Raw genomic sequence first — 137307 nt, 5'->3', positions numbered from 1 at the left:
GTGTTTGTGACTTCTTAGCAAAAGATCACTTTGAGATGGAATTTGCTATTGCGAATGATTAGTAAGCGATCACATACGATCTTTCGATCGATCGCACTGTGTTTTGATGCACGATTTTACCATCACGTCGAGTGTCCTGCCACGCGCACCTCTACTACCGGCCTAACCCTGGTTTGGTGGGTGATTAAACCTAGAAGCTGCCTACCGCACTCAGTCGCCCGGAGCCGAACCGAATCGATAATAATACACCTGCGAACAGTGCCAACAAAGGGTGACACAGAGACACTAACCGACCTAGGCGAAGCCAAACCAAACGCAACCCAACTTGCGGCGTACGGGGAGGGTTTTTGCGATAAACCGTTGCCCACCGCACACACTGAATCATAAGGCGGTATCGCCCCGACCTGATCGCTTATCAATCAATCGCACAAACACCCCGGGGTCTGTGAGTCCCTTCGGTTTGATAAGGGTTAAGCGCGTTATCAGGCGAACACGCTGGTGTTAGATATGGATTTTTCCACCAAGCACAAGCTTAACATCGGGGCCACCTGCACACAAACCGCCACGGAACTTATCGAACGCAACACCACTCAATGGCAACGCAACAATGAGAAGGCACCTTCGATCACCAAGATCTTCGCGATCTTGGACGAGAGCGAGTGAACTGTTCGTAACGCTACTGGATCGTAGTCTAGCACAGCGACAGGATTTCTGTTTCACCGACGTTCTGTAAGATGTGCATCGCAGAGCAGCACATTTGATTAGACCACACACCACCTTGAACGACTTCAATGCACTGTTGCAATGGCGTGCAAAGGAACTGCTGCCCCAGAGTGGTACAACGCCACTCGAACAATTCATACCGTCACGATCAATGAATGGCTTCTATTGTAAGCCTAGTACAGCATGAGTCATGCGCAAGTGGCAACGGTTCTCTCGCGGCAAAGACGCGGCGCGCGTTCGTCGAAAGGGAGGAGTTCTCAAGGAACGTACAACAAGTCGAACCAAACATTCGTAACATTGCCAGTTGTGGTGAAAGTCTTGAAGAATTATGCCCCGCTCATTCTCTCCGACTGGACATTTTAGGCGCAAAGATCCAGAGCGGAGGTCTTGGATTCGCTTTTCAGCTTATGAATCACGTTGCACAGCAGCCAGCTGGTGGACGTTGAGCAACTTCCAAGAACCGAAATGTTCCAAAAATGCGAGAATGCGTTGGCGTACTTTTACAGCATTTGAATCTCTTTAGAAAGGGTGTTAGTTATCAGAGAGTTTACTGTATTAATTCTAAAACAACCTCTAGGTCATTTTGACTGAAACGCTTAACCTACATCACATCACATTTTGGGGGTGAATTTCAATTCCACAACGCCACCATATTTGAGGCATAATTTTGACATATCTTGTCTGTGGCATTAACGCCAACAGGCGAACAAAAAACATAATCGAAGTCTTCGAAATTGCCAATGAAAAACGCTTAAAACGCTTGGTAAACTAAAAATCCTACATTAAACAATTGCCTGTTGCGGATTCGTACACTCGCCTCGTAAAGGTTCTGCGCCCCAACTCTAGCCACAAGAATGTCAGCAACGAAAGCAATCGCACCACGTGTGTGTGTGTGTGACGCCATGATGATCAACATGTACACACGATTGTTGGGCAAATGAAATGAAGCAGAACTGTCCAACCATATTCCACCCAGCACGGGCGCCCAAGTGACATCCACTTCCGTAACGATGCACACGGCCGGATGAGCTGGCATCTCAGCAGGCGCTGCTTTTAAACACGTCACGCCATTGTGCGGTTTTGCAGGGGAGGGGGGGGGGGGGGGCGCGTGTGGGAAGCGTGCCCATACCTGGAACCAAGCGAGAACGTTTCCGTCACCGTAACGCGTATCCGTGCCAGAATGCCGTCCGGAGCCACCTGTCCAGAGTTGCATAACAACTTGTTACCCATCGTAGGAGCGAGGCGAACGGAGGCTTTCATTCAGAACTTCCGGCGAAACATGACATGACGTTGCACTCCCAAACCTGATGAATGGCATTACACTATATATAGCCACATCTTCACGTCACATTAGTGCATTTATACTGTTTATCATTTCTGGTTTCTTGCAAAAAAAAGAGCCGATCGATTGCGAGACACATTTGTGACAGTTCGTATGACCTTTGCTCGTAATGATAGTGTCCTCTCTTAATGGACAAGGAACTACTATGGAACTACTACTATCTCCCTGCGGAGGTCTTTTCCAACAATCTCAAGAGATATATTTAGAAAGGCTTTGCTATATCTGGCATTCTTTAGGTTTATTTAGCCGTTGGTGGATATTCAGGGCTTACGGGAGAGATTGGGCTCCGGATGGGATTTTGGATCGGGCCTGTCGTGTGAAGGTCGACGCCACTACCAATACACCACCGGGCCACCTGATTATCTAGCGGTCTTTAGTGGAAGATATTCAGTCAGAATGTTCGAAGAAGTTGAACAGCTTTAATTGTGAATTGGATTGAATTGAATTGAAGCATCTCTCCAAGGTAATAACTTCATTTAATCGGCAAAGTCAAAGTCAAAGATGTTGGTTAGCTTTTTCCGAACTATAGCCGAATTGTGCTCCTTATCGCAGGAACTAGGAGGATAAAATCCATAAAAGCTAAGGATAGAAACATCTTCCATCCCGTCAAGCATCCTGCCGAACGGAAATCAGTGTGTCGCCTTTAAGCACACGCTCGGATCAATACAAGTTGACGTAAACTTTTTTTCCCCTTTCGCAAACGCTAATGTCCCGTAACTGGCTCGCCTCCCTCCTCCCATTTCCAACCGGAAGATTGTGAACAATTCGCAAGCAAAAGCTGACGAAACACGGGAACACTAGTGGTGGGCATGGAGAGGGTCGTCGACGATTCCCTCAGCAGACCCGCGAGCACAAATGCGTACCACGCGACGCACTATCTTATCAATCCACACCGGGTGTAACGAGGAGATTGGACGGTTGTGGGGTTGCGGGATTTTAGTATCCTTCCATTCGATAGCCACACACACATACACGACTACAACAACAAAAAAGCCAATAAGTGAGTGCCTTTTTCAAGGCCAATCGGCGGCTTCACGGGCAGCCACGGTCCGGTGCGTTTGCTTTGCCCGTCTCGGCGTGTATGTGTGTGTGTGTATGATTGTGGTTTTATATATATATATATGCTTTATTTTATTTTTTACAATCTTGACCTTTAGCATACTCGGTTTGCCAACGGTCGGAACGGTTCTCTCTTCTGGCTTGACCATTGTCACACTCATTGATCTTCTCCTCTCGCTTCCCTCTTCTGTCACCGTATTTTTCGTGTGTCGGTTCTCTATCCGAGCCGATGGTACGGTGACTGTGACGTGCAGTAACACCCGACTCTGACAGCCGTTTGAAAGAACGCTATCGGACACATTCGAAGCTCGCTTGGGGGGGGACGTTTCCTTCAGTGGAGGTTACTCATCTAGCACTTATTGAATGCTTCTCGGGAGTGCCCTTAAACCCGAGGCGGTGGGGGGGGGGGGGTTCCTCGGTTGCGTCGTGAAGATCTCACATCGATAAGACAACCCGTGCACGATGCGATGGTATTTAACAGTGCATTGATTTAGAATTAATTGGACGATTGGTTAAACCAGCCACTAGGGTCGGTGCAAGTGCGGAACAAAGCACGGCTCAGTTGAATGGCAACAATGTTCAAGGATTTGTCGTGGAAAATTATGTGATCTAATCATATTTGCTCATTCTTTTTTTGCTTCCGAAGCGCACGGAAGTATTGTGGCACAGCATGGATACAGAGCTGCAAAACACACATTTTGAGTGGGATTTATTTTTAGGAGCATGAACTTGATTATTTCACTGCAGAGTTCTCGCCTGCGAACATTAACGCATAGGACGCCGGGCACCAGGGCATTCCAGAACGGATTCAAGGTGAAACCTGGTGAAAGAGTTAATTCCGTTACATTTCCAGCTCGCAAAGGAAATGCCCTTTGCCGGACGGAGTTCTATCCTTTTCCGTGCCATTGGATTTATGGCAGTCAAGCTTGTGTGCGTGTGTTTATGATCCACCACCCCTCCCTCCCTCTCCCTGCAAAAAGAAAACGATGAAGACGTCGATATTTATAAATAAACTCACATTCAATAACCGAGTGGTGCTGGGTGCGTTTAGATTATGCCATTTTATCTGCCACACCGAAACCCCACCAGAACCTGTCGAGAGACGCGAGAGAAGGGCTCGATCTTGGGTTGTTTGGCGGAATTTCCCTATCGCAAGCAACACCTCCGCCACGGTGAAGAAGGTGTGGCGGTGAACTGGAGCTGCTGTTATTATGGATAATTGATTTACGAAACTGTGCACCCCAACTTACAGGGCTGAAATTTCACCGCAGGAACAACGACGCGACCGAGAGGTGAGACGAGAGGCGAGACGAGAGGCGGGTCGGGTGAGAAGTTGTTACCATTATTACCCTTTCTCCTGGCACATTGCGCAGATCCACGCTTCTACACTTCCTACACGCAGCAAAAAAAACGATACCTCTGCACGCGGATCCGAAGCGTTACGGTTATTATTGGTACTTGTTTATTCATTCGCCCCATTCTAGCCCACACCGGTCTCCGCGGCGCGCTGATGGCCATTCGCAAATTAGGCGATTGGAAGGAAAAACAAACAAATGTCTAAACGGTACGGTACACAACAACTGTGATGAGACCCCCAGATCACTCTAGAAAAAAAAATACACATCAGTTTTAAACGGCGCCCTGGGCATTATGATGAAGCTGGGGGCAAATCAGACAGGCCGAATAATTTGGACCAACCAATGCGTGTGTGTGCAGTAACAATCGCTTGCCCAGACCGGATGTTCTTGAGGGGTGTCTTACGGCATGTTTGTTGTACCTCTCTCGATGGGTTCCACACGTGGAAGCCATCAGACGACAAATGGCACCAGTGCGCACACTATGAGTACAGTAGGGATGAGAAATTGGAATGGAGCTGTTTACTATTTCGTACAATCGTTACTATTAATTTCCCGGTAGATGGTGGGAATAAATAACTAACTTCCACTGTTTGGCCAGTAGGTATATTACAACTTAGAGTAAGTATACACTAGTGATTTCACATAGAATTGTGACTTTTTCAGATGATATCGCAAAACAATCACCTCATATTGAAAATGCGGCACATGATATCGTAATTCTTTTTTTCTACAGGGAAGATATTCTGAACACAGCTTCTTGAGTTAAAGATCATGATCTCCTGCAAAGTCGAAACTATCGTAAAGGTATCGAATAAACTATTCAACGACTTTTATAATCTATCAAGCTCTGGTCTTGAATTCTCGAAGTCTGGAATTTTACTCTTGATCCAATCAATTCGGACTAAATCTTCGATCTAGGATCGTCTGGATCATGAGTCCGGATTTGGGAAACCTGGAATTCTGGGAGTCCACATTCTGTTCCTTCAGGATTTGAAGCGATATTCAGGACTTTTTTTCCAATAAAATATGTCCCCATTTTGAACGAGGTAATATATATTTTTTTATGTACAATTAAAGCTCATAGGTGGAGGTCATAAATCTGGGATGGATGACTTGAACAATTCGTGATTCTTTGAAATAGAGATTCACACTCACATTCTCCGTATTAATATACTCTATATAATATTCAGAACCACCTCGAACCATCGTCAAAAGAAGACATGCAGGTATTGGGGAGCTTTGGAGTCTCGATTGGTAACACTCATTGAAAACAAACAGTGATTGGGATTTAGACCTCCTTTCGCACTAGATACGCACCTGCAGAATGTAGCGGGAACAGTCCGCGAGAGCGTCCTGCGACATGTCCGGTCCTATCGTCGTCGGTGCTCGCGGTGATAATTTGGAAGTAGTTGTTGATCGGATCGGCGTGGGTGATGGTGGTACCGGTGGTTGCCGATCGCAGCGACCAATGCAGCCGGTGCAAACGATTACGGGGTGGCCCACGTCGTCGACGGTGGGTGCACCCGCTGGTGTCACCGGTAGTGGGCTGCTGCACCACTGTGCGTCGCGTGCTACTAGTGCTGGCTGTCCAACTGCAACTGCTACAGTAGACACCGCTCATTCTGCTCCCTTTGCCGCACCTGCCGCCATTCGGCAGCCACGCACGCACACCGCACAACACTCAGTGCTCACCGTGTGCCATTCCACGGCCAAATTGTGCACTGCGTACCCACCACCTACTGCTCCAGCGTTGCGCACACACACACACACGTGGGAACTCCTTCACACTGTACGGATTATCAGATGAGATCACCGTAAAAATACTTTCAGGTCTCCAAACGCACACGGAACGCACGAACGGCACACACGTTCGGAATGTGGAAAAGGATGTTTCCTTTACTCTTTTATTTTTATTTGCTTTGCTTTTACACACTCACAAGAGCACGCATACGTGTACAACGATTCACAAAATGCAACACCCCATTGAGGATGATGCCTGGTTGACGCTTCTGAGCAGATTTTTAATTCACACTCCCACAATGAGATTCTTCCCCTGCTGACCTTTTTCAAAGGATGAGATGAGATTCTTCTTTCCTTCTGGTGCGCGCACACACTCACTCACAGATTCTCACGTTTACTCCACTCCACACATTTGCTCATTCACATGCTCATGCTTCTCGTTCGATAGCGACGTGCTCACATTTCACTCACTGTGATAGCAATGATGAGCCCTCGCAGCAGTTGTAGGGCGCGCAGTGGTTCATATCCACTTTCCATCATTCGGCACATGCACACTCGCACAACGTACGTTGTGAATTGGACACACACACACCCTCCTTTCATTAACTAAACGATTCGTTTCCTGATAAAATGAGAATATAAACCAATTATTATTTTAAAAAAAATACATAAATAATTACGAAAATAGAGGAAATCAATTGTTGATTGAACTACACAGCGAATGGCCATAGAGGCGTTTTTGGGTAAAAACCGTCCAAATAACCAAAACCAACTTCCGTGACAACAACACGCCACTCGTGCATTTCAACGTACGAACGTTGTTGGCTGTTCATCAGTCAGTACCTTCTTCTTCTTTATCGGCACAACAACCTCACAACAAGATCTAGGCAGGCCATTTTTGGCTTTCTCCGACTTTATTTTTACCATAGCTGGATAGTCAGTCCTGCGTACGGGAGCGATTGGTCCGGATGGAATTTTGATCCAGTTCATTCTTGTGAAGACCGGCGCCGCGACCATTATGCCATCGGGCCGACCCCGACAGTCAGTACCAAACACATATTAAATGTGAGTTTTTTTTTGTCATTATTTAGTTCGTTGTTGTTACGATTGTCGGGAATTCTTAACTCCTTTTCAACATTGAATATCCTTGCAGGGGTTGATAATCAACAAAATGAACGCAAATGAACACCGTGAAGCAGCAGTTACGAACGTTCCGCTCCGGGTTTCTCCTCTTGACCACCAAGTTGCGCGTGTTACAGCTTCCTCGCGCCACCAGCGTGCGCACCATACAGCGAATGACACACGGTGCGCTGTGAATGGTGTGGTGTCGTTGAATCGATTGATTGCACTCTTTCCTTATCATTCCGTCGTGTTGCGGTGTTCCTTTGATACAAGCGTTTTTCACACTAAGAAACAGCGTCTTGATGTTGTGCGCGGTACACACATACTGCTACGGTCCCTGGCTGGCTGAGTGACGGTGCCAATGGACGGGTGGCGACTGGGAGTTCACAAACCATCCAAACAGAGCCACACAAATTCATCTACAAGACGGAAGCAGTCGCGAGATAAGGTTGCTGCACGCCTGTCTTCTTCTGCAGGCGCCGTTCGCCAGTTATCAGCAGTGGCTCTCAATGCGCCCATTGCGCTTCCCATCGTAGCGTTCCAGTGGCCGCATGGTATGATTGAACGGTGCGAGTTGTTGCGCTCTTCTGCCTAGTATTTGCCTCAACCGATCGTCGATTGCACCAAAGTGTGATTAAAAACGCTGACGATGGTTTAATTACTATTCACAGCAATTTGTAACTTCCCGGGGTGTATAATAACGTCGCCCGATTGGCCGGGACAGTTAGCAGTACCGCTGTAGAAATGATGCTGATAAGAATTGGCGACGCGAAAACATAAACTGCTCCACTAAAAATGGACGGACGGTCTGCAATGAGAGAGAAAGGAATAAAAAAAGTGGTTAGTCAGTGCTCAACTGGTGTACATTCTGTTAAATGTCATAAATAAAGGGACAAAAATGGTTTGCTGCTCATACACCTGAACATAGTGCGTTTGTTAAGGGATGCTCCATTCCAGACATTAACTCCCTTAAGGCAGTTTGGTTTGTGGAGGTGTTGTTAAACCCGAGAAAACCGCTTAGCCCCCGGTCCATAATGACCGTAACGGCCAGTTGCTCCTCGAGTAAAAAAAAACCCCCCGATGGTGTGTGTGTGGCAAAATCCATCAGACAGTACCGCGCACTTCCCAAAAGCATAACCCCACACACCACACCGGGATGGCGGAAACGGTGACTCATGGATTATAGTGCTCGGTGCGATCTGCCCCGCTCCATTTCACAGTTACTTGCCCGGCGAGGCAAAGCTGCAATAGCCACGCCGCACAGATGGTGGCGCAGATTAATACCGCCAGCGGCCACACAACAGCTGGGCCCTCTTCGGGGCACTCTCTTTCACATGGCATGCCGAATGCCGGCAAAGCAAATCAACCGGCGTGCAGTACCACCTCGCGAACGCTGAGTTCACACGGTATGGCCTGCGGATGGAGGTTGCGTTCTAGCTGGGCGATCTTCCCCCTCAGAGTCTCCGCGCCACAAACATGCCACAGTGATCTTCTGCTGCACGTTACACACCCTTACGGAAACAAACATCACTTTCTGAACATTCCTTCCCGAAAGCCACTCTCGTTGCGGTATATGGATTGGCTACTGGTGGCCTACTTCTTCCGTGCCTGCAGCCTAAAGCACAACACAATTTCACTGCTCCGAAAGCCGTTCCACGGGAGCGCCCGATCTTCCTAGTGTTGGAGAGGCAGAAGAAACTCATTTCGAATCCGCAAAACCAATCGTCACATGTTGTAAAAACCAACCAAAACAACCCATCACTAATTACTAGCCCATTTCCAGGCTCGATACCGCCACGATCATCGATCGCTCTGGGGATGAAGCGTTTATTTTTAAGCGTTTGGTCATAAAATAGCTAGCTGTAGAGATAAGGGAGGCTCCAACTACGTGACTTACTGGAGAGATGTTTTCATGATGAAGAGAAGAAAAGAAACCCTTAACGTTAGGGAACAATTTTAGTTTAAGTTATCTGCAGTTCGTCTAATCTGCAAACGAATTCGCTAATGAGTAAACAGTGGCAGTACACAAGTGAATTAGAGACAAAATAAAGACAAACTTCACCGATTTTTCATACAAGTACACTGCCATCCAGAGGAGAACCATCCACTGTTTTGAGTTTTGTAGATATTCCACTACAACTCGATCATTTAATTACGTAATGGTCACTACCAAATCAGTAATGCAATTGCTTTGAAAGGCTTTGTTCAAACTGCATGCATCATACCATACTGAAGAAGTATTGCCAAACTTGTATTCAGGGTCGATCTGACTTCTTTTGAGGCTTCTCCTATCTTGAGATAGGCCATAGTGCCAAGTAGTAGTCTTGTCCCGGCCATCACATTAGCGAATGTCCCAATAGTAGACATCAACAGAAGCTAAAGATGAAGATCGAAGACTAAGTGATCCCGAATGTTCAAACAATTGTCCAAACAGTGAAGTGAAGTACCCGGACCAGATGGACCTTATATTGCGAAAGTGTTTGTCAAAATGTCACCCAAAGGGTGCGATTGGTGAAAATTGCTTCAAAAATGGTTAATTATAACGTTTTAACGAAGACCACCAAAACGTACTCGGAAGCTGTGAACAGAATTGTTTGGACAAACCAACGATGTAAACTCAATAACTTTGAAACAATTTCAACTTCGCGCTAATATTTGCAGTGGCGTCAGCTAAGGTTCTGAGAAGTTGACGTAATGGTCGCCCGAATAGGGCTTAGCAGCATTCTTTCCTGGGTGCTTATTAAAAAATAGAATTGTAGCGGCTTAACTGCTTTCTAAAATCTTCAATCATTTTTCTTCATAGGTTTCATACGCTAGTGACGAGTTCTATGAGTTGTATGACGAACTCGCTATCATACAACAAATTAGACTCTACTTAAGAACCAGGCGCCAGGCGATGTCCAGACGGTGAGGTCCTTACCTTATTTGGTCAGAACAGACCACAGGAGACTCGGGGATAGATCGAGAATGAGAGAAGGAAAGAGATGGAGAGAGAGAGAGAGGTCTCTCTCAGGTCTGACATCCAGAAAGAATCCCAATCTACAGAACACAGTCAGAATTTATCCCAAGAATTCACCGAAACATTCGCTACTGCTTAGAATCATCTTCCATTCCCCAAACCTACCCGCACTGTCGTTTCCCATAGCAGTTTGGATTCGTGGCCAGTGAGACCCATCAGTAATCGACTTCGGACATGGCACGTGACTAACCGATGACATAAAACTCGCGCACTCTGGCGATGGTTTTGCGTGCTGAGAAATGCGTGGAATTCAGTATCAAAACACGGCACCATGATGCTGTGTGTCGCTGTTACTCGGGCAAGTCATACACCAAGTCTCACTCCTTACCTCCTCTCATTAGGCCAAAAAAATGTCTTAAAACCGGAATGTGGAAGAATGGTGAATTTTTTTCGCGAAAAATAAAACAAAACACACCACCCATTTGCCAGCCGTTTGTTTTATTTTTAAACAAAAAAAAAATCCCAACGCATGTTCCCGCCGCCTGTCCGATTGTTTCGGCGGATTGTGGCCAAGGGGTTGCAGAACATATTTTTAGTGCTTAATTTACGCGTCCGTTAGAAAAGACGCGTTTTAAATGTCTACCAGCTGCTGCTTTCGACGATGACCCAATGCGGCACGAATGCTGGGGACGTTGGGTTTTATTTTTAACCCGAATCAATGCACGGAAGCAAGATGTTTCCAAGTACGAGAAATTTGAGGCATTGTAGGCATGATTTTCCGAAAGAAAATCATTTACAAGCCACATAAAGCGCTAGGAAAGAGCTAAACTTTTCTTCCCCAAAAAAGCATCCAAAGCAGATCGACGACCTCAATCGGCATTGGGTTTGAACTTCATCCCGAAAGCAATCGGCGCACAATAACGATGTTTAAGCGCATCTTCGGCCATGCACCGGTGAAGCACCGGAGGGCCAATTAAAAAGGAAGAGAAAGAAATCGAACTGACCCACATTTAAGGAAACCCCACATCATCCTTTAGTAAATGCAATTGGGAAAGAAAAGGCATCTTTAAGTATGAATATATTTTTATAATGGGACTAGCGGAAGAAACTAGCCAAGAAAGGAAAAAAAACCCTCCCGACCGGCATCACACACACACACACACACATATCTGATTCGATTAGGCGTTAATTGAACAATTCGTTACAATTTGTTTATATTGTCCTTTTCACACTCGTAAAAAAAAACCCCGACTTAATTTTGAGGCCCCCATCCAACAAAGCGAAAGTTGATCGCCCCACAACGACAACAACAAAAAAAATACGTTGGGGAAGCAGGCGCCATCTGAGGGCAGACGGAATTCGTTTTGGGAAAGAGGTTTTGGCTCATCGTTCGTTCGTGCGTTACGATTTCATATAAATCAGCTTTTTTCCCTCCGGAACCAACATCATCAACATCATCCCCTGTGTCCATGGGTGGGATGGGTGGGAAAGAAATTGCGCCCTCTCCCGTGCAATGTGTGGCGTGTGTGGTCAAACTCCATTAAGGGTACCGTTCGGTGGCCACAGGTGCCATATACCTCCCCCCCCGTTGCTTCCGCCCACCAAACCATCTCGGTTCATTCGTGCGTTCCTATCACTCACCGGCACTTGCCTTTTGGGGGCGATCAGTAGTGCGCTATTTATTTCTTTTCAACATTATTTTGGTAATTCGGTTAATCAATACAGGAAATTCAACCAAACAACCCAATTGGAGCACACATAAACGTAAAGAGAGAGAGAGAGAGAGAGAGAGAGAGAGAAGAGAGAAGAGATGGAGAGAGAAAAGAAAAGATAAAATTAAACTTTGCCGGCTAATTTTAAATCATCCGCAGAAGCATCATCCGTTTCGACAACAACAGCACCCCCCCACCAGCCCCATCCCTTGGGGTGTGTCTAAGAGAAGAGGTTGTACAGAAAGTGCCAGCTATTAATAATAATAAAAAAAAACCCATACGCTCTGCCATGCGGGGTAAGGAGTGCGAAAGAGGCAGACCGGCAATAATAGTAGATAGTACTAATAAAATAAAGTGTATGTAGGGAAAATGGACTACTCCTACTACTACTACGCTCATGCTGACCTCATTCGGATCCAAATCGGTTCCCCTCGGGCTACCATTTCTTTGACGGACCACCACAATTGCCACCGACCGGTCGAAACGCGGTGGTGTTATAGCTTCCATTTCGCGGTTCAGTTGCAGTTGTATGTTTCACTACCGAATTGTAGTTGTAGTGCGTCCACTTCCCCCACGCAATGCCTACAAACATTGCAGCCAAGATCGGTCAGCTGGCCGTTGCCGTTTGAGGGCTCTGGTACCTCGTTTACTTGCATGTTGCACTATGCGAGAAGAAAGTACACAGCACAGACAGGGAAAAAAGGGCACAATTTTCAAACAAGCAATGTAAGCTCTCCTTTTGGCTACCGGTTACACTCGCATCCACCCGGTTCGGTGTCCATTTGTACTAGAGATGAGAATAATCACTCTTTTTAATGATTTGAATCGGAGTCAAGGAGTGGGTTTAAAGATTTGAAACCTTTACTCACTCTTTTGAGATTCATTAAAAAATATTTCACTGCATTTATGTTTTTACCACTCTTTTGCGTTTATACTCACTCTTACTCTCTGTGCCGACTAGAAACTCACTCAGGAGTGAGTAAAACTCTTTTATCACTCTTTGGATTATAATCACTCTGTAAGAGTGAGTAAAAGAGTATTATCACTCTTTGGATTATAATCACTCTGTAAGAGTGATGATACTCTTTTACTCACTCTTACAGAGTGATTATAATCCAAAGAGTGATAAAAGAGTTTTACTCACTCCTGAGTGAGTTTCAAGTCGGCACAAAGAGTAAGAGTGAGTATAAACGCAAAAGAGTGGTTAAAGGAGTCATAAAAACTCTTCGTGCTGATTTATATTCATTCACTCTCTCGAAGGTTTCAAATCACTCACTCACTCTTACTCAGCGTGCACATCTCTAATTTGTACTCGGCGTTACCGTTTGCTAAAGGGACACCACGGTCTGCAATTACAGACCGGCCGGAACAGACTAATCACCGGCAGAAACAAAGCACGGTGAGGGTCAGAATAAAAATGATTCATCTTTTCCGCTGGCCGCACCAGCGGCCAGCGAATGAAAACGAGGAGGAAGACGAGTGCATCCAACTGTTCGTCTAAACATCGTCCATCATCGACGATCAGGTGGTAGCGCCAGCAAGACCTACATAGAAGTGAAACCCTGATGTGTATCGTATTACATTAGGAGAAAATTTGCATCTTCGGTGCATCATACTAAATTATTATACCTAAAAAAATATATTCCAAAGAAATTAGGCAATAATATAAAATAAATTAATGTTGTTTCACAACGGGGGGTTTATACGTAGGTATTTTTGATATTAATTTATATTTATAATTTATATTCTTTTAAATATTTAAATTATCAACTAATATACTGCATTTGAAATATAAATATTCAGATTATGAAAATATGAACAAAACACCAACAGAATATTTATTTCAGTTGCTCACAGTAGAAAACTTATCAACTGGTCCCACCACATATTCAACATCAATTTTTGGTAAAAAATAGTAAAGGGAAATGCTTCAAAATTTGGAATCCGATATTGCTCGTCTCTGAGCGACCTGGAACGGGTCAGATCCAGTGATCTCTATTGAACTTCATTCTTTATTAATCTTTACCGAGCCTCAAGGTTCGCAATCAAATTGATTCCCCTTGTTATCATATGTGTCGTTGGGGAATTCCCTTTCTCTAATCTCCCAATCTGTCTATTTTATTTTAATGAAAAGACATAAAGCAACAATATGCAATAGTTTATCATAACCGATCTGTACACGGGGTCCAGAGCAAAGGAAAACCGAACCGATTGCTATTTCTAATTAATCCGTTCCAGGTCATGTTACTACACCGAGCATTATTTTTAGACATTTTGCACTCATTTCCAATCAGGTACGTTTGTTGGCAGATGCGCAACATGGGTGGTATGTTTATGCGTTCCAAGGTGCTGCACACACTTTGCATCCTTTTTCGAAAGGTTTTCGTCGGAAAAAAGGCAACCGAAACATTGGCAGCCATTTGCCATGCCAATAATCCGACAGATGTCTCCTATCGTATCGATCAGTTTGCACCAAAGCATCGGAAAAACTTCAGAATGAACCCTTTCTACACTTAAATAAGCACAGTTCTGTGCATGAATGTTTTACATAGTTCGTTATTATTTTAATGAAATCGTAAAGCTACATTCGAACAATCGTTGGAAAATCCAAATGCCACCATCAGTAGCGAAAAATCACGTGTAAAAACGAACCGTAACCGAACGGCACAGCACTCTTGTCCGATTAGTCAACGATACACGGCGACGGTGGGACCAGTTTTATTGGTGATCTTTGCCAGACAAACAAACCGAACCGGCAGCACAGCACGTCCCGGTAGACAGATGAGTCGTTTTCTTGGAACTGACACTTGCAATGTTGCGCGCTGGAAACAGCCGAGCATCGTTCCGTACAGAGAGAAACACACAGACAAGGCGATGCGTTCTGTTTATTTTTGTCTTGTCTTGTCAGCGACGGTAAAAGTGTTAAAATGCATTATTAAAGACGCCCCTCTATTTGTTTTAACCACCTAAGATGCTGTGGGGAAGAAAATGGTGTGGAAAGCGACGGCAAAGAAGGAAGTAAGCAAACCAAACAGTTACTCATTTGCAAAGTTTTGCAACATCCAATAGCACGTTGTGTGGTCTAAAGGTGATCTTGACGCCATCGCACTTTGAGGACGTCGTTACAGAGAGAAGGAGTGAACAAGGACACACATAAAGCAAAGAAGAAATGTCCTGCATGATGTATATAATGAGACAGAATAAATGAGTGAATTAAACCTTACCGAGTGAGTGAGTTGATTCGAATCTCCATAAAGAGTTCTTAGGATTCATTTGATTTCAAAGTGATTCGAATCCTCTCCTCCTTAGCGTGACTCCTCAGAGTTCAAGAGTCCAGTCCACCTCCAAGAACATGTGTCTGTTAGATTTTCAGATTGAATTTAAATATTTTTCTTCCCAAGACTCCTCTCGAACTAGAAATCCATGTTCATGACAAAACAAAAAAAGGGAAGATCCCTCCCCTAACAAGACGCATTTTGTAAACCTCCCGTTGCATGAAGCTAAGTTGCTAGCGCAATCTAACATTTCCAACTTCCTCTTGTTCCATATATAATAATTTAACTAAAGCTTCGTGTTGTCCGTCCATGTCCATTATGTCCGCCGACTCCACCAACAAGCCTAATGGCCTCCCTTGGTTTTGAGGTTGTTTTGACAGCCAACTGACAGCTCCATTGCTACCGGACGCGCGCTTTGTAACGTGTTTGTAGTGCACTGTTGTTTATTGTTTCTATTGCGCTACACACTACGCTATGTGTCTGCTTGATCGCACATGTGTTGTGTGCGCAACACACTAATCAGTTGCGATGGGAGGCAAGCACACAAGCGTAGCAAATACAGCTACTATATACTAACATTTCATCCACTCTTGGAGACGTGCGAGGCAGCGATGGCCTTGGGGGGTTTTCTTTTCTTCCCCTACGCAGGATGACACACATCACACTGCATGAAAGCGGTCGATCCGTGTTGGTGGGAACTCAACGGAGCAGCGAAAGGACATAAGCTTCCCGAAATGTGACTAATGAGGGAGAGCGCTCTTGACCTTGCCCCAACCAAAAAATGCCGTCCATCAGGAACGAAATGTTAAAGGGCAAATTGGACGCCGAAACTGCATGTCCTCCCCATCCCATTACCAACACTATAAACTGACGCCAATGATGGTGGTGAAAATGGCCGGAGATTGGGAGTGTCTCAGTGGACCGAAACAACACCAATTCACCGTCAAATCACTTGCCTAGACTCCGGAACCCGGACAAGGGTGTAAAGTGCATGAAGTAATAAATGGGAAGAAACACCCCCGCCACCCCTTCCAACCCCCCACATAGCAATACAAACACAGACGGCAACACAACATGGATGTCCGTTAGCCGGCACCATTTCACAGCGCAAACCCGCGAGGCCTTGTCCATCTCTCCTGCATCCAAAGTGATCTAAAGTGCGGTTGAGAGGGGGGACAGCGAAACGGGTGTTTGTGCGAAGGGTTTGGACAGTGGTGGCGGTCAGCGAATTTATTGGAGCAGTAACACAACAACAAAGTGGGAGAAACATGAGAAGGCTCGGTTTGGATCTCTGGGTTTGAATGAAATCAACCGCAACCGAGCCAAACCTCATATCACTTTGCCTCATTAGGGAGCAGAGCGATGTCTAGTAAGCCATGTGAAATGGGAAGTGAAATGGAACAAGCAGCAGCAGCAGCAGCAGCAGCAACCACGGAAGCAGCACAACAAACAAGAAGAGTTCCGTGGATGGCGATGATAGTTGGGGGAAAGACCGTGAGAGATATACAGAATCAAACAGAGAAAGAGAGAGAGAGCGAGAGAAAGAGAGGCTATTCGCTGCTATTTGAATGGAATCTGCGTGTGATGTTGGCGATGGTGGTGGTGGTGATAAACAGCCCCAAAAAAAGGCAATCTAATGAAACTTTGACAACTATTCGCTCATGTTCTTCTTCCGCTTTTGATATCGTCAATTTAGGTGCTTTTCACCCTGCTACCACACTAACAAAACCGTGGGGAGATGGTGGCGCAGTAAATGTACGCCCACGCATTGGAAAAACATTGCGCCAGTGTGTGTGAGACAGAGAGAAGGAGAACGAAGATAGCGCACACAACAAATATTCCACCGGGAAAGCTTCACAAGGACATCCTTTTCAAGACATCAATGCATGAAAAGGGATGATTTTCGACAAAAAAAAAAAAGAATATCTAATGCGAATTCCACCGGTTTGTGTCTCACGCAATTTGTCCAATTGTCCAACAAAACAAGAGAGTGGAAGAATAAAATGTGTTGAAGGACGTAGAGATGAGTGAGATCATGCGTGCCCCTGTGTGAGTATGAGTGAGAATAATGAAAAAAAAACACCATTAAACTCACCATCGGAGGGATGAGATGCGTGAGAGGAGAAATTCCACCACAGCCAAATGTGTGTGGGTTGGCCGTTTTTCAATTGGGCAATAGGCGAACGGGTGTACGGTGAAAGAGATTCGTGGATGCCGTGAGACTTCGTGAGGGAAAGTCATCTTTCACTGCTTGTTTTGAATCCGACGACCGCTAACGGAGCAGTTCCAATCTCATCAATGGCGGCCACGCAACGCATACCAGCAACGTAATCGTTGTTGCAATATCGGTGCGGATACATTGATTGGTGCGTATCTGTTGTACTCACGATGCGACACGCAAACCTACACACACCGTGATTTCCGATTGCTTCTTGGTTGAAATTGATGTTTTCCGGAGCAATGCGGTGCGGTGTATGTGTGCGTGTTTACTAGCGGGATCAAATATTGGGGATGAAGTTTAGCAAGAAAGTTGCTGAATACACTTACCATTCAACCCATACACCATGGACACTCCCTTTATTGTGTTCCGATCCAAACAAGATGAAAATGGCGCTTACTGCGATGATGAGTTTGAGTTATTGTGTTTGTGCGTGTGTGTGTGTCAATCTGCACACAAGCACATTCGATGGCAATCAAACAAAATTCTTGTGGTTTCAAATGTCGCGAATAGTGAAGAAACAAAAAACAACACACAAATCACAACACGCATCCATAGTGAGATTGTTTCTCATTCTCATGCAGCGTTCTTCACTTCTCACTCACTTTCCAAACAAGCAGCACACACACGTGCAATCTTCCCATCGCACGCATCCAGTTAACTGACGCACACACACACACACACACACTCACGATCTTGCGCCTATTACGGGGGAGCCGCTAGAAAGGGAAGGTACATCTCACCCTATTCGTACTGCTTGGGGCGAGCGAAATTATTGAACCGAAACAAGCAAAACCCTTGGCCGATACGTAAAAAAAAATCCGGCTGCGAACTAAATATAAATCGGCATCGTGCGAAATCTCACATCATCTTCATGCGGCGCTTTGAAGCGAAAACATGGACGACTTTCGAGGATCTTTCATGTGAAATTCTTGCCACTAACGGTGTGTTTTTCTGTGACTGATTATCCCGAAACATTATGCGCAACATAAAAAATGCAGCACATCTTAACGCGTTTGACTCCCGTCTTCGCTTCGCAGTAAAATCATTTTCAATTCCGGTGGAGCCACGGTGACGATTCACTTCACTTTGACGGATCACACTCACTACGCAACCAGGACCGTGAGAAAACGCGCACCTGCTACTTTGACGCGACATTACTGGATACTTTTGCGATCGAAAAACACATCCAAGCATGCCCACCGTTCGGTCTGTTCTACCGAAAACATATCACGTTGAGAGGTGTCGCTTTTTGCCGTAAATCCAAGTGTGGAATAACTGCAAGGAGCTGAAGTGACTGACACGGCATCGTCCCCGTTCGGGGTCTTTTTTCTTCTTCATTTCATGAGAAAACAAGCCCCACACGCTCACTACTTCTGTCAAACACCACAAACACGCACACCACGCTGGTGCTGGAGAAATAGATGAATGCCCGCGCGGGGATCCTATACTCTCTCTGTCTCTATCACTCACTCTCGTTCGAACGCTTACGCGTTCCTTTTGCAACTAAAGAGACGTGCTTTGCTGCTAACTGTCATCATCATCGTCATCTCGTCAATCCTCCCCTATCCACTCTCTCACACACTACACGGGAGATCATCAGCTTCATCTTACAAGGGGGTGTCACACACGAGCCTTCTTCAATATTGACGTCGCCACACGCACTTTTATCGTTCCCTTCTGATGCGATGGTGATGCGTACTCCTCCATCATGTCATGAGACATTAACTGATTTTATGCGACTGTCTCCACTTGATTCCACTGCTGCCGCCCTACGTACTCCACGGATGACCCAACCACACACACACACACGCGCGCACTTACACGCAGATTTGTAGATGAAGATCGGATTCCAACGGATTCTGGTGGCTGCTGGTCCGTCTCTTAAGAAAACGGACATACCAACACAAGCGCGCGAACGAGCAACTTTCCACACTGCACGCACACCACGCTACGCAACCATACGTACGACACGGGAACGGCGTTTGACCACGAACGCATTCCTCGCGAATCAACAGGATAAAGTGTGAGCGAATGAATGCGGGGGGGCGGAGGTACCAACTACACAATCCGTCGGCATTAGGAACGGTGGAAAAACTGATCAAAACCGTTCACTGGTCTAACACCACCCTTGAAGAACGTACACACAACACCCGACCGTACCTAGCTTCATCAGCAAAAAAGAAAAGAAAAAGAAATCCTCGTCGCCATGCAACTTGGACAACGGGCCCTGCGATGATGATTATCGCCACTCACTTCGGCGAAGTTCACACACCAATCGCCGTATTCGCTGCTAATCAACACAACCGATTCAATATTCCATTCTACAAAACGATGCTTACACACTAGTTTTCCTCACATGCACTGTAATTCGTCTTTTTGCAGACCCCGTAGTCACTAGAGAAACAATGGGAAACAGTCCCTCAATGTACGACGTTCATTCCGTCACAGCCTTCTCTGCTTCTTGGACAACGATGGCAAAGAAGAAACAGCCATCATCATCATCGACGGTGAGCACACTCACACACCCACATACGCGACCCACCTCAACTGCCCAAGTAACAACCTGCTGTCAGGCACGGGCGTCCAACAACACACTGTTTGGCAGGTTAAGTGACACTGTCAAGCAAATATGGGAAAAGGCAAAATGTGGGATCCGACGAAGTATACACAAATTATTTTAGGGCAATCATGTTGGAAGAATATAAATAAATTTATCATGCCATTTCTGGGACTTCTTTGATTGATAATACACTTGTTCTCCCAAGTGGGTTTTTTTAAATAAGTTGAAACTATAAAGTGGTTAAAGCACTGCACAAGTTTCATGACGCGTAATCACAATGCTCCTAATTTATTATGCTCGTTGACTTTGATGATATGAAACGGTGACACACTGATAGGCGACCACACCATTGAAGTCGTTTACCTTTCTTAGGTCAAAGGTCAGCACCGACAATAGAATCGTTGTTCAGAAACGCGCTACGGTGCCGTGCCAACCGGTAACACTACAGTCTCAGGAAACTTCTCTAGAACTGGGATCATATTGTTCCAGAACTCACATACGCCTCTGAGACTATCAAAACTTTTGACACACTTTAAGTCACGTTGGCGAGGAAATGTGGAAGGACAATGGAGGAACCACTACAATGACGAGCTGTACGATGAATTAACTCGCCACACGCGGCTAGGATGAGCTAATCATGTGTTTAGAATGACACCCTACGACCCAGACCTATTACGAACACAGTATAACAAATGTAACGTTTCCAATGGAAACAACCCGAGTGTAACGCATCCAGCTCACCAATGGAAATTGCTAATTGGGTTTTATGTCGTAACGGCGTAGCGTGCAAAACTGTCAAAAATTGAAATGACTCCCCAAACACAGAAATTTCTTTGGGGCCAATTTAAATTTGAACGAACAGCTTCTTTAGGTCTGCTTAAAGAATTACATTTAAGATAATGGAGTAGAATCTATAGAACAATCTAGAAGAGGATTATTGCACTGCCGAACTCCTGAGCAATTGAAGATTACATTTCATAAAGTAATGCACTAGAAGCAGATCTATTATTTTCTCATCGCTTCATTACAACAGATTAAACAACTCTACCGTATCGCAGTTTTGTTAAGAAAATGGCAATGAACAGTGTATTTCTCCTTTAAACGTTCCCAGGCGGAAAACGATTACTTAAACGTGGTTGCTCCGCGGCCATAGCAGCAGAATGGGACGATTCATACATTCGAAACAAATAATTACAACTATCGAAATCATTTCGTCCCTCTCCGCAATTATGGTGCTCGGGTGTTGGAATTTGGCAGTACGCGAGAACACCTAGCGACTCGACTTCATCTTGCTTCTTGGTATGATTTCAACAAGCCTTAATCATCAAACAACGGAACTGGTGAGTTACTTTTCACAGGTTGTTTGAAGTGTCCATCCTACAAAGCCCACCTTGGCGGCTGACGTTTTTTCGCCCATAATGCGAGAACTGAGATGTGAGCACTTTTTGGCATGAATTAATTCATCCCTGCTGTCCCCAGTGATTGATTTCCTATTGCAGAATGGAAGTAACAGCTAAGACGCACGCGATTCGCTATTTCTACCCTAATCCTTACTTTTGGAACAAAAAAAAAACTATATGAAAGAGAAATGCTCATTCAAAGAATGTTGTTGTACATGAGTTGCCAGACAAGGTTTTGTATGGAACGAGAAACACAGCGTTCTTATAAACAGAATAAACAAGCAAGGGAACTAAACAGATAACCGAAAAGCATTAATAATCTACAAACTACAGTAAAGATGTGTGGTTGGCTATCACTACCATTCGCACTCAACACCAACTATACTTAACTACTGCACTCATATTCTGTCTCCATCGTCCAGTGACTGTATTCGGAGTCAAAGGGTTAACATATAGCTTCCTCTCTTATAGCCTAATATGATCGTTCACTTGATCTGTTTGTGTGTGAGTACAGGACAAATGCACTCCACGCACTGCAGGTGCGTAACTCCTGTTTTCGCTTAACCTAGCCCTTCCTTTTGCGAGGGAATCAACTCTACCGGATTTCTGCACCTCTCTTCTCTACACGAACGGCCTTTAATTCTAAATATTGTTCATAATGTTGCATTCGCCATGCCTGATTTAACACGAGTGATGTGTGTTATACCGAACTACCGATAGGGGGTTTTTTCCTTCTCTCTACATGGGCGTCTTTGACGTGACGCAAATGTGTTTTAATTTAAAACAAACTTTACGCAACACTCCCTATCTAAGCAGCTAAACCCCTGAAAGGCTCACACTAGCGTGATGTGCTCGAGAAGCGTGATGAGAATACGCCGATCATTTGGAAACATACATTCTGGCGTTAAGAATTCGCTCTCGAACTATGACGGTGGTGTATAAGGTGTACAATGGGAAGGAAAAAGGATAATTTGTCGTTTTTAAAACAATAAATGCATTAAGCTTGCGATTACGCGTGAAGGTGTACAGGGAAGAAACACCAATGCACCGAACGAGGACTTGAATTCGATGCTCTGGGTGTTAGTTTGCTAGGACTTTCATCGGAGAATCGGAACTCACCGTTCACAGGCATTGGGAGCATCTTCCCGCACAGCTTCACGCTATCTCCCGTCGGAAAACTTTTGCTCGACGAACTATCTTACATCATACCACCCATTCCTCCCATTCCACCCATACCGCCCATGCCGCCCATTCCACCCATGGGGTTAGCCGGTTCCTCCTTCGGGATCTCCGTCACCACTGCTTCGGCCGTGGTGAGCAGTGACGCCACACCGGACGCATCGGAAAGTGCCGTCCGGACGACCTTCGTCGGATCGATGATGCCCTTCTCGATCATGTTGACGTACTCGTTGTTGAGCGCATCGTATCCGAAGTCACCCTGCAGTTCCTCCACCTTCGCCACCACCACTGACCCATCGACGCCGGCATTCTTGGCGATCTGTGTGCACGGCATACGTAGCGCACGGCGCACAATCTCGATGCCCGTGTTCTGGTCCTCGTTGGCACCCTTCAGGCTCGCCAGGGCAGGTGCGCAACGGATCAGTGCGGTGCCACCACCGGGCACAATACCCTCCTCAACGGCGGCACGTGTCGCGCACAGCGCATCATTGACACGATCTTTCTTTTCGTTAACCTCCACCTCGCTCGAACCACCAACCTTCAGTACGGCCACTCCCGACGATAGACGAGCCAAACGCTCCTGCAGCTTCTCCTTCTCGTACTCGGACGTCGTCTCCGCGATCTGGTCACGGATCTGATCCGCCCGGCGGTTTACATCCTCCTGCTTGCCGCGTCCCTTGAGCAGCAAACAATCGTCTTTGGTGATCGTGATCTCTCCCACCTGTCCCAGATCCGACAGCTGCACATCCTCCAGCTTCACCAGATTCGCATCATCACCGAACACAATACCGCCGGTACTGATGGCCATATCCGAGAGCGTCGACTTGCGGTTATCTCCGAACCCTGGTGCCTTCACCGCAGCCACCTGCAAGCCGATCTTCAACCGGTTCACGACCAGCGTACTGAGTGCCTCACCATCCACATCTTCCGCGATGATGACGAGCGGTTTGCGTTGCTGATTTGCCATCTCAAGCGCCGGAATGATGGACTGCACGGTCGAGATTTTCTTCTCCGAGAACAGCACGAGCGCATCTTGGAACTCTACCTTCGCGCCCTTGCTCGAGTTGATGAAGTACGGCGAAATGTAGCCACGGTCGAACTTCATGCCCTCGATCACCTCCAGCTCATCGTTCAGCGTCTTGCCGTCCTTCACCGTAATAACACCCTCCTTGCCGACGCGCTTCATCGCCTCGCTGATCAGATCTCCAATTGCACGATCACCGTTCGCCGAGATCGTTGCCACCTGGGCAATCTCTTCCGGTGTGTTCACCTTGCGCGACAGCGTCTTCAGGTGCTCCTTCACGGTGTCGACGGCCAGCATCACACCGCGACGAATCTCGATCGGATTGGCACCCTTGGAGATCTTCTCGAAGCCCTCCTTAGCGATGGCACGGGCCAGCACGGTTGCGGTCGTCGTACCGTCACCGGCTTCCTCGTTCGTGTTGTTCGCCACATCCTGCACTAGCTTGGCACCAATGTTCTGGAATTTACACTTCAGCTCGATTCCCTTTGCCACCGTCACGCCGTCTTTGGTGATTTTGGGTGAACCCCAGCTTTGTTCCAGAATGACGTTGCGTCCCTGCGAGAGAAGACATGATAGGCGTTAGGGTGCGGCCGCAATAAACAAACGCGCGTAATGAGGGCAGCATGCACCATTATCAGTGCGGCTTCTTATCATTTCTACCCACCTTTGGTCCCATCGTAACGGCCACAGCGTCGGCTAGCACATCCACACCCTGCAGCATAAGGGCACGCACTTCCGGTCCAAAGCGGACGTCCTTAGCATAGCCCCGACTGGAAGCGACCTGTCGTGCGGCAGCAACACGTAACACTGTTGGCAAGCGGAACATTTCTGGAAGGATACAAGTATACAATTAACAGAGGCAGCAATCGTCATGGGAAGTTTCACGTTTATTCCTCATTCAAATAGTGGGAGATACATTGTACAGTGAGATCAAACTAGTCCTCGGCTTACTCTAACAAAGCAATAAAATCCTTAGTTACATCAAAACCCTGGTAAATTCGATCGTATCCCAGCGATTTCTGCGTTACTAAGCGGTTTCAAATCGAACCCACGCAAAGGCTGATCGTGCTCGAGATCACGTTGCTTCGCAACCATCAACTTCTGCTCCATTCGTATCCGTTCAATTTCTGCCTCGGTCGTCTGTTGGTCCTTGCGCAACATCTCAACTGCGGTTGGACGGTCCTGTTTGATCAACATCGGACCGATCGTTATCCACACTCGCTGCTGCGTCTCGGGAATGTGTTTCTCAATCAAACGAAGCGCTTCACGCGTATCCTGACGCCGTTTGTCTAGCTCCACCAGCTCTTGCTTGTAGGCCAGAATACGATCGGCAACGCGTTCCGTTTCCAGAAGGATTTCCATCAGCTTCTGCTGATCAGAAACATTGGCTGCCATGGTAATAAGGACGAGCTTTCGGTCTTAGCAACCAGCGGGACGGTTTACAATTATCTCATGGGCAATGTGATCACAAACAAGCACGCACACTAAGCTTTTCACACGCCGGTTATGATGATACAACACGCAACAGGGTAGTTATGCTTTTATGTCGATAAAATGTAATTGCGGGAGAAAATAAAAGAAAAATATTAGAAAACATTTACGGGGCCTAGTTCTACCAGATGCTGTTGCGTTCCAGAATTAATATTCAAAAAGTGTGGATTGAATCATCCTAAACAATCGTTGACACCGCCATCATATGAACACCCCTCCGAGGAGAATGGATGGGAGTTACGTAATTACGCGACCACACGAGGTCTTGGCTCCGGCACTGTTACCCGGAGAGTACAAAAAGAGCTATTAAATCTTTTAAAAAATATCAATATGATTTCATCTTGACGCTGGAATACAAGCTTGGCCCATGTTTCCATAGCACTCTCTTTAATTGCACAACCTAATTCCCTACACACTGCAGTTTCACCACAGCAGCCGGTAAAGCGAATGATGAAATGTTCTGGAAAACACGAGAATCCCACCGCCGTACACGACAAGCCGTGGGGTATGCCGTAGCCCTAACCTAAAACTCGGCGAACGAGTTTCAATCGCGATTTTGTGCTTGTTTAGCGTTTATCCTAGCGGTCGGAACTTACCTCTGTTTTGTGGATGATAACTTTAGCACAACTTGAACACAAATCTTTCTGGATTTCCCGGTTTTCGGTCCGGAGCGGTCTCGTGCACGATTACACCTCGTTTTTCGGTGGCAGTGAAATGACAAGCTCTCCGAATCGCGTACAAATCAAAACGCATGGAACGTAGGCGGTGGTCTCATACTGTACCACTAGTTTGACAGTTGCCAACGATGGCCGACGCACACTGTGGCGGTACATTTGGGGTTATATGAGCATCTTGCTTTTTTACTGCTTTGTTGCGTGTTTTATGAAACAAAACATGACTTTAGCGTTTATTCGATAACCGTTTCGTAGAATTCATAACACTCTTTACAGCTTTTTTACACAATTAAAATAATGATTCTATTTTTAGAAAAAATCCAAATGAAACAATAAATTTTTATCCATCTTCAGACACCTTATTACAAGAAATCATAGTATTTTCGGTCTATTACCAAATGAATTATGGATAATTGGATAATTTTCAAACAAATAATTCTGCGTTTAGGTTTTCGGGTATTTTTTGACATTATGACTGAACTGTTTTTTTCCATAGTACATTGTATGACCACAAGGAGATTAAATTTTGGCCCATAGTTGATTTAAAGGGAAACAAAAGATACCGTATGGGCAACGGTATATTTTTCCATTCATAAAAACCCGGCAAAGTTTCATTAATGAATTCAGGTCCACACACTCTCGTTCTGCTTTCTTTCGATCCTGTTGTGTGCTTTGTGCATTACTTTTGTCCAGTGCGTCTCGATATTTTAACAGATTCTGTGCCATTTTCGGTGTGATTTTAAAATTAAAAGGAAAAGGAATTTAAAAGGCTAGATTTAAAGGACCCAGCTCAGTGGTGTGATCAAGTGCTCTAGTCTGCGTGTGCAAGTGTTCCACGAAGAGAATGGCGACCATTCATAAAGATTCGTTGGATATGATGGAGAAGGATGCGGCATCCGGTACACTGGAAAAATCGAAGATTTTAAACTGTTTGTTCTGGAAGAGCAATGATATATATGATCCGGTAGCGATGATCGGACAATCGATTGATCAACCGCACGCAGATAATGGTCAGCATTCGCGCCAATCATCGCAACCGAACGTTACTGATTCCGTACTGGATCTGCTTGACAAGCATGCCTTGTGGAAATGCTTAAGCGTCCCTAGCGACGATGATGGATGTGAATACTGTACTCTGCAGCCGATTGAAATGTAATAGTGGCACCGCTGGGCCCGAAACGATTGCCCGAATAGTAAAATAATGCTGCGCTGCCTTTCTCATTGCAGGCAACTGTTCCCGAAGCACCACATTTATACGAATGGCAAACTGTCCTGTCCTTTGCTGCTGGCTCGCGAGACGTGCGTATAAATTGTTCGTTTTTCGTATGTCAAATTCAATATTGTCTTCATTCTCCTTATTATTTGCAGCGCGAAGGGTTCGGATAAATTGAAGATGACTTATATTGAAAAGGACAAAAACATACGTTTCTTTACAAGAGGTGCGAAACGAAACAAATAGTGATTAGTTGAAGTCCGCACCACATTTGAAAGTTCCTAAAGCTATCTAATTTACCTGAAAACAGGATGCTTGCACAAGTTTGATTGCACAATTGGAAGAATGTTACTACAATTGTTTATTTACCACGCAATATTAAGTTCCTCAATTGTTACTATAGTTTGGAAGATATGGAGTTATTTAAAGTTCCTATTTACATATTGTAGTAGTTATATGCGTTAGTTGTAATTATTGCACCAATAATGGTACAAAGGTAGATAAAAACGAGTTCCATAAATATTTTTTTAATTGCTTAATTCAACATCAGAAACATATTTCCAAATAAAATAAACGGCAAAAATAGGAACATACATAGGAACTAGTTCGTTAGCTACACGAACAAAGTAAGGAGCTCGAAATCAAAACATTATAACTAATAACAATTATACAATTACAATAATCGTAAATGTATTTGGTTAGTTTGCGAGAACTTTCTGAAAGCGATTTCAGTCTTTATTATTATATTGTAAAAATTACTAAAGAGAACGGTATGGAAATAAATCAGATGATTATTCACTTCATGATCTACGCATCGATCGATAAGTTGTGAATAACGCATAAACATACTCAGTGTGTCTTTTTTGTGTCGCTGCGTTTAGAGATGAATGATTCACTTTATGTAGACCAGCTTTAGACTACTGCACTACTTACACAATTCATTGCAATGTGCAACATTTAACACCTTCATTAGCGTACATGCAAGTAGCGGTACTGTTGCAAATTCTTGTGCGTCTGCGCCGTTGTGCCTAAGGAAAGTATCTCGTGCATCAGTTGCATCGAAGTATTCGGACGATAGACTTACATAGCATTTCCAACCATGGGACATCATCAACTCCTGATTGTGGTGCTCGCCTTACTGATATGGCAGCTGGTGGCTACGACCTTCACCTTGGACCGGCAGGAACGTGCCGCTCTAGTGTTTCCTCGTGGAAGTTCAATGGGCGTAAGTAGTAACTACCCTCGTACGGTTTTGCCATGGTAGCATCGTTTTGTAATTCTGACTTATGATCGAAGTATCTGCTAGCCATTGCCATCCCGCTGCTAGTACCAGGACGCAACATCTACCTGTCGCACAACTTCGAAGCAAACTACGGCGTACCATCGAACGAGACGCAATACTTTCTCTGGTATCAGCGATTTAAAGACAGCAAATTCAACATCACTGAAGCAATTGAAACGAATCGACGCCGGCGGAGGGAACTGCTGCCCGGGTTTAGTCGCGCATACTTCTACGATCAGCTCGAGCAACGGATGGAGCTGTATGGATTTAATGCGACCGGTTGCATGGAGCGTCTGATCTGTGAGGTGTCGGAACTTCCGCTCGGCGAGCATAATGGAGTGTTTGGCGATGTGTTGAGTGTGATCTTCAGGTACGGTTCACGGGTGATGATGTAGAACACACCAAAGTTATCAGAAATGTTAATATATTCTCCTGTTTTTAGACCATCTGCATCGGTACGTGAAGCTCTTCCGGATGAATACTACGAGGCAGAGTCTAGAGGACCGACAGAGGGATGTAAACGCTATCGAGCATACTGTAGTACGGACCTGCTCGGATTCGTATCAACCGTACTTTAGATCGACCGTTTGTTCCCGTTTATCCGCTCTCTTTCTCTCTCTCTCTCTCTTTACATCTTAAGTTCGCTATCGACTCTCGAGCTAATCGGTTAATTAAATTAGTGCTCGGAACATATAAGATCCACCGTTTGTTTCTGTTTGCCGGAGACCGAAACCATTTCTATCCTTTAGTCGTGTTTAGAGCTACCACGCATAATGATCACCATGGCGACACGTTGCTTTGTGGTGTTTGTCGTACTGACGATGGTCATAGTGCACGCGGGTTGTGTTGAAAATGATTCAAGAGACGGTGTTGTTAAGAGTCGACAAAAGCGTATTGTGTTCCCGTTAAATGCAGCCATGGGTGTACGTTTCAGACAGGCCCGATTCGTCGCTGTGCGTATTAATTTGTGTCCCTTTATTTTTTAAGATTATTTTTGCCCTGGCCATCCCGCTTGGCATACCGAGTAGAAACATCTTTATGTCGTACAATTTTGAAGGCAACTATAACAACCCGGCAGACGCGAATATCTTCTCCGAGGGATTCGCGAACTATGTAGGTGTTGCCAGTGCCAGGAACCATAGGAAACGGGTTTAACAATTCGTGTTCGAAATTGTTCTCCTCCTTCGCAGATTAAAGGTATCGTGGAACCATTAACTGCACCTTCCGTACCGGTTTCGCATTACGGCATCAGGAAACGAAACACTAACGATCGTCCAACCAAAGGCCCTGCAACCACACCGCAAATCACGCGGAGAAAGATTTATAAAATGCTGCAAAATCATCTGCAGAGGTACGTTCCATAAAAAGTGAGAGAGAGCTTTGCTTAGTAGTGCGTACAACTTTGTTCTACCATTTGCTAGCCAACACTTTCACGGAAGGAAGTGCTTACAGCGCATGATCTGCGAAGCGGCGTTGCAGCCTTTCGGCGAAGCGAACGGAGTTGTCGGAGATTTGGTACAAATTCTGCTAAGGTAAATGTTTCTTGCGTCAGTGAAGGGGAAATCCATTGTGATAACTTTTCCTTTTTCATTTTCAAACTCTTTCCAGTCCATCCACCTCGATGGATGAATCATTACCGAAGAAGTATCGGATGGCAGAACTGTCCGGGCGCGATGGGTCCTGTGCTTCGTATCGAACCGAGTGTCCAAAGGATCCGCTAAGAGCTGTCAGTGTTTTGTTAGAATAAAGTCCAATTGAATTGCTAGACATTAGAGGCTACTCATTAAAGATTTGAGTAACAGTGAAAAAGAAGGTTTACTACTATTTGAATGCAATAATAGGATAGTTTTATAACGATCAGGAGTTGCCTAAATCCGACAAGTTATTTCTATTAGTAAGATTTTTCCATGTTTGACAGCTCTCAGGAACTAGAACGTCTTCTATAGTACAGGTTGAGAAAGGCTTAAGAAACGTATGATTGCGTATGATCAACGCATGGTAGCTAATGCATTGATCTACTTTAAACGAAAATATGTCACGGAGCTCCCAAATTTGAAAATGGTTGTCTCTATTTTAAAACAAATACGCCGCTCGCCGCTCGCTCGTAGAGAAGCTAGCAACAGATATCAGCAGATGAGTGAAAGGTGTCAAAAGTTCTCAACTGCGACGGAATTAATTAGATCAATTTCACTGACTTAAAATCTTCCAGCTGAACTAAATTCATCATCAGAGAGCTAGAATCATATGCGCGGACGTATCGATAGCACCAGTTTGGTTTCGGAACTCGATCATGAACCACTTACTGTCGTCGTGTTTAGTACTGCCGCTTCTGATGCTATCCGCTTCGGAGCCCCAGAACAGCACGCATCCAAATGGCGGTGCGGCAGGTGTCGAAGAGGGACGTATTTTATTTCGCGGTAAACCGCTCCTGATCTATCCACCAACGGCTCCCACCCGACATCAGCTAATCGTGGGTATCGGTGTGCCGGTGCAAGAAATTCCCCATTCGGTCGTGTTTGGCTGGGTACTGAAGGCACAGTACTATCTGCCGACGGAGGTTGGAAACTATGAACCAATCAATTTGGAGAACTGGAACGATAGTCGTCGGGCCATTCCGGATCGAAGGCGCCGTTCGATCGAACGCTACGAGGTGGATAATGTGCGCATTCGTGTGGAACCACTCCCACAGCGGGATGTGTCAAGCAACGTGGTAGAGAAGGATGAAGATGATTATTATGGTGAAGACCCAGATATTGAGCCTGGCTCACCAGAAGAACAGGAGTCGGTGAAAACGGACGCACCTAAGCCAGGTGAGCAAGATGGTACGAATGGCGTTCCGGAAGGTTACTCCGTGCCGAACGGTCGGTGGATGGTTTATAAGGCTATAGAAGGTCTGAGTAGTGGATACGGATTCGGCGGAAGAGCTTGCATGCTGCGGAGCATTTGTGAGGCCGCTGAGACACAGTTTACGCACACGGGAGGAGTATTTGCGGAGCTGTTGCACATCATGCTCAGGTGAGTAATATCTGTTGCGATACACCTTCAAACTAAGTGGTGGTATTAAGTGGACGTTTGGTAGGTGTACGATGCCTAACGTAATCCTTATGATCGTTTTCGTCCTCACATCTTTGTATCCAGAGGTTAGAAGGATTGAGGAGTTTGTTAGGCACGATCGTGCTAGAATTTCTCAACTTTCTTGAAATTGATAGATAGATCATAGCCTCCTAGATCTCTTGAGGTTGTTGTGAAATGGCAGGTCTAGACCTCTTGAGGTTAATAGGTTGGTAGCGTACATTTTGAAAACTTCTTGACAGAAGTGCAATATGTTCAATGATGTATAGTCATGCTCAAGTCTAAGCAATTGGAAACAATTGGTAAAACTCAAGCCCCAGATATATAGATTTCGCGCTGCGCATGACACTTTCCACTGTACTCTTTCTTCATTACCAGCGTACCGAAGATCTTTCAGAAGATCAGTGATAAAGAAGTTAGATAGAACCGAATAGAACCCAGAAGTTAAAATTACAATCCGATGCCTAATTAACACGTTCGAGTGACTCTAAATCTCTACACTTTCATCCATTCCAGTCCTTCGACCACAGATGAACCGGTTTCCGAACACCACGACAACGAGTACTTCCGTGCGGAGCAGCTGGGTCTTTCCGGGGCACCCTGTGCTACGATCTTCCACGAGTGTTCCACTTCTCTGCTGGACATGTTCTCCGGTGTTCATGATCTCCACGCACCAACGTCATCATTCGCGTTGAAATATTGAAAAAAAAAAAATGGCTGACTTTCACTTCTAGCAGCGTTCATGACGAAAGCAACCACTCATCATTTAACACGCTCTAACGACAATTAATGTGTGTTCAATATAAAAATATACATAGTTAAATAATCGTCTAACACTTCCTGCCTTTCCTTCCTTCGGGGAAATTGTTGGTATGCGAAAAAGAGGTCAGTACAAGTGGCAGTGTACAGAAGGGGGGGCATCTTGCAGACAGCATGATATACTGACCTACCAAGGAAAGAAAACCGTGGAATACCACAAGGAAGAGGTGTAATCTGTCACGGGAAGGTGTTAACCGGGCGTATGGCAAGTACTTGTTAGATCGGCAAAGAAAGACTTCTGGCCGCAGAGAAAACCGTCCACCATTTCAAACCATTTGCTCTGCTTACGTTCTGTGTGCGCGTGCCAGATCGAGCGTGGAAGAAAACGCTCTCCAATTGTGTGCCCTCGCCTCGCTAGATCGGGAAGAAAACGAACTTCAGTGCAGTGTCCTCGGTCGTTAGTGTCTTGAATCGGGAAGTTCCATCATGCAAGTCGCTGCAAGATATCTTCTAAGCTTAGCTTTACTTCCACTCGGTATGGCCGACTTCATACCTTGGTTGATCGTCCCCGAAACGGCGCCGACGCGCCATCAACTCATCAGTGGCATCGGTATACCCGTCGGCACGCCGGAATCCATCACCAGCGGGTGGGTCATGAAGGCGCAATACTTCCTACCCACGAAGGTGGACGATCTGAAGCCGGAGCTGTGGGAAAACTGGAACGATAGTCGGAGAGCACTTTCAAGGCGGGATCTCTCTGGCTCGGACGCTGATCCTGTGAAGATCACCCTGCTTCCGGTGACGCGTGGCCACGAACAGTACGTGGTAGACAGTGTGTCCATTCGGGAGGACCCTCTTGATAACGCTTCCGACGAGGGATTCGACGATGGCGATGACAACTACTGGAAGGATGCGGAGGATGATCGGCTTTTACAGCAAGCGGGCAGTGGACGGTGGCCTTCGCCCAAGGAAATCGATCCGGCGCAGCTCGATGGGTACAGCGCCGAACAGTCCCGGTGGACGACGTACAAAGCCATGGAAACGCTAAGCGAAAACTACGGCCTGCCGGGACGGCCCTGTGTTTTGCGCAGCGTGTGTGAGTCGGCGACCGCACCGTTTACCCACACCGGAGGCATCTTCGCCGAGCTGCTGCACATCGTTTTTACGTGAGTTTTGGGCAGTGCGGTGGTTAGCGACATGTGGTTACATTCGATGCGATTCTGCTTTCTGCTTCAATCACAGTCCCTCGAGCACGGCGGAACCGTTGTCGGAGCACCGGGATAACGAGTACTTCCGGGCGGAACAGCTCGGCCGCGGTGGTGCACCCTGTGAGCGTATCTTTGCCGAGTGTGTCCACTCGCTGCTGGACATCTTTACCGGGGTGCACGATCCGGAAACGAACGCGATGCGGCTGCTCCACGACGAGGTGCGGGCCTATCTGATGCGAAAGTGAGGGTAAAATGGACGAGCAACGGTCGATTCTTCACGTGTCCCTGTCTGTTCTGTAACGTTTACTAGTCATGTTTCGGGTATTTGGTAGGAGTTTGGGAGTTTAAATAGCAGTGTAGAAGCTTACTTTAAATATTTGCCTTTTAGAAGCTACTGAAGTACACCATTCCGCGGGATCTTACACGCCCGTCCTCGACAACTTCTAGTAACAATGTAACAACATCTTCCAATAAATTATTCTCATACGCATCGTAAACCTATTCGTTATTTATTCGTGTCATAAAATTAAGCTTATTGCGTCTAGTGGACTTTTGGGACAGTATTTCCCGTACTTGATACAATTTTCCCGCCTTCCTTTTCTCTCCGCCACGTAGAACTCGCTCGGTAAATGCTCGTACCTTGAGGCGGAGGGTCTGTAACGTAGTAAGATGTCGAACTGTATTAAACTCGTAGCTGTACGAACAGAATAGTAAAAAACACTTACGTCAGCAACACCTGCAGAAGATCACCGATGATTCCATTGACATCGCGAACGGGATGGCTGGCCGTTTCGCAGATCATACGCAGAATGCACTTCTTCCCATCGTAACCGTACCGGTTCAAATTCAGTTCGATCATCCGGTACACCTGCTTGCGGGTAAAACTCGTCACCGTGGCCCGTGCCTTTCGCTCCGATTCTGCGCCTTCACCCTCCGGGGCCGGGTTGATCTGATCGTTGTCCACCTTCTTAAGCACACCCTGCGTGTAATCACTCGCATCTCCCGGCATTCCATAGTTCGCTTCGAAGTTGTACGCCAAGAAGATGTTCCTATCCGGTATAATCAGCGGTACGGAAAGTGCGATCAGGATCTGCAAGCGTTCGAATTACGATTAGTTGCGTGCAGCTGTTTGCGTGCACCCCACTTACCCCGGTTGCACTGTCAGATGTGAACACTAGCGTTCGTTTGTGGCGATCCATTGCTTCTGCCCCCAACATCTTAACCGACCATGCAATCGCCAGACACGTAACGACGGTGAGCTTAGACTGCATTTGCGATCACGTAGGCTGCGCTCTTTGCGGTTCAACGTATCGCAGCGAAATAAACATCCGAATCTGTGAGACGTGTGTTCTCCGGTGGGGTATTACGCATTTTTGGTCAATTGTTGCCGTACGTATGTAGATCACTTCACACGGTATGGCCCCGCTCGGTGAGGAAGAAAACGTCGGCGATGATAATTGTGTCACTTTTTCCACTGAACCGTGAAAACTTCGGTGTAGATGTACAGAATGGTCCAGGCCCGGGAGTAAAATGTAGGATGAGGAGCATTGACCGAAAGGAGACATCGTTTGAAGATAGGAATTAGGAGAGGTACGCTTAATACTGAATACTACAAACAGCCCAACAAGGACATTCAAACGACAAACGTCCTTATCCAAAATCATGTTGTCCTTCTAGAGTACCGCAATATTTACGCCTGTATTGTGGCTTAATAGTAACCAAAACCTGCTAGTTCGGCTAGGGCTCAGCAACATCTTGAGTGGCCTGTAAGGTAGCTACGATACTCGTCTATTGATATTTGTAACTGATGTTCTCCAGAGCTGGAGTACCCTGATTTCAGTTATAGAGACTCAGAGAAACTGGACCGCACATGAGCAGTGGAGTCTTGGGAAGTAATTAGCCATTGTCTATTAGAGATACCTGAGAGACTATTAGAGATACATTTCTCTAGAAAATTCAGTAATCCCGACCAAACTTACCAGACTTTTACGAATGACAATGACCAACGTCACATGCCAAGTGATGATGGATCGACATTCAGTGCTCTTTGCTACCACCAAGGTTCTGCGCCAAGGCGATGGGCTAGTTTGTCTACTCCTCAACCTAGTGTTAGATAGGGCCATTCGTGACTAGGACGTAAAAACTTCGGCGATCATTTTCTATATATATCTTCTATCTAAGTCAATCCAGATCCAGGTCCTGATTTTCTCCCCGCGACAAACCAAGCTGGGACTATAACAGAACTTATGTAGTTCCAGTACTCACACCTCTAATACATGGACTTTGTCTAAAACTAACGAAATCCTCATAGTCGCTTTCGAGAAGAAGCTTGCTCTGTAGGATTTTTGGCCCTGTATGTGTGGAAAGACAATGGAGGAACCGCAACAATGACGAGCTCTACGAGCTGTACGGCGAATTGACAGTGAATTGACATTAGATACATTATGATTGCGGATGGCTCAGCCCGTAAAGTCCTTTCAGGACGCGTCCACATGGACAGCGGTGACATGACATGCACACATTGAGATGTAGTGATGGCATCGATGCGCCCGGGAGAAGTAGTAGAGTAAGTAAGAAAACACAGTAAGTCTAAATTTAAGTCATCTTTATTTTTTCTCCGTACATCTTCAATGTGTGCGTTGCGAGGAGCATTATAAACGTAAGCTGCTGTTTTATGGGTCATAATTTATCTTTGAGAATATCTTGATTAAATCATAATAATAAAGTGACTTTGAAGGCATTGTGATTCTTTACTGCTTAATCGGAGAATCAAATGGAATGATCAATTTTGAACAATTATGAATAGTTTACTACATGATTTCGCTGCTACAAATTCCATTTGAGCGAGAGAAGCGCGTTTCCGGCCCCTGACCTAGATCGTACGATCGTAAAACTCGGTCAGTTCGCTCCACACCTGGAGAAGGATGGACGTTGCAGTGAATTTATATCGTCAACCAAGTAGGTGTTAATTTCACCACTATCGTTATAGCTCTTTAGACGCGTGATAAGTTTTAAACGGCCGTAAACAACCACTCACACTGGTGGTAAATTATTCCAATAATTGAAAACAAGCTTGTTTGTCGGTTCTCAACAGGTGTTCTACGGCCCATAGTTAAGTGTTTATATGATATAATTATTTTAGCGTTGCAATAGGTTTATCAGCTGCTAAACGATTTTTAAGTTGTTTAGACGCGCAACAAAATTAAGAGCTGGTAGAATAAATGCACTGCAGCAATTAAACAAGGGATACAAACCTCTTTTAAGCATTGTTCGTTGAAGTCTGCGCATTTGGTGGGAACAAAAAGTGTTTCCGTTGAACCTCAAACAAAATTCCATTCGAAACGTTCCATAATACACAGAACTAATGTGATTGAGTCTAATACAGTGATGAACTCTCCTTGAAGTATAAAAATTTTCAGCAATATTTTTGAAAATGTCTTTATAATTTTTAACATGAATTCAATGTTTTAAACAACCGCTAAATTATTTAAAAAATCAGTCGAATTGTAACCAGTAGCGGATTTAACGGTAAGCAGACTAAGTGGCCGCTCTGGGTCCCAAGCTCGCAGTTGTGTAAAATCACTCAAACTATCCACACACCAGTACAAATCCACCACTGATTACAATCATTTAGTTGGTTCTCTGTTTCATTCAATTTGCCAACACAATGGTTACCAGATCGATTGGGCTTGCCGGACAGTGGCCACGATATTTGTTGCAATTTCTTTCCACCCGCCCCAACTGTTCTGCGCGCGCAAACTCACCCGGTAACTTCTCGTCCCGGGATAGGGATGGGCTGAAAAAATGAAAAGCGAACTGTTTCGTCAGGTCCTGATCCTGCATCCATGCATCCGAGAGCTTGCCTTACGTAAATATCAACTGCAACACATCGCCCAGCACACCGTTCTCGTGATGCAGTGGTGTCTCTGCCAGGTCACAAATCATCCGCAATATGCACCGCTTTCCGGCAAATCCGTACCGTTGCAAGTTTAGTTCGATTGTGCGGTACAACTTTTTCCGGCTCAAGCTGGATTGTTTCGGAGTGGCAGGAAACATACGGGTGGCATCGCGTACCTTCCTTGTCTCAGCCTCATGTATCTGATCGTTGTCACCCTTCTTCAAGATGCCCTGCGTGAAGTCGGTACTGTCCGTCGGCATGTTGTAGTTCGCTTCAAAGTTGTACGACATGAATACGTTCCGCCCGGTAATGAGTAGAGGAATGGATAGTGCGATTAAAATCTAAAAAGACATAAAAAAGCAATTAAATATTTGGGCAAAAAATATATGTAACACACGTATGTCTTACCCCGGAGCAACTGTTGAACGTGTACACTAGCGTACGTTTCGTGCGGCCATGTTCGGCGATGATGTCTGCAGTGTCGGTATTGTTTCTGCTCGCCTTCACGATGGAAACCCACAGCACGAGCAATCCCAACAGCAGCATGGGCTGCTGCTTCGAAGGAAGCTTCATTTTGGACGCACCACCCAACAGACAATGATGACTGATCGATCACGTATGTCCATCCGGTTCCATCACTTAACTATAAACTACACCTCTAATCACACTTGGCTTCTCACACACACACGCGATCTGTTGATTTAAATGGTAAATGTGCAGCCTTTTGTGCATTAATTTTCACCTCCGGCAGAACGTCAGCAAACTATGGTGGTCTGGCCATCGTGCAGTGGCCTCATTCAACTGAACGACCCATCTGTGGCGCCTTAAACATTAGCATAACAATCCGCGAGACGTGGTGGCTTATTAGTTGTCGTATGAAATAATTTATTTCGTTTACATACATAAACAGGTGCGTGTGCTCAGAAGGAAGCTGTGTTGACCTTTTGCTTCTATTGGATGTATTGCAAATATCTTTTCATTTTAACAGTGGAGAATCTCCACTAAAACGATGTGTCAAGTGTTTACTGGCCGTGCATTGGAAGACTCTGCCGATACTACTACCGATATGCGTAAATAAATAATGTGGATGAGCATAGATAATGTATTCCAATATGTGTGCGATGAAAACGGGACACTTTATAATTCTTAAATGATCCTAATAAAAAGAAAGGAATTCAACTGGACTCCCTGCCAAGGGGTAGTGGTAAATATAATACTTGGTATTTTTAGATTAAAGATTACTTCCGAAAACATGCATTGAATCGTTCGAACCCGTGTAAGAGTCGAGTGTCTTGCTTTTTATCATGATATGTTTATCTTTTTCCTTCCAACTTATATACAACAATCCAAAATACGCCTGCTCGTTCACTGTTCTGTTTGCAGCGGTTGTGAGGCATGGCTTTCCTCATTGTTCACCGATTCTGCAGTTGTTGGACGCGGAATTTCACAATCGATCGGAGATGCGAGAGTAGCGAATTCTGCCGTTAATGTTTGCGAATTGAGTTTCGAACACTTTTCGAGAAACTTTGCCTCATCGTCGGTACATTCGGTGCTAGCGACAGGTGTTGTGAGTTGATTTGGAAATGTAAAATGCTCATCGCCCCCATCGTCCTGCTCCTCCTCCTCCTCCTCTTCTTCCGCGTGGTAGATCTCAGTGGCGTAAATGTCGTATCCGTATGTATCGAGGAACTGTCCTTCGTCGAGCGGTTCCACCAACTCCATGTTCGCTCCCATATGGTTTAGTCCTTGGCAAAAGTCATCATCGATGTAAAGATCTTCGGTTGATTTCTAAAACGAAAGGAAAATTTGAATTCGATTACAAGGATGCTATGTTTTATAATTCAAACAAGGTTTCATCTTTCATTTGGCAACGCAAAAATAAATATTTCCCAAGATTTCGAAGAAATCTCAGACGTTATTAGTTGGAGATGCCGGGTATCGATCCCGGTACCTCTCACATGCTAAGCGAGCGCTCTACCATCTGAGCTACATCCCCTGGTGGTTAAAATGCCTATACGTGTCTTTAAAACACAATCACGCGACCTACTTTCAAAACCGAACCACCATTGACCATATCCATCAAGGTGTGTCGTTGAAAAGCCATTCACCATGCTATGTTGCACTGCGGTAGCATAAAGCCAAACCCCACCCCTACGACGAATGAATCCGGTGGACTGCATTCGCGATCCAAGCCTTGTTGCGTTCATTCCACTTGCTGATCGGCAATAAAAATGGGAAGGGTGTAATATTGGAACAAGAGTAAAAGCGTGCGGTCGAATTCACTAAAATAATACTTTGATCACGTCATGATCGATCAGAAAATAATTATTTCATATAATTATTTAAGATTTTAAGAATTACCTGGAATGGAGTCATCGAGTGAAACCGGCTTGCCATAGCGCTACCAGGTGTTGGTGTCAATGGGGGCTCAAACATGGACACAAAGCTTTCTCGCGGGAAGTTCATCTCGCCGAAGGCGGCTGACATGCCGATCCGACTTCCGGTGGGCACTGCATGTGGGTATATTAAAGGGTAACAATGGTGAGCAACTCACAAACAATCTTTCCACCAACAACCTACCATTAAGCCCGTCTGTCGGAATCATCGAGTTACCACAGTTACAGCACACGAAACGTTCGATCCTGTTCGCTGCCCCGGTAGCAATTTGATGCGCCCCCCCAGCACCGACAAACACTGGTGTAACAGATCGTCCGTTCTGGTCGGTACCGGTGGGTTTCGTTGCCGACTCTTCCGGTGCGAGCAGTCTCAGTTTGGAGAAGGCACGCAACAGCTCATTGCCACAAGAGTGTCGAACGGTGCCGAGTCCGCATCCCTGGACGTTACCAGTTGGCGTGATACATCCAGACGACGGAAGATCCACATCGTCCAGATTGGCCGAATTGGGTCGTGAAGAAGCCGGACTAATGTCCGAAGCACGGCGTGATATTTTGCGCATGTTTACCGTAACGCGTGTGGTTAGCTTCTTCTTGCGTGCACTTCCCGGTGGTACGGCCGTTGAAGTAGTCGTGGTGGTGGTCGTTGACGCAAGCGACGGTTCTGCAAACGTTGCCAACCGTTCCGTGCTGGATACGACACTCTCTCGGTAGACTGTTTGCTGATGGTGGATGGCTACACTATTTGCACCGGCGTTCAGTGCCTTTCGGCGAAGGAATAGTTGAGAGTTTGGAGCGAATGCCACTGGAACGGTGGACGGTACGGGAATGCTTTCCATTTCCACTGATTGTTGCACCTCAATGGTGGGTCCTACTGATGGTGTTTCCTTTGGTTTCGATTGAGAATTTGCCAGCAGTACATTGAGATGAGTTACAGCTAAACTCGGGGATTTCTTCGACACTGGAGGGGATGGAGGAGGAGCTGGAATTGGCTTCGATGAGATTTCAACGTTTTCAGATTTAAATTCTTTCGTTTCCCCATCATCGGCTTCCCTCATGGCGGATGTTTCCTCCGCTTCGAGTGTCTTTTCCAGTTCGAGCACTTTGGTAGGAACGAGTAGATTCTCCTCTATCACCAACGATCCTTCTGCACTTTTTCTTGAGCTTCCCTCGTTCGTCTGTTTCTTTCCACTGCCGTCCATCTTTCTTATCGGACTATAGTCGAACCCAGTCTTTTCAAATTCTGTTTCAATCTTCTTAATGACGTCTCGCACCGAAGAAAGATGAGCAGTTACGACACTCAAGGAATCGTCCAAGGACCCTGCGGCATTCACATCTGACTTCTGCTCTGCCGTGTCGGAACTGCACGTGTCTTGTGTTGCTTCTTTCGCTTCATCTGACGCAGGCAGTTGACTACGTTCGCAGATAAGTTTCTCCTTTTTCCAAAGCGTATCCTCAAACGGAGAACCTCCGTTAACGATCAGCTTCGGCGTGCAGTTCTTCTGCACCGTAACCGTAGTGCGTGTCTCCGGTGAGCGGATAATGTTAACGCTAATGTTGATACGTTTCGGCTTGATGTCCTGCAGTGATGTGGAGCAGTTCAGGTTGGTCGAGGTAAGGAAGGAACCACTGCGAGTTGCCAGTCCCGCGTTGAAGAAGGATTTGCTACGACAATCCTCTGGTGTCGCGGGCTGTGATTCATCTGCAATTTTCAGCTTCTGGTCAGATAGCCAGGCGTGCTTCCGTATTTTGTTTTTGCGTGCTATTGGCGTGTCGGGCAGGGTAAAATCTCCAATTGTGAAGCGGAATGAGTTGTTGAGCTTCGGTGTAATACTACGGCGCCTTGTACCCGGTGAGCTGTCGCACGACTTTGACGGATGATCACGTTGCAGTGGCGTACCCTTTTCCTCCGAATCGCTACAAGACGGTCGAATGGGCTCTTGGTTTACTTGTGGTTCATCAGCAATCACGTGTGCTAATGAATTTGTAGACGAATTCGCTTTTTGCAGTTCGATAGGAACCATATAGGCGGTGTTCTGTCTGCCATTGTCAATCTCACCAGCACCATCTGGTTCGTTTTGTTCGATAAAGCTCTTGTTAAGCTGATCCTTAACGTCGAACAGCTCTTTTACTGCCTTTTTATTCGCACGCGGTGGTTTCTTGTGCTTCTTCACCGTGCTTGTTCGGTCATAGATAACTTGCTTCGAGGACGATTTTGGCGAGAGGAACTTATTGTTAAAATCGAAGATTGTTTGATAGATCGCAGAGTTAGAGAGACTAAAGGTTGAGCTGAGTGGTGACTTTTTGTCTACGATCTGTGTCCGTTCCTTGGAGGGCACATCCGACCATCGTTGGCCGTGGTGCTTTAGTGCTTGCTGCTGTGGTGGTGCTTTCGTTTTGTTGATTTTTCTAACCGGCTTCTTCGGGAATTGTTTGGGTGCCTTGGCTAGCTCCGATTCCTCGGTGTGAAAGTAGATCTTGTCCGCTTTCTCAATGTGTGCACTCTGTTTACGAACGTCGTTCAGCTCGTTTTTCAGTCGAACTTCCGACGAGTTAGCACGCTCCTCGTAATCCTCTGCCAACCAATCGTACGTGCCATTCTTCTCCATACCCAACTCAAGCAGTAAACAGTCCAGAAGATCGACCACATTACCCATGGTGATTTTCCTGCTATTAAGATCACCTAGTCCACCTTCGAAAATCTGCCGGAAGCGCTCACAACGTTCCTTTTCGAACATTGGCAGCGGGAGATCGGCGGAGGTGTGCAATTTCTCCAGCTCGGCTCTGTTATAAACGACGAATGGGACGTACCCGTTCAGAATTTCCCACAGTAGTAACGCTACCGAGTAGACATCGGTGCTCTTGCTTGGATATACAAAGCTCGCCTTCGGAATGAGCAGCTCCGGTGCTACGTAGTAGAACAGGGAAAACTTCTCCCGATACTCCTTGCAGTAGGGCAGGAATCTGCTTGCTCGACAATCATAGCCCGAACTATCGCCGAACGAAAGCTGCGCACCGTGGTGTGGTTTGGAGCGGTTTTCGCAAATTTCCGACGACAGCTTGCGGTACTTGTCGCGCAGAAAATGTTCATCGTTCTTGATCAGCCGTGCGTAGGTGGTGATCTTCTTTAACTCATCGTTCTGGGAGGAGGTCATTGAGTTACGCGACGAGGATGTGCTGCCGTAACGATTCTCAATTTCACGCCGCACTTCGTCCGAGGACACATCCGTAGTCAGTTCGAACGAGGTTAGCTTGACGGAGTAGGGGTAACGTCGCATCAGGATGCATCCGCTGGATATGTTCGAATGGATGTAGCCGCACTCTTGCAGATAGGAGACGGCGGAAGAGATTTGCTGGACAACAGTAATAGCATGAATCAATGAGAGTCTTTTGTTCTGTGGAAGAAAGAAAGAGATAATGGGCGTTAGAAATTTGTCTAGAAATGTCCCACCATAACACGGAGTTTTCCTTACCATTTTATGAATATAATCAAAGAGGGTAAAATCGAACGGTTCCAGCAGCAGCGTAGCTTGGTTTAAGGCCGAATCGTACGATACCGCCATCAGTGTTGCCATCGTTGGATGACGCACCTGCGACAGCACCTCAAAATCTCGCCGACAGGCTTCCTCTGCAAAGTAAAGACTCCGTTCCATGTTCAACGAGTACTTGCGCAACGTCACCGCCACGCCGCGGAATAGACCGCAGGAAAATTCCAACGGACAGGCAAAGGCACTCCGCAAACTTCCCACCCGGTAGCGCACCTCGTTCGGGAAGCACGTCAACAGATTGCTGCCGATGCTGCGCCGGAAACATTCCAGCAAATTTCGTTCCGTGTAGCGAGTCTGCAAAAAGTCATCTGACATTTGGATGCTTTTGCTCCACTTCTGCAACGAATCCAACTCCAGCAGAATGTCCTGCGGGTCGTCCTGCATTGCCAGCTGCTCCAACTGTGCGTCGATCTCTTGCTGGCGGCTTTGCAACAGCTCATCCTCACGCTCCATTTCGAGTTGTTCATCCTGTTGGAGAAGCTCATCCTCGCCTTCCTTCAGCGTGCTCGCATTGGACCGATCCAGATCGGTGATTATACGTCTAGAGCGGCCCTTCAGCACACTGATCGGTTCGGTGATGATGCTGCTCGACTCATCGTGAAAGGCAGTCGTTTGCAGAAACTGGAAGTTATCGTTGATCAGCTGCTCACAGTTGCGAATCTCGGCCAGTGTGTCTTGGCCCGGTGTAAGATGCTTGCTGTTATTTTGATCCGGCTTGGTTTCAGCCGTCGTGTCCGCGTTATCGCTGAACGGTAGTGCATAGTCCACCAGATCTCCATGCTTGTTTACAATCGTTTGATAGGAGAGTGGTTTGTGCCGCTGTTTGGTGGGTGTTGGCGTTGTCTCGTCGACGCCTTTAGGTTTCATCGAACCGCGATAGGCACGGGAAGAGATGACGTGCTCGTCGTAGACGGAGGATGAGTTTAGCTCGTACTTCCGGTAGGATCCAGTCAGTGGGGAATCGGAATCGCTTTGCTGACGTTGCTTCGGTAGACAGTTGGACAGTCTGACAGATGGTGTCGCAGCTAGTTTCGTCACCGGCGGTGCCGGTGCAGGTTTGTATTTGAACACACGGGAACGATTCTTTAGATTGCTCTGCTTCTTCGGCGTACCGTCGCTATACGGACTTGCGTTCGCTTTGTAAAACAGTCGCGGTGGGCTTTGCACCACGTACGAATCCCCAAACGTACCGTTGATGTGGTGAGCTTCGAATTCCGCCACCTCGTTCTCGTAGATCGTGTTGTTTGGTTTCGGAGTGGTCGCCTTAGAACGCTTCGGTAGCCGTTCGCGTGGTTCCGCACCCAGCACAGCCGGAAGTGACAAGCGCGTATCGGTCGGATTGGTGTGATTTTTCTCGATCGCTTTGCATCCGTTGTTCCACTGACTGTTGGAGTTCTGAGACGCCGTGGATGATGCGTCCGTCGGGATACGGTTGATGTTGCGATAGAATTCTACGGAACGCTTTGGTTTCTTGGGAGCCACATCCGATAGTTGGGAAGCAGGCGCACCCGTTGTTGGAGCCACTGTCGACGATCGATGATGCCGGGCGTATCGTGGAGATTTCGGTACTTCAAATCGGCTGGTGGTGCGGTTCAGTATCATACGCTCGTCCCGGGCCAGCTCGATGTCGGAGCTGAAGTCACCATCACAGTCGCTGTCGTCGTCACCGGACGGTTCCTCCTTGATGGTACCGTGCGCCAACAGTGATATCCGCGGCGGAAGTGTTGCATTCACTTGGCTGGTTGGGGTTTTTGGATTTGGCAGAATGTCGCTGTTCCGTTGCTGAGTTCGCCAGTCATTGAACTTTGCCAACGCCTCCAGGTAGGCTAAATCTTGTACTTGACCCACCTTCGGGGGAGCACTGTCGCGCCGTCGGTGACGCTTGTCTCTGTGAAAATGGAGAAAAAACGAGAAATAGGATGAGTATTTGAGAGCGATAGAGCTTTTTTATGAACAATCAAACCAACTTTATGGATGGAATCTTTGCAGTCTTTATCCGTCGAAGAACTCTCTACACCGTGACCCTTCGGGGACTAGTGTTGCAGCTAATTTGTCGTACTTGACACCTTGCTTTTCTTGCTTCAGGAACATACATGTACCAGATAGCTCGTTGTGAATGCCACAGAGACCGGTGGAAAAATGAGTCTCACATAGAGGTTAGAAGAGTTGCCCTTGTTTTTGTTGCAGCTTTCAGCAACATTAAGACTAAGTATTCATTCGTACCTTTGCGATAATTTTTCCCCTTGTGAATGTTTATTAAATTATACGCTTGATGTGAGAACAAGTGAAGAAGGTGTTTTCACATGCTGCTTTAACGTCGTCTCTGTTTGGGAAAGCACTGGCCGGAACACCTTCACTTCACGCCTTGACTTCACTGGCAAATGTGAGTAAAGTGTCGAAAGGAGAAGACGTACTTCGCACCAGGAGTTCTCGTGCAGTGGTATAAAGATTTCATGATATTTTGGAAGTACATCTTACTCGTCTACTATACTGATTTGAAACAGATTTCCACCAAAATCCAAAGTCCAAAGCAAAACTGCAAATTGTTGCACACCACAAACATTCTTCTCGAAGGAAATGGATAGAAAGCGACAGTCTGGATGCAAACCGAAACTAACCAATTTTCCCGCTTTCCTCCAGCGGCTTATTTTGATGCAGGAAAATGAATGCTGACCAGGAAAATGCAACCGTAAAGCCATCAGCGGCGCATGTACACAGATGAAAGAAAGAAAAAAACCCACTACCCAGGTACAAACGATTAGTTCAGCGAACTTTAGCCAGCAGAACAAATATTCCACGGAAAGTGCCGCCTGGAACCACCCCGGGGCGGTCAGTGCTTGTGGGCTAGTTTTTATGCTTCAATTTCAGTTAAATATTGTGACAGGCGACAAATGATCTTCATAATTCGTTGAGCTTTCATCCGGCGCGTTAGTGTCCGTGGGCTTGTGCCGATTAAATTGTGAACCGGCTTTAACAAATAAATTAAATCGCTCCGTAACCGAAAGTGTAAACCGTTGAAAACAAAGATACTTTCCCCCGAAAAGGAAAAGTAACAAGCAGGAGTAAAAAGAGGTGATTTTGATTGTAAAAACTTGACAGGGTGTTTATTGAAATGTCAAACACTCTGCTTAAGTACATTATTATCTCAATCCTTGATTTGAACATAAAATAAAATAGCTCTACTTATGTTCCTTGCAGTTGTTTAACTCTTTATTTATTTAAAATTTAAATCAAGCAACTCCAAAAAGAAATTGAATTTTATCTATTTTACATTATACCCATTCCTTTTAAAGTTGAATAAATTAAGGACTGATCATACGGTCTTTTTCTGGACTAGAACAACAATTCAATCAGGAACAGCAATATTCAATCAGCACTGGAGATCAACGATGTGATATGAAGACCTCGAACGAGCAAAAATATAATAAAATAATCGTTTAACGAATGAATTGGGCAACGCACGGCAAGTGTTTGTTCGTATCGAATTTTCATTTGCCTTTCCAGCATTCGATCCAGCTGCATTGCCCAAAACCATTTTCCACCCTGGGCCTGTACGTGCGCCAAACGCCGGAACAGCTAAGAAGCCATTACATTTGGTCTGGTAATACATTGGCAATCCGCGAAATCCGGTAAAACATTGTCTAAATTGAAAAAAACAAAGAAAACCCCCGCTTTCCCGCCCACCGGTCCAGGTGGTCCCGATTGTAACCCTCTTTTTTCCGCGGTGCCTCCAACACGAATCGGATTTAAGTGATCCGCGTGCAAAATAAATCTGCTGCCGGCAGACGGTGGCCACTCGCTAGCGGTTTGGCGATGCTAGAACACACACACACACACACACACACACACACACACACATCACCGTACCACAAGCGTGAAAATCGCCAGTATAAACGTGATTAATTTTCACGCCCTCATTGGTAAAATAAAGGCGGTGTGCGGGAGAGATTAAACTGCATCACTCTTTTGCACCGGCCAAGATCGGTGCGAACCTAAATCACCAACACGGCCACAAGACGTGGACGTGGAGAAAGAGGATTTATAGCCTGACCCACACACGTGGGCTGGACACCCCCGGGGCGTAGGGGTTTCTGCGGCTGTGTTTGTTTTTCCGCCTTTTTTTCTTGTTGGCAACACACCAATGTGTTCCACTCCTCGCTCCGCTAATGAATTGCACCGATTTTCATGGTTTTCACTTTTTTCGCCTTTCATCATACAGCGAAGGGAGGGTGGGAAGGGAGGGGGAGTTTGGATTGAGGAAAAATTGGCAGCAAAGGGTGTTGGTTTTTCCTTACCCTGCGTCCGCATATCTTCCATCACTTTCTTCTGTGTGTCGCATCATGCAGAAATCTTTCGGAGCATTTATCTTTTAAAACGATTGTTTCCATTTTCTCTTGCAGTAGACACACACACGCGGGTTAATAGTGAACGTTGTTTTTCCTTTTCTTTGCGCAAAAATGTACTTTTGCAGAGATTAAAACCGTATCCCATCCGGCTCATCCATCCGGTGGTGGTCACTAGCCGCAACCCCGCCGGTGCAGAAGTCGCCGGGAAAGCGGGACGGTGGTATTGTGTCCGGCGAACTGTGAAGTTGGCTGCGAGCCCGGGCCGTAAATTCGTTTTGACAGGAAGCTGCTGTGTCGTTGGATTGACGCGAGACGACGCGTGTACGAGCCGCAGCGCACAACACGCCTCGCGTACGCGCCGATTGGTAATGAGTTGGAAGCGTGAGTGTCAGTCGGCGTCAGACGTAATGAGGATGGTGAAGTTTTGCATTAAATGGACAACTGGAAAAACTTCACTACACCTGTCACAGCTCGTTGGGCAACTGCTGCAAAACTTCCCTCCCCATGGTGAGAGTGGAAATGTCACGACAGGAGGAAGTGAGGTGATAACGATCGGGGAAAACATACATGAAAAGGCCTTTTATTCGCACTGGCATGAGTGTGAGTAATGTTGTAACTGGCGCAGAGGGCTAAGCTTCAGTGACTAAACTCATTTCCAGAGTAAATCACTGCAAACAGCTATCATTTGTATTTGAGAACATTTAACAGCGACGGACCGAGTCAGTTATTTAACAACTACACAAGTAATACTTAATATTATTGATGAAATAACTTGTAATGATGCGCATTGTTAAAACAAAAAAATTAAGATTAAAGGTTATGTGGGATAAATGATATATTCTCACCTGGTAGTAACATGGGTCACTAACAACGCCTAACAGTATGCAATCAACATGCCAAGAATAACTTTTAAGAGATATTAGTTCACATTAGTTAACGCAATGACTCTCGAAACGTTTCAAAAGTTGTTAAATATCTTCACAAAATTGATCAGAGGAAGAATAATTTGAACAGGAAAAAGAGAGAAAAAAACTAACAAACAAAGTGATACAGTAAATTCGATTGTTTATGAAATGAATTTCTGAGAATATTTCTTCCATATGAAGGTGTGTGAGATATTGATAAAGTTAAATATAAGTACTTAATAACCATCATTCTTCGAGTACTTAGGGCATTCAATATTTTGATGGCTGTAGTTAGGACTTGAGGCAGCTAATCTGCTCTTCAAGAAATACTACTTGACCTGCTAAAAAAAACGATCCGAACATTTTTCAAATTCGTGTCGAAGAGACGAAGATAAAGTGGCCACATTTGAAGGTGGCAAAATTTTCACTCCTCCCAACAATGATACGACGATGATTAAGATCTCGACACGCCCGTGTACAACAATGATGGACGCGTTGGAGATCAACCGCTCCCCAGGCGACGGCCAAGATCAAGATACACCGTTAACCCGTCACCGTCCAAGGGGACATCTTTATTTGCTGCCCCGGCAAAGTGCCACCTAAACAGCCCACAAATTTTGACACCAACTTGTCGGTCGGCCAAAAAATGGGGTGATTTAATTTAACTTTCCGTTTCATCGGGGCTGGGAACGCGTGCCACCAGGCCCGGATCGGGCGAAGTAGCAATTTTGTGAGTAATGCGGTGGCTAGAAGTAGGTGGCCGGGTGGGCCCGTGCGACCGCTTAGTATGCGGGACCGTGCTTCCGGAAGTGAATGCGTTTAGCACCGACAATGGCAATGTTGGCTCTGTCATTGGGTCTTTGTGCGTAAAGATGTCGATAAGTTTTCGAAACCTTGTTGAAAGTGACAGTGAGGATGCAAGTGAAAATAATAGCTGAACCATTTGATCTCACACAACCGGTGCTGGGGCGCTTTTTTACTATTAAAATGTGTAAAAATAAAAGATTAGAAGCGAAAGTAAAATTTTCTCAAAACGAAAAGTCCAATAATCGGTTGCCCTTGGTGAGGTGCGTTCATGTTCACCTTGAAGTCAACACGGTTTGGCAGCGGTGAACTAAGGCACGGTCAAGCCACTTATCGATGCAATTGGATGCTTGTCGCTTGAGCTGCGCGCACCCACTCGAACGTGCTGTGGTCAAGTAGAATTTTCACTTTTCGATTAATGTCAAATCCACCGTAATCAATTGCTTCCAAAGCGCTGCAGGAGCCAACGAAGAAAAACCCACCAAAAAAAAGGCGGAGAAAGCTTCGGTGTGAGGGAAATAATTTTTAAGGTAAACCTAAACCGTTTCAACGGCCATAAAAAGTGCATTTGAACTGACTTATGAATCGACACTGATTAATGGGATTCCACTTGTTGTACCCTTTGCGCACCCCAGCGAGCGAAGTGCCGGACAACAACAGGCAACCGAAGCGGTTGTACGGCTGAAACTGTAAAATTCATCATCTTCAGTTTGTTCGATCGTTTACGATTTATGTTTACGAGTGTGCGCGAGAAATTAAACGATGGAAAATGAACGACTTTAATTATTACTATCATTTTCTCCGCCCGTGGAGACACGCGCTCATCGGCCATAAAATTAGCACACGATCTGCTGGTTTATTCCGCTAATAAAGGATACGTAATGAAAGAAGAGCACACTGGGAGCGACTGATGCGATTATGCTTTTAAAAAACAAATGAAAGCATTTTGGACGGAAATGAGCGACGGAAAGTGTGAAAAGAAAACGCAACATTTCCCAGATGCATATTGGGCAGCGGGAAGTCCCCAACCGCGCGGTGCACAAATTGATAACCATTCAGAAGACGGATAATTGTATGGGAGAGAAGCGTAAAGCAGAAACCAATCAACAGGCGAGCGAATAGGAAATTATCACATTTTACACTCATTAAGCAACCATTTGAGCGCTAGGAAACATGAAGAAACGAAACGAAAAAAAAAGTATAACCGGCTCAAATGGAGCGCATCGTGTAACATACGCACACCACGGGGTGGAGGCGAGCAAACTGTCACGCAATTCACGGAAAAATCGCACGCATGTTTTACCGTGCGCAACTGACCATCGCGATGCAATTGGAGTGTGGGAGTGCGCGTTAGGCAGTAGTCCCCATTGCATCTCTTGCTAGGCCGGCAAGTGCAGTATATTTCCTTTATTCTTTGTAGTGTTTTTTTTTTCGAAGAAAGGCGTCTCCTTAAAGTTCGAGAAGGGTGAAAATGGTTTTAAAGCTTTTGAATAAGCAGACAACTTGAAACAAAAATCAACAATATTAAAAAAATCTTCATGAGATATTAATAAAGGAAGTCTGAATTATAAACTAGACAGAACTTACCATCTCGACTATTCTTCCCCTGTTTCATCGGCACAACAACCTCAAGAGGTTAGTTCTGCGTACGAAGAATTGGTCCGGATGGGATTTTGATCCGGTCCGTTCGTTGGAAGACCATCATGCCACCGAGCCAACGCAACGAATTTAACAGTACGAGGAACAAATTTATCTCTAGGATATTTAAATATCGTCTATATCAACATTGTTATATTATGTTCGTTCATGTTCCAAGTTTTCCTGATGTCCCAATGCTGAGTAACAATTTCTTGAATTAGAAGATGCTGTTAGGAAAAGCCTATGTGTGAATTGGGTCTTACCGATATATTTTATAAGCCAACATTAATTTGTACATTTTCCAACGTTGTCCTCAAAAACAAAACAAGAAATTTCCACCTATACTTTCACGAAAGAATTCAAAACTCATGTGCCGGAAAAAGGGAAAAGCTTTTCCAGTACAAAACAGTTTTCCGTTCCATTCGCTTTCGTTTGAAACTTTAACCCCCCAAATCCAAAACGGATGAAAAAGCTATCAACCTGTCTCGGAACAAGGAAAAGTTACGGAGATTTCCTCCGATATGTCTTCACCTGCCGTTCGCTGGGTGCGCGCACCCATGCCCCATCCCAGTGCCGTATGGAAAATGATGCTGGCGGGTGTTACTTTCACGCACGCGAAGGGTTGCTCGCTCGGCCGACCGGCGTAACATGTTAGCGCGCGTAATGGCCAACTCTCGCGACCGGGGGTTTTGACTCGATTTTAGCAATCCTTTAGCCAAACCTGGGGCGGAGCTCGGACCATCCATATTTCGATGTCGTAAAACTCAGATCACCCTTGCAAACACGGAAAAAACGGGGGTTGATTGTTGAAGGTGGAGGTGAACAAAACGAAAAGTGAAACGACAAAAATGGGAACCGAACTGATTCTGCTTGCCCGAACAGTGCGTCGCCGGCAGTGAAGTGAATTGCAGTCGAGCAAAAAAAAAAGGGAAAATCGTACATTAAACATATTTCCGGTGGGATTGAGTTCACACGAGGCATTGAAAATGCGACTAAATGGTAGCACCTGAACCGTGTCGTCGGTGCCCCGTCGCAAGCAGAAGAGCAGTAACTACGCACAGGGCAGGCGGAGGGGGGTGGGGGGGGGGGGGTGCAAAATAGAAACGACAGCAGGAGAAGAGTAAAATTAAGGGCAACCACCAGTACAAGTACCAAACCCGGGAAACAATAATTTCTATCGATGCGAAAACAATGGCGATGCTGGAAATATGTGGACAAAAATGCGTCTGAGGGTGTGTGTGTGTGTGTTCATAGGGGTGGGTGGAAAAGTTTTCTCCCCGTAGTGCATTTTCTCCGCCTTTGGAAGGATGCTGACGTTAGCCTACCGTTTGCCATGCCGCTCAAATTCCTTTCTTGCAGTCGGATTTTCAATTCTTTGTTGTATTTTTTCCCCCCCGAACCGACAATCGGACGCTTCCGAGAAGAAAAAGTGTGTGCTCCCATTTCGCAAACGCCCATTCTTTCTGGTCCCATTAGGCCGAAGCAAAGGAAAACTGCGTATGCTGCGCCAGGGGGGAAAAACCATTGCAGGGCCGTTTAACAATCGTTTTCGAAACTCGTAAAACTCAAATCTGATTAGATGCGATTGCATTTGGCTATTGTTTCTCAGCCGCTACGCGCCGTAGTTGAGAGTGAGAGAGATTTTCTGGCATGTTTGCTAAACGGGAGGCAACATCGGTTGACATCTGACCGAATTTAGGCAGTCATCAGCTCATCCTAAAAGGGGGCACCATTAGATGCGTACCAGATACGCCTAAATCCCACGAGATGGTTACCTTTCGCATGCCAGGGCATTTGTTTGCCATTGCACTAGCCGATCGTGTACGGAAGCCCGAAGCCCAATCGTCCTTTGCCGCCTGTCCCATGGTCTCACGATGCATGAAGGGTCCGAAACGATTTCATCCGTTATTTTCCGCAAATCTTTCTACAGACTTCCCAGGCAGCGCAACGGGTTCGTTCCTCGCTGACCGGGGCATCGTTGGCATCTTGATTAATTAAAAGCATGTTGAACGAGGCACGAAGCAACAAGACCCAGCATGACAACAGCATTTAGTCTGGTAACAGCAACATACGCTACCAGTAGTTTGCCACTGAGCATTAACCCAAACCGTCAGTGAAACGCACTCGTGGCGGCGCGCATGCCGGGGGAAGTGTTGGGAAAGGTAATTTTCACTCGCATGAAGCCCATCGCTCCGGAACCATTCCGGACCGTTCCGCACCGGAAGTGGCTAACGAAGGTGACATTAAAAATGCGTTTTTGTGCTCGTTGGCATGTGTGCTTGCTTTTCTTCCACGCGTCATCGCGAAATTTTTATTGCCCATTAAAGGGAGCAAATGCGGTGACAAAGTTCTGCTAGTGGCGCACGGTATGGCATCATGACGAAAGAAAACAAAAAATCCCGGTTCACTGTCTACTTGGGAAAGTTTTCCCCGGTTCGTCACTTGCCGCGACATCAAGTCTTTTGAATCTTTCGACCGCGTTTAAAGGGTATGAAGGGTTGGAAAGGGAGAAATTAAACCCAAACAAATTAGTTGATTAATTATTTAGAAATTTGCATGTGCAATACATTTTTTTATCTCTAAAACATTTTCAGTTAACTTAATTAAAGTAAATAAAAGTAATCCGACACAAATCATGGTTAACAAAATGCTTTGTTCTACCATCAAATCCACTACTTTCACTCACACGAATCATCATAGCTAAAGGTTAAATATCATGCCAAAATCAGCTAGAATATGGCTTCAATATGTCTTGCGCACCGTGATACGGAAACGGTTCGTTTCAGTCGAGCTCGACGCTCAATCACGCGCGGTTGGTAAATTACAGCTCATCCTGTAACACGATGATTTATGGTGTCATATGATTTTGAAAACCATCCGTCCCCGTCCGTCATACAATTCCAGCAAATTCCCCCGACCTGTCCTTGATAGACGCTTCTTCCTTTCCCCCAGCCGTTTATTGCTCTCGTGCTGGGCGATCCGTCCAGTGCGCTTGAAGATGAAAGCTCACGCTCGCGGTGATCGATTCGATTTCGTTTGTTCAATTTACCATCTGAACTTTCGCTGTCCGAAACCGGACCGTTTCGCGTGCCTGCCCGCTGACCGGTGTAAAGGTTACGCGGGTTTCGATTAACTAAAATAAAATGCAAACTCGCAACGAGCCCTGCTGCTTAGAAGAAAAAAAGCGCCAATCGGATGGGCGTTGATGGGGCGCGGGTGAGGTATAATTTTCACACTTTTCCACACGATCTGACCCGCGCGATCACTTTTGGGGGGCACATTGCGCTCCCAGCGGTGGTTGGATTGTTGATTTTCGACGCGACTTTGCTGGCCTCGTGCGATTGTTTTTCCGCTCCACGCCAAGCGCCCGTCATCGTGAAATGTGAAATGAAATTGCATTGCACCGCGGCAGTGCAGTGAAACAAAATAAAACAATCGCGAGCCAAGCTGTGCGGCAGCATTTGCAGCCAGGGCAAGGCAGAACCACACACGGTTCTCCGAGCGCGCGCGTGGTATTATTGCTCGGTTTTGCCATAAACAATCCGATTGCACCATCGCGACGCCGCTTGGATTGAGGCATGTTGAAAACGATGGCACTCATGGTGATGATCGTCTGTGCCTTCACAGCTTGTTTTGTTTGCGTGGAGGTAATTTGATCGGAAAATGGCTTTATTAGGCAAAAAAAAACGAACTTAATTGCATAAACCGGGCCTGGTCCAGCTTAGGACGGCCGTGGGTGATGGAAATTGAATATCAGGCACAGTGGGGGTGGTGGTGAGTTTTTAATGATTAAGAGATGTACGGAATCACCATCAAAAGAGGATGAAACGATGTATGACGAATGAATTAATTAACGATACGTTTTTTTAAAAAGAGATTTCATACAATTCTATCGACCATAAGGAAGAAAAGTTCCCTTTAAATAAATCTCCCTAAGTAGTTCCCGCAACTTAATGCTCAATAAAACCTAACAAATGTTATATTTCACTTAACAAAAAACACTTTTTAGACATTATTCATATTAACAATTCGCGTTAATTTAAAACAAAAGTAGTATGAAGGTTTGCAACACTTATTCAACAATCCACAACGAAATAGAGTCACAAAAATGAAACAATTCGAATAACATTTCAAAGCTGTGTAATTTCGCATCGTTTCCTTCCGTTGCGCTTTCAAAGTCAACACTTTTTTCTTACTGGGCGGGGGGCGGTGTGGTTTTCAACCATTTCGGTTCAGTGCGCGTGTGTCTTTTTCGGTGAAACATGATGTGATCTTAAAACAAAAAAAAAGGGCAAAATAAGCGCAACACTCCGTGTCGAATCCATAATGCTCGGCAGGCACATCCCATCGGTAACCGCCGCGTGGTGTGTGCTCGCTCGCCCAACACTGATTTACTTTTGTGGCCGTTCCGGTGAAAATTTCCTGCCATTCCTTAAGGGGTGACCTTAAGCGGTGGTGGGCAAAGAGTCGTCGTCTATTGCGTCGTCGTGTGGTTACGGTTTTTTGTTTTGTTTTTAGCAAGAATAAGCGCAAATCACGCTGTAAACGATGGTTCTAATTGATGTCAGTCACAGCAGGCATGGACCCGCCTTTCGTACGTTTTTCGAGCCATTCTAAAGTTGGGTGGTACAATTCAGCGCCAACTGGCGGGATGCTTCGGTTGGCGTATAAACCGAAAGCGCCAGAGCGGAAGAAAGCTCCGGATGCGTCAGCGAACCGCGGCTCCACCACTCAAGATGCTTACCGGAAGCCGGGGGGGTTGTAAATTGTGGCCTGGCAGAGGGTGGCGTTTCACCTCCAAGCGTCTTGAGACCGGGTAAAATGGTAACAACATTGGCCGACAAACCAAGCCGACCCGGAGTGTGGGACACCGACACCGACGAATAAGGTGTGGATGGGAGGGATGTTGCACCATTCGGGTAAAGGAAGTATGGTTCACCAAATTTTGCCACATGCTTGGCACATGGCTCGTTCGGTGTCCATGAAGCGGGTTAATGGAAAATGAATGTTTGACCATTGACGCCATCCATCAGCGGGAGTTGCCGTGTGATGGCGGGTAATCGGATGCCACAAAACCACAATACCGCACTCGAGTCTGGTTGTGTTGGGAGGTGGTGGTAGCCACACATCTTGACACATAAAGCAGATGCAGCTGCAATATTGCAATACCATTTCCTGGGATAATTACTTTGCCCTATGTTAATCAACGTTTTTTTTGTCTGTTCCGATGTAAAACTGTAGATTCTCATCATTAAACACAGCCGTTGGCCATAGGTCATACATAAATTATGCTAATAATTACTTCAACGCTCTTATTTCATTTAAGGTTTAATAAAGAAAGATAGTTTCCTGTGATTATTTCGTTCTTCATTTTTTATATTCTATCTAATTGGGCTTTATTTTAATGACATGGCATTAAATAGCTTGAAGTGCCTCATGGAAGTCTATTGGACCAGCAACCAGACAGAGTCTTTTGATGGGCTCCAATTTGACGATGTAATTGCAATAAATATTAGGACAAAGACTGAACGAAGTATTTGAAACCAATAGATATACCAAACATACTAAAATTCTTCCATCGTGACGTACAGAGTAAAATACTGAGGCCATATTTCAATATACAGAAGGTTCTGATACAGAAGGCTAGGGGCGGCTCGGTGGTGTATTGGTAGCAGCGCCAGTCTCCACACGAACGGACTGGTTCAAAATCCCATCCCAAGACTGACAAGCTACGGGTAAACAAAGTCAAAAAAAAAGCCAGAAATGGAAGGCCCGGCCCCCAGACCTCTTGAGGTTGTTGTGCCGATAAAGAAGGTCCTGAAGGTATTGAAGATGGAGATCGGTATAAAAAGTATAAATCTGGAATAGAAGTAGTACAACACTCTGCTAAGTTTCCAAAAATACCCAGTCAGAAAAATTTATTATATTAAATATAATAAGCCGATAGTATATTATTGAGGACAGCGCTACACTGGATCGAACTCCATGGACATATGGCATGGTCCCATCACAATAGTTCTTTTTGCATCAGCATCACTCTCAAGTGTCCACTGCACACGGTTAGAGCTAGATCAATCTAGGTATCCCAACTCTATCGGCCACCCTAAACAGACCCATGCACATATCTAGCAAACAAACAACAAACACTCCACAATACACTGGCATTGAGCGGCCACTCCAAGCACAAACGCGCAAAAAATCGCTTACCAACCTTTGGCAGACAATTGTTTTGCAGATTTTACCCACGCCACGCGGGGGTGCAGGTGGAATATTCGCGCTGTAAAATATGCCCACAGCACGGTAGCAACGTTCTGATTTGGGGTTGGAAAACTGAACACTGGGCAGGTCATTTCCCTGGTCCGTTACACTTCCCTGCACGTGTAACGGGCCAGGCGAATGAAACATTCTAAAAGTTCACCGTGAGGCGGGTGGACGGCAAGGCTAAGGGCTTGTGTTTTGCCACGAAACAGGTACCAGATGGTCCGATATCAGTTCGCTCTGGCATCGTCCCGCTCGTTCCACTCACTACGCGGGCGCGTACGGGTGAAGGAGCGAAGGAGCGCTTGGAGCGCGGAAACGGATGGACTGCCATCTGACGATCGTACTACCGGGGGGATGGGCTCCAAAATCACACACAAATATTCTACCATCAAGCCGTAAAATGCATACATTTGTGACTAATGCCCTGGGCGCAGATACCGTTCCTGGGGGGGAGCGCCACACAACGCCGCTGTAAAAGCAATTCTACTGCAGCGACCAATTGGGCTAATTCTACGCATATTTCTATGGTCCATTTGTTACGCATCGTCGCACACACGGTTTCGGAACCGAAGCCAGACGTCGCGAATGGTGACGGTGGCAAATGGGCCTGAGGTCCCGCACAGGTGTGACAAAAACGTACGAATCGTATTGGTACAGATGGCGAACCCTAATGAAGCGATGCAGCACTAAGCGCACTAGTCAAAATCTAACGCTTTGTGAAATATACTTCCATAGTTCCGGCCGATAATGAGCATCGAAGATTTCTTTTATATTGTAAAATAAATTGGGGTATTACGTTTTCAGTAGTTTTGAAATGAACAAGCAATCTTCTTGAATTAAGCAAATAAATAAATCTGCTGTACAGATGAGAACAAACGTTACATTTTAAAATTATTAAAATAACACACACAACACATTTATACAATTTTTACAAAACACTTATCAAACTCGAAATACTTATCTTAATTTATAATCTTACCTATAAATAAGTTTTGACGACATCGTTTACTTGTTTGCTTTGAAAAGTCAATTATCCTGGTGTCAAACTTAAAGCAGCCAGCTAAGTGCGCAATGGAGATTTGAACCCAGTCCGGGCATGTTAGTAAGGTTAACGGCATTACCTTCTCGGCTATCCTATACACTTACTAGCAGTAGGTTATAACTCTACCACATTCAAGATTGGCATTTCATTGCATAAGCCATGCACATTATTTGAAATTTAACCATTTTATAATTGTAAGTTAAATCAGTGTCTTCTTCTAGGATATGATGAATTATGTGTTATGACATAATATCATCGTTGAAAGTAGCTTAATATTTCCGATAAAGTTGACCGGAGATGTTTTGTTGTTAATATGTGTGGCAATTTCCGCAACACACTTCATCACTATGCCATGATTTATCTTGTGTAAAATGATACGATCCGATGGAACAATAACCACCCAGGTGACCTTTACAGGACGGTATAAGCGCAAGTGACACATAACCGGCGGAAAAGTGAACCCACTGCTCAATAGCATGTATTATTCACAGGATAGATTTCCAATTTCGGCCATTTTACCAGCACCATGCTTTGCCATTCATCGAGCGACGGGCAGGAACGATTGACCACCCAGTACGACGCGAAGGTCAATTAGATCGGATGACAACATAAGCGCCGGAAATTGATCGTACCCCGTGTGTACGCATGGATAATGCGTTCTCACGAGCTTGTGTGCCATTTTTCCCTTCCACCATTTGGCGATTCTCGAAAGTGCAAACAACCTGTACACGCGGGTGTGTAATATGTCCAGTGGGAGGGCACACGGTTTGAAGCATAATTGTCAAAAAAACGACACCCAGTCCGAACAATTACCAACGGTTTCAGGGTTCTGGTATGCCCCATGGCGCACGTACGGGAAAAAGTGAACTGGAATCGTTTGGCAACAATTGAAATTCCGATCCCAGGCGCAGAAGGTTTAAGTATGGCGCAAAACAACCGTGCGCGGTGTGGCTGCCAGGAGGGGGGAAATAATGTTGTAGTGTTCGTTCTTTTATTTCACATTCATGTTCTGTGCCTGTTTACAGCTTAACATAGAATTGTTTTACCATCTGGGCGAGAAAACAAAACGCACAACAACACACACCCCAAATCACTTCTGTGTGAAAATTGTAACGTTTTGGGTGATTCCGGTTGTTCTGGGCGGAAATCGGAAATCGCCTTTAGACGAGGGAACCGCCACCGCCTTCGACTCCACACAGCCACCATCAAGAGCAATGAAAACGTGTAACTTTGAGGCGAAAACAGCAAAGCCACTGCGAATAGAACACTAGACTGCCCAACGGCACCATAACGGAGCAATTCGGAAAGAAAATCGATCGCGAACAGAAGAACATCGTATCGAACTCCAGGGTGAGGGTGAACGCCACGGTGAAAGGTATTAATTGAAAAGCAACTGTACTTGCCTCCGGGCAGATGTTACGGATAAAATATTAAATCAATAAACTCCGTTCTGGTGCGTCAATGGTTTGCAGGGAGCTGCTCCGGTGGAAGATCATGCCGGTCCGATCTACCGAACGTGTTCATTTTTAACATGATCGACAGCGTTTGGGGCAGAATTATCTTCCATCCGTGATGGAGGTAGATCCCGTACGAGAACACTTTGCTGGATGATCTGACAGAATGGTCTGGATCTGGTGTGTCCATTAATCATAACCCTTTTTCTTCCCATACCCCTACTCATTCCGTGCCGCGTGATCGTTAATTAAAGCATAACGAAAAGATTGTAGAACGCAGACAACGACGAATGGGTACCGTTTGAACGTAAAAAATTGGGAGAAAGGTTTTTGGTGTTTGTTTTTGGGGGGAATGATCATGTGTTTGTTGGAAGTTTACAAGAACATAGCACACTATACTATGCGTTATTTTAATTGCACTTAAACAATTTTAGTCGGTGGAATGGTTCATCTTTCGTTACAAATCTTCTTGGTGTCTCATGAATTCCATGAAATTTACCATGAGACAATTGAAGGATTTTTATGTTAAAATATTCTACAATTAATCTAAAACTTCGCTAAAATCAAAAACATTTTAGACAGTTTGGACCGTAACTCATTACAACCCCAAGAGATCAATCAAGTTTTTGTCGGGATTTTCCCCGACTGAGAAAGTCACACTAGCGGAATAGATTTAAATAAGCAATAACAAGAGAAACATTTTAAATAAATACTTGTTTTTTTTTTGCATGATCGGAACGTGAGTGTGTTCCGTACCGTTAGTTGCGCAAACAAATCGTCACTGTTCGCCAACCAATGGTGCCAACAATTCAGGCGCTGCCGGTACCGGCTGATCATCGGGCTGGAAACGGCCAGTTGACCAACGAAAACGCCAGCCAATGCCGGCCATTTGCACACATGCAGCCGGGCAGCTGCATATGCGGGCTAAGGCGCCTTGGGGGGAAAGGTTCCGTCGAATGATGTGCGCGTTGCTTGCGCTCTGATTCGTTCATTCTTCGCAAGTCTGCGCCAGCAGTAGCGCCGGTATGGTTATCTGGCGTGCACGGATGCTCATAAATCATAGACCGTTCGGAAAAATGGGCTACCGTTTCGCGGTTGGTATGTGGCGAGTGTTTTCCTGGTGGAAAACTGTGTCCGCCTGCTCTCGATAGTCGCCGGACTGAGGAGAGCTAACTGTTCGGCTATGGGACATAGAAGCTGGGGCGACTGTCCAAGCGTACCTGTATAGACAATATTGGTACCAACGTGACATTGAATAATTATCATCCCGCAATTTGGTTTACAAAATGTGAGCATTCGGCTGGAATGTGCCAACTTCTTTACAATAAATCTGTTCGCCTGTCATGACAAATAGTTGCAATATCTAAACCGTCGCATTAACATCAGTTTCAAGGTTTTTTTCCAGATCGTTGAATGATGTAAAGAATCTGCTTTAGATCGACCAAAACAAGCGTAAACGCTGCAGTTTTAAAATTTAATATTTGTACAACGAAAAATAAACAAATGCATTTAGTCGCCTATTTACAGTCAAGCGAACGAGCCGAATTTGACCGATGTTCGTAAAAGCAACTGAACGAAGGTGATCAAATTGTGACATTGATTTTCTCCGTTCACCTCGAACAATTTGCACCAAAAGGAAGTTGAAACCACAATGAAAAAAAAAGAAACAACATCAAACAAAATAAAACATGCAACAGACACGGTAGAATACACAGAAACCATCGAACCGTAACATACGTAAAGGCTCGAGAGAGAGAGAAAAAAATGCACGTACAAAACCAAAGGTTGAAAGAAAATTGTTACAACAAGATAGCCGACCACATTCCTTCCCTTAATTTTGGGCAGACACTTGAAAGGGAAAAATTGTCCCCAAATTACCAACCCACTCGAAGGGAACATTAACAAAAAAAAACCCCTGAAAAGCCCCAAGATAGATACCGACCTTAAAAATACACCTCATAACCTACAAAAAAACTGTGTTTCGTATTTCGTTCTGTTTGGTGGCACTTACTTTTTGATCCATTCAAGCAGTCCCATCTTGGGCCGCCCCGTTCGCCGAATGCCGAATTGTCGAATTGGTTGATGCTCCTCGAACCACCTCTACCCACGTGTCACACTACACGTGTTCCGCGGCTGTTCCGTTTCCGGCGTGTGGCGTGTGTAATCACCGATTTAAGAAACAAAAAAACACTTCAAAGCTGGCCGGAGGGTCTAAGATGTGGGTCACTGCATAGATCCGATCCGTTTGCGACGTTCTTTCTGCTGCTTCCACCCTCTTTTCACCGAATGTTCCGCAGCAGCCGGACAGCTTTGTTTGGGAAAGTGAAAATGATGCACGCACTTAAAAATTATTTCCAAATTAGATTTCCTGCCGGAATTTTCAACGTATTTGTCCGCGGGGAAATGTAATCGGCTTCAAAGTGTTTTAAATTATCTCGACTTGGGTGTTTTTCACTTTCTTGCTGTGTACAGAATTTGACACAATAAGTTAACGAATTAATGTAATGAAAATTCAAAAACATACTTCTATTCCACACTATTTCTGTGCCTTATCTATTTGTCTAAAACTACTTTTTCTATCTTAATGTTATAGCACGACGTTAAAAATTAAAACTATGCATAAAATCCCGATTCCTTGGGAATTCATGAATTTTTGAACATTTCTTTTGAGGATTCACGAATCTGGACGAATTTGTCATTCTTTGAGAATTGATGAATTTTCAGAACAGAGCATCAGAGTCATTCACTATGTTAAAAGATACATTCGAATTTACCCAGCACTAGAGTTTCCTTTGACTGAATTTATTCTTTACATTACTTCTTTTCCTTTTGTTTATCTTTAATTCTTGTTGTTTTTTCTTATCGGCTTATTAAATGTTTAGTAGACCATTCGTATTGTCTGTCGTAACTATGGAAGTGTCATTTCAGATAGGTTCTGATCCTACAATCCTTTTAATATTTGACCGATAGGTCACCGCAAGATCAAAAAGGCAGTAAAACACCAGCACCGAAACAAACGGCATGTAATTGGCATTTTTCCGCGCTCTGGACGATGATCGACAACATCGGCTCTTCACGTTAGCCATATTAATATTGGATAATTGTAGACCATTTCCATGTTGTTTTGGAGATTTTGGTACACACGCATATATGTGCGTGTGTGTGTGTATTTTCCGCTTAAAAAACGTACGTGTGTGCGAATGCGATGCTATTTAACGTGGAATCACAGAGAGCAGCGTGGATGAAAACGAGCCGGAACAAGCTTTCGGTTTCGGCCCTAAAATGATCGCGGACAGACGGAACGTGTGTCGGACGGCTTTAAAAAGTGAAATATAATTGGGGTGCGCGTGTATATACACAGCCAAATCACAACAATGTCCACTTCCTGGTTCGGCCATTTCTACTCCAGCATCTTCACGATCGATCCGATCGCACACACGAGACAAACGCCACACAGAGGAACAGTGGTTAATATCTGTTCAAGGAGGAAACGATCCAAATACCATTTTTCGCTGCAGAGTTTTCTTTTTTGTCCAACAATTCCAGCATTCCCGGCGAGACGGAGGAAAAACGGAATTAAAGGCGGCGGAAAACCGGTGTGCAAAATCTCACTAATGGCAATAAAATATTTTAAATCGAGCAAAACCCCGCGTAATCGATCGCCGTGGGATGATTTGTAGAGAGAGGGAGAGAGAGAGAAATAACCTCCCCGAAATAAATGGTTTGCAAATCAACAAAAAGGCTTCACAAAAGGCCGTGCATCATCGAACGCGAAACGAGATTGCGATTGTATTGAGTAATGGCGGCTACCGATCATCGTCCGTTTTGCATGTTGAAAAGCAACGTATAATGAGACGATTACGAGACAGTTGGGAATGAAGATGATGCTGGTGTTAATTAAACAGGTGAGCAGGATTTAGCGCGTATGATATACGCAGGTTTGCGAATTTATAGCGCTGTTGACAGACGCACTCAAATGCTAATCAAACGATCATGACGGATAAAAACAGCGTCTGCCGGCAGAAGAACTATGATACTGTTCTATTGGATTTTATTTTAACTACGCTCAGGAAACTCAAACGATATTAGCCGGTATTTATAGATCACTCTGCAGATTTGTTCTTTCACGCGCACTGTCACTGAGTTCATCCAAAATGCGAATCTTTTCATCTGCATCTACACAAAATTGTTAACCTACAAAGGACTACTGAATTCTAAAGTAACACTATACTCTCTTAAATCACACACAAGTAGCCATTCTACTATAATTAAATTAATTTATCTCACACACGCACTGCTATTACACGCCGGGAGCACTGAACACCTGACAGCCAAGGATGATCGAATCGTTTCCCGGCACACACATTCAACCGAACGCGCACAGCTAAACACGCACACACTGTTACGCACTTCGAAGCCTTTTCGCTGCACGCTCTTCTCCGTTGGGCTGCGCGGCTCTGTTCCGGTGCGGCCAGCAGTCGTACGGCGAATGGCGCCAGGCTGATGGTTGCGATCGCTCGGCACCTGCACTTTTTCACTACCACCTGTGCGCTTCGTGTAGCCTTCTCGATTGCTTACGCAGTTCTGTCGTCGCATGGTATACCGTTGCCTAGCAACGTTTGTTATTTCCACTTTGGTGGCTGTGGCGGTGTGTGCGTGATCTTCTTTGTCTTCCTGGCGAATGTAGCGGTGCGGGAAAACAATGTTGTGCATGGAACGAATAGAAGTTTCATTGTAGCTTTGAGTTTTATTTCAAATTTAGTTTTTACTATTTAAAATTTATAACTAATTTTATACAAGTGTATAAGGAATAGTTGTTAAAATACACTTTGAAAACTAAATAATTGGCACAAAGAATTATTTCAATTGTGCAGCAGAGTTATATTGTTTAAAGGTAGGATTTATCACACTATCAGACTAATTGCTTAGGAATTCCTCCAACAATCGAATGTATGGCCATTCTGATTGTATATTTCTCATATTACGCGTATCACAATCACTCTTACTTTTCACATGGCAAGAACCAGCGCCTGGACACAACGCTATCCAATTTCCATCGCTCTTCTCACGATCTTCGATCTGCGGTGCGCACTCTTTACTTTGGGAGGGTGATTTAATGCTTTCACGAATCAAAACTTCTTGGCCCTTGAGATGTTTTACCAGACGAAACAGATGGAGCAGCAATTGATTGAGTCGAGTGGAATTGAATCGAGTCGAGTTTGAATAGAAAACTTTGGGGGCCCGTTTTTTCATTTAAGCAACAATAATTTTAGTCTAGTCCGTATGCAAAACTATCTATTAATATGAACGTTTTCAGTTCAAATTACAAATCAATCAAGCTCCACATACGCTAGCTCGGGTATGGTTCAAAATAAAACTTCCGTGTGAATGACTAGCTTACATGCTATCCATTCGTTCTGAACACATTAAGACATATTTCCACAAAATATTTACGGATAATTAATGTTTTCCTACTTTCATTCCTAATGCATGTTTCTTTCATGTAAAAAAAAACATCACAAAGCTTACTAGTTGTGAACAAGATCTTCTGATTGTGTGTTTGAATGCAATTCTTGCCATTGCATGTTGCAAGCGACTTCGAGAAGTTTAGCGGTAAATGTGAAGTGCTTTTCCGTTAGTGTGATACGTGATCTGTCCCAGTTTTTGATGTACCGTGCAGTTTTGTGCAGCGAGGGGATGATAGAATAACATGATTTAATTAACGAGAACAATGTGTTCTTTTGCACGGAAGTCACACGAATGAAATGTGGGCCAAGAATGTTCTTGCACGGGCTTTGCGTAATGCAAATGAGCGCTGTGTTTGCGGTTCCCTATTCCGTGTTTGATTCCATTTGTTGTATATTGATAAGCGTATGATCGTTTTGATCAGAAGACGAATTCGTTTGAAATCTTCGCGTAAGCTAGAAGAAGAGCAAATCTAGGAAATTTCAACATGAACAGAAACAATTCTTAACAAAATTGTTCAAAATTCAAAATCAAGAATACGATATTTCAATGCAGTGATTTGCAGTTGTTTGTTTGAAACCCCCTATTTATTTAGTTTATCCGAAAAATAAATCTCCAAAATAGCAGAAATATGTTATTTTACCAGAAAAAAAAGGAAATACGTGTTTTTCTTCCCAAATTCAAACCCAAGGAAAAATCACAACGGGCACAGCGGGAAACATTTTGACCAAAAATGCACCCATTTTCGATGTTCGAATTTCGAACATGACACAAGCAAACACAAACAAACAGACGTCAGGCGCTGTATTGCAGGGAAAGTCGCGATATTAAAACACATTAAATAGGGATTATTGTACACAATTCAATTTTATTTACGCAGTTTTACAATGAGCACAAGCGGCAGACATTCGGTATGTAATTGAATTTTCTTGTGTTTCCAAAGGATAACCACAATATTTGCTTTGTTTTCATGCTACCCTTCTAGCAAATGCCGAATGATGTTCCGGAAGCACAAGTGGAAGCAGCATCCGTACCATTAGGCGGTGCGATTGGCCGTGACGATATTTGGGACGACAGTATTATTATCAAAAAGTATGATGCATCATTAGCACTGGTCAAAGCAGAGGTAGCAAAGCGGTTGGCCATGAACACAAACCGGAACGCGCTGGCCGAAGCAGCTGGTTGCAGTGGCATCAAGACTCGTAAACAGCAAAAGAAAGATAGCGATTCAACCGGTGGTGAGGCAACCGTCGGTACGCCGGAACATGAAGAAAAGGGCACGATGGAAATATCGGAACATGAGCAGCCTATGTTCAATGGGCCACGTACAGACACGTTCGAGATTGGCGACTACGTGCGTGCCACCTACGATGACGGAGTGGATTACGAGGGAAAAATCATCGGGTTCGGAAACCAGGGAGATTGTTTAATTCGCTACGTGGGATATAACAACGAGCAGACGGTGCTGCTGGAAGAACTGTTACCATCCTGGGGGAGAAAGGCTCGTCGACAGCAGCGTGTTGAGGCAGCGGAAGCGGAAGCAGCTGCCGCGGACTCTCAGATGGACATAAGCGATGATGAGCGTTTCACAAAGCAGGCGAGCAAGATCAAAATTAACTTCGGACCGAACTTTGGTCGCTCGAGCGTGGGACCAACGACGACCGGGAGGAGTGGGCGCTCGGGAATGTTGGGTCCGAGTATGTCTACCGCGTATATGGTTCCTCCGCCACCACCGATGCCCCCGATGCTGGAAGACGCGGACGATGTGGAGTCGGAGAATCTTTCCGCGATGCTAATGTCTTGGTACATGAGCGGCTATTACACGGGGCTTTACCATGGGCAACGGATGTCTCAGCAGCAGCAACAACAGCATACACAACAGAAGCGAGCAAGACAATCGTAATGGGCGCGATCGTGTGGTGTTCTCTGTTGTGCTTTAGCAGTGCCGAATTGTAGGAAACTATTACCATGTTCCAAGTTCCCGAGCGGAAGAGATTCCTTAAGCCCTTTTGTCAAGTGATAACCTTTGTTGAAGCTGCAACATCGTGTATTTGGTTGTACTTCACATGAAAATGACGTTAAATGACCCAGTCGGAACAGTGTGCTATACTGCTCTGTTACTACTTAATTGCTCTTGCTTCACATACGGGAGGAAAATACGCTCCCGCTCATCACCCAGCTTCAGTTCCACATGAAATCGTGTTTAGTGATTGCTTTAAGTGAATGAATTATAAAAGAAACCCCCATAGCGTGGAAAGAAGAATGAAAATATAATACGTTTGCTATGTTGCTCTGCCAATTGGCGTAAAGAATATCCGTTTTACTCGCGGTCAGTCGACCAACTGTGTTCCGTACCGTTGATTCCAGTCACGATGCTTCTGTGCCAGCTCCACGCATCCGGGACGCAGCTGTTCGAAAGCTTTGCGTAACATCGGAAACTGAAGCTCGTCGTGTTCAGCTCGGCCCGAAACCGTCCGACGATCGGTGATCTTATTTCTCAGCAGCATCATCGATGCTTCCTTGCAGGCGAGTCGTACCTCATCTCCCGTCCAGCCCTCGGACAGGGTGACAATTTGCTGAATCTCCTGCTCCGGCCATGCGGTCACCGTGGGCAGCAGATGTTCGATCAATTCCTTCCGCCCATCGGGTGTGGGTAAATCGACAAGAATTTTGCGCTCAAACCGACGCAAGAAGGCAGGATCGAGTTCCCAGGGTAGGTTGGTGCTCGCCAACAGGAATACCCGGTCCCGTCCATCTGCGGGTGTCGGCTCGTTGGCTGCTGCACTTTCCAACCCATCGATAAGCGAAAGGAACTCGTTCTTGAAACGCTTTGATGCTTCGTGCTCGCGGATTGTATCACGCCGCGATGCCAAACTGTCGAACTCATCGACAAAGATGATCGAAGGTGCGTAAAACTTGGCCACTTCGTACAGTATCCGGATTAGCTTTTCCGATTCGCCGCGCCACTTGGATATCAGCGTGCTGGCCGTGGTGCTGAAGAAGGTCACCGATTCCCGCGTCTCCGAGCACAGGGTGCGTGCCAGCAGGGTTTTGCCCGTTCCCGGTGCACCGTGCAACAGCACGCAGCGCCAGGGTTGCGCTAACCCCACGAACAGTTCTGGATGCTCGAGCGGAGCGATGACACTCTCCTTCAGCACCTTGATCGGACCCGCGAGCCCCTTAATGTTCGACCAGCGTTGGCGTAGGTCCTTGCGGATTAAATCCCTACAGACCTCCTCCGCAAGATCCTTCCATTCGCTGGTGAAATGGTCCTGCAGGCGTACCAACAGCTTCGGATTTGCGTACGGTACGACCGGGGTAGGGCCCTCGGTGTGATCGGTTGGATTGCCCGGCAGATTACCGGGTGTTATGCGCAGTGCCTGCAGTTCATCACCGGCACTGGTGAGCGAATCTGGCTTCAGTGCCGGTGGAGGTGGTTTGCGTCGCGCTCCGGACAGCTTCCGGTGTACCGTTGGCATTGGTCCGACCGATTCGGTGCGCTTCACGATGCGTGGCTGCTTGCCGAACTTGAGCAGAAAGTAACTGCAGAAGTCTTGGTACATCGTGTCAAGATCGATGTTATCGCAAACTTCGTATTCGCTTGTTAAATGCGTCTCGTCGATCAGAGCCTGGCGCGTCTGATGAAGACCCATGGATGATAAGTAGTTCGCCACCAGGTAAAGTATGTTCCGGCGACGTTCGTAAATGCTCCGACGGTCTTGCTGCAATGCAGGAGCAAAACAATTCGTTTTAGCATGAATCTGAAGTCCTTCGCTTGGAATACAATTACCTCGAAAGACATGATAACTTCGTTCACTAATTATACACTGATAATAAGACAGAAGTTCCTAAACTTAATTTTGAACACTCAACTGCATGGAAAAAAACCCCAACTCAAACAAAGCAGATCCTTGAATGGTTCAAACTATCCCGGCAGCTACTTTGTTTGCTGCTCATAGCAACGGAAACTACAAACTTCGTATCGGGGGTAACGAATTCCTCACGCGCGTATCGATATCTTTGATGCGTTTGTTTTTGGAATAGGGCTGAAAGGCATTTAATGATTTACGATGCATGTTTAAACGCCGTTAGCCATGGGCATTAAATGTTCAATCGATTTTCGACAATAATAACAGTCATTTCTAAAGCAGCAAACTGTTGGAATGGAGTATTACTTGAAGGTATTGGTAAAGAGCCGGCTAGAATAGGTCGCAGATCGTAATTTCAACGGGTAACTTCTTCAACTATAGTGCAACATATTTCACACCTTTGCGAACGTTGACACTTGGATATGTTCCGTTGCTTAGATAACCGTGAGAAACACTTGTTTCCTGTTTATAATCGGCATGGCGCACATCGTGTCTGCCTGAGATAAGTGCTCAATTTCTCTTCCTAATAATCGCTATCAATGCGGTGGCGGTGAACCTGCTAGTAGTAAATAATCGGGACCGTAATCAGAGAATGTTTATGGCGAACGCGAACGGTCGAAGGATTCACTCGCACGAACCAGCTATTGGACGCTCATCAATTGATAATGCCACACGGCCACTAGACAACGCTCAAGATAGGAAGATTTTACGGTTCATATTCGGCCATATCGTAAAGCCAGTCGCGTCTCATATCGGATGAAACATTTTCCTATAAAAGCACACTGTTTAACCTGCACCAACCAAAGCACATCGTTCGCTTTGTGGACGGGGTGAGAATCAAAAATGGAGTTACTAGTGTTGCTGGTGCTGGCATGTGGTGTCGTGCTGTCAGCGCAATTCGCCAGTTCCGACGGAATTCTGCCGCCATCTTTCCTGAACAAATATCGCAGCATTGTGCCGAAATCGAAATCAACGTCGAGAAACGCGAACATTACGGAGGAGTTTTTCACCACCGAAGTCGATCACTTCCATAATCAAGATGGAGCTACGTGGAGGAATCGCTATCTAGCCTCACTGGATCACTTGGTAGAAGGTGGTCCATTGTTGATCTTTCTCACTGGAGATATACCTCTCAATTCGTCACTGATCGATGAAAGTACGCTGATCAATGAAATGGCTCGTGATCTTGGTGGAGCCGTATTTGCACTTGAAACACGATTCTACGGTCGTAGTCAACCGGTAGGGTGAGTAAATTGGAATAATCATGGTGCGTGAACGAAACGGTAACGTTGATGCTCCGTCTCCTATAGAGATCTCACTGTGGAGAGTTTGCGATTGCTAAACACCGAACAGATTCTGGCTGATGTGGCCGACTTTGTGCTGCATCTACGACGTACCGTAGTTGGTAACCCGTACGCCCACCCACTCGTAGCCGGCACTGGACTCGGTGGTGGATTAGCCACGTGGTTCCGCATGCGCTATCCGCACCTAGCAGATGCCGCATGGTCCTCAAGCGGTTATCTAAGGGCGGTGTACGATTTCCAAGACTTCTCCTTCGGTTGGGCGGAAACGGCTATTGATGTGGGTAGCCAGGAGTGCTACAATCGCATCTTCATCGCATTCCACGTGGCACAGAATCTGTTTGACGCCGGGTTCGGGGAGGTACTGTACAATAAGTTAAATCTGTGCAGTCCAGTTGATGCGAACGATCGCGTGGAGGTGGCATACTTCTTCAGCGTGCTGATGACGTCCATCGAGTTGTACACGCTACGGAACGGAGAGTATGTAGCGCGCGAGCTGAATTGTTGAACCACTTTTTAATCTGCAATTTCCATTCCAGTGTTACGGAGTTTAGGACGGTGTGTGAAGATATTACGGGTGGCAGTTTCGCAACATCTCTGGACGCGTTTGCTGCCTGGTTCAACACACGCTTTGTAGAATATGACGGGTGCATTATTGTCAGCTTCGACCAGTTTGTTGAATCGCTTCAGGAAACATCAGCAGTGGCCGAGATCAGTCTGGCTGGGGAGCGCCAGTTCCTGTACCAGCAGTGCACCGAGTATGGGTGGTTCTTTACGACTGATTCCGATCTGCAGCCGTTCGGCGAGCGAGTCCAGATGGAGCTGTACTATGAGATGTGCCGCCGTGTGTTTGGTGAGTGGATAACACCCGAGCTCATGTACCGCTCGACCGAACGAACGAATGAACGGTTTGGTGGAAGCACACCGAACGTCATGCAGGTTCACTTTACGAACGGTGCGTTCGATCCGTGGCGGTATACGAGCATCGTGTCCGATCTAAATGCGTACGCACTGGCTGACGTTATACCGGGCGAGCTGGCTGGATCAGATCTGGGTGCCATTTCGGAGGAAGATGATTCTGAGCAATTGATCGCGGTGAAACGTCGTCTGAAGGAGTTGGTCGAAAGCTATCTGTTTCCATTCAATCCTCGATAAGTACACATCGCACAACTTAGCGTAAGACAATTTGATATTTCTAGTTACATAATAAATCCACCATCGAACTCTGGATAGACATCATGTTGAGGTTTTTTTTATTACATTTAATCATAATCAACACATCCGCTCAGTCCTACGCGTGGATCGGTTCGAAGTCCTCGAATATCCACGTGTCGATCAGAGTTCTCGTGCGCTCCTTGGCGGCAATCAACGCTTCCGAATCGTTCTCGTAGTCAATCGAGTCCAGATCGGGCGCCTCGAATGTATCCGGGATGAGGGTGGCCGGGGCTTTCGGGTTGAGATCTTCCAACGGGCTTCCGACACGGTACGGATCGATACCACCGTTGGTGAAGTGGGCCCGCTCGATCGCCGGCTGGAGTCCACCAAAACGAGTATTGGTTGAACGAAGCTGTTTGAAGATTACGTCCTCGGTAAGCCACTCGCCAAATGCGCGCTGACACACCTGTACGAAAAAGTCCGGTCCGATCATGTTACCGAACGGTTGATCTTCCGCTTCGGAGGTCGTCGGGAAGAAGCCTTCCTCCGTGCACTGGAGATAGAGGCGCTGTCGATGACCTGCCTGCAGGCTCTCGGTGTTAAAGTCCGTCTCGACGTACCGCTCCATGTAGCTGTCGAAGTTCATGTGCACACACTGTTCGTACTGGTGTTCACGAGCAAACCAATCGATCAACGCGTTCAGGCTACTGTCACGCTGCTGGTCCATTTCTTCGCACATCTCGCGGATCGAGTTGGTGTTGCGCAGATGCAGCATTTCGAACTCGATGTCGTCCCGCAGCCCAAGCAGGAAGGCACGCACCTCCAGATCGTTGTCCGTGTCGAGCGGTTCGCACAGATGGAACTCGGTCGACAGCAGGTCGGCCAAACCGAGGTGTGCCATATTCTGGGCCACACGGAACCCACTCCAGATGGTGCTGTAGCACGAGTCGCTTCCATACTGACGGATGCTTTCTCCGAGTGCTACGTTGTAGTCGGCAAACGCAAAGTCAGCTTCGATCGCACCGCTCGATATCCACACTCCATTTACCAGATGGGGATACTTCTGGCGGAACCAGGTAGCTAATGCGCCACCATACGCTGTTCCCATAAGGATCACTTTAGCGTTCGGGTTATTCACATACGTTTGTCTCAGATAGGTAATCCATTCGGCTAAATCGGCCAGCGCCTGGTCGGCGTTTAGGTAGTCCAGATTCTCCGTTTCGGCATTCCTAAGTGCAACGAACAAGAAAACTACGTTGTAGCCCACAGTAATGAAGGCGGCACGGAGCCATAACTGCTTACTTACTCTACCGGTAAACTGTGTCCAAAGTACCGCAGCTCGTTCGCAAACAGATAGGCACCCTCGAGATACGCTGTATCGTAAAACAGTCCCTCGGTGATCCATCGTGTCTGAATGGGACCAGCGGCACCGACCACGACAAAGATTGGACCACGGGCGTACGCGTGCTCATCGTTGATGTAGTACCGCATGGCAAACTTATCCTGATTGCGCGAATTGAAGTGATCGACCCGAGTTTCGAACCATGCCTCGCGCAACATACCATACGCCACGTCACCGCACATCACAACGATGGCTACGGCCACCAGGATAGGAAGGAATCCTTTCATCGCAACAGAACGCACACGTCACTTTTTCGCGAATGCACACTAAACGGCTTGTCGCCTATGCTGTAGACCACCCTGGACTACCCGATCGGCACACGGTGTCCAGGGGGTAGCTTTTATACCAAATTGACTTTAACCCGCAGATTATCTTCCCTTCTGTATCGCGCGATAATCCTAGACGCGTATCGCAAATTGCAGCCTATTGCGGAGGTTTTTGGATTTTAGGGGGGAAGTTTTGTGGCGTACCAAGCCAGATGCATTTAATAATGCCCAAAAATGCGATCTGGTCCATCGTTAGGTTCATATTGGAGACAAAATCACCAACACACGGGCCTTGTAGTGTTCGTGAAGGTTCCGGCAGATAATTCACATTTGCCCATTACTTCCGTCAGTGGTCAGCGTATCGTTTGGAGTTATGGCAAGATAACTGGTATTATCACATTTTTGCCTAATACGATTAATTACGATTTATCAGTTGATTGTACTGAATTTACGATTGCTATACCAACAAGATATTGATAATCACCATAATGGATGGTCGGATTTGTTTGATAAGAACGGGAAGAGTAGCGGGTTCGGGGCTAGTCTGCGAATTGAACTTTATTTTTTTAACATTAGGAACTTTTTGTATAAACACGAAACTTATAACATTTAAGAGTTAAAGGGAATAATATAAGAACTCCATTGATTTCGTAAAGATGATTTTTAATTTACTAAAACTAACTTACCATTGTTTTGTTTGTGTTTAGATTTCCAAAGTTGACTGTCAAAATGAAGACCACTTCATATAAGTTATGATTATACGAGGTAGAAATGATTTGTATCACTAATGAAAGCACAAATTCACGATCAGGTCATTGGGTAACGTGTAGACTCCACTTAATAGTCTCGCGAATGGTTGTTTTGCAAGTGTTAGTATATCAAGTGTGCGTGGTTCCTGTCCCGTTGGAGGATTGGTTCGCTTGAACCAATGGTATAAAGATCATTTTCATCCTCGAGATGATGCTATTAAGACTATTCCACATATGCAAACAAAACTTTTGCTTCATCCTGATAAATTCCCCTGGCATAGCGAACACAACAGCGATCACACGGATCACAAGAAACATCACACAATGGCGTCAGTGTTAATCCACACAACCGCTGCTAACAAAGAGCGAGACAGAACTGCACGCTCACAAGTTGTTGACAGATGGTTTCTGTCGCGTTTTATTCAAGCACGCAATTGCATACCTTTAGGCGGTTTCAAATTGACTGCAGTTCAACCAAAATTTACATCACCGTTTAATCGAATTATTGTATGTAAATGGATCATTCGCAAGTCTTGTACTGTTCGTCAATAGTATAACTTACGTGTAGAAATCGGAAATGTACACACAGTGCATCTAAAAATGTTTCAATTTTGATCTCGTAAAAAAATCGCCTTCTGATCGTTGAACATGCCCTGTTTGAGTTTTATTAATATGATGAAATTCGAAACACTCTTCAGGAACGTCACTTGCCTCGCATGTGGCGCCAAATTACAGCAAGACCATCAATTCATACCGGAACTGAGGAAAAAAATCATATAAACCATCAAATTATGGTATCAACCGTCTGTTTCGGACATTTGGTCAGCTCAGAACGATAGCGATATCAGTGTTATGACCTGCAATCCAGGTCCACAATCCTATCTCCTAAACAACAAAAGGAAAAGACCGCACTGGACGCACTTTATAAACCACCGTACACACGCCAGCGAGCCGATTAAGTTTCAAAATGCTGCTTCCAAAAGTGATACCGTTGGCTGTGGTGCTGTTTGTGACGCTGGCGGAAGGCACTCCGGCACAAGGCCTCAGTGCTACGTCCAAAAATGCACGCCTTCTTGGTGAGCTACAGCGACATCTTGTGCAGCCAGTCATACCTCAAGAATTTGTGCCACGCAACGAAAACATTGTTGGAGATCGGTTCCGTACGAAGGTGGATCACTTCAATCCACAAAACAGGGATACGTTTGAGTTCAGCTACTTTTCGAACGATGAGTTCTACCGGCCAGGTGGACCGATTTTCATCTACGTCGGTGGAAACTTTGCGCTGACGTCGTATTATATTGAGCACGGGTTGCTGTATGACACGGCAGCTCGCGATGGGGCGTGGTTGTTCACGAACGAGCATCGATACTATGGAACCAGCACACCGGTGCCGTAAGTATCCGAGTTATCTACTGTTCTTATCCTAGTGTGTACGGCTGACAGTATCAAGTGACCATTCGCTAGGGACTACTCGACGGAGAACTTACGCTTTCTGAAGTCGGAACAAGCGCTGATGGATCTGATCGAGTGGATTGACCATCTGCGCAACAACGTGGTGCAGGATCCGAGCGCCAAAATCATCCTGATGGGTACTGGATATGCGGGAGCCCTCGCAACCTGGGCCCGTCAGCGCTTCCCGAACATCATCAACGGTGCGTGGGGTGCGGGAGCCACGGTTCTGGCGAGTTTCGATTTCCAGGAGCATGCGGGTGACATCGGTGAAATCATTCGTCGCTTCGGCGGAGACGAGTGCTACAATCTGATTTGGGTCGCGTTCCGCACTGCCCAATATCTGATCGATGCTGGGCGGGAAGAAACGGTGACGAACCTGCTCAACACCTGCGAACCCATCGAACAGGGTAATCTGCTGGACATAGAGACGCTCTTCTTCCACCTGAAGCTGGCCATCCAGGAAGCGATGCTCAATGTGCAAACCACCGAAAAGATCCAGGACGTGTGCGAAAGCATGGTAAACAGTACGGAGGAAACTGCGCTACAAGATCTTGCTACCTGGCTGAACACGTACTACGCCAATCTGGCCTGCAATCCGTTTGACTTCGATACGAACATGGAAGCGGGTCAAGTGCTGCAACCGGGTGCTGTGGAAAATTCCATCCTGGGGCTGCGTCAGACACAGTACCAAGCGTGCACCGAGTTCGGTTGGTTCCGGACGACGGATCTGGACGAGCAACCGTTCGGTGATCGAGTGTCGATGCACTTCTTCCTGGAGGCGTGTCGGGCACTGTTTGGCCAGTGGGTGTCAGACGCCGTCATTTACGAGGGTGTACGCCTGACGAACCTTCACTACGGCGGACAGGATCCACGGTCGACGAACGTACTGTTTACGAACGGGGAGCTCGATCCGAACCGTCTGGTATCGATCACGAGCTACATCAATCCGCTGAGCTATGCGTACGTCGTGCCGGGTGAGTTCCTGTATTCGGAAATCTACTCCATCAGCGAGGAAGACTCGACCGAGCTGACGACCATTAAGACTAGCATCCAGGCCTACATCAGCTCATGGCAGGGAGAAGGTTTGATGCCAGTTTAAGCGTGAGCATACTCTAAAAGTTTTTATTCATTTGGAAATAAAACCAAGCTGAAATCCTTTTGGGGTTTTACCTCGATTTACTATATAGTGACAGTCTCATTGTATCACATATTTCCTTCTGATCTTAATTCGTAACATCTTGTTCATAGAATCCCTTCGTGACGTGTTCTATATCTGATCATCACTGGACGTCGTTAAGAAGTTAACTCTGTTATTAAAAATTCACCTCAAAGTGGAGTAAAGGCGATTGTTTAATAGACATCCATACCAGCCGTAGACAGCGGACAGTGTATCTGAATGATCTAATCAGGATTTCGCTTCAGAAACCTTTCGAACATCGAACTCAAGAACGGGAGGAACCTTCTGACACAGAAGATGCAAATACTTTGATAGTTCAACAGTGAAACTGATACTACTTCTCCTTCCTGCTGATATTGCCCTCAACCAACCTCAACCAAATCAAATACTAACTCATCGCTTACTTATTTATACCTATGGCCAGTGTAGCGTGAAGATCTCAAGGCCGTTTCCTCCCACTATTCATGCGGACAAAGTGGAGGAAAAAAAAATTTGTTCTAAATTTTGCTCATTTGCCGCACATCTACAGTGTTACGCTCTGTTATTACACGCACATTAATCTCATTCAAAGCTACTCATCTGTGTTTAGTGGGTTGTGGTGTGCGTGTGTGTTACTCTCGCAATGAAGCTGTACGTTAGACAAAATATGCAAAACACATCAAGCTCTTGTCTGCGGGAACTCACACTTACTAATCTTCCTCCTTGAACAGTTCCGAACCGTCACGAATCTACAGGCGCTGTTATCAGTCAGTGTTGAACACGCCAACGACGCAGTTGCTCTTGATCCCAGCATCGGTAGCGGTTCGCTTTCGAGTGTTGCCTTTTGTATTAGTTCTAACAGCGTGTTCCAAAATCCAGAATGCGAAGGTAAGGCCGGAACCCAGATATATTGGCTGGAAATACTCACGAGGATGACGTTAACGATGCGTTATTATCACCATCATCACTTCCACAGATACCTGCCAGTGGTGGCGCTGATAACGCTCTGCTCGGTGGTGGTTTCCGCTTACGTCTATAAATGTGAACCGGGCACCGAACCAACGGTTTGCCGCATCTGGAACTTGCACTACGACGAGGAGGCAGCAGCCAAACATCCGGACAGAGTGCCGACTGCCAATTTTTCGTCCACCGTTCGTACCGTACACTTACTGTACTTTCGGTACTACTTTAAACGCCACAACCAATTGAGGCAATACGACTTGACGCTACACGGCACTGTGCTGCGCAATCCTCCCAATGTGCTGATTCACGAAACTCGGCTGGAACGCCTCTTCATACCAACCAATCTGCAAATGGGTGATTTTACCGACAACATCATCACGGTGATCGTTACCGATCCGTCCCAAACGTACGATGTGCGCTATCTAGACCTAGCGGACAATCGCCTTTCCAATGTGGCAAATCTTTCCGCCCTGACGCGATTGGAAACACTCAATCTGGAAGCTAATCGACTGAGAACGCTCGATCCAGATATGTTCAAGCGCATGGACAACTTGACACATCTCTACCTGGGCGACAATCACTTCGCCTCCTTTGATTTTAAAACGTTCCCCAAGCGTTTGCAGGTACTGTGGTTGACGCGCAACAGCCTGAGTAAGCTTAACCTGGCCGGTTTCATACTTGCCGAATTGAAAGAACTCGATCTGGAGTCAAACTCGTTAACAACGCTAAATCTAGCGTCAGTGTTTACGGCCTTCCCCGCATTGCAGACGTTGCCGATCGCTTACAACAAGTTCGGGAAGAGCGAAGCGAAGCTCATGCTCGCCGAACTGAGGCGGCGCAATGTGTCCTACTTTATCGGCATGGAACGCGATGACGATTTGGACTGTGATTACGATGAGTTTCGCGTGGACGATCTATGCTTCACCGAAGTGTCGATCGGTGATAATTCGTTCTGGAAGGGCACCGTCCTTCTGGTGGTAGCCGTGCTAGTGGTGGCTGTGTTTTTGCTTAGTGTACGCTGGATTTGGTACCAAATGCGCTATTGAAACCCGTGTGCCAGTGTGCTTAGTGTGTCTATTGTAATAGTTTAAGCAGTTGCAGGTAGAGTGTAGAAATGTGTGCCAATAAAGTAAATGCCATGTATTCGATGAAACTCATCTTTGTGTAGATATTTTTACGCTCCGAATGGGATAACTGAACGCCTTTCAACAAGATACAACCTTTCCTAACGTTGTAAAGGAATGTATTACTGCTAGTGAACAGTGACGAGCATCAGTAGTTCACCCATTGGTTATCAACTACAAGGTGCCACGATACTGCTTGTTTAATGTTTATTCATTCGTTCTTCTCCGAGCGTTATCAGCAATAATAGCGATTCTTCTATGCCGCCACGCTTATGTTTCCATAGTTCTACAGGGTATGGTAGTGTACGATCTGTTGATCTTGCAAGGTTTGGTACTGCGAAATGGCTAACTTGATAACTTTCACAGAAATTAATTTATCATGTTCGTTGTAAATCTTGTTATCTGTAATGTTTCTTCTTAGTAATTCGTATTAGTACAACCTTGGTCGGCGTTGAACCCAACGACAGGGTGTCTGTAACTGAAAGTGCATCCATAATCGACTATTCGAGTCGATTGCTGTTGGGATGATGCAATAGATATGCTCCAAATTCAACCGAAGACTACTCCACTAATTGTCCGGGTCTTCAACGTTGGAGAATAGTTGAAATTTTGTTCTTATAATTCTGCATTCCGGATCCAGGCTGATCCATTCTACGGAAGAGATGCGTCATCGTATCCTTTGAAAAAGATTATTCATTAGATTTCGTAACGCTCGTTATTGGCTTTTGTTCCTTTTACAGTGTTAGGCAGGGGAACTGACCGAATTGAAGAGACCGAGGTGTTTATTGAAGTGAGACGGAGTCGAAAAGCAATGGCAATCATCTCTTCCGATAGGAAGCGTCTTGAAGTTCATTTAGTGCATCACTTAGTGTTGGCGGTTTCGAACTCTATTCACACTCTTGGCAGGGTTTTTGTTTCTAGAAATATGACGATGTTGTCAAAACAGGATAGGTGGTCCAGGACTTGCGAAAATATTGAGCGGATGAACCTCGTGTGTGAACTCTGCCGAGTATTCGGGCATGAAGTTGCTTTAGGGACAACACTAAAAATATTATCGCAAGTTAAGGTATGTTTTCATTTTATTTTGAATCCTCCTGTCTCTTTTCTCTCTCGACCTTAACAACACCCCAGCCTAACTAGCGTAGAATCTCTTCCATAGCAAACGAGCCCCGAAAGCGATCCCGATCGCCAACACCGCCAACACAATGACAAAGACTATCATCTCTACCCATTCGACCCAACCGAGCGCGAAAGCGGATGCCGGCATGCAAACACCACGAAAGTAATGTTCATCTTCGCCACACTGCTGGTCTCTCGTCTCTTCCATATTGTAGTACGCTATGTTCCGCCGGTTCAACTCATCCACGATGCTGCTCAGCTCGGTGCGTTTCAACGGATTCCTCCCGATCGAGAAGAGGCGCAGCTTGGGTACGGTCTCCACAAGTGCATTGATGTCGATCGCGGTCAGGTCGTTGTATTCGATGTTTAAATCTTCCAGCAGCGGTAACCGTGCGGTCCCAGAGAAATGGAACTCCGTCATCCAGTTCTGGTCCAACCGTAGCAGCGTCAGGCTCATCGGAAACCAGTTTAGATCGATCTTGTGCAGGTTGTTGTTGGCGAGCGTTAGATGTGTAAGGCGGTTTAGGTTTTCGAACAAGTTTACCGGAAGTGTCTCCATGTAGCAACTGGACAGGTGTAACGTTTCCAAATTGACGAGCCGGCTAATGTTCTCCACCTGCAGGTTGCGGTTGTGGTTTAAGTCGAGCAACCGCAAGGCGTACGGTTGATCCGCGGGCACATGCAAGCGATCGATGTTATTGTCCGAAAAATCGGCATACTCCAGGTTGGATGGGATCTCCACCGAGGTCATGTAGGACCCGGTTAGTTCGACAGCTTGCGGTGAGTTTAGCTGTCGATGCAGTATGCCGTCGTACATATGAATGGTGTTCTCGTTGTCATGGATGTTGTAGAACGGTTCTACGAAACGTATCGCTTTCACATCCGCCGGCAGTTCAAACAGGGGAATGTCCTGTCCCGGCTGATAATCGAATCTGGCGAGCATGCAAACGAACAGTTCCGAACCGGGAACACAGCGATGTGCATGTGACTCGTGCTTTGCGTCGCAAGATGTCGCGTACACCAACAGAGCGATTACCAACCTGCATTGATGACAACAAAAGCTTCTTTGAGATCACTTGGCACTTTTCATAACGAAAGGGGATCTATAGTTACCTCAAATCACACTCCATGTTTATCCAGCGGCGTCGATGATGCTAACGCAAAGTATGAAACAAGACTGATATGTGTTGCGGAATGCACACGACAAAGCTTTCTGCGACGGACGTCACACATCCTACTAAAATAGGAAACAGCGGGGGTGATATCACATCCGTTGACCCTAGAGCTCGATAAACGACATTGATAAGCAAAAGATGTCGGAGACGACGCCGGTCTCCGCAACCCTGACAATTGTGACCGATTTCTGTTCCCTTCCCCGCCCTAAGATTCTCTTATCCCAAAACCTTCACTGTCAAGGGTGCGATCGCTGCCTCGACCAACAAGAATTCGTCCCGATTTTCTCGGTGTTCAAGCCAATCCGTTACATCGTTGCGTGGAAGGCCAGCACAAACACTGATAGCACTTTCCACTGGAGACGGACGTCACAGCACAATGGTCAAGACAGGCCAAAAATGGCGCCACTGTGATAAGAACGTGTGCATTCTGGTAAGGGTTGTGAGCAGCATCAGCGGATAGTCTGCGGATTTTGCACGGACCGGCCAATAGTTATAGAGGAACTGTGAAGTGAATGAGACCCGGTTTTTGTAGCGCCTGAGAGTTGTTTTGCATCGCATCCATGATGTCGCTCGACTGTGTGCTTACGTGAGTATCCAAACATTGTGTTTTTGCAGTGTGATTCGTTCATTCATGTTGGCTGATGGATTCATTGCAGCTTTCTTCTACTGTTGACCGGCACTTTCGGCAACTATACCGACACACTGTGGGAGCACCGGTGTGATCCCGGATCGGAGATATTTGTCTGCACGGTACCGAACTTCCTGTACCGACCGAATCAAAACCATTCAAAGTTGATTGTTCCCGAAACGGTGCGCAAGGTACGGCTTGCGTATCCGACCGATAAAATATTAATACAGCGCGACACCATCGTTGCGTACGACGCAACCCTTCACGCTGCCCTGCATCGTCCGAAAGCGGTTCAAATTGCCGGGACCATGTTAAAGCGGTTTGAGGTGCCGCTCGATCTAGAGTATGCGGACTTTCGTGATAATTCCATACACACAGTGCTCGCACCGGAAGTGAACGGATCGGTGTATGCGTTGCGGTATCTGGATTTGCGTAACAACGAGATGGAGCGGATCGATAGCCTAGCCACGCTGGTGAACCTGGAAACATTGATGCTTCGCGCGAATCGTATCAGCGTCCTCGATGGGACGGCGCTCGGCTGTTTCACCAAGCTGACCGGGCTGGATTTGGGTAGCAATACGGTGGAAGAGATTCCCGCCAGCCATTTGCCGGCCTCGCTCGAATGGTTAATATTGCGCCGCAACATGTTGTACGCATCGGTGGACTTTTCCGGTGCTCGTCTACCGGCACTGAAGGTGTTGGATATGCAGCACAATTTCTGCAACGAACTGGATCTGGGCGTGTTACTGGTGGCGGCTCCCAATCTCGACGGAATTATGCTTGACGGGAATTTCATCAACTCCGAGGAAGGAAAGGTCATCATGACTCGACTGGTGAATGCTGGAGTATCGCACGATAAATTTGTCATGAGCGACAGTGAGCACGATGATGAGCAGAACGATTATTATCGCAGGCAGCAGAAGATTAAGGTGCAGGAGGATATCATTGCCGGTATGATTGCAGTGGTCAACGTGTGTGTGATTGGTTGGGGATTTTACAGAGTGTATAAGTCCCGGATTAGTATAGTTACAGAGCGTGCAAGTGGCAGCACCGTTTGAGGAAGCGAAACAGCATTAAGATCTAGTTTGATCGTTTCAATAGTGCTCAGCTATTACAAGTGCTATGAAATGCAAAACATGACACTCTTAACGTTCATCATCAGATAGGTCATTCCAAGGTTTAGCTTATCCTATATCTTTTCAACATAAATAGGTAGGTATCGTAAGGGTCCATTTGTCAAAGATGATACAAAATAGCTTCGTGAGGAATAACTTATAAACCTGAGGAATTGCAGTGTCACAAACAAGTGAGTCAGAGGTTTAAACTAATAAAAATCAATTCGTATGTGATGCAGCTAAAACTATGCACACAGTAAATCACTAAAAGCTGAACGAACGCATCGCACTTTCAATATCCACAATCACATTTAATAATCGATCAATTACATTGGATCACTTACGAACAATTTACAATACATATTTTACATATTGTATCACCATAAACAAACAAAAAAGCAATGAACGTTATGAACCATGCAGCGTGCAACGTTTTGACTCGTTGGGTCTCTCTCTCTCTCTCTCTCTCTCTCTCTCTCTCTCTGTCTCTCTTTCTCTCTTTCTTCTTATCGTAACGTTATCGTAAAGCTGCGACATTTCTCTCTAACTTTCAATCTTATTTGGTCGTTACATGCGTTTACTTCCACACGGGAAGCCGTACAGCCGGCGGAACTGTGTTTACGTCATCGGTGCGTGACGTTGTCGGTTCGAGGATGCGTCCTTGATGCCAGCCACCGGTCCAACACCTCCGGCAATCGCTTCCGTCACCGAACGGAGTTGCCCAAAATCGAAGCGTGTCGATTTGGTTGGTTCTTCCGTGCGTGCCGCACTCGTCGCATACTCGCTGATCGTGACGGCGATCGGTTTTTGGGATTTCTTCATTGTCGGCGGACCGGTTGCCTGCGGACAGAAGTAGTAAGAAGGTGGGCGCACCGGCGGAGGTTGCGGATTGTTCAGCTTGAACGATTCGATCGATTCCAGCTCGGCGCTGTCACCGCTCGCTTTCGCCATCTCGGACGCAGCGACCCGACCCATCGTTCCTTTGGGTGATTTTCTCGTACCATTGCCACCGGTGTCCCCGTGGGTGGGATGGTTCTGGTCCGCATTGTTTGCGGATGGTTTTGTAGTTTGTTTCTGAGGGAAAGATAAATAACAAATTATATGTGGTGAGTGCGATTTTTGTTGTTTTAAGCTCACCTCCACTCACCTTCAGTTCCGCGTTATCGAACCCGTTCTTGAACATTCGCTTATGTACGGCTCGGAACTCGTCCATCAGTGCCGTGTGCCGTTCGTCAGATATGGCCATCGTTACCGGGCGCAACCGTACATTCTTCTCTTTCAGCCGGTTCTCTAGCTCGGTCAGTGCTGCAGCCGGTCCGGTAGCGGGATCCATTCCCCCGGGAGCTGCTTTCTTCTGAGCTCGTCGGCGAAGTTCGTCCGATATCGCATTGCTCAAGCTGTGAGCTGCTGCTGCGGCGGCTGCAGCTGCCGTGGACGCTTGTTCCGGAGCTGGTGTGCTTGAGACCGTGGTCGAATTTGTCGTTGGTTGCGAACTGGACGCGACAGCGTCAGCGAACAGGGGCGGAGGAGGTGGAATGATCGTGCCCGACGCTGCCCCAGTGCCCGACTCATCGTCCACCATCGAGCCGGCCGATGCGCTCCGGTGCACCTCGACAATGATCGTTTTCGTTTCACTCTGTTTCGCTTCAGGGTTCACGATCGCACCTCGCTCGGAGAACTCGATTATGGTGGTGTTCTTCTTGCGTGTCGGTCCGGCCAATGTGCCCCTTGACTGCTGGAGCACCTGTTGTTGTTGTTGTTGTTGCGGTTCCTGACTGGGCCGGGGTTGTGGTGGTGGTGGAGGAGGGGCAGCAGATTGACTATCAGGGCCGGTTGGATGTTCCAGCACCGCCGGTACCTCCGCAAGCCGACGTCGATCGTGCGAAATAGACTCTTCACGGACGATGCTCAACCGCTTGGAAGTTTGATCGCCCCAGCAAGGACTCTGATCCCCATTGACACTGCTCGCGGAACTATTGTATCCGCTGGACTCACCCGGGAACAGGTCCAACCCAGCGCTCGGTCGCACCACGAGTTCCAGCACGTGGGAGGACTTCATTACCGCGACCGCCTCACCAAAGGATGCTTCGGCGAAGCTGTGCCCGTTGCAGGACAGAATCTGATCACCGGGCCGTAGTCCGGCCTCGCGCGCTACGCCCCCTTCTTTAGTGAACTGCACGAATATGCCCGGTTTCCATTCGGGTCCCTTGCAAATACCACAGCCCAGCTTGGTGCGGGGTGCCACGGAGAGGATCACCTTCAGATCACGCCCACCACACGGTTCCTCAAGCAGAAGCGCATCCTGTTTGTCGCGCGAAACGCCAAACGATACCACATGCCAAGTGAGAGGATCCGCTGTACGTCTGCAAGACAAAAGAAGGTTCCATTAGAAAGCTCTGATACGGGTCGGAATCCGGGTCGTTCGACATACTCTTTGATCGGCAAGATGCCCAGTCCGCGCACTTTCATGATGAGTCGCTCCTGGTTGGCGATGAACTGTGCCAACTCTCGGTGAACTGCATCCTCCACCTGATATCCGTTCACACGTATAATCTGATCGCCAACCTGCGCGAGAATAAGAATTTATGGTGCCTGTCTAATATCTGCCCGATTCCTCATGCTCACCTTCAATCCTTGCCGATCCGCCTCGGAGTCACGTTCTATCGCCGAGACGAAGAACCCGGTACCGTACTCCAGTCCGCCGCGTATCGAAAATCCAAAGTTACTGCCCGTGATCGGTAGGTTTCGATGGTTGTAGCCCTGGTGTGGTCGTACCAGCCGCACCGTCCGTACGCGCCCCTGCTGTCCCGCATCCGTCCCTTCGCCCAACGATTTGTGCAGTGTGGACTTTTCGCGCGTCGGACGTGCTTTTCCCGCCCGAAAGGTGGAAGGTAGTGCGGTCGTGATGGTGGCCCCGGTCGGGGCGGGCGTACGAGTATTACAGCAGTCCACCATTCTGAGGCAGCGCAATCAAAACTGTAGATGACGTCTGCACAGCACGAACAAACAAAACAAGCCCTGGAACAAGAGAAAGGCAAAACAATGAAAAAAAAAAACCGAGGGATGAAAAAATGATCAGTGGCCGATTAGCAGCACAGGAAGCGTAACCGAAGATTCCGAAAATTGGAAGCACAATCGTTGCGCCATCGATGGGAAAGACGCGTTGCGGGATACCAATTGGGCGCTTGCTAACCTCCGATTAATCCCCGTTCTGCGAACGATCGCTTCACGCCAAAACGCCAAAGGTTTTCCTGCGGTTCGATGTGAAGATTTGTGGCTTTGTGGTCTAATAATACCGTTCGGGGGGGGTCCGGGGTGGATGGGTGCGCTAGTGAGCCGGCACTGTCTGCCCGCCGATGCTCTCTAATTATCTCACCTTTTTTTGCGGGCACTTACATCACACACCACCGAAGCACAGGGAGTACTACGCTCCTTAGGGGGGGTTGGTTGGTTGGTGTACTTCTGGGGGTGGTTGGTGGGTTTTTTGCCTTCGAGAAAGCAATGCAACAAAGAGGGTAGACAAGCGAAAGAAGACAAAATAGATAGTAAAAAAAAGCCCACCCTCGACATGATTAGGTGCTTCTCTCGTTGTTGTGGGCTTGAATTCTGGGATCTTCACAGGCTGCTCGTCTGCGTCGATGTGGTGCAAACCTGCGAGCACCACCACAATCGGGGGGCCATCACAGTCTGACGATGGTTGTGGATGAGAAGTGTCCACCCGTGGTGGTGCCACCCATCACAGCCCATTTGTGATCGCGTAATCGCGTGAGAATTGCGCATCATCGTACCGAAGATGATCGCCGTGCACTGCAGGGGCCTCGCAATCGTGCCGAGGATCCCGGGCCGGGTGTGATGATCGAGAGTCATCACACTCTAATAATGTGCTACCAGAAGCTCGCATCGAGACCTGCTCAAAAATTAACGCAACACACCCTTCTGGTCCACCCGAGGACAAGTTGGTCTCTGGCGACTATTACCGTTGCGGCATCGTGCCGCGTTACCGGCAAGTACCCGGTTCTGGGCACAACGGTGGGTTTTTTCCCTAAGTAACTCAAGGTGGATAGATAGAGATTGTGTTGCGTCGTGTCCACTGGTACCGATCACACCCAATCGCATGTGATGAAGTACCCCATTTTGCTTGGGACATTGAGAAAGCGTAAAGATGAGGAATTTTGGGCAACGTGAAAAGCGCCAACATATTAAACAATACATGAACTAATAGCAGTGAAAAAAAAACACAGCACGGCACCGACCGACCAAAGAGTCCTAAATGAAACCTTTCCTCCCTATTAGCCTACTTTTCGGTGTTCGGATTTTGCTGGTCGAGCACAAGCACAATGGGCTCGATCGATTCAGGCGGATGGAAAACGCTTCGGACGGTTCCGGTTGGGCAACCTTTTTTCTTTTAAGCTCGATTATGTCAACTCGCGAGCACCCTGGGCCGGTGGCGGTGGTGCAGCGAAGCAGGGATGCTTAAGTGGAGGAGCCGGCCGAAATCCGGTGCAGTTTTGGGATCGGGAATCCGGCCGCCCGGTAGTACCATTAACGGTCGATTAATCATTCTCTTTCGCCCAGCTCAAATGAACCGGCTAATCGATCGGTTCCTTTCGGCCTAGTGCGATCGGGGCTCGATCGTAAATTTCCCGCCCAGTCTACTGCACTACCGCGTGGTGGTGACCTAATGAACCATGGTACGGCGTGGAACAGCAAAGGCAGGTGAGGGAAACGGGAAGAAGGTGAAAACGTAAATAAGAAATGAGCCCTTTAGAGTGGTCCACCTTAGTAGTTGGGGTTGTTTGAATCGACCGAATCGATGGCGATTGATGGAGATTTGCTTTTGTATCATTAAAGATTAGTGTTATTTTTTCTGGGAAGTGAAATATCGATTCCACCTGAAATGGAGTTTTCGATATTCAAAATGGAACTGTGGGGTATCCACGAAAAAATATGACCTTATTTTAGACATTTGGGATTTTTTTAAGGTTATGTAACTCTTCAGGCTACAATATTATGTTTGAATGAGATTTGTTTGTATCTCTGTAAAGATATGAAAATGCCATTTCCGATTTCCTTACCATTTAACTACTCTTAGATATTAATAACATCACAGATGTTTAGATGACATCAATTGAATAATCATAATGTTTTATTTTGGAAGTTTCATGAATATCTGGGATTACAAAAACCTTTGAGTCTTTGGGTTATGAATCCCCAACCTTGATTCGAATGACTCTTTACCGATCATTCATACGCGTTAGTCTTCTCAAAAGATTCATCATGCAGAGGAATCATATGCAACTCATGCTTCTTTTGTTGACATTTATCCCTTTAAGTTTGAATGTTTTGGATGAAATTAATTAAACAGGCTAATAAATTAATTGTTCATTAATAAATAATTAATTAATGAAACCACCTATTGGGTGAAGTAAATAATAATACTTAATAAAATAAAATAATACATTAATATCAAGCATTGCAGCTATGTAGTTGACTAAAATGACTTCTTTTAGAACGACACGATTGGGCTCTTTGATATTAAATATTATTATTATAGGAATTATTATAACACTCAACTTGAAATAGTACAATTGTTTAATTTTGCAGCACACACAAGCAGGATGATTTGGTTGATTTTATAGTTATATTATATAGTTATGTTATTTTAAAGTTGTCTAATTTTATAGTACGACCAAACACATTTTTAAAGAAATTTATTCTGGTCATGCCTTGCCAACAATAAAGCAATCATCTTTGCCACTTTTAATAAGCCGCTAAAGTATCACGTCGAGGCGGCACGGTGGTGTATTGATAACGGCGCTGGTCTCCACACAACAGGACCGGACCAAAATCCCACCCGGACTGTTTATCCAGCTACGAGTAAATAAAGTTAAACAAAGCCAGAAATGGCTCTTGTTGAGACCTTTCAACTGACAAGAATAAAACCTCTTGAGGTTGTTGTGCCGATAAAAAAAAATGTATCCCGTCAATAAATTTGACTTCTCCTGAAATAGCAAGAGTTACACATGCAGAGTTCATCAGAGCACATGGAAGAATATCACCAACAACATCGACAACCTAAAACCACCCATTTGCACGGCACGCGTATCCAGAATATTATCCAACCTGGAACCGCCCGAACCGGTCCAGATTACGAAACAGCAGTTCGCTGCTCGAAATCAGCTGTTTGTCCGAGGCCTCCCAGGGCCCAGCGGGGTGTGTGTTGTGTGGTGTGGCGCATGCAGCTGCAACTTGAACAGATTTTGTTTGGTTACGCTTTTCCTTTACCCACGGAAAACCCTTTACCACCGGTGGCGGCTATGACCTTACGGGTTTTCTCGCGTACACCCGGGCTGCGAGTCGGGCTGTGTGTGGTGTAATCGGGTGCGAGGGAACAATGACGGGAGCGTGGTGGTGCCGGGTAATGTTACCATGCGTACACAAAAAACCGCAAGCTTTCTTCCGCAAAAAGGGACGTAACGGGTTGTGTGTGTGTTTTTTTCTCCTTCGCTACGGTTAGTTCTTGTGCGAGGGTCAAACGGAGGTTATTCGCCGGGTGTTTATGATGGAACCGACACGGGAGAAAATTGCCCTCCCTCCCTCGCATCCACTCCCTTTCCCTGTGGTCTTTAGCTTAGTATGAGGGTAAAAGCTCTTAAGTGTTTTTCTTTCTTTCACCAATGGATAGGGGAAGGGAAAATTGTTCGTTCTTTTGAATAAGTACCACTTGCCATCCCCACATCACGCTCTACACACATCAGCGAGAGAATTTTCCAAAACCACCCGAATGCCACAAAACCCGGTTCTAGCACTTATGCCCCTCGGCCCCAAATGCATGCGGGTTAAGATAAACTAAAGCACTGGTGAAAATACCCATACACATGCGAGCGTAAGACATGTTCGTGGGCCACCATTAAACACGCGGGAGGCTATGGGGCAAGGGCGAACTGGAGTACGATCGTTCATGGCGGCGACTGCTCTGTTTGGTGGTGAGTGCATAAAATTTGCGTAATAAGCAGCAGCTGCATGTCAGGAAAGCCGGAGGGTAATTGCCCTGTCCCACCCCTGCCCGGGGTATAACGCTTCGTTCAGCTTTTATTATTGTTTGCATTCTTTTAATACGGTTTTGTTTCGCGAGCGCGCATTCTATCCCCCCTCCCCGTCCCCTTTTTGGAGCCATCAAATGGGAGCCAGATGCAGGGATGGGAGGGTTAGAAATAGGCGGATTATCTACCAGGGTTGGGATTCGTGGCCAGCCCGGCAGCTACTTTGTACCGCCATAGCGGACTGTTTTTCCCAGCAAATTTATTTTCTGCCTTCTTTTGGGCGAGTTTTGCTGTGGGTAATGCCAATTTTTTCCATTGGTGCTGGTACCCCCCCCCCCCCCCCCCCATCCGTTCAATTGCCGTGGTGTGGCGTTCTTGTTGTACAGAGACGCTGTATTGTCTGCAAGTCGGTGGGTGCTTTTCGCAGGTAATTAGAAAAACGGAGGGAAAATCACACAGAGCACGGCTAATAAAATCTGAAACATAAACGCAATGTTGACAAACAAGTCGGTTGAAGATCAAATTTTAAATAATAAAACCGCTTGGTCTTTCAGTTCATGAATTGTAACAGTCAGTGTGACATTCAGTAGACTCCCGCGATTGCAGATGGTAATGTTCTGGTAATGGTAAATGTTTAGTGGGCGGTTTCTCTCCATCAAACATTTAGCAAGAATAGCGATCATTATTCATTTGGAAACGATTTGGGGTTTCCTCTGTCGTTAAACATTGTTATTAGTTATCACATTTTGCCATAAATTAAACATGATAAATGATCGTGCCATAAATGTATGCAATATATCTAAATTATGGGTGTCTGAATACATTGAAGGTCGTGTACACGAATTTCAACTCGATCGACCCCTTATAGGGGTTACTAGGATTGGCTATTTCTAGCAGCAGAAACATAAATTCAGTAAAGAAAATTTAAAGCAGTATGTAACAGACGAGTTCTAACCAATCAAAAGAGAAAAAATGAATAATATTGAGATATAAGTACGGATGTTTCATATGTTACAAAGTCAAAGGATTGGTTTCATTACTGACGAATACAAGTAGCAATGATACAGTGTGCTTAGCAAATGACTTTGAGTTGACTGATTCATTGAAATCCTGAGCAAACTCTCAAAAGACTAACGAAAGATGGAAGAATACCAGAAGGTTCATGAATTTTCTAAAATCTTCAAGGATTTATGGAATTCCAAAGTTTTCTGAATACCCAGAAGAATCCCTGAGTTTTGTCAACTAATCAACTTTATGATTCGTTGATAAATTTCGATTGAAATGGTCTGTGCAATCGAATTCTATTAGTACTTGGGTTATTTCATATCTATGCAATAATTTTATTGCATTGGCTAAAGATAAAAATGAGGAATATCTTGATTCTGTTGAGATTCGTAGACTCAGAATCACTAATCGTGTTCAAAGATTCATCAAACTGAACTTGATTTACCCGACTGTACTATACATTTCCGAAATTCAAATTTCAACAATTTTTTTATGTTTAATGCGATGCAAAGTGTCAAATTCAAACATTCCAATGTACCTGATGATTCAGTAAAAGTTGTCAGATTTATTTATTCTGGAACTCCGGAGGTTTGGAATTCGGAGTTCCGGAACCACCAGCACACAAAGACCCGGATAACAAAACCAACTGAATAGCGGAGCGATCTTTAACATCAGGCCAGATATCGATCGACTTACTCATCACCTTGAACAGTTCAACCGATGTAACGTCAATCAACAACTGTTTCGAATCATATCGCGCGAGATCGAAAGTTACATAGAGTACCAACAGTTGGTCCCGTCCTACATTCCCGCCACCTTTGTAGGAACAATACCCGGAACCATAGCAAACTGTGCACCGTTGCCTGGTAACGATCATTCAGTCCAGCCCAATTGTAGCACTGGGCGAGTTGAAAAATTTGCATACTTCCAATGTCAACACACCGATGCGTGCGCTATGTGGCCTGATGCGCAAAATCACCCTCGCTGAAGGGGGTTTCGGAAAAATGGTGTTGAAATCGTTCTAGAAATCAAGCCACCGGACCGGAGATGAGCAAGGGAAAAATGAATTACAGCCGTTGCGCGAACGATGCTTTGAACGGTGTGATTTGGACGATTCCGTTCCGTACCGGTGTTGTTTCGTTTCGCCGTACAGAGTTGCTCTCCATAATGACCGTAACGGTTCGGAAGGGGTGTATGTCGGGTATTTTTTTGTCGATGGGAAAATTTTGCTCGAAGGACACCCCGCTGGATGGCACTACGACGGACAGTCGAGAATTGGGACCCCCGCCAGCAGCAGTGGGGGTGGTCTTTTGGATCTTTTGTTTTTATTTACCACTACCAAACAAATGTTAGAAAAAAAGGCCACGGTCACCGATGAGGATGTTTCGTCGCATGATCTCAGGGTTGGAAAAGGAAGTTTTTCTAACATCGCTATTAACTCATCACAACGAGCTCAACCCTCAGGCCATCTGCAAAACGTTACGGCACTTCCGCACACCGCTGTCCCGGGGGTTTTAATTAAGTTTTTGGCCCTAAAATTAATTAAATTTGACGGAAAAGAATAGTCCTAAGTAAGAAATCATCATTAGATGCGGGGACGTACGCGGACCCAGTACGATGGATCTTCGCGTGTTAAATTCATTTGGTGAAACCACCCGGTTAGACCACTCGTCGACGGCTTTCACCCAGCGCGGGTTTGAAGATGCTGCAATAAAACGTAATTTGCACTTGGCGTGCACGCGGGCACGAGTGTGTTTATTCACGTTTTACCGGATTCATACCGCCTTCAAACCACTTCGCGCCCACCGGTGAGCTGGTCCTTGGTCCTAATAGCCCCGTATGCTCGGAGGCATTTCGGAGTTGTGCGGAGAAGATGCACACGATCTGGTGGCACATCTGAAAAGTTTTATATTTCTCCACATTCTTTGGCTGGCCGCACTCATTACGGGGTGGGGCGAGTATTGCGGGATTCCGGCTGGGTGGCCCAAAAGCTTTCGATGGCGCATGGCGCATGAAGGAAGATGACGACGAAGGGTCATCATAGCGCGAGGAATAATTATAATGCCACCGGCAAGGAAACTCATCGACAATGGGGGGATGAAAGGAACGAAACTGAACAAAAACAAGGCCGCGGTGATGTTGCGCCCCATCGTAAGGCATCACGGCGCGGTGCGCAAATAGTGAAGATCATCATCATTATCGATCGGTTGGTTGATCGTGTTGAAGAATTAGTGGGCATTAGAGCTGAGGGAAAAAGGAAACACTTGATGAAGAGATCACCGTTTGACGCTCACGAATTAGAAATAATAAAAAAAAAACAACATACGCATGGTTGGAAAAATTCCTATAGATTTGTCTTCCCATCAAGCTATTTTTAGAGGGGGATGGAAGAGAACAGTTCAGGGGAACACATACACTAACTTAAATTAGAGTTCTCAAAATCAAAAGATAATTGTACTTTATTTTAACTATTTTTACGAATTTTCACGAATTCTTGAGGGTTCTGAATAGCGAAAGTTTCGATCACAACAAATCCGTTAGCAAATCTCAAGTTGGTTTCAATATTTGCTCGATTGTTTAACAGATTCCGTCATAGGATTTCTTTTCTTCCCATAACACCTTAATAATTCCAACATTACTTCAAATGCCGTACTTCAGACACAAATAATAGTTATTGCATACATTCAGGTGCATACGAAAGACTTAACCAAGCGACGAACCGTCGATTGGTACATTAACACCAAATGAGCTCATTAATACCGCTTTGACGTTAATGAACTAATTTCAACAAAGATAATACACTATTTTATAGTGTCATGAGGTGCTTCATTGTGTTACGTTTTGGTTGTGTTTTTTAGTATTTCCATCATATTTAAATTCCTTTACTTGCCTTTTTCAGTTATTACGACATAAATCGGCACAATCTACAATTGCATCACTCATAATGCGTTTTTTTTTTGTTTGCCTCCGCCACACAATTTGCATCATTGATCGATTTTCTTGAAGGCAAAAAAAAAACAACAGCCGAAACTCAATTTTAAATCAACCGTGCCCTTCACACAGTTGATCATATTTGGCGATCGAGCGCTACGGTCTTAATGCATAATGGGACAGTGCAAATTTCGTCACAATCGCACACACTTGAAGCTTTAGATGTTGCATTAATTAACCGCGATGCTGTAGCCCACAAGAAACCCTGTGATGCGATCACACTTTGGGTTAGCTGCAACGACACTGGGTGGCTTAAAAAATTTCCCACCCATGCTTGGAATGCTGTTGTAGTGTTTTTTTTTTTGGTTTTAGGTTTTGTGTGCATTTTCCTCCCTTTCTTAATGCACTGGTGGTCACCTTTAGCTAGCCGACGTTTTCACAACTCGGTTAGGTGGAGCAGTGAACTGAGTTTTCGTCACATACTGAACTAATTTTGATTATTTTTTGTTGCTGTTTGTTGTTATTTTGCGCACCGGTGGACGTACGAATGGTTTTGTAATTATCCATCGATCCATATATTACGTTGCGCGTTGGGGAGGAGAATGTTTAATCGGCGGCTTTGTTTGATGGAAAACCGATCGTGTGTATCGTTAACATGCGTGGAAAAAGGAAAGTAACAACACAAAACCCTTGAAAATGCCACAAATGCATGGGTGTGGGAGAAAGGGGATGTTTAGACGAAATATTACTACATAACATTATGTAACAAACATAAACAAGAAGACTTTAAAATAAACCATTTTTAATATGTCTAAAATGATGAGAAGTTTTGGAAACGAAAAATACTGATTTATATAAAGAAAAGCATAAATTGATTTACACTTAACATGAAACGGTTTTCATATCTTCTTGCCAGGTTGTTTTTTTAAGCGTTGAGTTAATTTTTACAAACATCCTCAATGATGATGCTTTCAAAATTTCACAAAACCAACATCGAAACATACCCTTCAAGGGCACACAACATCACAAACAACCCAACCCAGCCCTGATGCCGCACTTTTCCCGCAAAGAGAAACTTTAATCATTACCTACCGATGGTTGCGGCTTCGGGTGCGTTCGTTTCTCTTTCCTTCACCGCTCGAAAGCGAAAATCAAAAGCAACATCGAATCGATAAGGTAACGAATTTTGACTGGTTTCGTTTATCCGAAGGGAAAATGATTGCCCAACCCACAAAAGGAGAGTCTCCGTACACAACAAACCAGCAACGAATCGGTAATGGATCCCACGATGATTCGCTTAAGCAGGTCATTGATATGCATCCATCACGTCTATCATCAGTAGAGTTAATTGATAAGGTACTAGAAGCATAATGTTTCGAAATGTTTGATTGTTTTTTTTCCAGCCCACGTCAGTTTCCACAATACTTAAATGCGTTCAGAAGAGAATCAGTCATAATGACAGAACAGAACCGAACATCAACTCAACATGTACAACTGATCCATCCTTGACGTCGTGAGGGTGGTTTTGACGGGAAACGAGCAAATTGTTACACGCGATCCGAACCGAACCGAACAACCCGTCCAAAACACGGTCCACGTGGACAGTGAACAGTCAACTCATCTCCCGCTGCAGGTGGATCGAACATCAAACGGCGGCTGCACCGTGCATGAAAGGTAGCTGCATGAATCCGAAAGGTCATAAACGATCCGCGAAAGGGCATCAAATCCAAACAAGGAGAATATAATGCACGACATCTCGCGGGAGAGAGAGAGAGAGAGAGACCGATGAGGAGAACACGAGAGAACAGAAGAGATTCGATACAACACCGAGTGTGAGTTTTTTCAAAAAATTTTAAACAATTCAGTCACACAATTATTTCACAATTATCCTTGAACGGGTCGCTCCCCGGGCCGCTGGGTCTGCGCGTCGCGCCATGTGTGTGGGAAAACCCGACCAAAAACGGCCTTCCCCTTCCTCCGGTGGGTAGGGGACGCACGGGGTGTGGAAAAACAGGAGGCGACGCAGTAGCCATACAACGCCGCCCGACAATAACAGATCGACCGGCTCGGCGGCACACACAAATGCCAGCCCGACGCGTTCGCGTGCAGCTGCAGAATCGCTTGCTGGTTGGCTGATCGGTGGCGCTGCGATGAAAAGCGTTCCATAGCGATCACTGGCCCGGCCGAAACAGTGCGGCCCGTCGAGCCGGAGGCAGTTTTGCAATGCAATCGCGGCAGGAGGGCAGCGGGTACCATGGGACATGGGCCACGCAGCAGTGGCGACCATGCATGGAGCTGATTGATCAGATTGAAGTGTTGATGGAATAAGCCGAAGGAGGCTAATGGAATACTTTGCTAATGGGCATATTGTGAGGAAGTGGCGTTGCTCGACAAGATCTTTTAATTTTTTTCTCATAAAAGTGAAGTTTTATTCTTCGGATTCAATGTATAAAAATAATGGCAATTACACCAGTACTGCTGCCATCTAACGCTACCAAAAACAACTCATTATCATTAGTTTTTAGACCTTCAATATTTCTATTAGAAATTGGGAATTCTAACAATTCAATCAAATATTCAAGAATTGGAAACCAAGAATTTTTGAATTAGGAAAGGATAGGAAAGATACTATGAACTGATGTTTCAAGCTATGGCAAGAATTCAATCTATTAACAAGTTTTGAACAAGTTTTTGGGAATTCGCCTTCAGTTGAGATCCCCCTTCAGGCGGGTATCTTGGTAACAACAAACTTCTGGAGATCTAGGCCTGGCTTTCTTTGACGTTGTTTACCCGTAGCTGGATACTCAGTCCTGCGTACGGAGGATTGGTCCGGATGGGATTTTGGACCAGTTCTGCTAGCAATACACCACCAAGTCGTATACTTCCGGGATAACTCCTGATTATCCCGGATCACTTTGTTCCCTTGCTCAATTGTTTGAAGTTCGTCCAAAACTGAGCTGTTCCGTATGTTAAGAATACTTCATGCTGATCGTTTGGAAAATGTTAAAATTTCCCAAAACGATTGAAAACTCAACAACTGAGAGCGGAGTGGAGAACCAATTGGACTGGTAGCTTCATAACCTCAACCATTCATTAAAAACTATCCTCCCGCCCCCAAAACAAGCTCCCAACGACAACCTGTGATGCGATAGTGACGCCCGCAAGCGCACATTAAATGGCCGTATGATCGCATACGATCGCGACCCTTTTCGTCAATTGTGCGGCAAGCTGGTGGTGGCGGAGTTGGTGGAGCGGTTATGCCGGAGCTGGCGTAATAAAACATTGGGAAAACCTGCCTGGTGGTGAGTGAGATAGCAGCACGGAGAGACGATGAGATGTCGTAACCTTTACCGTACGGGAGGGGACGTATTAAAAAAGAAGCAAAGCCACCCGAGCTCGTGAAAAGCACTCGAACTAGTGCGCGAGGGTTGGGGAACGAAACATGAAAGGCCACTAGTGCTCGGAGCGCAACATAAGCCTGCAACATACCCGGAGATGACATTGTCCCCAAACTCCGCCAGAGAGAGAGAGAGAGAGAGAGAGAGAGAGAGAGCGTGTGAGATAGGAATCCTGAGTCCGTCGAGGCGAATGCATCATCGACACACGATCAACCCCTTGGGGTTTTTATTTCAGATGAGGAGTGCATCGAATGGATAAACAAACCCACCCTGTAACGCTCAACGCGGCAAGGCCTCATTGGGCTCATCATTGGGGGAGGCATACTTTTTTTTCTCAATTATAATTATTCGCATTTCATACCTCGCAAGGTCTGTTACCACAGTTCGTGTGACCAGATGATGAAATACGAAACGGCTTCACGGAGCGAAACGGGGATGGGGAATGTGAGTGGGATGCTGAGGAGGAAAATTAACAAAAAATAAGGAAAACGCTCACACACACACACAGACACGGGCAGACAGTGGAATTCGTGTGAAAAATTAGCGATTGGAATCACGACATTCGCCAAAAAGGAAATAAAAGCGGACGGAAACGCACGAACGGAACCGTCAATCGACCGAACAGAACACACGGTTGACTAAATTGTTGCACCGGCTGGCCCCAAAAAACGGAAGTTACCACCTTGTTTTCTTTTCTTCTTGCTTTCATTCTCCACTTTGTGGTAAATTTCACATTTCGTCTAAAAAAGCCGTCGTGATGTAAACACACGGTGAAAGAAAGTGAAAAGTGATTTCTTTTCCCTTCGCGTACCTCTGCATCGGCGTTCCAGCGGGGCTCTCGCAGTGTCAAAGACACTTGACAAATTAATTATTTACAAACATTCGCTTCCATCAACTTCAAATCCGATCTTGCGCTTCCGATGATCTTCGCACCGAGCCAAAAGAAAGAGAGAGAGAGAGAGAGCGAGACAAACTATTTGCGGGCAGACGAAACAGAGCGCCCTCTCGCGGCAAACGGTTGGAAGCTTAACGCGGCTCGCATCTCGATGGATGAAAGCAAAAGGGAAAGAAACCGGAATCTCTCTCGGCTGAGGATCGCATCGATATTGGCTCCGGATGCTGGTTGCCGGGAGTAGCGGAGGCACCGAGGCGGTCATTAAAGGTTACCCGTGTGACTAGTGCGAAAGAGAGCCAGCCATGGGCGTGTGGTTGTTTTGCTCTCCCTTCGAAAGCCTTGCCTACTTTGGGCTCGGCCGGTTTAGGTTGTTTTTTTTTTCTTCTTGTTGTCTCCATGTACTGGAGGATGTTTCGCAGTTCTTGGTGTTGGTGATGCCAATTAGTTGCCTGTTCCCACACTTACCCGGCGTTGAAGATATCCAACAGGAATTAGCACGCTGCAGAACGGTGGGATGGGTGCTGCTGGCTAGAATGTACCGCTGACTTTGTGCATGATCGAATAGAATTTCATCCTCCCTTGTTGATAGCCACACTTTTCCCCTTTTGGGGCGATTTATTGCTGGTGCAACAGATCGAACTGTGCAGCACAATTTCACTAGCACACAACCGCTTCGCTGCCTTTTTTGGTATTAACTCAGCCACAAAACACGACGCTTTAATAAGGCGGACGACACTTTGTGCTTGATTTCACCTTCACGTTCGCTCGCGTACTCGCGGCGCATACGAAATCACTCCGGCAGCAAAATTTCACCGTCACGCTTGAAATGAGGTGTTTGATCGGGTTTGCAAACAAAACAAAACACAGCCACACCGAACGCACGGTGGAGCCCACGGAAACAACGCGCGTCACTTTGCGTCAATGCGTAATCACAAACATCACCGACACGGAACCAACAATGCAACTGGAACGGATCCCGGGCACACGCTTTAAACCGAAACGCCACGCTCGGGCACCGGTGGACGATCGCTGCTGGACGCCATGTTCTCTCCACTCTGCACGCTACGCTTCCGGTAGAACGTGTGTTTGTGTGTCTGTACCGGACAGAGCGATCGTTCCGCTCGATCCCCTCCCCCGATGACCACTCCTCCGCCAGAGGATCACTGACTCTGGTTTGTTCTTCTTCTTTCTCTTACGCTTTTTGTGATCGAGCAGGATTTAAAACACTATGGTGCGTACTGTAAATTTGCGACACACATACACAGCACTGTAACTTGCGAACGAACGAACGACGAACCGCGGTACACGTCCGTCACTGCCGAGCTTTGGTGATGCATTGAATGCTTGGCGGCACATCTCGAGGCTCTCGCGGCAGACTCGCCAGCGCCAAGCGTTTCCCCTTCCAACGCTTTTGTAGGCTCCACACAGCTAAACACCACCGAATGTGCGTGCGAGCGAGAGGGAAATAGAGAAAAGCAGGGTTTGTCACGGTTCGTTGCATGTAAAACTCACGAAATCTTTCCGAATTTGCTGCTAAAATTTTTACTATCAAAGATGTTTTGAAAGTGGAATAAATAAATCAATACTTTGCCTTCTAAGCTAATAACATGTGGCTAAATTTTTTAATCCTGATTAAAAATATTGTAAAACCCCTGTAGAATGGCTTCACACTCGCGTTGCGTTTATCTCTTGCGGTGAGGATCATTCGGTGCTTTCCCCCCATGATCGTTTTCACAGCGCAGACAGCAGGGTTGTCAAAACTGGGACAGCGGTACACACACAATTGTGGTTAAACCACCACAAAATATTATTTAGTTGTAAAAAAATACGCAATAAATACAATTCAATCAGCATAATATAAAATAATTTCTAATAATACATACCAAAAATTCGATAATAAATTGACTTTAACTTCGTTTTCATTATTTCAGTGTCATAACTCCCGAAAGTATGCAAATATCGTACAATTAATTTATTTTTTATAGGACTAGAATTATACCTAAAGTTTTTAGTTGAATCTTAACACTTTTCTATTTAGAAATAGTAACTTCGTTTACTAAAATCACTGAAAAGTATTCTTTCTATAATAATTTTCATATAATGTATTTAAATATTGTTAAAAAACGCAAATTTCGCCATAATGGATTAATAAAAAAAATTTCAATTATTTTATTATCTTTTAACAACAAAAACATGAACAAATAAGAAAATTAATCATCAAATAACAGAGTGACACAGACGAGTAGGAAACTTTCACATACATTTGCCAACCCTGTTCGCACTGTTCTCTGTACTGTTCCTCGGTTGTTGAGTCTACTCATTGCAGAGCGATTTGTGTTCCCCAATTCTACCAGTTTGCATTTTAAGTAGCAAAGCCTTCCAACCAACCCAACAATGTTACTCGTTCTGCACAGTCCGTTCCCTCTAGTGAGCCGCCCGGAACGAGCCAAGCGCATCGCCATCATCTGGCGTCATGCTGCTCTGGGGTCTCTCGCCCGATCACGGTTCACGGCTGACTTCCGTTCCGTCTTGCTGGCGCGATTATGCTGCCCAGTTCTATCCGTGCGGGCTTAGAACTCGATCCGAGCCGGACAAATCCTAGCTTTGCGTGTTTTAAACGCACCGAAAAACCCCTGCCGAACGTACGTTCGGACTGCTGAAACCACGAAGGAACGGTTGCCCTTTATGTGGTCACGCTTTGCTGCATCGGTGTATCAAGGGGGAGCGATATGAAAATGGCAAAAATATTTCCACCAGCACCGATGGTGGCGATTATCTTTAACGCAGCTGTTTCTCGCGTGACCATCGTCACTGCGGCTTCACACTTTTGCACCAACGCCGCGTGCGTTTAGAACTCTTGTTAGACGGTCGCTCTGACCCTTACAGCATTAAGCAGTTCCAATTCGACATCGTGTGAACTTCCGGTTATCATCACATGCGTGCCGCAGACAATGCGCGGCAGGTTCAATGGCACGGACATCGTTCGGTTGCCGCATTTCCGGCGTTAGTAAGCCCGCGACTTCGACATCCACGCAGAACAGGTTACAACCGTGAGATGTGCGGGAGATGATCGGTCGGAAGCAGTTCAAGAAGTGTCGTGTTTTGTGTAGCAATTTACGTGTCACTGTCAGCCCCCTAAACCGTCTGGTAATTATGTATTCCTCCCATTCTCGCTGTTACTTTGCGCCTAATATTATGCATTCTGTCTTTTGTTTGTTTACCGCTGCGAACATGTCCAAGTACAAGTCTTTTTATTTTTAATCGTAAGGTACTCTGCATTGGATATCCAGAACAACTAAAGCTCTGAAGAAAGATATGTTCCTTCTGCCGAAACAAAACAACAAACAATATATTTCGCCTCCAAGGCACAAAAGCAGGCCATACCCTTGTTCCTACTGCTGAGAAAGTGAAGACCGCCATCAGCGCCGGAGAAGCACAATCGGATTAATCACTTGGAGGATTTTCCTTTTCCCATCTTACTCACCCGGAAAAATGGCTCTCGCTTTTTGTTTCTCTTCTGTTGAGCGATCAGTAAGCCAAATGTTTGTTTTGGTACCACAACACCACCAAGACCACGCATGTCGATATCCGATCGGCAATGAACATTGGCAGCACGCGCACGCGAAGTTTGGGGGCTGTTTGGTTGTTGTGCGTTTGTTTTCTTGCTTCGTTGGTTTGCTTTTAATGAGCTGTGTTCTCCTGTTCCTCTTGTACCGCACTACGGTCCGATGCCGTGTGCGTGGGGCGTGAGAGTTTTTAATTGTCAATGCTGAAGATGTGAGAAATTATCCTCCTTTCCATGTGCACCTTATCGCGATTGGGTGATATATGATGTATGAGGAAGAAGTCGCACTTTATTCGACGTGTATCTTAGAAAGTGCAATGAATTGGGTATTGTTTTAATTCGCGTTTGCTCCACAAGTGAGTCACTGTTTTGGAAGTAGCTTCTGCGGCAGATAGGTACACATATCAGGACGGATGAGGTGAAACTCTCTTCTTCGTCTTGGCTTGCTCGGGGCTGAGCACGTGGTGTGGGCAAGGCCAGGTAGTCAATCCGCTTCCTCGAAACTCGGTCCAGGGCTGCATTCCTACATCCACGGCTGCAACCAGTCTCAGACAGGTTCGACTCCATCTGATCCTGCCACCAAACACGCGTGAGAGCACTCCTCTACTACTTCGGATTTCGCTGCTTAGATTGTTCTTCGAAGTTATGATCGTAACAAGGTAGCAGAACTCCTGTACCACATCGAAATCGTCAATCCAGTCCTGTCAGCCTCTCGTTTCAGTCGATTGTACGCCTCGCACACCGCCGCAGATGTCTATCCGATGATGTTGATGTCATCCGCGAAGCCTAGAAATTGAATAGATCGGGTGAAATCGCATGGCGCCTTCCCAATTCCTTCACCTTCTGAAGCCAAAGGACAGGTGGTGCGTAGGGATCTGGTGCTCTCGGCATTTCTGAAGAATCTGCCGTAGAGTAAAGATTTGGTCGGTGGTGGATTTGCCTCCAACAAATCCAGCCTGGTGTTGTGGAACTCTCTATATATTTAGTTGACTTAGAGTTGGTGGTTGATGATACATTTTAAATTTGGCATTACCAATAGCTGATGATGGTGATGCAGATATAGATGAGCATGCAAATATTAAACAGCTTAATAGTTAGTTTGCAGAGTTTACCTCAAACAAAATCAACTAACAAAGAGTAAACAACTCAGAGGAATCGATGAAGTTACTAATAATGCTGCGTAATGCATAAATTTAGGCGCAAATGTGATGAGATACTCTACGATGTTAGGCACCGTGATAAGACATTCGGGGTGATATGAAGGCTTTCATCTGATTCTTCCTCGTCGGCAGATGTGGGTGGGGCACTACAACTCTGTGTACAGTGTGATGTTAACTGCAGTGGACCTGTTATATAGAATGGAATAAATGTAATGTATGTGAAGTGCATACTTTTAGGCGTCATAATCTATAAATAAATATTACTAAAAATTAAACAAAAATAACATAAACTCTTTAAAGGTACTTTAGAATGGTCGTTTGAAGTTAGTTTGAAGTCTTCAAAATACAAAGACATATTTATTGTTTTAGTAAAAGTGATAAATAACACATTATGCTGCTTAGCTGGATTGCGCTTCGGTCATTTTTACTGTTCTGCTTCGGCTTTACTTCGTTCCAATCAAACCTCCCTCTACCCATCCACGAACATATCCGACGATCTCGCGTCGCACTCGTTGCAAATCTTCCGAGTCCGTCACACTGTTCGCCATCCAATCGAGCGACACTACAGCATCTTGGACAACGAACGAGTTCGCCTGCAGATTGGTGTAGTTTGTAATCGAGACGAACCGGGTCGGATCGAACTCTGCGTTCACGTAAACCACATTCGTGACACGCGGATCGTCCGCACCGAAGTGCAAGTTCGTTATCCGGACACCTTCGTACACGACGTCCTGATCGATCCAGTCACCAAAAACTGCACGACAATTTTCGATGAAGTACCGATAGGTGATGCGTGTCCCAAACGGGCTGCCACCCGTAGACGATGTCAGAAACCAGCCGAACTCAGTGCACAACTGATACAAACGCTGCCGGATGCCGAGTTCCGCATTGTTCGGTGCCCCAACCGCTTCGTACATTGAGCTCGCAATGTTACTCTCAAAGTCGAATGGAACACAGTCGAACAAGCCGTAGCGACGTTCGAAAAAGTTCGCCAACACTTCCAGTGCTGAGTCGGACGGATCGGCCACTAGCTCGTCGCACATTCGTCCTACTGAGTCTGGGCTGGCCTGACCGAACATTTCCGCCTCGAACGAACTCTTGAGCCCGAAGAAGAATGTTTCTATCGTGAGCGGATCGTCGGCCTGCAGCGGTTCACAGGTGCGGAACATCTGCGACAGACGATCGTACCGTCCGGCATTAACCAGGTTCTCGGCTGCTCGGAAACCACTCCGCACAATACCATAACAAGCGTCACTGCCGAGCACCCGGATCGTTCGGCCCATATCCTCACCAAACTCGCTAAAGTTCACCCGTGCAATGACGGAAGCTGTCGAGCCCCAGGCCCCATCAATGAGGCTCGGGAACCGCTGACGAGCCCAGATGGCTACCGCTCCGCCGTATCCGAGACCATGCAGGATCACCTTTGCGTTCGGATTCCTAACCACCTCGCGGCGTAGATGATCGATCCATTCGATCAGATCGAGCAGTGCCTGTTCGACGCTTAGATATCGCATGTTGGGTGTGGAATAATCTCTGCAAACAACAAATCCTTCTATTATCATCTGCGCAGTATGGCGTGCTTCATCTTTGCTAGTTCACTTACGCCACTGGTGAGCTGGTGCCATAGTAACGATGCTCGTTACTAAACAACCAAGCACCTTCATCGCGGGCGATATCGTGAAACAGTCCGTTTTCGATAAAGTATGCGTTCAGTGCGCTATTTCCACCTACTATGATGAAGATTGGTCCACCAGGTCTGTAGTAGGCATCGTTCGAGACGTAATTAAACTCAAACGTCGCTCTGTTCTGGACATCCAGGTGATCGACGCGGGTACGAAACCGAAACGCTTCCGAACGACTCGACACATAACCGGAGGGTACGTTTACATCCACCCGTGGATGTACAAGATCCAATAGGTGAGGAAATCCATTACCTCCGAACACAACTACGACTAACGCTGACAATACCGCACATCTTAAAAATACACCGTGAACTGCCATACTGTGTTTTGACACTTACGATACCGAACTGAGGCGACTACAGTATAACGTAACAGAGATATAGCACGCATATAAATAGCTGTTCCACCGGAAAAGGCGATTGGATTGTTGCTCTAGCATAAAGAATGATATCAGCTTGATAGGGCTAATCGCATGGTTTGATAGGTGAGGACTATGATAAACCAATAGATTAGGTGAAGATATCAGCAGCTTGTGACAATAGGTCACACCTGAAATTGATGTCGATGAAACGTTTAATGTCACATGAGCCTCGTTACACTACACTACGATCTCTAAGCCTGATTTATGACTATAATTGACACTGATTAGTTCAACCTGTACATGCGGTACTTGCGGGGTACATCAAGGCTTAGACTATTCAATCAGCCCATAAAACCAAAAATAATTTCACGATAAGCACGAATTATTACTGGAAAATAATGAAATAACACCAATTCATCCCTAGCCATATCCAATATCACTTTCAAGACTAGACGCCTAAATGTATGCAATCTCTTTTAAATGTGTTTGGAAAGGAAAGTCTGAATAATTTAGCTGATAGAGTGATAATTTCAGGTTTTAGAGCCAAAGCAGTACACAAAAAAAATTAAGTGATGCTAGAGCTCAAGATCTGAGGAATTATTCCCATATTCATATGCACCTGATAGTGGTTGGGTGATATATGATGATTGAAGAAGAAACGTCTCTATATTCAACGTGTCTCATACGAATTTAGGTGAAGCTGCAATGATTTGGGTAGTGTTTTTATTGTAGTTTGTTCAACTAGTGAAATGCTGTTTTCGAAGTATGGCTAAATCCGTCTGGATACGAAAACAAATTTGTTTAATTGACTGCGCTGTGCTGCAAATTATTAAAACAATTGTCTACCTTTAGGCGCAATGATGTACGAAGAGATATCCTAGCACTCAGTGCTCCCGAACGAAAACTAATATTGAATCTTCGAAAACATTTTTCATCCTTCACTTAGAGTTGGTTTGTTGTTTATTGTTATACAAAAAAGGACTATATGCGGGTCCAAGAGTTGAGCTAAAGCCATTTTTATCGTTCCTTTTATGTCTTACTTCGTGCCAATCATACCTCCCTCTATCCATCCACGAACGTATCTCACGATCTCGCGTCGCACTCGCTGCAAATCTTCCGAGTCGTTTTCACTCTCCGCCATCCAATCGAACGACGACAGGGCACCCTGGACAACGAATGCGTTCGCCTGCAGATTGGTGTAGTTTGTAATCGAGACGAACCGGGTCGGATCGAACTCTGCGGTCACGTAAACCACATTCGTGACACGCGGATCGTCCGCACCGAAGTGCAAGTTCGTTATCCGGACACCTTCGTACACGACGTCCTGATCGATCCAGTCACCAAAAACTGCACGGCAAGTTTCGATGAAGTACCGATAGGTGATGCGTGTCCCAAACGGACTGTCACCCGTAGATGATGTCAGAAACCAGCCGAACTCAGTGCACAGTTGATAAAAATGTTGCCGAATACCGAGTTCCGCATTGTTCGGTGCATCAACCGCTTCGTACATTGAGTTTGCAATGCTACTCTCAAAGTCGAACGGTAGACAGTCGAGGAATCCGTAGCGACGTTCGAAAAAGTTCACCAACACTTCCAGTGCTGAGTCGGACGGATCGGCCACTAGCTCGTCGCACATTCGTCCTACTGAGTCTGGGCTGGCCTGACCGAACATTTCCGCCTCGAACGAACTCTTGAGACTAAAGAAGAATGTTTCTATTGTGAGCGGATCGTCGGCTTGCAGCGGTACACAGGTGCGGAACATCTGCGACAGACGATCGTACCGTCCGGCATTAACCAGGTTCTCGGCTGCTCGGAAACCACTCCGCACAATACCGTAACAAGCGTCACTGCCGAGCACCCGGATCGTTCGACCCATATCCTCACCGTACTCTCTAAAGTTCACCTGCGCAATGACGGAACGCTTCCGAACGACTCGACACATAACCGGAGGGTACGTTTACATCCACCCGTGGATGTACAAGATCCAATAGGTGAGGAAATCCATTACCTCCGAACACAACTACGACTAACGCTGACAATACTGCACATCTTAAAAATACACCGTGAACTGCCATACTGTGCTTTGACACTAACGATACCGAACTGAGGCGTTGCGATGTACGACTACAGTATAACCCAACAGAGATATAGCACGCATATAAATAGCTGTTCCTCCGAAAAAGGTGGTTGGATTGTTGCTCTTGCATAAAGAATGATATCAGCATGATTGGATTAATCACGAGGTTTGATGAACCATCAAAATTACAGCCATAGATTAGCTGAAGATATCAGCAGCTTGTGACAATAGGTCACACCTGAAATTGATGTCGATGAAACGTTTAATGTCACATGAGGTTTATTACACCTCACGGCGATGCCTAAATCTGATTTATGACTATAATTGACACTGATTAGTTAGACCTGTACATGCCGGTTATGGTCCACATCAAGGGTTCACACCAGTCAATCGACCTATAGAACCAAACAACACTGAATGATAAAATTATTTTTGCTACCAAAGAATGGCATAATACCAATACAACCCTAGCCTCCTTCAGGAGCGACCTTTCTATATATAGTAGTGACTATGATTCTCGGCGCCTAAAGGTATGCTGTCACATTTGCCCGCGTAAGAAAAGAAAAAAAGGTTTTGGAAATAGTCCGGGTTTGAAAAAGAGTCAGAGCAGTACACAAAGAGTGATTGCATACTTTTAGGCGTCGCAAACACAACTCCAGCGCCATCTAGCGTGAATATTGTTGCTGATGATGTTCAAACCGAGCTAGATGGACTTTTGGGAATTTTTGCAACAAGCAGGCAGGTTAAACCTTTGACCGCTGTGCTAATTTTTAGTATTCGCTTCATCATCTCATAATCCTTTAAATTAAACATAAATCAAGAAAAAGAGTGTACTACTTTAAACCAGTACGATAAATCAACTTTCGCGATCTATTCCTGATTCCTGACCATTAGTTTTTGCTGTACTTCTCCCACTCTCACTAAGAATGCATTACCTGATGCTTGTTTGTTGCTTATCTACTCTTCAACCTAGCGCTAGAGAGGGCCATCCGCGACTCGGAGGTGGACCCTTCCGGAACCATCTTCCATATCCTGGTCATTCCAGATCCTGGCATACGCTGATGACATAGACGTCATTGGTTTATGACTCTCCTACGTAACGGATGCCTACCAAAGGATTGAGCTGGGGGCAGAAAACGTCGGGTTGGAGATTAACGAGGCAAAAATCAAGTTGATGGTGGCACCACCAGTGGCCCTGCTATAAAAATCCGAACTTACGCCGGGGTGAAGTCTGGGGGGAGTCGAACTTTCGAAGTCGTCCAAAATGTCCCCAATCGTGGATCAAAATTCAGCATCGACAATAATTGAACAATTGATGTTGAAATGTTATTCTACAGTCTCCACTCAAAACACTTGTGGGGACGAACGGAGCTGGGACTATATAGAACCTATATAGTTCCAGTACTCACATACGCCTCTGAGACATTCGAGAGGAAGATGCTCAGAAGTGTTTTTGACAATTGAGTCTTTTGAAAAATTGAAATCGTGTGAGAGATTACTTGCAACAACTGTCGTGAGCTAAATCAGTTGTACACGCTATGCTCGAATCTGTTTAGCTGGTGCTGCATAATATAAGATTACGCAACTCCTACACGTCAGCGTTTGTTTACTCCCGTAACACTTGTTACGGCTTGTTTGTACGAATCAGTAATGTGCCATTGGATTAATCAAATACCAATTATCAGCCGCAATCGGAAGTGTGTGTCTTTTCCACACTCTTTACGAGCTGGTAAGATAAGGAAAGATAAAACGGGTCGATTATTCAATGCTAATCCTTGCCCGCGGTAAACGTGATTGTGCGATAAGATGCATCACGCTTAGTTGCTTTGTGCGACCGAGCGTTCCACGATCACGATAATAACTCCAGATAGGCAGAAGCAGACATTCGGAAGTGAAATTTTAATGTGCGTAAATTTACTAAGCTGGATGTGTTGGAAACACCTGCAAGGACCTTTACCCCACTGTTACCAGGGTTTGGTTCAGGTGCGAGGTTTGCCCTTTATGGCCAGATTTCGACAGAAGTGCCCCGAATATATGGCAACACAACACGCGCTAATCTGCGTAAACGTCCAACGATAAGTACGTAATTGCGATAATCGTCAACAACTGCGTGCGACACGCTAATCGAATTAATCGCTCCAGCTGTCTTTACGAGCTGACCGCAAACCTTACGGTATCAGCAGCGCCATAAATACAGTCTCAAATGAACGCTAAAATAGATTGTGTGATAGTGCGCACAGCACATCGGCCCTCGGATAGAGGGCCTGAAACGATAATGGAACGCAGGCATTGATTGGGGCTCGCCGTATCGAGCCCATCGTTTATGGCTGTTAATTGTTCACACTCACTCCACTTACATTACGCAACATCGCAAGATCTTGATGGTGGCGATGCGAGATGCTAGAACGTCTTCCAGGATCCCGTTCGTTACGATCCAAACTCCCTCCTTACTTCCGGAACGGGCTGATCGGCGATCCGAGCCAGGTGGTGATGTACTGTTCGGCCATGTGCTTGGTCTCGAGCATCTCCTCCGAATCCATGCCACTGATCGCGCGAATGTCCTCGGTGTAGAAAGCGGCCGGTGTGACGCGCGCGTTTGCCAGCAGGTTCGTGTACTGCGTGATCGAAACGTGGCGGAACGGGTCGATACCACCGTTCGTGTAGAGCACGTTGGTGATGCGCGGATCGGTCGCGCCGAAGTGGAAGTTCGTCAGGCGCACACCGTCGTACAGCACATCCGAGGACAGCCAGTCACCGAACACGGCGGCACACTCCTCCAGGAACAGATCGTACGTCACCTTGGAACCGAACGGCTGGTAGCGGGACATGGCCGTCTGGAAGTATCCGAACTCGGTGCAGATGTGGTAGTTCAGCTGGCGCAACCCGTACTGCTGGTTCTGCACGGCATCGAGCGACTCATCGCCCAGGATCGAGATGAAGTTCTCGAACGACAGGTCGAAACAGTCGCGGATGTCGTCGTAGCGGTCCTGCAGGTACGCACCCAAGGCTTCCATCGGCGTATCGTACTGGTCATCCGTCAGCATGTCGCACACGCGGGCCACATTCTCGATGTTGAAGTCTTCGAACATGGACAGCTCGAGCGAGAGCACCATCAGATGCAGGAACAGCTGCACCTGGAGCGGGCTGTCCGCATCAATCGGGTCGCAGGTGTTGAAAATGCTGGACACCCGCTCGGTAAGGCCGGCATCGAGCAGGTTCTCCGCGGTGTGGAACGCACGGAAGATGGAGTTGTAGCACTCGTCGCTGCCCTTGATGCGGATCGTGTTACCAAAGTCTTCGGTGAACTCCTCGAAGTTGACCGTCGCCCGTACGGTGGCACTCGATGCCCAGACACCGTCGATGATGTTCGGGAAGCGCTGACGGGCCCAGGAAGCCAGTGCACCACCGTAGCTGAAGCCGTGCAGGATGACGCGCGCGTTCGGATCGCCCATAACCTCGCGCTTGAGGTAATCGATCCACTCGATCAGATCGAACAGCGCCTGTTCCGTGCGCAGGAACCGCATGTTCTCGGCCGAGTAGTCACTGTGAAGCAGAGGCACACCATACCGATTAGCCCGGACACTCCCAACCTGCGGCATGAGTACTTACGGCACTGGGGAGCTGTCACCGAAGTAGCGATGCTCGTTCGTCGCCAAGAAGGCACCCTGCAGCGCGGCCACATCCCGGAAGTGGCCATCCTCCATGAAGTAGATCGCACGATCGATTCTGTGATGTCCGCCGACGATGACAAACAACGGACCACCCGGGCGATAGTATTCGTCGTTCATGTAGTATCGAAACTCGAACCTATCCCGATTCTGTGGGTCAAAGTGGTTGATGCGCGACTCGAACAGGCCCTCAACCGTGCGTGGGTTGCGCTTGTGGTTTTCCGGCACCTTCGGCATCGGCAAGTCGCCGAACATGGCGCTCAACAGCTCCAGCGGCAACCGGCCGGACTTCTTGCCGGACGGTACCGTCTTGGCGAGCGTGGTCGACACGACCGCCACTGCGACCAGCAGCACAAACGCTAATTTCATCCCGTTTCGATTGGTGTTCCCTTTCCGGTTACTTACAATAGTCACAACTGAATGGTCAGCGCCGCCGGTCGGGTCCGGTTAAATAGTCCCGGCGCCCAGAACACCGCACCATCCGGCCCGTCCATCGGGTGTCCGTGTGGGCACTCATTCGGCCACTCAATTTGCCTTCGGTTAGAAATTGCACGTCTGTTCTATCTGCCCCTTTCCCCGGATGGCGTACGTATCGTACCCACTCGTTCGACGATGCTTGATTATGTTTATCACACGCTCGGCCCGATTTGAATTATTATTACACTTGCCAGAAGCGACCATCGGGAGCTCAATCTGCGCGGTGTGCGGCAACGAAAAACGGGCCGTGCCAAAATCGTCCATGCCATAAAGCAGGCTCTTATCAAGGATCTGTATTGCAAGCGGCGGAAAGTACGGCCTGAGTTGTACGGCGAATGCTAATGATAACACATCATACCGCTGACGTTGATGGTGTATGTTGTTCCCCGGGTTTGTGCAGTTTGGAATGTGCGTAAGCAGGATCGCGGTTGCATGTATGCGTACGGTGAGTGATTGATTTAAGCAGGCCGATAAAGGAGACTTCAACGCGTGGGAAACAACGAACCGGCGAAATAATGCGCCCAAGCTACGGTCAACATATCGCTTGCACTGCAGCATCCAACCACTTGTCTTCTTTCCAAAGTGTGTTTAGAAGCACAACTTAGAAGCTTGTAATTGAAATTATAAACAAATACCCATCCATGTTAGTTTATTAGCACGTTTATTAGCAACATTCAATACATTGTTCTCACATCGGGAATCCAGCAATTCCATTCTTCCTTAGGACGTAATGGATTCGTCACAGCACAGCTAGTTGCTTTGTCACGTTGTGCGATAACAAGCACCGCACCGCTTCAAGACCTTCCCAGATAGCGCCATAAATCAGCCACAACCGAAACCATAAGGCCATCGACGGACAGAAATTCGAACATGGACGTCTTATCTAAATTGATTTGGTCAGAAAAATTTGTAACGATTCATGTGATGCCGGCAAAACGGTCGTATAAGCAACAATCGTACCATCGCCTTCTTATCCACCTGCTGAGGCAATAAAGACCAGTAGAGGACAATTGGAGGGAGCTCAAAACAGAGAGAAAGAGAGAGAGAAAAAAACACAAAACCCAAAAACGGAAGCATTGGAACTGCGAGGGGTGCTACTATTGGTAAGCTTATTGTTTTATTACTTGCTTTATGCGTACATTTGTTTGTTCGCGGCTTGTTTGCTCGACGGGTGGCCTTCACCACGTTAGGATGATACGGTGGGAAGGGCTTCCGGGTGCCTACCTACTTACGCTAACGTGCTGTCTACTTCCGGAACGGGCTGATCGGCGATCCGAGCCAGGTGGTGATGTACTGTTCGGCCATGTGCTTGGTCTCGAGCAGCTCCTCCGAATCCATGCCACTGATCGACATGATGTCCTGGGCGATGAATGCTCCCGGCGTGACGCGCGCGTTTGACAGCAGGTTCGTGTACTCGGTGATGGACACGGCACGGAGCGGATCAATCTCGCCGGACGTGAAGAGCACGTTCGTGGTGCGCGGATCGGTCGAACCGAAGTGGAAGTTGGTCAGGCGGATGCCTTCGTACACGACCTCCTGCGTGAGGAATTCACCGTACGCGGCCTGACATTCGGCGAGGAACAGATCGTACGTCACCCGGTTGCCGAACGGTTGATTCGGCGAGGAAGTAGTTTCGAAGTAACCGAACTCGGTACAGTCCTGGTACGTGGCCTGGCGCAGTCCAAATTCAACGTTGGCCGGTGCATCGATGGCCGGATCGGTGAGATACTGGACGAAGTTTTCGAACGACAGATCGAAGCATTCGCGTGCCTCGGAGTAGCGTTCGACCAGGAACGCGGCCAGAGCCTCCATCCCGGTGTCGAACTGATCGTCGGTGATTGCGTCACACACGCGGTTGATATTTTCAACGTCCACATCCTCAACCATGGCCGCCTCGAGCGAGAGCATCATGGCGTAGAAGAACAGTTCTACCTCGAGCGGATCGCTAGTGTCAACCGGGTCGCAGGTGTTGAACATCTCCGAGACCATTCCGGTAACACCGGCATCGATCAGATTCTGCGCGGTGTGGAACGCCTGGAAGATGCGGTTGTAGCACTGTACGCCAGCCCTGTTGCGGATGATGATGCCGACCTCCTCGGCGAACTCTTCGAAGTTGGCGGTTGCACGCACCGGAGCGCTGGATCCCCAGGCACCGTCGATGATGTTCGGGAAGCGCTGACGGGCCCAGGTGGCAAGCGATCCAGCATAGCCGATACCGTGCAGAATGACGCGTGCGTTCGGGTCACCGACAACTTCGCGCCGCAAGAAATCGATCCACTCGATCAGATCGAACAGGACCTGTTCCGTGCGCATGAATCGCAAGTTTTCGGTCGAGTAGTCTCTGCAATATGGAAAGAACAACCGGTTAGAAGCTACATAGCACTTGGGGCGGTGTGGCTCGCGGATACTTACGGGACGGGGTTGCTGTCACCGAAGTAGCGGTGCTCGTTCGTGGCCAACCAGGCACCCTGCAGAGCGGCCACATCGCGGAAGTGGCTGTTCTCCATGAAGTACGGATTGATCGGATAGTGCCCGCCGAGGACGATGAACAGCGGGCCACCCTCACGGTAGTACTGATCATTGTGCAGATAGTTGAACTCGAACGTATCCCGGTTCTGTGGGTCAAAGTGGTTCACACGCGACGTGAAGCGTCCCTCGACCGTTCGCGGGCTCTGTGAGACGTAGCCCTTCGGCGGTACCATGCCCTGCCGGCGGGCAACGATCCGCTCAATTCCCGGGAAAGGGCGACGGATCTTGTCGACCGATTTGCCCGAAGCAACGACGATTACGCCGAGCAGCAGCAGAGCTGCCACCTTCACACTCGCTGAGCTAAGCTTCATCCTGACCACTGAGCGTTGGTGTACGATTAAAGACTAAATGGCATCCCATCGTCAGCGCGACGGTTAAATAGTAAACAGGATCGCCTCCTCCAACCCTGAAACCGAGCACGGCACAGACCGTGACTCTAATCGGCACCGGGGGATTGGGTCGGATGTAATCCTTATCGTAGTTATATTATCGAAATACACTGTTTTCCAAACATGACGAATGAAGAATGGCCCTTTACATCGCGGGCCGGGAGCCGCGGTTGGCGGAGAAGGTCACAGACGGCCGGCGTGTTGTGGACGTGACAATACGGTTGCGATATCACACGGAAGCTACCACGACACAGGAAGGAGATTTGGAAAATCACCATCGATAGGTGAAGTAGCGCTGGATTTGAATGAGAGAAATCCTTATCTTATCCATCTGCTCTTACGTGTTTGTGCGATGCACTTTAATTGTTAAGTAATGGTCAATAAAGAGCCGGAAGGCGAAGGACTCAACGATATTGAAGGATTAGTTTTAGTGGCATGTTTTCATTTCGTAATATTGGCCAAGGATCAATCTGATTAGATTTTAATTTCAGGTAAAGAGCTGCTGCAAAACTTCCCCCACACTTGATATAATTATTAATATTATGGATTTTATACAAATTGATGAATCATAATTCGCAAAGCAGACGTTAACATGACGTTAACTTGTTTGCGTAAATAAAGTAAATAGTAAATTATTATTGAAAAAATAACATAAATGTAACCTTAAATTAATTAAACACTAATCTCTTCCCAATACATAAATATTAATTCAGAATCCCGAATATTCAAAACAAAAAATTCACTCACCATGGTTTTGACCGTGAAGCTCTCGCTGTTTGTGCATTGTTCGTTCCTGCCGGTGGAAATGAGATCGTAAATAGCACTCATTCGAGCGTAATGGGTTTGCATAACTTGGGAGTCCCTAACAAAAACATCATTTTGCATACCTGTCAGGCGTATATCATATTGGGTAGACTTTCACTGGAATCAGTCCAGCAGATCGAGGTGGAAGAATGGTGTTAGCAGAAGGTAAACAACCTTACCAATGATTTATTTGTCACATCAAGATGTAATTTGCCCAATAATTACATTTGAAACAAAACACATGTAATCACGATGACAAACACAAGGTTTAAAAGACACCACATAGTTGTATGATAAACGAAAAAAGGACAGACGAGGAAAGAATAATTTTAGAGAGAATAATTGCCACATGGTATTTTAATTCGACAGGAGTAGTTAAGGTCAGGTAAATGCTGAAGCTGTCAATGCAATACGATCACAACGAATTGCAATAGTAAACGTCATAGCCATACAAAAATATGGTTACCGGATTTATTTAATTTCTTTCATCGACAGTTTCACAACGCGGTAGGAGTTTATTATATTAGTAATCTTTTAATATCCACATATTCATTTCATACTATTGCTATTAGACTGCACGTATTAGAGACATCCCATTAAAAAGTTAACAATACAGTAGTGAAATATACAACCAGCCGGTAACCGGGTCCAGCTTATCTCTGCTCATTTTACGCTCAGCCACGTACGCTACTATTTGTTATGCCCACAAACGCGTAACCTTCGGCTGATTGGGGCTTTCTACATGGTTCTCCTGCTTCCTTACTTTATGCTGACTACAACACAACTATCCTCGCTAGCGTGGTAGCCGTTTGATTTTTTAATGTCTACCCTATACTATCATGTGCTCGTGGAAGAGTCCCTGCTTACCGAGTACCTGGTGTGTGTTGTGGATTATTTATATCAGTTTGTTTCATTTACATGCCGTTTCACAAAAAAAAAAAACCGGCTGTGCGGATAGCATTTCTTTAAGCTACCGCCTTACATTCAAAGATAACGATTGTGTTGTGCAAATCGTGCTTAATTTTTGCACCAAACACCAAATGTTTTATTTATGTTAGCATTAAGCTGGTGGTAGATTTGTGGAAGGCTAAATCAATAAAACCCAAATAAGAATATCGGGAGAAAACGGGAAACAATAAAAATATGCATGCAAAGCGTGCACCAAAGCTTGGTACTAAACATACGAACTTAAAACAAAACAAAAGGTATACAACACAAATGGATAGATGTATGTATAGCATACATTATTTTAAAACAGAAGGAAGAAACCATCCAACTAGAGAACAAAGGAAAATATACAAACATTAAAGCCACACCTGCTGATTCTACTCCCTGGAAGTAGCTTTTCATTAATCCTTCCGCAGTGAATCCTTGTTGAAGTTTCGAATGGCATCCAAAAGAGCATTTCGCGGATCAATAGCCGGTGAGGTCGCGGGAGATTTCTTCACGATCGCACCTCGCACAACCGGTTGAGAGGCTTTGACGGGCGGCATTGGAGCGGGTGGTGGTGGAATGGGTACCGCCGCCGACAGAGAAGTTGGCCGCACAGGTGCCGGTGCAGCAGTTGTAACGCTCACTTTGGTACTTGCGGTAACCGTTTCCGTAACGGGCGTTGGATCTTTCGCTAAGATTTTATCTTTCAACCCCGTTCGGCGAAGTGTGTTCTGGGAGAAGGGCAGCGAATTCGGCGCCGTATCTTCCATCACGGTGGATGTGAATGGAACGGCCGTGGTGGTTTTCCTTAGCGTGCTCGTATCGACCATAGAAACGGGTCGCAACCGGGGCATCCCGTTGGTGCCGGATGATCCCGTAGGCTCGATGTCAAGCGACTTGAAGCCACGCACCGTCGGTTGTAACACGGTTGCCGGTTTGGGTCCAAAGCTTAACCGACTAATGTTGGTGCTGATGCTAGCGGATGGGACGGTTCCATTAATACTTACACTGCTGACATTCGTACCGATGCTAGAGTTTGCCGAACTGTTGGTGGAATCGTTGCGCGAAAATGTTTCGTAGAAGAAGGAAGGCTTTGGCTCAATTGGTGGTGGCGCTTGGCGCGGAGCAACGTTCTTTTTGTACTCGACGGCACGCACGATCGGCAACCGTTCGCCGGGTGGTGTTGCAGTGGGTTTCAGTGCAGTTGCGGGAAGTTTCACCACAGCGGGCGTTGGTTCCTGCGGCTGCTGTTGCTGTCGCGCTGAAGACACTGTTGCTGATGGCACATTCGAAACAACATCTATCTGTTGCTGCTGCGGTTGTTCGACCTCGTGGATCGTTTGCCGTACGTATCCGGCGGAAGTGGATTCTACCGTCGTCGTGGTGCTGCTACCTCCCGGACCGATGCTAATCTTCGTGCTGCTGACGTTGTTCACGTTGCGGAAACCGCGCGGCAGCGTGGAACTGCCACCGAACCGATAATCTCGATCCGATTTGATCGATACGTCGATCTTCGGTCGCTCGTTCCATGTCGCAAAGCTTATCGTCGGAGGTCCCTGATAGGTCCACTTCTTCGTATCGGATTCGTTAGCGGACACAGCAGTCACGCTGGAACTACTGTCGCTACTGCTCACAACCGTGCTGGTGGTGGTAATGCTTACGACCGTCGTTTGTGGTTCTTTTGTAACTGTGCTATGTTGGATCTGACGCTGTTGTTGCTTGTTCTGCAACTTCTCGTCGTCGCTTTTCGATTCACTAGCCAAATCTAGTGTTAACTCCGGTTTATCGTTCCATTCCGTTTCCTCAGTTTTAATTTTCTCTTCAACTACTGTCTGCTGCACGATTAATTTCTCCACATGTTCTGGCTGCTTCGGTTCATCGATTATAGTTTCCACCACTTTTTCAACTTTTTGTTCCACTTTCTTCACGTCCTCCGTTTTGTTGACATCCGCATTATTAATCGGTACCGGGTTTGGATCAGGCTTTGGATCCTGCGTTGATTTTCGTTCCGGCTCTGGCTCAGGTTCTTGCTCTACCTTTGCCTCTTCGATACTGTCCTTGCGTACCGCATTGCTCATCAAACTGCCACCGTTCATATGCGCCTTACCGGTACCATTCAGCTGTACCAGCGTTGAGATGTCGGTAAAGCTATTACGCTTGATAGCAGCCATCGAAGGGAGGACAATTTCATTTTCCACCGGTGCTTCTTCCACCGCACTGCCATTAGTCTGGTGCAGATTGTTAATGCTGTTCTTGCGCGATGTGTTTAGGATGTTTTTAATTACCTCCAGGCTCTGTAGTGACGGGGAATCGCAGATGCTCAGCTCACTGGTCGATTTACGGCGATTGAAAGAGTTCGCTGCAGTCAGCGAAGCGCCTGTAGCGACCCGATTTTCCCAACGCTGTGCACCGATCAGCGAAATGTACGAAGTGCTACGCGGTGTTAGATGTAACGGTCCGGATGCACCGGTTTGGGCAGGGGAATTCAGCGACTGAATGTAATCCGATCGGGTCGAGTGGAACGAATCGGACCGATTGATCACACGCGGACTTTTGTTTAGCATCGTCAAGCTACGGCGCTTGACCGGGGCTAATTCCTTTTTGGCGCTTGCACTCGAAGCTGAATAGCCGTTGCTCTGTCGACCGATATGATCATCCTCGTCGCTGCTTTGGGTAAGCGAATGAGGTTTGCGAACCGTTATCGAATCAACCGATATCTTTCGACGTACAATCACATCCGCTTCGACTTCCTTACTGTCAGCAATTATATGCGATTCGGCAACACCATTCGTTACAATCGGTTTTGCACTTTCCTCACTCACAGTCCGTTGAGGTTGCATTTGCTTCTCGACGAGCGTGGTGTTTGTGGTGCTGGTGATGATATTTTCCTTATTTTCCGAGCTGCTATAGGTGGTTATCTTGAAGTTAGCCAAACTGCTCCTATTCACAACGGCAATTTCTGTCTCTTCCTTTCGGGCAAGCTCGACACCTTCACGCAACAGCTGGTTGAGTTCACTCATGACGCTAGTCTTCCTTTCGTTTAACGACTGCGTGCGAATCACCGTGGAACCATCTGGACTAGGCTTACCACCGCTGATCACTTCACTCAACGTGGCCAGCTCACCTTCGATTATTTTCTCCCGACGTTTCTCCAGCGTTTGCAGCCAAACTTCGCGTGCCTCTTGCGTACTGTCTGGTTCGCCATTTTTGTCGCCTCCCTTACGGCCATCCTCCCCAACACGGTAGCCATCCTCCACGTCCGAGCTGATATGTGGAACATCCTCCGAAACGTGTGTGGTCACATCCGTTTCGGTGGAAATACTTACCGGACTTTCCGGACGATGTTCCATCGTTGAAGCGAAGAACGGTGGTTGCATCGTTTCCTGACCTGCAGTGAGGTCCAGCATGGTTTGTATACGCTCCTGAATGAACGGTTCGATGCGTTCCGTTGGTTCATCGGACAGCACTGTAAGCATATCGCTGCGCAGTGTCGTATTATCGACGAATGTCGACGCTGGTCGATAAAACTGTCCACGTTCATCGTAATCGCTTGTCTTGATGGAAGAATCGGCAAAAGTTGGTGGTGCTGGCAGTTTGTACGTCCACTGTTCCTCATCCACCGTACCGTTGCTCTGCTGTTCTGGGGCTGGGGTTGCACCATTCGGTTTGGTAGATTCGTTGCCTTCACCATAGGATGAATTCATTTTAGATCCATTGGAGAGGGTTTCAGATGTTCCTCTCTTATTTTGCTGTTCCGTTTCCGTTCCGTTCATCGGTATTTTCTTCACCGATGCCTTCCCGGACTCGATGTTGTAGATTTTTATTTCTTCGTCCGAGCTGTTGTCTCCGGGTGAAGCAGGAATTTCCATTGAAGCCGTTTGATTTCCACCAATCTGTACTTTTGATACGATGGGTGCTGTGGTGGACGATGGTTTCGACGGTGCATCGTTCAAACCATTACTGACGATTTTAATTGACACAGACGACGTTGATCCATTCTTCTGGTGTTTCTTTTCGCCACTGTTCGGTGTGGTCGATGTTACGACCGGATCATTTAACGGAGCCTGCTCTACGTTAAGCATCACCTTCGATACGTTCTGTTGTAGGTGCTGCTGCTGCTGTGTGTATGGAGCACGGTGGACACTACCGTTGACAGCATTCAATCGCGATTCTAAAAGAACAGAAATAGATAGTCACGTTAATGTATTATATAAACCTAAAAGTACTACGCCATAAAACCATCCTACCTCTATTACGTTGCGTATCATCCGGTTCGCTGCTGAAGTTGGAATCCGTCTCGGATATGGCCGCATCATTGTCCCGAAGTAAATCGAGTGTTGAACGAGTAAGTATTCTCGGTGAAGGTGTTGGAACCGGTGTGATGGTGGCCTTTGCTCTCGGCGGTGGTGCTGGGGCTTTGGATTTTTTGGCTAAACAAAAACAAAAACACCAACAATTAATTACCTTTTTGACAATTAATTACATATATCACACTTACCACTAGAATTCAAGCGCTTTCGTGGTGTTGGTTCTGGCATATCCTGAAAGTCCCGCGGATCTTTCGCGTCCGAGCAACTGGACGAGGCCCGCGAATGGTGCTGATGAATGTCGACCATACTGCCACCATTTTCACTCGCTCGCTGCAGCGTGTTCGTGTCCGGTTCGCGTATAATGTACATCGACGTTGGACGATTTTTGAGCGTACTGTACGACGTCTTGGTGTTGATGAGGTTTTTCCGATCTTCCTCGTCCAGCAGCTTGGTTTGCGGCTCATGAACATTGTTGTTGTTATGCACGTCCGCAGAGTATCCGTTACGATCGCTGGTGGTGTGTTTCATACTCACACCGGTATTGTTATTATTGTTGATAATATCAGCCGACTTCAATTCGCGATCGTATAGATTTGGTGTGGAAACGTGGAAATTTTGTCTGGAGTACGGAGGTAACTGGGGTTCTTTAAAAATCTGATCCTCCGGAGGACCATGATTTCCGCCTGTTCCGTTGGAATGTGACGTTTGCTGCGGGACTCGCACCTCGGGAATAGAATTCTGGCTTGGTGGACGTGGTGCTAGTCGCTTCTTACGCGTCGGTGCTACTGGTGGTCCCATTTGGCTGTGCCCGTTGCTGGTAGTGCCATTGGTTGCACCACCGTGACCCCCACCGCGGGAACTCGAGCTAACACCGGACGAGTCCATGGAATTGAGCGAATTTGTTGAGCTGTACGGTGAGGTCGTCTTCAGTGGCAGCTTCGATGTGCGACTCAAATCGGAAGACGACACGGATGTACCACCAGAGGTTTCACGGGCAGTCTTCTGGTGCATTCGGAAGATGTCGCTTGTGCTCAACCGATAGTCACTGTTACGCAACGCTTCCAGCTCCTTTCGCGACATCAGTCGAACCTCGCTCAGCCCCACCTCGCCGATGTTCATGTCCAGCTCAAAGCCCTGCTGAAAGTCGGTCGGATGGCGAAAGACATACTTTTGTGCGTCGAGCAACTTGTCGCTGCACACCATCTCGAGCAGGGTGGAGAGTTTGGTTTTGGCCCCGACGCGCGCTACATATAGCTGATCCCGTGGCAGTAACACCGTCACACGGAACGTCTGTTCGAACGGTGCATTCGCCACCACCGGCAGCTGAATGACTTTGTTGTTGAAGTGACTAGAAGCGTCCAGGTTGGTAGTGGACCGACTAAGGTTAGAGGTTGATTTGGAAACTAAAACGAAAATTTGTACGTAACGTAAGCGATCTGTACAGGTTAGCGTGGACAACGAGACATTCTTACCATCTTTGTTTCTTTTTCCTAACAGTCTGTTAAGCGTAGATAAACCATTCATTTTGGATATGCTTCGGTTGGTGTGGTTGGAATGTTTAGAAATTGGTCAGCTTCCGGGAAAGCTGTACGGTAACTCGATTTTGGGTATGTGATGTGTATTGCCTAGTACAAATGATCTGTGAATAGCAGTGGAACCTTTTCTACAGCATCACAATCCTAGGCATGTTGGTCCTCTCCTCGTGTGGAAGAAGGTTCTGAAATTAGTAAAAAATAATAATGTGATCAAAGTTGTGTACATTTATTTTCATTTTTAGTATATGCCGCAGGGCCTAATACGAAATACTAATGTCTCAAGGTTGATGCTCTGCAATATTGTTTCAGGCAAGAACAGTTTGAGCGGGTATTGTTCCGTAGAAAAAAAAACACATCGTTTTGAATTAAAATCGCTACCACTTACACTTGTTTTGATCTTTATAAAAAAAACACGGAATAGCGGATATCGCGGAACAGAAGACACCCTCCGCTATGAGTGATGCTTCCTCTGTGCAAAGTTATTTCAAAATAGCAAACACACGTTTGACGTGCAGCGCGCTGTCGACGTACGTCGAGTGTTGTTTGGCCAGCGTGAGAATTGTTAAACTGCATGTGGAAATTTCAACAGTCCTCCCCCTCATGCGCCCCATGCATTACCCTTTAACATCCCAGCCCTACGCAGCCCGTACATCAAAGATCTGACGTTTTAATGACCGACTCGCCACCATAGTCACGTGTCCAAGGCGTACTCGCGGGACGGACAACCGGCAGGGCGGCAACGCAGATAGGTAAGATGAGCACGCAAGTGTCTCTGTTACAGCTACAGACAGTTTGTTCAGCTTGTTAAAGGCGGCAGAATTATTGAACAATCATCAAAATATTTACATCACCGTGCGGTGGCTCCACATAAGAAGCGAAAAGACATTTTTGTGGGGAGATTTTCAAAATATCTTTCCTTAAAATATTTAAATATTGAAATCCACTATAGAACAATGTGGCAAGAAATTGCATTCAAACAACTAAGGAAAGAAGGAACGGTAAAGATTTAGATGCTTATAGTAATTTACACTGAGAAACTACGCAAAAGAATTTTACAAGGTGAAGATGATAAAAAAGCACCCGACCATCACTCAATGCCCCACACACAATTGGTATGTTATTGATGATAGGTGCCACAACCGTTGTCAACAAGTCCACAGCCCAATCTGCTGGAATTCCTCCGCAATCTGATAAGCGGTGGTCGGTTGTTTGAACTACGGTACCGCCTAGACAATAACGAGGTTGAGCGAGATATTCTGCCCGTTACTGCTCACCAACCAAGTCAACATTGTCCGCTGACCGCGACGAAGTCAAGCACATCCGCCCAAGTACCTTAAGCTGTGGTAAATGTCGACTGGCACGTACTAATAACAGCGTCGAATGTTTGCAGAGTATAACTATCATCCCTTTAAGCTGTGATAGAACTGAAGTTTGGCCAAAAGGGGCACTACAATGGAAAGCTCCCATTAGACGACACATGTCGTCCCGGCTGTTCGTTATCCTGTGACACGCGTATTACGGTTTGGAATGCGCCGTTTCTTTTTTTACCACTGAACCAACACAAAAAAAAAACAATTTGGGCTTATCTGCTTGATTTGATTGACGCCGCATATCTCACGACTTGGTACCTTGAGCGATACACATAAGCACATCACGACACCCACACACGACTTCTACCAACGCAATGTTTATCAGAATTTGGGTTTTTTTTGCGGTTTTCAAGGCACGTATACAGGTGCCTCGGGATAATTTCGGCAGTGCTATAAAAGGTTTTATGCGCTCATTTTGTAATTCCGGATGGTTGCAGCAGTTTAAGCGCTTAACAATGTCCCATGATGTTGAGTTCAAACTAGGAATTCCTTGAAAGCACTCGCATTCGAAGTTGAATCATCAGTTGCTTCCCGTGTTGTAACTTAACTGGCCTTCACTGTTTCGATATCAATGTCAAACCGCAATGACGCAGATTAGTGCTGATTAAAATCTGTCCCGATATCGGACTGGTATTCACGATTCACAATCCTACCTTTAGTGTGTCTTTCAATAATAAAACAACAAACGTTACCGAACTGCTAGGCGCGAAGTCCTACACTCCCGTTGCGTGGAGTGATAAAAATTAACTAAAACAAAAGTCGTGTTCAACGTCGCGTTCTACCGGAGAGTGCAGGTTTGCGCGCTTGTCGGGAGATGGAACGGCTGGGGAAACTGGTCGGAGGTGAGTGGGTGATGTACTATATCTCGCGGTCATTGATGTTGATGATGATAACGTGAGCAAAAAAAGCACAAATACACACGCAATGGTAGGAATAGCCGGTGTTGATACAGTCTTTGCTGCAGCTGGAAGCGCTCCACTACCGACAAATACTAAGGTACGGTCGTACGTTTGCGGGTGTGAGATACGGGAGCTTCCCGTCGCAGCAGATAACTCAACTGGGAGATAATAAATCGGCGCATTGGGTACGACTTTGGCAGTAGAAGCGTCACAACCATAGATTTGAACAGTGCTTTTAGTATAGCTGGAGACAATTGTTCATCAGATCTTGCATTTTTGTCACTATTTTTCGTTCGATAGTTGGATCCATTCCCCAAAATCTCAAACATTAGCCTTTAGCTGTAATATTCAGTGTATCTTTTCAATTCTAACAGATATTTCGTTCGAGTTTAGTGAAACCATTCCATTCTGAACTTACTGACTTATCTCTAAACTTGATGTCTAAAGAGATGTTTAGATGTTTGGCTTGAAGTCTAAAACTGGACTAAAACAATAAGCTGAGTAATTTCGAACACTCGAGCGTCTTCTTCGTCATCGGCACAACAACCTCAAGAGGTCTAGGGGTCTGCCGTTTCTGGCATTCTTTGATTTTATTTAGCTGGATGGTCAGTTCTGCGTACGAAAGTTTTGGTCTGGATGGGATTTTGGACCAGTCCTGCCGTGTGAAGACCGATGCCGCTACCAATACACCACTGAGCCGCCCCCAACACTTAAGCTTCTACACCCAATAACTATCTATGGAAGAGTCTGATTTCAAGTCTGTAAAACGTTCAGTGATCAACACCTTAATGCAAAGTTTGTCTACTACGAGCATACCTAGCATGATCTTCTCCGAACCGTCAGGTGATCCGAATGCAGTGAGCGAACCACGATTAGAATCAAACTTAAATATTCGACAAATCGCATTCTTCTCATCGGCAAACACGTTACCCTGGTCAAGGTGAGGCCATATCGTTGCCACCGGATAAACTACTACACCGACCGCCGCGTTGCACAATTTGTGCGCCTCGGGTAGCAGCGTCAGCGTTCGATTGTTGTACAATAATTAGCTTTGATTGAAATGCAGCCGTTGCAAAGCCGGTCGCCGGTGCGCGCCCGGCGGAAACCTTCGATCTTTGAGAAATAACTACTAGAAATGTGTTTACAACGGCGGGGAGTCCGGGAGGGCAACAGAGATCCGGGGCTATGAATTAACTTCACTTGGTGCGATCATTATCATTAGCTATGGCTCATCAATTGCGTCTCCATTCAGCGGGGTGAGATAATGGTGAGAACGCTTACTAAGCGGCATTAGAGACAAGACACAACATGCGCTCCGTGTTGCGCACGCTGAGGTGGAATTCTGACTTTCGCTCCTGACTCTCCGGGACACAACACGGATTCAACTCGCGCTCGAATGATATAAATCGTTATCTTTCATTACTGGCAGTGACCACAAATCAGTCCAGTCGAGTGTATGCCACCATGGGAACACTTTAACTCGTCTGAAGGCAGTTCAATTAGAATTGTTCTACTTCCACTAACGGCAGCTAGTTACGTAGCAGGACCCAAACGGCATTTCTTTCCTTTCCATAACAGCCCGTGAGTTAAATTATCTCATCAACACACTGCGACAACGAAAAGCTGTACGAAGGTTCCATTGTCGGCTAGTTTACTTGAACCGTAATCACCATCACTCCCTCCGCAAGCTCGCATTACGCCATTTGCTGGCTGTGCACACCGTTGGCATGGCTGATTGGATGAGTAGACACGGGTGAAAGACGGATATCTAGCTAATCCCGCTAGATCCATCGGAGGAAGGCAGGAAGGTCGTACGTGATCTTCCAACCCCCACACAAATCGATTAGCGAACAATCATCGTCACCAATCACGGTTTGTTTGATTACGAATGCAATCTTTGGACATTCGTAGAGAATATTATGGACATACATGGAATGCTGAGAGGGTTGGTAGGGTATCGTGAGATTCTGTCCCCGTTAGGGATGATGATAAATCATTAACATGAATGACGACTGTCAGCCTACATCAAACATCATGTGAAGTATGAAAACACAATGAAGTCCCTCTGCTATGTTGGACATTGGGCTTTCTGGAATACATCTACCCATTAGAGAACTTCGGGTGACTCCCTTCATGTCATATTGTGTGATCATGTTCAGTAACAAACCTTCCATCTCGTTGGTGACGTTAACCATGGCAGGGCTCAATAGACGTTTCTTTATATTATTACAGCAGAAATAGAATCTAGCTTTCTTCATTCCTTCACACACTTCATAGCCACAGCTCCAACGCAGACTTTCTTTCCTATGTGCGAGCACACCTGTAACGTTCAAGCGCACGAAATCGATGATCGGTAGTTTGTGAGATAAACATAATACTACAGATCATCCCCGAAGAATGGTGCGATAATCTGTATGCAAAGGCGTTTCTACGTCCAGCGCATGCAACCACCGCTTTCCCGCCAAGGTGATGGGGCTAGACCGATAAAAACCCGCCCCCTCGCGAGTTCACTGATGATAGTGATTAACATCGTTGCACCGGAAGATGATGGCCATCCGGTACGGGTTTCCGGATCCATCACAGGCGAGGAGTGCACTTGTGCATCATTATCACGGCGCATCACAGGTCACACGATCACGCGGTTGATCAGCGGCAGTAGTAAGTTATCTTCACACCGTCCTTCTAACGGACCCGAAGGGAACGCGCTTTCGTTCAGACAGCTCCGACACCGTAACAATCCCAACCAAGCACGTTGATCGGCCACACCGTTAGATCAAAACTCTCGTCCAGAAACATGTTGCCTCAGCATGTGATCGTTTACATTAGGTGTGTGTGTGTGTTTTTTGTGTTGTTGCGTGCGATAATAAGGGGCAAACATGCAAAACGGTTCAGCTCAGGGTTTCCTTTTCAATTCACTTTGCATACAATGGCTATGCCGTGCACTTGCACTTGGAACTTCCATCATGTACATCGCACTTAATTTCAAGCTCGATAGATCTCGTTATGGAAGCAGTGAAACTGATTCGCCATCCCGACGGGTGAACCCATCACATGGGGGTGGTTTTAGTTCTTTATGTGTGAAATCATTTACCACTCGTTTGACCCTCGACAGGGCGCGCTCTCGCCAGGAGAAAATTTTATTTTTGTTCAACTCAATTTGTTCGACTCGTTCTGATGATTTGCCCGAGTGGGCGCACAATGTTTCATGCTGACTGGTATTGTCTGAAAATTCACATTGTTGAAGTCCACCCATAACAACCGTAGACAAATGGCGAATGGAACGGATGGAGAGAAAACATTAAGCAAATCTGAAGCATCAATCAGATGCGCCATTCAACGGTAACGCGCGGTGCGCGAGATGTAAACGAATCGAAACGAATCGGAACCCTTGTTTGACAGCCTTCAACAGCCAAATTTGCAGCTTCACACCAATAAATGCTGGAGGATCTCTACTTATCTGGGTGGTTAATTCAATTTCGCCATTTAGCACCGCTCATCACCGTAGTCGTTGGATCGTTTTTCATCATTCACTTCAACAACCCCTGCATATCGGACACAGTGGTAGTATCAAGTTGCTGACAAAGAAAGGCCACGAAGTTTTGAAGGTTGGCACGAAAAATTTGAAGGTCTTCCAAGTGTTGCGTATGATGATCTCAACCCGCCCGACCTCCCGTCATCATATTTCAAGACAAATTCGCTTGCAGAAGCGCCCAAAACAGTCACACGATCGATTATTAGCCCTCGCGAGATCCATAAAAAAAACGGGTTTGAGTGGCAAGTTGATTTTGAAAGGATGCTCATCTGCATTGAAGAGGAGAAAGTGCACGTTAGCAAAACATTGAACGCGATACTGTTACAAAATCAGGAACGATGTTGCTTATGATAGATATCCACCACTGACATTTGGAAGATCACGACAATACGAAGGGGGGGCCGCGAATACCGAACGCGGTTGGTGTATCGGATCTAATCGTGCATTCCGTCGGCCACACGGCTGTCATTAGACATCCTTCCCATCGCTGCACGCTGCACTGCTGACAGCTCGGTTACCCGATGTCGATCGACATGCGTCTTCGGAATGTGCGATTTAGCGACTTCCTTTCGGTATGGGGTATCGACTTCTGCTACCACTTCCACACACACTGCTTGTCAATCACTCGCATAAAGACACGATCAACCATGGGATGCACGTTCGATGGGAACTATTTGCGTAAGTTAGTGTCGCTGCATTCGACGAGGTAAGAAGTCTGAAGCAACGAGATTGTGATGGTGTTCAATTTCCATTTCGACCGACTTGACTCGCATTGCGATAGCTTGCGTGCTGCTGTCCTCCCACGATCACGCTGCTTCTGTTGCATTCCCCATCCTTTGCAGGACTAGCGACGAATGTGACGCGTAACTAGCACCATCTGTTTACACAACTGTTCAGCAAAACTGACAACATCGGTTTGGTAAGAGTTTGATTTGATTGTTTTATCACACGGTGTTCACAACCTGAAGTGGCCGCAGATAAAACTCACAGGTTGACCTCGTGTTTACCTATCGGACGTAGGTTTATCGAAGCCTCTTGACAACTAATCCATGGTGTTCTCGATGGGTGAATGAGGGTACAATTTTATTGCTGCGTTTTATAATCCATCAAGCGGAACCATATAAACTTGACAGAAACAGCTGTTCTACTTTTCCAAGCATAGATCATGGCCTCCTCCAACTATCATTTCGCTCAAAGCTTCCAAAAGAGGATTGATCCGCCAATCAATATTCGACAAGTAGGCTGTAAAAGATATGCAAAATCAACAGAAAACATTCTAATTGAATATTAAACTTGTTGTTTATTGTTGAAAAATCAATATCAGTTTCCTATGCATGTGCGGGACGTGGCCCAAATCTGGATGTTAAAGAAGGATAGGAAGCTATTAAGGTGTTCCAGTCGTGCAATATCTTTTATAGCATTTGAACGTTCAAATAATTACAGCGTTTAAATATTGAACCCTCCAGACCTCATCTCTTATTCTATTTTATATAATGTCAATACGAACACTCTCCCTGGGAACTCACCAAGTCTCCCAAAATACGCCTGCAAATTAACATAACACAGACATTACCCTGCACAGATATACAACCAAGCATACAATCTCACACACCCTACAACAGCTTGCCAGGACAGGTTGCCACTTTTGGCAACTGGATTTTCGTCGAAAGTTTGGCGAGGTGGCACTTCGCCAAAACGACCACTCGAAAGTCCCAACGTTTCAACTTGTCTTTCCAAAGGTGTTTGCGGGATTTTTGGGGTTGTGGTTCATGTTTTCGCCATCAGCTCCTCTTCCTTCGGGGGCTCTTGGTATGGCAAGTGGAAGATGTCTAAAAATAACGACTCCACCAACGTCCAGACAAGTTCAAGGCTGGTCAGGGCAGGGTGTCCAAAAAATCCGGTATAACCTTGCCGCATCTGATATGGGCCGGTGGTACGGGCGACACTTGCTACGTGACAAACTATACTGGAAAGTATAGAATTGGGTTTAACATTCTGCAATTTTATTGGAACTTTGTTACATTACCTTTAAAAACTCCCATTACAAAACTTGAAGTAAACGAGAGAAATTGCTTTGGTGGCATTTTGCCCTAAGCAGAGACAATACCACCCCCCTCCCCTTAATCCACCCTGATCTTTCCCCACAAACAATGCTTCTACGAGCTTCCAACAAGGTGAACAAACCTGTTCTCGCCTGCGAATGCGTGGTCACAGTGTTGTGGCAGTATATATGTGGTGGCGCACTATCTTTGCGCTCCGATTTGGTGTTTGCTTTTGATTTTGCGGAGGAGGTAACGACTTCGGAATGTTAATTGCGCCACATCCAAACAAACAACCCGTCGCCTTTGCCGGAACGCCCAGAGAGCCGTGTGTTTACTCCATACGCTTCCAAGTGGTTTTCTAGAGAGTGCTCCAAACATTGGTGCTGTGTCCCGCAAAAGAGATAACCCGCCGTGTAGAAGCGTTGTTTATCGTTGTTTTTTTTTTGTACTTTCGTTCTCCTGTCCCTTTGCTTTAAAACCCTAAGCACCGCCACATTGTGTGTACTTTCGCGTAAGTGAATCGAAGCAATTAATTAGAATTCCAATAGTGCACGCGCCATCGACCTTAAAGTCGCTTACGGGTCCCGCGACGGTGTTTCTTCTTTCACGACTGTTTAAGTCTCTCGATCTCTCGATCTCTCTCTTTCTTCCCCGGCTGTTGTCAGGCGAGCACAAAAACGCACCAACAAGGACGAGCAATGAGAAGATATGTGAAGTCGTAAAAAAGAATCACCCGGCTGTGGTCACCGGCACCCATTCAAAGGCAAACGGGACGCCACGAAAATGATGTCATCGCGCATTGCGTTGTTTTGTTTTGTCTTAATCCGGCAAACGGCGGGGACACACTCGATCGCGAATAAATCACATCACAATGGTGAAGTAAGACATAAAACCTTAGCAAGGTTTTTCTTCGCTCAACAAAGCAAAGCACCAAACGGACACCATAGCGGCGTGATGGATTTTCGCTGGTTGGTTCCATGGTTTGGACGAAATTCTTCGTAGACTGAAGCACCCTTACTGCAAATCGCAATTAGTACCGGCTGATTGAACAATAAAGCTGATGGCTAATTGAAGAAGCTTTAGAAATGATCGCTCAATCAGCTGATGGAAACGAAGGCACCAGTCTAAACTTGACCACGAGACGCTTAAGCGCTTAAATGGAGGTTTACATTCGCAAGAGCCTGTGGCTGTGTTTTTCAACCCCTCGGGAGCAAATCCCTGGATGGTGTTTGTCAGAACTGGGCCAACCATGATTTACGTCCACCCATCTTTCATACTCATTATTTTCATTTAGCGGCGACAATGTCGTCTGCTGCGCCGTACAACACTTTCCACCGACCGTGTTGCCCTTAATTAATCATCTGGCTCGCGATCGTCACCGCCGGTCTCTACGCTGCAGTTTGCTTGCAGTGATTAATCGGAGGAGATGTTTTTTTTTTGTTTTCCTTCTTCTGAGCGCCTTTACAATTCGAATCGGTCACCGCGAGAGCATCGCTGGAATGCATTAGAAACGCAAGCTTTACGCGATGCGCTGGGGCGACCGGGTCAGGTAGCGAATTGCTGACGAGCTTCTTGTGCCCAATTCGCGATGAATAATGTTCCACCAGCTAATTTACGGCGGTGGGGCAGATCCGATGGGAAGATAGTGGAATGAAAAAGGTAGAATAGGTAGCCAATTGTCATCAATTGTCGTGGGAATCGGTGACAAATTGAGATGCCAGCTGTTAACTAACGAGATGATTACCTCTTAGCAATGGTTGCGTTTCCTCACTTCTGTTTGATTATAGGTTTGATCAAATATTTGTCTCAATGGGCTCCCGAACGCGGGGCGCCTCTTCTTGGGGCTTTCGACATGAATTCCACCAGAAGGTAATGAGTACTGTTGTCTCACGGTTTGAGTAACACTGGCCCTATCTTTCCGACGGTGGATGATGCACACAACACCGACAAACAAGCCCTCGAACAAACAAGTAGCTTGTATCTAGTTTATCTCATATCAGCAGCTAGATGGCGTCGGGAGCCATTATGGACCCCCCTCCAACGTTTCGCGGCGTGATGTTCTTTCCGATGTACCGGTTAGTTGTAGGCTCCTCTCACGGAATGAACACTGATGGCAGCCTGCCGGTGAGTAACACCTCAGCTACTGCTATAGACTAATATGCCAGAAGACGTCACGCTGACCGGTAACAAACCCCCGGAAGCTACGCGACAGCACAATGAGCGGACATGGGCGGCAATGGCAACGGTAGTTACCCCGGTTTGTAATTACACGTACGCCGTTTTGCCGAGCAAACGCTAGTTGTGTGATTTCGGTGTATGCTTCATTACGATCGTCCTTCCCGGCCATTCCTGGCCATGCCACCCCGCCATGCTACGCGCGAGAAACATAATCGCTCACTTCTTGGAATGCCTGTTATCATCGTGCGCAGCGGAGAATCATTCTTCTTCTGCCGTGTGGCATGTGAAAGCGACTTTATTTGCGTACCAAAGCAACACCGGTAACAAGCAGCACAGTCATCGCGATGCTTAGATATAGGGAAAGGTCAACCGTACAGCTCCATTGCCTCCGTGTATTCAAATCAAAGGCCCTCCGGGAAGCAACATGGCTACATTTTGCACCGTTCTTCTGCGCCATCATCAATTCTTGCTGTGTAATGAGCTACAGCTACCAACCGTGCATTGCTGTTTGAAATTGCATTAAGAAAAAAACAGCCCCCGATTCGCACAATTTTCTCACTTCTCACGTTTGGCTTTTGTTTAAGAATAAACAGCCACCCGAAAAGCTTCTGCCTGGTAGTACCCTTTCTGCTCCATGGTCCTGTGGGAGTAAATAATATTCTAATGCCCGTCTCATACGGGGTAGAAACGTCGGAAGCTGCATTCCGAAACGGTTGCAGTTTGCGGTTGTATCGCACAACTGCCAAAGGTCCACTGCAATTCGATTGCTCCCCGTAACGGTCACGCGGTTGGCGAAGGTCACGGACAAGGGTTAGGGGCACGCGGAGGGCCAGCAGAGTGTTGGGAAAAAAAGGAAATTTTCCTCACAATCCACGGTGCGATGAATAGAAGCACCGTTCGTCTGAGATGGTGGCCGCTACCAAACGATGTGGACCGCAACGTTATTTGACCTCGCCGCGGAGGTCTTAGCCAGGTGTAACCGTAACCGTTTTTGTTCGCTATCAAGCGGTCAATTAAAACGAAATCAAATCGATTGAAAGCTATTTTATATTTAAAAAAAACGCAAACGATTTTTGTTTCATGGACGATCGTATAGAAAGCTCTATTTAGTTTCTAACTTTAATATATAGTTATTGGGAACTACTAAATATTGGACTGACCGTATTAATTATTTTTGAAATTCATGTTATCCCTCTTTTTCTATTTAATATTTCGGTCATACAAGGCATTTGATGATACTGAAGGCATGAAAAATCAAATCGCGGAGGAAGTTGTTGGATTTTTTCCATGTTGTCTTGCTCCAACAGCTTCTAAGTTGTAATCTACGTGAAACCTTCTTTAATCGAATATCAAAGTCCTTTTAATGGTTCACAGACCTCAGTCACCATATCAGCAAAGTGATAACACATTGGAGTGGAGTTCTTTAAATAAACCCTTTTGACATATCTCCTCAAGTTTTTTTTTACATACGTAACTTCCCCACCTATTGTAAGTGAGGGTTGTTGAGGGGTGTAAGTTACGCCCCCGATTGTTTTGAAGATAAAAATGATAATGATTATCGATAGCGTAAATCATTTATCAGACATCAACCACGCACGTATTAATCAATACAATTGCAGCAACTCTTATGTCTCGTTCCACCACTTTTCAATAATTCACTACACACCGCTAATAAAAAAAATCACAACCAAGATGAATTGGAACACCTGTTTTATGCTCCACCTAGCGAATCACATACCGCTCGGTAGTAATTCCGTTCGTTTATCAAAATGACATGATCGTGTTCGTGGCTTAAAATTGACATTCCTCCACATCCAACTGCCGATGCAATCAACGTGAGGTCTTGTGTGAGGTGAACCCTGCCCCCCCGGGTCCCTTAAAACTGCCGCTAAATGGCCTGAAACGGTAGTCGTGCATTGCAAGAGAACCGAAAATTAACCTGCTCCACGAACCGCGCGCTATATTAGTGCGCTGTGCTCTAGATCTTCGTGATTCTAGGTTACGTCTAGACGATCTTAAGAGCAGTCGGGAATGGGTTTGAGCTATTTGACGACTAGGAGGGCCATTTTTATTGCGTTTTTATTCCCCGGAATCGATTGTCACACGACGGTTGCATAGCGGTAAAACGTTACGAACAATATCCGCTCGATTGCGCTCACAGCAGGTCTGGAATGTCTGGAAAAGGAAGCGAGGAGTTGATAAAGGGTCTCATTCAGTGTCAAACGCCCCGGTGACGATGTACATCTTTGCCGGAAAGCTGTTCATTTGTAACAGTCATTCACCAGCCACAGCCACCTACTGAACGATGATAAATGCCGTATTTGGGTCCCTTCATCCACTAATACGCGGGAGGAGTTTAGCACATTTCGTTGTTTAAAGATGATGGACGGTGTAGGATGACCTCCAAAGGCACGGCCCAACAAGGAAGGAATCCCGGTCCAAAGTTTTCACCCGAACCGGTTTGGGTCGAATTTTTGGATTGTACCTTGCACGAAGCGGTGTGTTTCGTGCCAGCAGAACTCACCGTACGTATTTCATATCTCTTCGCAAGCCTTCTTCATGGCCCATTTCATTTCCAATGCTTGCTCCCACCACCTGTGTCGCTGTCCCGTCAAGGAACGCGGCCAAAAGTAGGTTAGAGGCGCACACCGCACCACATATGATTTTCGTTCGATCTGGCCTCGACAAAGTCAGGGACTTCGGCGAGCGTTCCGCTGCACAGCCAGGAACTCTCTCGAGGGCGATCGTGACGACAGTGCCATTGCCCCTTCTCGATAGCGAGCGAGATAAACGATATGGATGGGGTGGGGAAGTAAAAAAAAAAAAGGGAAATGAATTTCGCATGAACGATCGCGGGTCGATCCAATGCTTTGAGGCATTCGACATTCCTTGCAGAGGGCAGTACGGTGCGGATTGGAAACGAGGGACCGAGGGCTGGCCTGTTTCCATCGCGTATCCCGACATTCCCGATGATGATCAATGGGTAAAACCTTTCCTCCGGTTTTGCAGGGCGATTGGATTTCGAACGGGGCCTGCGAATGGAATGCGACCGCCCTGTTTGGTGGGGAGAACGGTCCGCGCTCCATTATGCTCCGCTAGCGGCAAGCGTGGCCGGTGTTTATATGCTCTCTGCAAGGAGAAATCGCAAAACCCTCCACATGCTCCATAGCTCCGGGGGCATGCGCACACCTCGCCTGTGGGGCAGCTGTCCGAGCAATGCTTCTTCATGCTACCAAGTTTGGGTCTTAGGCAAAATAGTGCTATTTTCTAGCGAATGTGCAGGAAACGCCTGACATAACAATAAACCCAGCTGGACAGATTTATATTGCGCGACCCATTCGCAGTGCATGGTTGCATGCCAGGAGGGAGGTTGCTTCCAGTAGGCTCCACCGTTCAGAACGAACCAAATCGACAAACAAAAATTGCTTGCGGCGTCCAGCTAAGCTGCATCCGTTTGCACAATGGCAAGATAAAATGTGACACATACAGCGAAACCGCACCGTGGTGCAGCTGATTAAGAGACTGTTTGCAGGTTCGGTGCGGCCATGATGCAAAGGAGGCAATTTCACGAGTTGCTCGAGAAACGAGAAGCCCTTCAAGACGGGCTTCGCTGGAATAACCTTCACGGTTAGCCTTCCCGGTACATTCCGCTGTGTCGATGCCAATCGCGCATAAATGGATGTTTATGGTATTGTTTAGCTTTTTACATACTCTCTTAGCGGCTTTAGAAAATGACTGACGTACGTGGTTGGAGATTAGCTCAAATCGTTACTTCGGAGGGGTGTGCTATTCAACGGATTGTTTGAAACGACTCAAACGACCCAGCTACACTATCAGAGGAAAAAAAACAATTTATCACACTTGAATGATTGAAATTTAGGAAAAAAAACATACCATAAAATCATGGTGTGGTGGTGTACCATGACTTTCAAACGGTTCCCACTCGGCAAGGTGTCAAAACTTTCAACCTTCAATTCCACAACTCACGCTAATCACATCGCCACATCTACTCTGCTGTCCAACCACTTCGGCAAACCGCCTCCAAATCGTATCGATCGATCGATCACACTCGTATTCGATGCACATTGTTGTGCCACATTTGGGTGCCATTTTGATGGGGTAAACCCCTTGGCGAAAGGTGACGGCGCCATGCACAATCAGCTAAAAAGCTATCCATCAACGCGCGGATCGCATGGTGGGATACGGAGAGGTGGCTGGTGGTGTCTGGCATTCGCACTCAGCCTGCCTGAAGAATGCAAAACTGAGCGAGAGAATTGGTAGGAAGGAGATGAATTGCTATGTGGCACTAGAATAAATATGAGGCAGTGGTTATGATTTGGGATGATTTATGTTGTAGCCAGGAAAGATCCGTATGAACATACACGTTACGCGCATGAAAGACACAAACTGAAGTTCCTAACCGCACTCTAACTCCAAGTGGGTTTGTGGGTGGTAACTTAACCCAACAAGTACCTAAACCCTTGGTCCTTTCTACACAAGAAGCATACACTTATTCCCTTGAGTTAAGAAATTTCATGCATAAAGCTAAGTCACGAGCTAGCTGTTGTTCTCCCAACTACGTCTACTTTGAGTGCTTCTTGCTCCGGAGAGCACCCATTGGACGTTGACCTGGGTACTACAGGTGACACAATTTGCATAAATTGTCAAACATGTTGCTGAACGACTTAGTCGATCCGTTCTGCTGTGTTCTCATTTCGATGAGATGCTTCACCTGCATTTGACTGGCCGTTGAACTTGTTGTTGCCCACCTTGGATATCACATCATCCAAAAGGGAAAAGAACCATCCCCGAGGGGGGGTCCCCGGATGTGGGCATTAGGCAACAACAACGAACAAAATTGCCATCGTCACAACGAGAAGGAAATCTTCCCTCTTCTCCAGTTGACCGTACGAGTTGAGGATAGAGCAATTATTCACAGAGCACCGTTGCGAATGTACTGACCTAACGAAGAAAAAAAACCATCCCCACCTGTACGAGCCCTGAGAATCTCGAACCTTAACATTAGACGATAATATATGTTCCTCTGTTGATGCGATCTTTCGCAGTCGTCTACTGAAGCTGTGCTTTAGCTTGTTGAAAGATTTAGACTTAAGAATGTTAGCATCGCTCTTCTCCGATCCGCATCTTGTCGATTGGAGACTTAACCAAGAACAAAGCATAGACGATTGCGATAGGTAGTTTAATTTAATGTCTAGCAAACAAGTTTAACGATGCTGTGTTATGTGTGTGTTTTTTTTCTCCTTTATTCATGCGAAACGCTCACTTCCTGTTTCGTCTGTTCGTCCAGCGGGTTGTACGTCATTACGATTTATGGTTATTAGCCTAATTGACCTTGGAACCGCATCTGGACCACATGCGATGTTCCGAGTGTGTGATTTGTGTCCCACTAGACTAAGAACTAGAGCAGAGATTAGACGGAGCTCACAGACCAATGTTGGGCACAATCCTACACTGGTTGTTTATAATTATGTGGTTCAAGATGTATATTTTTGTAACCGGGTCCAGTCTTTTAATGTCATTTTGGAAGTGATTTGAAAAAGAATTGAACATCCGTTCCTAAATTAGCTACATTTTATGAACTTTTTACCGATCATCGCACAGCATACTTAGCAGCCGTGTGTGATAAAAGACCGATTTAAGGATAAGACCATCGTGGGATCAAATCTAGCTCGAGCCATCTAAAATCAAACGAAATTTTATAATTAAACCTAAACACTTACGACATGTGGCAACCTGTTTTTGTCACTAAAAACAACGAAATTGTCAACCACAAACACAATTTTGCGTCATTTTATGCAACAAAGTATGCTACCCTGACGATGATTCTGACAAAAGAAAAAAGCTAGTCGCGCTTGGTTGCCACCTTTGACCGGTGGTAAACCAGGAAGCACCCAATCGCAA

The 137307-nt window shown here is 46.2% G+C and overlaps 24 protein-coding genes and 1 non-coding gene across 25 annotated transcripts; 10 read left to right on the top strand and 15 right to left on the bottom strand.

Annotated features, from left to right (window-relative positions):
• Positions 1-22669: 22669 nt before the first annotated feature.
• On the bottom strand, positions 22670-24500 carry LOC128706707 (heat shock protein 60A-like). The gene is made up of 2 exons (XM_053801648.1): positions 24339-24500; positions 22670-24229 (listed from the first exon to the last, which is right to left on the bottom strand). The coding sequence occupies exons 1-2, from the start codon at positions 24498-24500 to the stop codon at positions 22670-22672; spliced, it is 1722 nt and encodes a 573-aa protein (XP_053657623.1).
• A 155-nt stretch (positions 24501-24655) lies between these two features.
• Positions 24656-25069, bottom strand: LOC128708085 (p53 and DNA damage-regulated protein 1). The gene has a single exon (XM_053803042.1). It carries the CDS (start codon positions 25067-25069, stop codon positions 24656-24658), a length of 414 nt encoding a protein of 137 aa, XP_053659017.1.
• Positions 25070-26683: 1614 nt separating this feature from the next.
• On the top strand, positions 26684-27148 carry LOC128709806 (uncharacterized). The gene is made up of 2 exons (XM_053804825.1): positions 26684-26991; positions 27067-27148. Exons 1-2 carry the CDS (start codon positions 26684-26686, stop codon positions 27146-27148), a joined length of 390 nt encoding a protein of 129 aa, XP_053660800.1.
• A 1003-nt stretch (positions 27149-28151) lies between these two features.
• Positions 28152-28912, top strand: LOC128707059 (uncharacterized). The gene is made up of 3 exons (XM_053802005.1): positions 28152-28277; positions 28349-28704; positions 28777-28912. Exons 1-3 carry the CDS (start codon positions 28152-28154, stop codon positions 28910-28912), a joined length of 618 nt encoding a protein of 205 aa, XP_053657980.1.
• Positions 28913-29116: 204 nt separating this feature from the next.
• LOC128709804 (uncharacterized) lies at positions 29117-30081 on the top strand. The gene is made up of 5 exons (XM_053804822.1): positions 29117-29257; positions 29322-29447; positions 29525-29685; positions 29756-29866; positions 29943-30081. Exons 1-5 carry the CDS (start codon positions 29117-29119, stop codon positions 30079-30081), a joined length of 678 nt encoding a protein of 225 aa, XP_053660797.1.
• Positions 30082-30624: 543 nt separating this feature from the next.
• On the top strand, positions 30625-31353 carry LOC128708705 (uncharacterized). Its single transcript, XM_053803685.1, has one exon. The coding sequence runs from the start codon at positions 30625-30627 to the stop codon at positions 31351-31353; it is 729 nt and encodes a 242-aa protein (XP_053659660.1).
• Positions 31354-32651: 1298 nt separating this feature from the next.
• LOC128708014 (uncharacterized) lies at positions 32652-33618 on the top strand. The gene is made up of 2 exons (XM_053802971.1): positions 32652-33331; positions 33408-33618. The coding sequence occupies exons 1-2, from the start codon at positions 32652-32654 to the stop codon at positions 33616-33618; spliced, it is 891 nt and encodes a 296-aa protein (XP_053658946.1).
• A 273-nt stretch (positions 33619-33891) lies between these two features.
• Positions 33892-34644, bottom strand: LOC128709801 (uncharacterized). Its single transcript, XM_053804820.1, has 3 exons — positions 34522-34644; positions 34099-34463; positions 33892-34027 (listed from the first exon to the last, which is right to left on the bottom strand). Exons 1-3 carry the CDS (start codon positions 34642-34644, stop codon positions 33892-33894), a joined length of 624 nt encoding a protein of 207 aa, XP_053660795.1.
• Positions 34645-37024: 2380 nt separating this feature from the next.
• Positions 37025-37844, bottom strand: LOC128707743 (uncharacterized). Its single transcript, XM_053802701.1, has 3 exons — positions 37680-37844; positions 37242-37612; positions 37025-37169 (listed from the first exon to the last, which is right to left on the bottom strand). The coding sequence occupies exons 1-3, from the start codon at positions 37842-37844 to the stop codon at positions 37025-37027; spliced, it is 681 nt and encodes a 226-aa protein (XP_053658676.1).
• A 658-nt stretch (positions 37845-38502) lies between these two features.
• Positions 38503-45685, bottom strand: LOC128709797 (uncharacterized). The gene is given in 6 exon segments (XM_053804816.1): positions 38503-38663; positions 38666-39059; positions 39633-39781; positions 39852-43059; positions 43138-45100; positions 45627-45685. Coding segments are annotated over 6 exon segments (5934 nt in total).
• Trnaa-agc (transfer RNA alanine (anticodon AGC)) lies at positions 39195-39267 on the bottom strand. Its single transcript has one exon. It is a non-coding gene; the product is annotated as a tRNA-Ala (tRNA).
• Positions 45686-66015: 20330 nt separating the features above from the next.
• LOC128708725 (survival motor neuron protein) lies at positions 66016-67031 on the top strand. The gene is made up of 2 exons (XM_053803705.1): positions 66016-66039; positions 66114-67031. Exons 1-2 carry the CDS (start codon positions 66016-66018, stop codon positions 67029-67031), a joined length of 942 nt encoding a protein of 313 aa, XP_053659680.1.
• Positions 67032-67458: 427 nt separating this feature from the next.
• On the bottom strand, positions 67459-68930 carry LOC128707820 (katanin p60 ATPase-containing subunit A-like 2). The gene is made up of 2 exons (XM_053802777.1): positions 68919-68930; positions 67459-68850 (listed from the first exon to the last, which is right to left on the bottom strand). Exons 1-2 carry the CDS (start codon positions 68928-68930, stop codon positions 67459-67461), a joined length of 1404 nt encoding a protein of 467 aa, XP_053658752.1.
• A 910-nt stretch (positions 68931-69840) lies between these two features.
• Positions 69841-71453, top strand: LOC128709003 (thymus-specific serine protease-like). The gene is made up of 3 exons (XM_053803986.1): positions 69841-70241; positions 70308-70778; positions 70838-71453. The coding sequence occupies exons 1-3, from the start codon at positions 69841-69843 to the stop codon at positions 71451-71453; spliced, it is 1488 nt and encodes a 495-aa protein (XP_053659961.1).
• A 136-nt stretch (positions 71454-71589) lies between these two features.
• On the bottom strand, positions 71590-73082 carry LOC128708180 (thymus-specific serine protease-like). The gene is made up of 2 exons (XM_053803141.1): positions 72760-73082; positions 71590-72682 (listed from the first exon to the last, which is right to left on the bottom strand). The coding sequence occupies exons 1-2, from the start codon at positions 73080-73082 to the stop codon at positions 71590-71592; spliced, it is 1416 nt and encodes a 471-aa protein (XP_053659116.1).
• A 1755-nt stretch (positions 73083-74837) lies between these two features.
• On the top strand, positions 74838-76421 carry LOC128708485 (putative serine protease K12H4.7). The gene is made up of 2 exons (XM_053803464.1): positions 74838-75262; positions 75335-76421. Exons 1-2 carry the CDS (start codon positions 74838-74840, stop codon positions 76419-76421), a joined length of 1512 nt encoding a protein of 503 aa, XP_053659439.1.
• Positions 76422-77410: 989 nt separating this feature from the next.
• On the top strand, positions 77411-78487 carry LOC128709790 (uncharacterized). Its single transcript, XM_053804809.1, has one exon. It carries the CDS (start codon positions 77411-77413, stop codon positions 78485-78487), a length of 1077 nt encoding a protein of 358 aa, XP_053660784.1.
• Positions 78488-79697: 1210 nt separating this feature from the next.
• On the bottom strand, positions 79698-80814 carry LOC128709779 (uncharacterized). The gene is made up of 2 exons (XM_053804798.1): positions 80798-80814; positions 79698-80724 (listed from the first exon to the last, which is right to left on the bottom strand). Exons 1-2 carry the CDS (start codon positions 80812-80814, stop codon positions 79698-79700), a joined length of 1044 nt encoding a protein of 347 aa, XP_053660773.1.
• Positions 80815-81422: 608 nt separating this feature from the next.
• On the top strand, positions 81423-82545 carry LOC128709776 (uncharacterized). The gene is made up of 2 exons (XM_053804795.1): positions 81423-81445; positions 81516-82545. The coding sequence occupies exons 1-2, from the start codon at positions 81423-81425 to the stop codon at positions 82543-82545; spliced, it is 1053 nt and encodes a 350-aa protein (XP_053660770.1).
• A 675-nt stretch (positions 82546-83220) lies between these two features.
• LOC128707363 (uncharacterized) lies at positions 83221-85557 on the bottom strand. Its single transcript, XM_053802315.1, has 4 exons — positions 85228-85557; positions 85034-85167; positions 83750-84965; positions 83221-83676 (listed from the first exon to the last, which is right to left on the bottom strand). Exons 1-4 carry the CDS (start codon positions 85555-85557, stop codon positions 83221-83223), a joined length of 2136 nt encoding a protein of 711 aa, XP_053658290.1.
• A 17485-nt stretch (positions 85558-103042) lies between these two features.
• On the bottom strand, positions 103043-104671 carry LOC128709031 (putative serine protease K12H4.7). The gene is given in 3 exon segments (XM_053804016.1): positions 103043-104132; positions 104203-104638; positions 104641-104671. Coding segments are annotated over 3 exon segments (1557 nt in total).
• A 1007-nt stretch (positions 104672-105678) lies between these two features.
• On the bottom strand, positions 105679-106584 carry LOC128709774 (thymus-specific serine protease-like). Its single transcript, XM_053804793.1, has one exon. It carries the CDS (start codon positions 106582-106584, stop codon positions 105679-105681), a length of 906 nt encoding a protein of 301 aa, XP_053660768.1.
• A 2582-nt stretch (positions 106585-109166) lies between these two features.
• On the bottom strand, positions 109167-110756 carry LOC128707294 (putative serine protease K12H4.7). The gene is made up of 2 exons (XM_053802246.1): positions 110329-110756; positions 109167-110262 (listed from the first exon to the last, which is right to left on the bottom strand). Exons 1-2 carry the CDS (start codon positions 110754-110756, stop codon positions 109167-109169), a joined length of 1524 nt encoding a protein of 507 aa, XP_053658221.1.
• Positions 110757-112109: 1353 nt separating this feature from the next.
• Positions 112110-113704, bottom strand: LOC128707389 (putative serine protease K12H4.7). The gene is made up of 2 exons (XM_053802342.1): positions 113277-113704; positions 112110-113205 (listed from the first exon to the last, which is right to left on the bottom strand). The coding sequence occupies exons 1-2, from the start codon at positions 113702-113704 to the stop codon at positions 112110-112112; spliced, it is 1524 nt and encodes a 507-aa protein (XP_053658317.1).
• A 2231-nt stretch (positions 113705-115935) lies between these two features.
• On the bottom strand, positions 115936-121353 carry LOC128707489 (uncharacterized). Its single transcript, XM_053802443.1, has 4 exons — positions 121302-121353; positions 120018-121232; positions 119767-119949; positions 115936-119690 (listed from the first exon to the last, which is right to left on the bottom strand). Exons 1-4 carry the CDS (start codon positions 121351-121353, stop codon positions 115936-115938), a joined length of 5205 nt encoding a protein of 1734 aa, XP_053658418.1.
• Positions 121354-137307: the final 15954 nt, after the last annotated feature.

Source organism: Anopheles marshallii, chromosome 2 (genome assembly GCF_943734725.1).
Source record: "Anopheles marshallii chromosome 2, idAnoMarsDA_429_01, whole genome shotgun sequence".
Taxonomy (NCBI): Eukaryota; Metazoa; Arthropoda; class Insecta; order Diptera; family Culicidae; genus Anopheles; species Anopheles marshallii.
Note: the sequence above shows the minus strand (reverse complement) of the source record. Positions and strands in the feature narration are given on the sequence as shown.

What these genes read in the sequence shown, in the direction of transcription:
- LOC128707294 (XM_053802246.1), bottom strand. Translation starts at nt 110,756, where the DNA reads ATGAAATTAGCGTTTGTGCTGCTGGTCGCAGTGGCGGTCGTGTCGACC. An exon ending in GGTGACAGCTCCCCAGTGCC is followed by an intron (nt 110,263 to 110,328) that starts GTAAGTACTCAT and finishes TCTGCTTCACAG; the next exon opens with TGACTACTCGGCCGAGAACA.
- LOC128709801 (XM_053804820.1), bottom strand. Translation starts at nt 34,644, where the DNA reads ATGCAGTCTAAGCTCACCGTCGTTACGTGTCTGGCGATTGCATGGTCG. An exon ending in CATCTGACAGTGCAACCGGG is followed by an intron (nt 34,464 to 34,521) that starts GTAAGTGGGGTG and finishes GAACGCTTGCAG; the next exon opens with ATCCTGATCGCACTTTCCGT. An exon ending in CTTCTGCAGGTGTTGCTGAC is followed by an intron (nt 34,028 to 34,098) that starts GTAAGTGTTTTT and finishes ACTACGTTACAG; the next exon opens with ACCCTCCGCCTCAAGGTACG.
- LOC128709774 (XM_053804793.1), bottom strand. Translation starts at nt 106,584, where the DNA reads ATGTGTCGAGTCGTTCGGAAGCGTTCCGTCATTGCGCAGGTGAACTTT.
- LOC128709804 (XM_053804822.1), top strand. Translation starts at nt 29,117, where the DNA reads ATGGCGACACGTTGCTTTGTGGTGTTTGTCGTACTGACGATGGTCATA. An exon ending in CGTTAAATGCAGCCATGGGT is followed by an intron (nt 29,258 to 29,321) that starts GTACGTTTCAGA and finishes TTATTTTTTAAG; the next exon opens with ATTATTTTTGCCCTGGCCAT. An exon ending in CCGAGGGATTCGCGAACTAT is followed by an intron (nt 29,448 to 29,524) that starts GTAGGTGTTGCC and finishes CCTCCTTCGCAG; the next exon opens with ATTAAAGGTATCGTGGAACC.
- LOC128706707 (XM_053801648.1), bottom strand. Translation starts at nt 24,500, where the DNA reads ATGTTCCGCTTGCCAACAGTGTTACGTGTTGCTGCCGCACGACAGGTC. An exon ending in CCGTTACGATGGGACCAAAG is followed by an intron (nt 24,230 to 24,338) that starts GTGGGTAGAAAT and finishes CTTCTCTCGCAG; the next exon opens with GGACGCAACGTCATTCTGGA.
- LOC128708485 (XM_053803464.1), top strand. Translation starts at nt 74,838, where the DNA reads ATGCTGCTTCCAAAAGTGATACCGTTGGCTGTGGTGCTGTTTGTGACG. An exon ending in GGAACCAGCACACCGGTGCC is followed by an intron (nt 75,263 to 75,334) that starts GTAAGTATCCGA and finishes ACCATTCGCTAG; the next exon opens with GGACTACTCGACGGAGAACT.
- LOC128707489 (XM_053802443.1), bottom strand. Translation starts at nt 121,353, where the DNA reads ATGAATGGTTTATCTACGCTTAACAGACTGTTAGGAAAAAGAAACAAA. An exon ending in AGGAAAAAGAAACAAAGATG is followed by an intron (nt 121,233 to 121,301) that starts GTAAGAATGTCT and finishes TTTTCGTTTTAG; the next exon opens with TTTCCAAATCAACCTCTAAC. An exon ending in AAAGCGCTTGAATTCTAGTG is followed by an intron (nt 119,950 to 120,017) that starts GTAAGTGTGATA and finishes GTTTTTGTTTAG; the next exon opens with CCAAAAAATCCAAAGCCCCA.
- LOC128709776 (XM_053804795.1), top strand. Translation starts at nt 81,423, where the DNA reads ATGTCGCTCGACTGTGTGCTTAC. An exon ending in TCGCTCGACTGTGTGCTTAC is followed by an intron (nt 81,446 to 81,515) that starts GTGAGTATCCAA and finishes GATTCATTGCAG; the next exon opens with CTTTCTTCTACTGTTGACCG.
- LOC128707743 (XM_053802701.1), bottom strand. Translation starts at nt 37,844, where the DNA reads ATGAAGCTTCCTTCGAAGCAGCAGCCCATGCTGCTGTTGGGATTGCTC. An exon ending in CGTTCAACAGTTGCTCCGGG is followed by an intron (nt 37,613 to 37,679) that starts GTAAGACATACG and finishes ATGTCTTTTTAG; the next exon opens with ATTTTAATCGCACTATCCAT. An exon ending in GTGTTGCAGTTGATATTTAC is followed by an intron (nt 37,170 to 37,241) that starts GTAAGGCAAGCT and finishes TCATTTTTTCAG; the next exon opens with CCCATCCCTATCCCGGGACG.
- LOC128707363 (XM_053802315.1), bottom strand. Translation starts at nt 85,557, where the DNA reads ATGGTGGACTGCTGTAATACTCGTACGCCCGCCCCGACCGGGGCCACC. An exon ending in CGGATCGGCAAGGATTGAAG is followed by an intron (nt 85,168 to 85,227) that starts GTGAGCATGAGG and finishes ATTCTCGCGCAG; the next exon opens with GTTGGCGATCAGATTATACG. An exon ending in TCGATAACGCGGAACTGAAG is followed by an intron (nt 83,677 to 83,749) that starts GTGAGTGGAGGT and finishes TCTTTCCCTCAG; the next exon opens with AAACAAACTACAAAACCATC.
- LOC128708085 (XM_053803042.1), bottom strand. Translation starts at nt 25,069, where the DNA reads ATGGCAGCCAATGTTTCTGATCAGCAGAAGCTGATGGAAATCCTTCTG.
- LOC128708014 (XM_053802971.1), top strand. Translation starts at nt 32,652, where the DNA reads ATGCAAGTCGCTGCAAGATATCTTCTAAGCTTAGCTTTACTTCCACTC. An exon ending in CTGCTGCACATCGTTTTTAC is followed by an intron (nt 33,332 to 33,407) that starts GTGAGTTTTGGG and finishes CTTCAATCACAG; the next exon opens with TCCCTCGAGCACGGCGGAAC.
- LOC128708180 (XM_053803141.1), bottom strand. Translation starts at nt 73,082, where the DNA reads ATGAAAGGATTCCTTCCTATCCTGGTGGCCGTAGCCATCGTTGTGATG. An exon ending in GGACACAGTTTACCGGTAGA is followed by an intron (nt 72,683 to 72,759) that starts GTAAGTAAGCAG and finishes CGTTGCACTTAG; the next exon opens with GAATGCCGAAACGGAGAATC.
- LOC128709790 (XM_053804809.1), top strand. Translation starts at nt 77,411, where the DNA reads ATGACGTTAACGATGCGTTATTATCACCATCATCACTTCCACAGATAC.
- LOC128708705 (XM_053803685.1), top strand. Translation starts at nt 30,625, where the DNA reads ATGAACCACTTACTGTCGTCGTGTTTAGTACTGCCGCTTCTGATGCTA.
- LOC128709003 (XM_053803986.1), top strand. Translation starts at nt 69,841, where the DNA reads ATGGAGTTACTAGTGTTGCTGGTGCTGGCATGTGGTGTCGTGCTGTCA. An exon ending in GGTCGTAGTCAACCGGTAGG is followed by an intron (nt 70,242 to 70,307) that starts GTGAGTAAATTG and finishes CGTCTCCTATAG; the next exon opens with AGATCTCACTGTGGAGAGTT. An exon ending in TACACGCTACGGAACGGAGA is followed by an intron (nt 70,779 to 70,837) that starts GTATGTAGCGCG and finishes TTTCCATTCCAG; the next exon opens with TGTTACGGAGTTTAGGACGG.
- LOC128707059 (XM_053802005.1), top strand. Translation starts at nt 28,152, where the DNA reads ATGGGACATCATCAACTCCTGATTGTGGTGCTCGCCTTACTGATATGG. An exon ending in CTCGTGGAAGTTCAATGGGC is followed by an intron (nt 28,278 to 28,348) that starts GTAAGTAGTAAC and finishes TTATGATCGAAG; the next exon opens with TATCTGCTAGCCATTGCCAT. An exon ending in GTGTTGAGTGTGATCTTCAG is followed by an intron (nt 28,705 to 28,776) that starts GTACGGTTCACG and finishes TCCTGTTTTTAG; the next exon opens with ACCATCTGCATCGGTACGTG.
- LOC128709806 (XM_053804825.1), top strand. Translation starts at nt 26,684, where the DNA reads ATGGCGACCATTCATAAAGATTCGTTGGATATGATGGAGAAGGATGCG. An exon ending in ACTCTGCAGCCGATTGAAAT is followed by an intron (nt 26,992 to 27,066) that starts GTAATAGTGGCA and finishes TTCTCATTGCAG; the next exon opens with GCAACTGTTCCCGAAGCACC.
- LOC128708725 (XM_053803705.1), top strand. Translation starts at nt 66,016, where the DNA reads ATGAGCACAAGCGGCAGACATTCG. An exon ending in GCACAAGCGGCAGACATTCG is followed by an intron (nt 66,040 to 66,113) that starts GTATGTAATTGA and finishes CTACCCTTCTAG; the next exon opens with CAAATGCCGAATGATGTTCC.
- LOC128707389 (XM_053802342.1), bottom strand. Translation starts at nt 113,704, where the DNA reads ATGAAGCTTAGCTCAGCGAGTGTGAAGGTGGCAGCTCTGCTGCTGCTC. An exon ending in GGTGACAGCAACCCCGTCCC is followed by an intron (nt 113,206 to 113,276) that starts GTAAGTATCCGC and finishes TCCATATTGCAG; the next exon opens with AGACTACTCGACCGAAAACT.